Source organism: Drosophila bipectinata, chromosome 3L (genome assembly GCF_030179905.1).
Source record: "Drosophila bipectinata strain 14024-0381.07 chromosome 3L, DbipHiC1v2, whole genome shotgun sequence".
Classification (NCBI taxonomy): domain Eukaryota; kingdom Metazoa; phylum Arthropoda; class Insecta; order Diptera; family Drosophilidae; genus Drosophila; species Drosophila bipectinata.
Window position 1 is genome coordinate 23,192,733 of NC_091738.1, and position 144,179 is coordinate 23,336,911.

The window sequence follows — 144,179 nt, forward strand, 5'->3', positions numbered from 1 at the left end:
TTTTAAAACATTTTTACTAATTCAAAAGTAGACTTAAGTCAATTTTAACATTGAACTGCTAACGCAAATGCAGCAACCCAACAAGCACACTACGAATACGCCATCGTCTCCGTGTTTCAGTTGCCTACCCTTAGGCAGAATTTAAAAAAAAACTCTGTTAACATGATAGCTCAAAAAATAATCCTTTTTTTTACCTTTTAAAATATCTTAAGATATTTAAGACAAGGACTTCAAGAACTCTTCTCTTGCTACAAGGAACTTTCACCAGATCTCATTTTGCAGATCTCATCAGATGCCATATATAAACTGATTTATCGGAAATGCTATAACTCCGGTGATTTTAGAGTTAGAGAGTTCGGATTTTGTACGAGTACTATTTTGACAAAATAATACGACCCCCCAAATTTTATAAGGATCGGCCGACTATATCTTATAGCTGCCATATAACTGAACGATCGGAAAAGTTATTTGGTATTTTATACATTATTTATATTTATACAAACTTTGGTGTTCTTGAAGATAGAAGTTTGGGACTTTTTTTAGATTTTGTATTGTAATAAATGGGTTATATCATGATATTCTTATAAGGATCGACAAAACTTTATCCGATTTCAGCGATATATACGGTTTTAACTGCAAGGGTTTATCAATTTCGGCTCCGTCCAAATTTAGCTTTCCTTTCCTATCGCAAACATCGGATATAGTAGGTCCATCCTTACTTTGGTATTTTTTAAGATAGACGCTTGGGATTTTTTTTTTTTAATTTTGTATTGTAATAAATTGGTTATATTATGATATTCTCATAATGATCAACCCACTATATCCGATATTTGCGATATATATCCGGCTATATATTCGGCTCCGCCCAATGTTAGCTACATACATAACAAAAAATAATTTTCACGGGTGACTTCAAGTTTGAGAGTGTTTTGGCACTATAGTCCCAAAGCATGTTCGTCTGGTAACCCGACACTTAAAATAAATTACTTCAAAGTTCCACGTCGCATGAAGCTTCATTATGAGCCCACCATTGCCACTTGTGCTATAAGGCCCATTGACCTAATTCCCATGAGTGCGTGTGAATGCATACTAACTAGAAATGGTATCATACAGGTTTCCGGTGCTTCCTTGAAATTTCCTTTACCACAAATCTTTAAAAAAAAGGTAATAATAATTCGGTAATATTTTTTTTCGCAACCAACATCTTCTAAAATTGTTGCAGTTGTGCCTATACTGTTGTCCAAATTCGTTATTTATAATCTTTATTTGTAAACAAAAACCTTATTTCAAAAACTGGGTGCCTCTTTTAACGCAGCAGACAGGTGGTACGGATCCAGGAGTCATTGAAATGTAACTAACTCGCTGCCACCTGTCTTAATAAGGGTAGGTAAAGGAAGCAGATGCGCCGCTAACAGACGTTTTTCCCTCCTAAAAAGCGTCAGTATCACAATTTGAAGTTCTATTTCTCTAGGTTGCATCGGGTATTTCTGGACGCTGGTATTTTGGTCAATAAAAGTCATTATACATATACATATGTATACTTTTTCCCGCTAGGTTCGTTTTGTGTTTATTGTATCCTTCGAGAAGCTTCTGCTATACACTGTAATACACAACATATGAAATATGTTTACACATACATTCACGTAAAAAAAAGAAAGTAGTACTTTTGTTCAGATTATTTGATAATAATTTTAATATTATAAATTCGTTATTAAAAATTATCACTTTTGTGTTCAGTTCATTTTTTATCACAAGAATAAAATTTAAAGGCGGGTTGCATTGTTGATAAAAATTATCGTATAGTTAAAGTTTGGAAAAGAGATATTTAATAATTATAAACAAAAATTTTAAAACTTTAATTTTTTAACCTTTTGAATTCACAGTGCACAGTGCTTCATATTAGCCAACAGGGTCATCCTCATCAGAAATGTATGTGTGTAGATACATATGTATGTAATATATTGCAATATTTTTCATTTCAAATACATTGAGCCCAACTATTGTTTCCCTTACCATTGTAATTTAGTATACTGTTTTTAATTGTTTCCTTAAAGTCGAAATAAACAATTTTTTGAATATTTGAAATTTTTGAATATTTATTTCAAATAGGAGACTTTATTTGGATGAATATTTCTCAGATAAGAGAACTTGTGGATGGTGTTTTTTCTTTTTCGAAAATATGACCTAAAAGGGGTTTTATACGCAATTACACGGACTACATAATACAATATATACTTTTTTGACCAATTTGTATATGTATGTATGTATGTAAGTTTGTTTGTTCTCGACATTGTATCAGCGGAACCCAAATGTTAGCTTTTTATCTGAAATAAAATTTTGGCGGGGTTCCGCCTGTGTTATATTTCATTAATAACGTAATTTTAAAGTTTTCCCCTTTTTTTTAACTTTTTCTCAAAATGTACACCCTAGAAAAAATAGTTTAATTGTAACATAGTAACTTATAATACATTTTTTTTATAAAAATATTTAAGAGGAATTTTTTTTTATCTTTATAGTAAAGGATGTGGGTAATAACATGTGTCTACCACTTTATTTACCTCAAAACACTATTCAAAATGTAACTCTTAGCACACGAAAACGACTACGTCACTTTCGGGGCCATTGTTCCCTTGTATTATAGGGGTTGATTTTCATTCTCGTGTCGTTGTCTCTGGCTACTCAGCAGCATTGCCTGCTGACGCTTATATTTGGCTCTGCGTTTTTAGCCTTCTTACCAATTCTCTGCGCTTCAGTTTCATTTTGAACGTTGTACGCCGAGAACCTACAGGTGCTGACGATCTCGCTTCCGTTAGCCTAGGCTTCTTCGACGTGAAGCCACAAGAACGCGTGTGAATCTAAGATTGAATCTTGAAAAATATTATTTAATTGCCAAGTCCGAAAGCTACCAAATGTACGAGAATATAAAATAATAATAACATTCAGTGAACGTGAAAAAAATTTCACTGGCGGAGTTCAGATAAAAAAAGTTTATATCTTAATTCGTCCATACACCATACATATGTAAATTCCTCTGTATTTGTTTAGATATATATTTATTTATTTATATTTTCCACTATGTATATACATGATTATGTGTTTTAATGGTGTTTTTACATGTGATTTTTAAACATAAAATTACGATATTTTTATTAAAGAAGTGTAAAAGTTTGCGATTATGCCATTTTTTAACTAATCACTTTTCATAAAAATAAATAAATTTTTTTCGCTTGGAAAAAATGTGTAAGATGTAAGATATTGATATAAAATGTTCATGATGAACATAAAACTAAAACTAAAAATATATTTTAATATGAACATGTCATAGAAAATAGATACATACAAATGCTTTTGCCTTTTAAATAAAAGATTGCTTAAAAGAAATCGTTCGCCGAATGGGAAAAACTTTTTAGTATTTTCGAAAATACGCCTATACATACATACATATATTTTTGCATACATACGCTTATATTTCTATAGTCGTATGTGTAGGTACAAAAATATATACATATACTTTGTGCTTAAACAGCGATGTACTATATATATGTTCAAATACATATATCGATGCCGGGTAAAGAGACGACGGACCAGTCTAAATTATATCATAGTCGAAATCACTTTTATAAATAACACGCAATACTAATTTTTTTTTGTAAATATGCTTTCCCCAAAGCATATAAATATGTAAACATTAGCCAAATCAGGAGTATAAAAAGCCCATATGTTTTTATTTATACATTTTGACGTAATAATTTCTAAAATTAGCCGTAAACGTTTTACAATAAATGAAACCAATTTTTTTTGAACATATGTCGAGCTCCATAAATATGGAGTTACATTTTACCGATTTCTCGGTATATACCTTTATACCGATAAAGTATACTATATAAAGTATACTTTAATATATGTACATACATATACATATACTTTAAAGAGTCGGGAATGTCTCTTTCACGACGCTGAAATACTCTGCAACGGTATAAAAATGGCATCCACCAGTTACCATTTGGAATTCACACTAAAAGTTTAAGTATTTTATTTGCCTACATGGATTTCTTTTTGAGCTTTAATGATTTGTCTTCAATAATTTGTCTATCCAAGCATTTATTTTTATTGTTGAAATCGGGGAAAATTGTGTTATATTGTACATTTATTATAGTTAAGTAAAAAACTTGTGGTTTTAAATGTGAGATTTTTTATTTGAATAAATATATTTTTGTTTTTGAATATTTTAAAATGTGTAATTTTTCTGTTTTTACGCGAACAAATGTTTTAGTTTTAAAGCTTTCGACTTTTTACTTTGTAAACATTATTCTTTACTTTGTATGCAAACGGAATAAATCGGAACGGAGATCTGTCAAACATATCCTAAAGTTGCCATATATTTGAACGATCAGAAACGTCACAAAGTTTGGGTTTTGAAAGATGGAAAGGTTGAGACTTTTTTATTTAATTGCGTTATAAAAATTGGTTTTATAATGAAGTTCTCAAAAGAATCAGTCATTCAGTTAGTATTGTGTGCCACGTAGTCAAATTATTAAAAATTTTCTGCTTGGGCAAAATAGAAGCAATCTAAAACCGGATATACATACGAGGTGTGCTCAAAAAGTATGGTGACTTTTCAAATTTCGCGAGCCAAATATTTTCGACTATCGAGTTTTTTGTTTTTTTATGTTGGTACACTTTTTCCTAACATCTGTACTAAGTTTCAATTGAATCCCCTTTTTTGTTTGGTTGTGAGAGGCGTAAAGGTTACAAGTTGTTTGGCGTGCTTGCCGATTTTTCGTTATCAAAAAATATGAATCAAAGGATTTGCATCAAATTTTGTGTAAAATATAAAATAAAGTGTTCGAAACACTTGAAATGTTGACAAAGGCATAAGTCAACAAACTGCTCTGAAAAAAACAAAAAAAAAAAAAGCAAGGAAAGCTAACTTCGGGCGGAGACGAAGTTGATATACCCTTGCAGTTAAAACCGGATATATATCGCAAACATCGGATATAGTTGGCCGATTCTTACGGGAATATGAATATATAATCCAATTAATTACAATACAAAATCTAAAACAAGAAAGGAAAGCTAACTTCGGGCGGAGCCGAAGTTTATATACCCTTGCAGTTTAAACCGGATATATGTCGCACACATCGGATATAGTTGGCCGATCCTTATGGGAATATGAATATATAATCCAATTTATTACAATACAAAATCTAAAAAAAGTCTCAAGCTTCTATCTTCAAACATATCAAAGTTGGTATTTCTACCAAAAATCATTTCCGATCGTTCAGTTATATGGCAGCTATAAGATATAGTCGGCCGATCCAAAAATATAATCTGTACCAAGTTCCAGCTTTCTATCTTCAAAAACAGGAAAGTTGGTTCATTTCCGATCGTTCAGTTATATCGCAGCTATAGGATATAGTCGGCCGATTCTTACAAAATTTTGCATGTCGTATTATTTTGAATTTTGTCGTATTAAATTTGAACTCTCTAACTTTAAAAACACCGAAGTTATACCATTTCGGTAGATCGGATTAACTGACCAAAAATAGAATGTGTACCAAGTGCCAGCTTTCTATCTTCAAAAACACGAAAGTTGGGTCATTTCCGATCGTTCAGTTATATGGCAGCTATAGGATATAGTCGGCCGATCCTAATGAAATTTTGTAGGTCGGATTAACTGACCAAAAATAGAATGTGTAACAAGTGCCAGCTTTCTATCTTCAAAAGCACGAAAGTTGGGTCATTTCCGATCGTTCAGTTATATGGCAGCTATAGGATATAGTCGGCCGATCCGGGCCGTTCCGACTTATATACTGCGTGCAAAGGAAAGAAGGGTGTGTGCAAAGTTTCAAGACGATAGCTTTAAAACTGAGAGACTAGTTCGCGTAGAAACAGACAGACAGACGGACAGACGGACATGCTCATATCAACTCAGGAGGTGATCCTGATCAAGAATATATATACTTTATAGGGTCGGAGATGTCTCCTTCACTGCGTTGCACATTTTTGACCAAAATTATAATACCCTCTGCAAGGGTATAATGAATGGAAAAAGTAAAGATCCGATTTAAAATTCAAATTCCTATTACATTTTTAAATAAGTTTTTCTGCACTGGTTATTTTGGTTACGAGTATATTAGTAGTTCTGAAAAGATCAACTGCTGCAGATCTCTGTATTTTATACAAAGAACACTGGTTGAAGAAAACACATGCAGCTAGGCTATCTGTACTATATAATGACTTCTATAGAAGCTGCCGGCACGAAAGTAGTAGATAGTAACTAGTAGGTAAGAAGGGAGGAATCCTTTTCTGATCCGATTGCCCGTGCGGTAACTCAAGGACCCTTGCGGTCCAATTGGGGAAGGTTCTTCACCTTCACCAGTTTCCATATCCGACTTTTGGGCAATCCACTTTAAGTCTATTTAAAACAAGAAAGGAAAGCTAACTTCGGGCGGAGCCGAAGTTGATATACCCTTGCAGGTAAAACCGGATATATACCGCAAACATCGTATATAGTTGGCCGATCCTTATGAGAATATGATAATATAACTCAAGTTATTATTATATAGAATCTAAACAAAATCCCAAATTTCTATTTCCAAAATACCAGAGTTGGTATTTCTACCAAAAACCATTTCCGATCGTTCAATTATATGGCAGCTATAAGATAAGCTGGTCGTTTTAAAATTTGGTAAGTCGGATTAACTGACCAAAAATATAATCTGTACCAAGTTCCAGCTTTCTATATTCAAAAACACAAAAGTTGGGTCAATTCCGATCGGTCAGTTGTATGGCAGCTATAGGATATAGTCGGCCGATCCTTATGAAATTTGGTAGGTCTGATTATCTGACCAAAAGTAGTATTTGTACGAAGTTTAAGATTTCTATTTTCAAAAACAAGAAAGTTGGGTTATTTCCGATCGTTCAGTTATATGGCAGCTATGGGATATAGTCGGCCGATCCTTATGAAATTTGGCATGTCGTATTATTTTGCCAAAAGTAACTCTCATGTCAAATTTGAACTTTCTAACTTTAAAAACACCAAAGTTATACCATTTCCGATCAATCAGTTATATGGCAGCTATAGGATATAGTCGGCCGATCCCGGCCGATCCCGGCCGTTCCGACTTATATACTGCGTGCAAAGGAAAGAAGGGTGTGTGCAAAGTTTCAAGCTTAAAAACTGAGAGACTAGTTTTTGTAGAAACAGACGGACGGACAGACAGACAGACGGACATGCTCATATCAACTCAAGAGGTGATCCTGATCAAGAATATATATACTTTATAGGGTCGGAGATGTCTCCGTCACTGCGTTGCACACTTTTGACCAAAATTGTAATACCCTCTGCAAGGATATAAAAATGTTTACAAGTGGCACAAAATCTTCCAAGATGGGCGGGAAGATGCCAATGACGAGCCTCGCTCTGGACTCCCAAGCACGTAAACAACTGATGCAATCGTTCAAGCAGTGAAGAAAATTGTTTTGGGAAATCGGCGAATCACTATCAGAGAAGTTGTTCAAGATGTCGGTATATCGCTTGGCTCGTGCCATGAAATTTTTCCAAACGTTTTGGGCATTAGACGTGGGTCAGTGAAGTTTGTTTCAAAATTACTGAATTTTGACCAAAAGAACCGCCGCATGAGCATCGCTCAAGAGCTGTTGAATGACGTCAACGACGACCCAGATTTACTCAAAGGGTCAGAATTGAATATATGGTTATGATATCGAAACCAAAGCCAAATCGTCCCAAAGGAAGAGCCCAGGTGAGTTCGATCAAATGTCAAAGTTTTGAACATGCCACTGAACACTGTTTTCTTCGATTACCATGGCGTGGTGCATCAGGAGTTCTTACCATATGGTCGTACGGTCAACAAACAGTGTTTTCTGGTAGTTATGCGCCGAAAGGAACGTCCAGAATTGTGGAAAAAGAATTCATGGCTTCTGCATCTCTAATGCCCCTGCTCACTCATCTTTGCTTATGAGAGATTTTTTGGCCAAAGACAACACCAATATAATTCCTTAGTCACCATATTCACCGGATTTGTGTCACCCATGTGACTTTTTCTTGTTCCCAAAACTAAAGAGACCCAAGAAAGGACGCAGATTTGCAACGACTGACGAGATAAAGACTGCATCGCTGGATGAGCTCAAGGTTATACCGAAAAGTGCTTGGAAGTTATGGGAAGTGCTATGAGGATTGGAAAAACCGTTGGCATAAGTGTATTGTATCTGAGGGGGATCACTTTGAAGGGGACAACATAAATACTGATAAATAAATTAATAGTTTTTCTTGAAAATACACAGTTACCTTACTTTTTAAACACATCTCGTATATCGCAAACATCGAATATAGATCGCTGATACTTATGAGAATATCAGAATAAAACCAATTTATTTCTATACAGAATCTAAAACCAACAAGAAAGGAAAGCTAACATGGGGCGGAGCCGAAGTTTATATTTCCTTGCAGTTAAGACCGGATATATATCGCAAAAATCGGATGTAGTTGGCAGATAATTATGGCAATATCAAAGTCCCTAACTTTTATCTTCAAATAAACCAAAGTTGGTATTTTTACCGAATACCAAACACTTTTGGTATTTGAAATTACCAACTTTTGAAATTTGGTAGGTCGGATCAACTGACCAAAAATAGATACTGTACAAGGTTCCAAGTTTCTGTCTTCAAAAATACGAAAGTTGCGTCATTTCCGATTGTTCAGTTATATGACATCTATGTGATATAGTCGGGCGATCCTTAAGAAATTTGGTACGTCATATTAACACAGGAGGTGATCCAGATCAAGAATACTCATACTCATTCATACTGACAAATAAACGGACGAATAGATCGAAATGGTTATATAGACTTGGCTGTTGATGTTGATTAAGAATTAAGGCCAAAGATGATTCCTTCTCAGAGATGATCCCACATGTAAATTGTACCCTTGCTTTAAAAAAAAACAAGTAACGATTAGTTTCTATATTTCTATATATTCTGCTAATATTTATATATTTATTTCCGCTCATTATTATTACAGTGTTTTTGGTTGTGTCATTGTAAAATAACCATTTTAAGAACTAACTCATAACAATTTTTTTACCTATCTTATATTTTCAGGATATGTTAAATGGCTAAAAGTAAATTAAAATGAAACAGCTGCTGACGAAATTGATAATCTAAAACATAAAAAAATAAAGATAATCAAAACAAATTATATCACTAATACAACAAAACCGAAAATTGAGATACCGCAACCAAACAGTTTATATAGGATATAGTAAACAATAAATTGCTTTATATTGCGGGCAAAAATTGTCAACATCAATCATGTTTCTTACTCCAATATGGAACGGGTTTCTAAATCGAAAGACCTTTTTATTCCAACTATCTCGGCTTTGTGACTTGATACCGTTTTTAGTAATTTTTATTTTGGCTCAACCTTGTGTAACGAACGCGCAAATTGGTAAGTTTTTTATATATTTTATTAAGTATAGTATTTAAGTATTTAAGTAAGTAAGTAAGTATAATTTAAGTAAGTATAAAATAAGTATTTTGACCTTCATTAGGTGCCTTATAATAGTGTTAGCTTAATCCTAATGATAATAGCACCTATAAGTCATGTAAACGTCGCGAAGATGATATACCCTAGCTGTTACATAATGGAAATTGTATGTGTTTTAATTTACATTTATCGGATCAGATACATATATGTATTCCAATATCGAAGCTATATGACAGGTCCTTATAGGAAATTAAATATCAGACCCATTTGGTATAATATGAATTTATAATATGAAAATATATTCAAAAACACTAAAGTTGGGTCATTGTCGAAAGTGCAGTTATATGGCAGCTGTAGGATATAGTCCACCGATCCTTATAAAATTTGGTACGTCTTGGTATTTTGCAAAATATACAAACCATAGAAAATGCCAACTCTATAGCTCTAAAAACACTATGAAATTTCCAGTCAATCATTTAGAGCATTAGAGTCTAATTAGATGGGTTTGATGGGTGTTCTAGCTGGCTGCGTTAATCGACTGTCAGAAGATGGGTAATTGTAAACTTTTACATTTTCATATGTTGGCCATTTGGCATTTGAAATTGACTCAAAAACAATCTCCTTGACATTGGACATAATATTTTCTGTGGGATTGAAGATAGACGACTGCCCAAGTGACTCCAACATGTTCATAGAGTTTCCTCAAACCATTCCTCTGGTCCTTCCTTTTGTATCATTGTCCTGCTAAAGAACCTTTTTAAGTAACATTTTTTTTATTACTTCAATAAGTTCAAGATATTAAAGCATTTATGCGAATCCGTGATGGGTTTTATGCCATGTACAGAGGACTTTTCCTGATTGGAAAAGTATGTCCAGACAACTGTACTGTAAAAATCAAATTCATTTTTTTGTTGTATGAAAGCTGCATATTAAGTTATTTTGACTTCTATATAATTTACCATAAAAAATAACCACTTTGCGCCCACCTGAGCACACAATTTTTCCCCATTTTCGAGTCGTGGCATTTGGCGGTTACTTGTAAAACTATATGCTCTGGGTAATGTGTCTCCCATTTAAAGGTGGAACATTCCCTGAGATTAAGAAGTTTAGATTAACTAACTTTGTATATTAGCCAACTGTTTAAACCATGATTTTGCATTTGATTTTGCTTCTTTAAGCTTTTTAGCAGACTTTAGCTAAACCACCTTGCCCTGACGCAGTACTATGTATATTGACTTACAGAGTAGTCTTAGATCAATATTGCTTACATTTTGAAAGTAGTTTCAATAGTTTATGGCTTTATTAGGTATTTTTTACTAAAAAACGAAATTAATTTCACAAGTTTTCTATCTCTATATATTTTTTTATAATATTGCGTTTATTCACATTGCAGTACCTCCCGCGTAAAATGTTAGCATTATTTTTTAGTTTTTTGTATTACCGAAACATATAAATTAAACTTAAATCTATTAAATAATAGTTCTCTCAAGAAAAAGTGATCAAATTTCAGTGATTTGGTAAGAAATGTGGAAGATGATTTTTTTTTTGTTGCTTTAACGTGTATTTTAATAAAAATATTCAAAAGGAATTTGAGTATAGGTTAGACTGTTTTCGAATGTATAAGATTATATTTATTTGTTTCCCTGCAAGGTTATTCGATAGGGTGAGTCGGTCAGTTTAATTCGGAGTGGCCATTTTAGATTCTGCACGCAGTTAGAATTCTGTTTTTTCTTTATCTTTATTAACTATGTATGTATGTGTGTACGTAAGAGTTGTGGGAGACTTTTTTTATTCTCTTTCTTCATGGGAAATGATTTTGAGGAATTTAGGTGGAGAAGCTGAAAAAATGTAATTGGAAAGGTGAAGAGTACAGTGAGTCCCTTTTAAGAAAGTTCAAAAAACTTACACTGCCGCTCAACTGAATAGGTTTATTATCTCAGAGGTAGAAATTTATTTAATATTCCTAAACCAGTTTTCCTATTTACAGATTTTTTTTCTTTTATCTTAAATTATATTAAAATAAAAATCATTCGGGCGTAGCCGAAGTTGATATACCCTTGCAGTTAAAACCGGATATATATCGCAAAAATCGGATTTAGTGGGCCGATCATTATGAGAATATAATAAAATAACCAATTTATTACAATACAAAATCTTAAAAAAAAGCCTAAAGCTTCTATCCTCAAAAATACAAATGTTAGTATTTTCACCAAATACCATTTCCGATCGTTCAGTTATATGGCAGCTAGAAGATATAGTCGGCGGATCGCTATGAAATTTTGTAGGTCGGATTAACTGACCAAAAATATAATCTGTATATTTCCAACCGTTCAGTTATAGGCATTTCGAAATTAATTTAGCTATAGGATAAAAATAGGGCAGCTATAGGATATACTCGGCCGATCCCGGCCGTTCCGACTTATATACTGCGTGCAAAGAAAATAAGGGTTTGTGCAAAGTTTCAAGACGATACTTTTAAAACTCAGATACTAGTTTGCGTAGAAACAGACAGACGGACATGCTTATATCAACTCAGGAGATGGTCCTGATAAAGAATATATATAATTTATAGGAACGGAGATTATTCATCACTGCGTTGCACATTTTTGAACAAAATTATAATATCCTCTGCAAGAGTATACTTAGAACGACGATATACTACATTTTTATACAAATGTAAGGCTAAAACAGCCAAACTTGAGTGTGCTTGCACATTGTAGTCTTTACCATCCCGGCTACTCAAGTATATCTTGAAAGAGCATTTTCACCATTACAATTTATACTAACCGAACGACGGAGTTCAATAAATACCTAAAACGCGTACCTAAATACCTAAAAGGAAAGCTAACTTTGGGCGGAGCCGAAGTTGATATACTCTTGCAGTTAAAACCGGATATATATTGCAAACATCGGATATAGTTGGCCGAACCTTATGAGAATATGATAATATAACCCAATTTATTATAACATAAAATCTAAAAAACGTCCCAAACTTGTATCTTCAAAAATACCAAAGTTGGTATTTCTACCAAAAACCATTTCCGATCGTTCAGCTATATGGCAGCTATAAGATATAGTCAGCCGGTCATTATAAAATTTGGTAGGTCGAATTAACTGACCAAAAATATAATCTGTACCAAGTTCCAGCTTTTTATCTTCAAAAACACGAAAGTTGGGTCATTTCCGATCGTTCAGTTATATGGCAGCTATAGAATATAGTCGGACGATCCTTATAAAATTTGGCATGTCGTAATGTTTTGCCAAAACTAGCTCTCTTGTCAAATTTGAACTCTCTAACTCTAAAAACACCAAAGTTATACCAATTCCGATCAATCAGTTACATGGCAGCTATAGGATATAGTCGGCCGATCCCGGTCGTTCCGACTTATATACTGCGTGCAAAGGAAAGAAGGGTGTGTGCAAAGTTTCAAGTCGATAGCTTTAAAACTGAGAGACTAGTTCGCGTAGAAACAGACAGACAGACGGACAGACGGACATGCTCATATCAACTCAGGAGGTGATCCTGATCAAGAATATATATACTTTATAGGGTCGGAGATGTCTTTTTCACTGCGTTGCACACTTTTGGACAAAATTATAATACCCTCTGCAAGGGTATAAAAATCATGAAAATACAAGCGAATTTATGTTTATGTTGATCGGCAGTGTATAATTGAAGCATGGCGTAAAAATTTCTAACAATGATGTGGTAATGAAGCTGTAATAATTGTATAAAGTTATAAGTTTATATCTTCAAGATACAAATGTTAAGCCATTTCCGACCGTTCCGGATATAGCCAGCCTTTTAAAATTGGGTTAAAAATAATCACTTGGGGAAAAAAAATCTAGTTAGCCGAATCTAACAGGAGTTCTAACAAGAACTAACTAAAAGAGAGAATCTAACAAGAGTTAGTTACCCGAAACTCATCTCTTCCACCCCACATAATTACCAGTGGCCAGAATGGCAGTGTTATCTGCAAAAGGAACAGGGCGCTACCCTGGGGGACTCTTTCCAGGATTTCTTTTGTATTGGACTCATCCCTATCTAGAACGACTGTGAACGATCTCTGTTTCAAAAAGCTTAGCACCAGAAGCTAATGTTGAGGTTGGCTCTATCGAAGGCTTGCCTTGTATCGAGGTACACAGACACAACATACTCCTTGGTCTAAAATCCTTTTAGGATAAAGTTTACCACCCTGTTCAGTTATTCAGTCGTTCCGTGTGGTTTACGGAAACCAAATGGAAAGATGTCCAGTATTCAAAAAGCAAAGGTGGAACAATTACCCATTGATGATAATAGGATGATTGGGCTCTTACCAGCTTTATGGATCATGCATAGTCTCTAATGCATAATCGTGAACTTGAATGAAGACCATGAAAATGGAATTTGCCTCCCCTATATCTCTTGGCGATTGGATTTCCTTAGATCTTTACGAGTATTTCGTAAATCCAAATCTGCACCAGGGGAACACAATCGGCCTTTTGGGGTTCCTATCTTCGGCGTAGGGTTATGTTTGGCTATTAGATGAAGATGATCTGAGGAGAGTTGGCATTCTGTACTGATACTCAGCTTATTTGAATGTATAACATAGAAGTGAGTGAATTGGAGTAAAGCTGGATACCCAGTCGCTAAAATATGGGGATCAGAAACCTATTGCCTCTGGTCTCAATTTCCCCCAGGATATATGTTTTGCGGTAAAATTTCCTCCCATAAAAAAGGAGTCTCTTAAGTTATTCATATGAGTTATTATATGAACGATAGTTACACAAACTATCGTACAATGCTTGTAAACGGACATAAAAATATGTCCGTGCAACATAAAAATAAATAGGACGCAACAGTAAACAATAGAAGTAATTTCGACATTCCAGTTGCCATTTTTTTTCCAATATATCACAGGGATTTTGTTTGGAAATAAAGGGAGCGAACGAAGATTAAAACGATTAAATATATAAAGACTGAAGAAGATGGCGCCATACAAATTTAATCTTAAAAATATATTTTCTTTAAAAAAAGGTTAAATTTTTTCATTTGAACACACCTTGAATGGTAAAAAAATGTTATGAGTACCTTAAAACTATATTTTCTACGTACTGTAAGTTGTATGAACATTTTGCCAGGAAAAGCTCTAAAACTAAATTTTTTTTGTAGACTCCCTGTAGGTTGCGTCCTTTTCTCTTTTGATGAATCAAATCTTTAGTGGTTCTAACAAGAATTCATTGTTAGGATTTATGTATCTTGGGAAAGGACGTTCCAACTCCAATTCAAAACAAGAAAGGAAAGCTAACTTCGGGCAGAGCCGAAGTTTTTATACTGTTGCAGTTAGGATCGGATATAAATCTCAAATATAGGATATGGTTGGCCGATCATTATGAGAATTTAATTAGAAATCCAATTTAATAGAAAATATATAATGAAAAAGGACCAAAAAGGACTTAATATAGTCCTTTAAATAAAAAGGACAACTTAGGATAAGGATAACTTATCAAATAAGTTATAGTCGACTTATGTATTTACTGGGTGCAAAGAGTCTTTATCTTTGGTGAAAGAGTCTTTTTAAGTCTTTATCTTTAAAACTGAGAGACTAGTTCGCGTAGAAACAGACAGACAAACGGGCATGCTTATATCAACTCAGGAGGTGATCAAGAATGTACATATGTATGTATATACATTGTAGAGTCGGAGATGTCTCCTTCACTGTCGTCCCATCCGATGACCTTATCACAAGATTTATAATTCCTAAGACATGGTGCATTATTCTCAAAACAATATTTATAGAAAAAAAAATCATAATGTTTACTAAGTTTACTAATGTAATAAAATAGTTAAATGAATATTTATAACTTATTTATTTTAATTTTAGATAGAACAGTCAGTGAACTGGAAACTAAGTCAGTGATCCTCACTTGTCCCGTTAATGAAGCAAAATGTGGAAAACTACATTCTTTAAACTGGTTCAAAGGAGAAGACCGTATTGCTGCAATGCTCTTGGGGGAAACAAACGTTATGAACGTAAATGAGAAATACCAAAACAGGTATAAAAATATATAAATTTTTGTGTAATTGTAATGGTTTTAAGTTTAATTGATTATTTTAAGGGTAACTGTTGTGCTAAATCCGTATAGGCTAATTATTAATGACTTACAAATTGGAGATGAAGACATTTATCTTTGTGATACAACATTTTTCATACCAGAAGAAAGCTGCGATAACTTCAATGGGTACCGAATTGAACTACGAGTCTTAGGTAATTGCTCAATTTAATTCTTTTTATTTAAGAAGTATTCCTATTATATAAATAAGATGCTTTTATGATATAAGTAATAAATATAAGCAATACACGTAGTGCATATATCCTTAGTATGGAATATTCTTAATATCCAATATATCCTCCATATACCCTTAATATGGGATGTTAATGAAGGGAGAAATTTCTTATATTTTAAACCCATTTATTTTTACACCCGGTACTCGCCGATACAATGATATATTTTATTCGTGTGAATGTGTGTAACATGTTTTTTCATAACATGTTGTATGCTATTTTTTAGAGTTATAGAACTTTAAGTTGGCATTACTGTTCAAGATGGCGACCGATTTAACAGCTGTCAAGTGATTTACTCTCAGTTTGGTTTGGCAATTCGTTATGAATTGACTCACGCCTGAATTACGCTTGCAAATAGTAAACTTTTATTTTGAAAATAATGGTTCTGTCCGGAATACTTATCGCGCACTTATCGTTCATCAGAAAAGTTAATTCAATTAACCATGGAAAGTTTTCGCACCACGTTTACTCTTATTGATAACTTGCATTTCCAGAGACACCGTACGGTGCGTTCAGAAGAAGCTATTGCTACGATAGAGCGTAGCATTAAGGAAGACCCGAATGAGTCCATCCGCCATCGCGCACAGTAATTGAATCATCAACTTCATCCACTAATTAATGTTCATCCACTTAATGATTTGTGGAAGGATCTTGGTTTGCCTGCTTACAAAATCCAACTCGTGCTAGAAACTCGTTGAAGCCAAACAATCAAAACGAGATGGCCATTTTTCCCGATTTTCTCGATATTTTTATTAATTTTGTTCAGCGATAAAGCGCACTTCTGGCTACGTCAACAAACAAAACTACCGCATCTGGAGTGAAGCTAACCCTCAAGTGTACGCAAAACACCGTTACGTCCAGAAAAACTAACTGTTTGGTGCGTTTTCCAACAAGACGGCGCAACATGTCACACAGCTCGTTCCAAAATCGATTTATTGAAAGACACGTTTGGTGACCGCCGAATTTCACGTTTTGGACCTGTAAGTTGGCCTCCTCAATCTTGTGATTTAACACCGCTAGACTACTTTATGTAAAGCTATATAAAGTCATTGGTCTATTCGGATAACCCACAAACGCTTGACCATTTGGAAGACAACATTCGCCGTTATATTGCCGAATACGGCCACAAATGTTGAAGAAACCCATCGAAAATTGACGTCCAGATTCGACCACATCCGAGCCAGCCGTGGGGGTCATATGCCAATAATCATATTAAATGCCACAAGATTATCTTTCGAATAAAAAAAAATGCATGTCAATCGAATAATCCATCGCTGTTTTATTGATATTTAAAGTTCTATACCTCTAAAAAAAACACCTTTCTATAAAAACAAACAATTCACATACAAATGTGTACAAATTTAAACGCGTGGAGTTCGGAGACTATGGACTTATCCAATTTGGAACTTGAACTCAATTTGTCTCACAATTTTTTCGCACCCACACCCGCTCCAAAAACGTAAATCTTGTTGTATTGCCATTTGAAACAAATTTTTGGAAAATGTTTTGATGGCATTAGTTGTATATAGTTAGTGGTTTAAGTGTTGGTGAAAGTTATGAGTACCTAGTATAATATAGGCGGGAAAATCGACTTAATCTGTCCTTTCTTGTTTTTAATGGATGTCTGATTCTTTTAAAGTAAAGAAACACCACCAAGCTAACTTAAATTATATGCTACATTTCTCTTATGTTTATTTTGTAAACAATTTTCTTATTAAAAACCACTTACTTATTAAAGTAAATAACCTTTCTATTAACCAATCTCTCTCTTTTATATCTTTGCTTACGACATAACATCTGCACGCGACTAAAATCCTTGAAAATATATATTAAAATTATTGTTTTCTTTTAAAAAAACCCCTCAAACATGGATTGGAATATTTTTTTAAAACATTTACTCTTAATGAAAAATTATTTTAATAAATCTGATTAATATTAACTAAAAATGAAAACTAAAACTTTAAACTTCTTAAACTTTTTATAATATCTCTACTAATAAAATAAAATTTTTAACAACCCATCTTTTTCTTCGTTTTAAGAAAATCTGGGTATAGTTAACGTATAAATTGAACTAATATTTATAAGGATGTTATATCCTTGTTATAAAAAATTAATTAAAATAATATTTGTTTAAATTTTGTTATATTTTAATTTCCCTAATTTTCACCGTCATTAGTTTTTGTTCAAAATTTATTAGAATATAAAAAAAAAAATTTCAAGTTCATTTTATTATTCAAGAGTTCAATTATTGAAAAACAAAACTAGACGATACAATTAAATGTTGACTCTCAAAATATATTAATAAAAAAAAATTATATATGGGATTTTAAACACACAATTATGCAGTGCCACCATCGGAAGTTATAATATTGGATGCGAAGGGCGACCGAATTGAGAATGGCAATACAGTGGGTCCAATGCAGGAGCGTCAGTCCCTCAAAGCAACTTGTACTGTAAAAAATACACGTCCTCAGCCAGAAGTGGGTTGGTTTCGTGGATCCAAGCGACTGACAACATGTAAGTAATTCAATTCAAAAAGTCTAATAAAATTAATTATACATTATTAATGTTTATAAGGAGCTCTATTGTCAAGATACTCGACTTTGAAATAACTTGTACTCTACTCTCATACACAGTTGTAGTAGTCGTGTACATATATGTAGCAGGGAGAAGGAATGCATACTGTGTATACATACAGTGTATAACATACACGGTACAAGGGTATATTGTATTTGACGAGGATTCATTATCCGAGTCTTTGACCGGACTTTCGGCGAAACGTTTTCTGGCGCGTGGCATGTTGATTGAATTTCACAACTCGACTGCTTAATTCATGTCGATCCCTTTTCAATTCCTTCTCACCCTCCAATACACACGCACAGTGTGGTGAGTTATGACGAACACTCTCTTTCTCACTCATGCCCACGGCCAGACTACGTTGACAGAATTATGTATCTGCCTCGCACGAAAGAAAGGGGAACCACAAAGAAATAAAACAAATGTGTACCAACAAATAATCGTTATAATTTGAATGTTTAAATTATTCTGCGACACGGCCTTCCTGACCTATCTCACGTCCTCGTGAGTTTACAATATAAAGGTTTTACAAAATATTCTCTTATTATTATTATTATTATTTTCCTTTTAATACATATTCAAATTCAAGCAGGTTTCGCAAAAATACATTTTTCTTCTTAAATAAAAATTGAACAAATTATTTCTTACTCTTATACAACGTTTGCCATGAGATTCAGATTACCACCAACTTAAATTCAAACAATTAAAATTATTCAGCCTTTTCTTTCATAAGGCGATCATATTCTTCATTTCATTTACAAAAATCATGCCAACTACTAGCACACAGTCATTAACAAAATAAACTGGCCAGCCAATAAACAAGTTAATTTAGCCCACAGCTTATATCCAGACAAACCGGCCATCACAAATAGCTCACAGTTTAGTTTATAAGCCGGCCAAATAACTGACGTCCGATCATTACCAAAATTTCAATATTAATGCAGCAAATGGAGAACCACATAACTCGGGCGCTCACCTCTACAGAAAGTCATGAAATATGGAACCGATCCGGAAAGGTCTTTATTCTATTTCAAGATCACAGCCCTCGCCGGCTTGATCTGTGGCATCTTCATCACTGACTTCATCATTCAGTTCTGTGATTTCTTCATCATCACACTCATCATCCAACTCTGTGGTAATCCCCTTCTCAGGCATACGCCTCAAAAATTCGTGAGAATATTTATAGGTTCTATTATTAGTTAGTGCCTTAAGTTTATACCGATCTCCTTCCAATATTTCGGTTACTAAAAACGGTCCTCTAAACTTAGGGTCTAATTTTGTCTGATGTCGCTCTTCGTTCTTAAGCAAAACGTGATCACCAACTTTATGTCTTACAATAGTAGCCTTATCTTTATCAAATCTAGCCTTATCATAATTGGCGTTCTTTTCCATGTTTTGCTTAGCCATTTCTCTAACTTTATCAATATCAACATCGTTCTCATTTTCAACAACAGGTACGAGACCAAACGGCCTTGCTTCTTTGCCAATAAGTAGTTCTAAAGGGCTAACCTTGGTCACTCTATTGGGCGTACAATTAAGAGCCAGTTGAATTTCGCATAAAGCATCTTGCCATGACCCCTGACCTGTCTCAACCGCTGTTAGCATGGACTTTAGAGTACTCATAACTCGCTCTACTTGGCCATTGGCCCGACTAGCACCCGTGGCGATCAGATGCAAATCTATCTTTTGAACCGAACAGAAATCACGGAATGCTGTGCTTGAAAAACTACGTCCCTGGTCTGCGATCAGACGAGAGGGTACGCCGAACAATGATATTTGTGATCTTAATGCCCTAATACAGCTCTCGGTGTCTAGCCTCGATGTATGAGATAAAAAGACAAACTTCGTGAAGGCGTCTATTGACACGATTATGTATTCCTTCTGTTCATTTTTACCACTAAGCTTCCCTGTGATGTCGATGTGGACTGTATGCCACGGGATGTTAACCTTTGGTATGGGATGCAATTCCGCTTGTACCCTACCAGATGGGGGCTTTGACAATCTGCATGTAATACAGTTGTCGACAAATTTGCGAACGTATTTGGACATCTTGTCAAACCAATAGTATTCGTACATTTTCTCAAGGGTTTTTTCCCAACCAAGGTGCATAATTGACTCGTGCACATTGTTTACAGCTGACCACCTAAATGGCTTTGGGATGATAGGGAGACAACGAGTCTTTCCGTTTCTTTGAATTTTCCTATACAGCGTTCCTGCCCTTAACTCGAACGTTTTGGCCAAATCCTCAGAAAGATCATCGTTACGCAATTTAGAAACAATAGACGACGTTTCTACGTCTCGTTGCTGCTCAGCTAACAACCATTTGTCAGTAATCTCTGTTAAATTTATATGTTTTTCCACTGTACCTTTTGACTGGATGCGATCTTTTGATATGGGATTTCGAGACAGAAAATCTACGTGAGCCATTCGTACGCCTGGCCTATACTGAATGTCAAACTCAAAAGATTGCATGTACGACCACCACCTATGGACTCTTGGAGTCAGTTCCGCTTTTGTGCGAGATGCCTTGAGAGAATTGCAATCGGTAAAAACGATAAAATGTCGACCATGCAAGTAATGGCGAAAATGCTTAATAGAATTGAAAACTGCAAGTGTTTCCAACTCATACGAGTGATAACGCGATTCCGCTGACGAAGTCCGTTTACTAAAGTATTCGATAACTCGTGGCTTGTTTTCGATTTTGTGCAACAAAATTGCGCCATAGCCATCGGCACTCGCATCTGTATGAAGCTCAATAGGAAATTGTGGATCGAAAATAGTAAGAACAGGTTCACTAGTCAGGATTGAAATTACCTTCTGTCGTATTTGCTCGTGCTCTAATTCCCATGAAAATGACATGCTTTTTGAAGTTAGAGCATAGAGTGGTTTCAGTAACTGTGAAAACTTGGGTACAAACTGACGAAAATACGAGACCAGTCCAATAAATTGTCTCAGTTGAGTCACAGATTGCGGAGGCGGTAAATCTGTAAGAGCTTGTATTTTTCTAGGATTCGGTCGAATTTCACCTGCTCTAACTTCGAAGCCCAAATATTCTACCCAAGATTTAAGAAAGGAGCATTTTTTAATGTTGAAAGAAAATCCTGCTTCGACGAGTGCTTGTAGAGTTATTTTTAGCCTGTCGAAAGCTTCCTCCTTTGTGCGTGCAACTATCATTACATCGTCCATATAAACGATGGCATATGTATGAGTCAGATCGCCTAGGGCACGATTAATGGCCCTCTGGAATACAGAAGGCGCATTTTTAAGCCCAAAAGGCATAGCCAAGTATTCATACTGCCCTTCTGGGGTTACAAAAGCTGTCCGTTCAATAGAGCTTGGATGTATTGGGATCTGATGGAAGCCACTCGCCATGTCAATGCACGTGAAAAACCTAGCACCACTCAACCTAGCTATCTGGTCAGATATAAGTGGCAATGGGTACTTGTCGGAAACGGTATTGGCATTAAGCTCACGATAGTCAACACACAGACGGTCTGTACCATTTTTCTTGCGGACAAGTAACATCGGACTCGCGAAAGGAGAGGAACTGTGTCTTATTATGTTTGCTTCCAACAGCTCTTGAATGGAATGTCTAACCTTTTCTTTTTCTTCCACACTCAATCGATAAGGGCGTCTCTGAACCGTCCTATTCTGATCAATCAAGCGAATCTCTAACTGTCCCGTAGTCACGCGACTCTGTGGTATACCGTTTATAAAAGAATTTGAATACCCCTGTAATATTGAGAGCAGTTTGTCTTTATCCTGTCCATGTAAATCGGTATCGACATCAGCCAGGTCAGGAGTGCATTCGGAAACTACGACAGGTAATACAGACTTTTCGTTAAACATAGTAAGCGCGCTTGATGTAATTGTCACGCCGATGCCCTGGCTCAAAATTTCCCGGCCAATCAGAGCGTCGTATTTGATATGATTGTCTAAAACTACGTGAAACAAGATTTCGAAAGAACGCTCACAAATTAAAACATTCGCCAATATCTGTAAAGTGCTGCAAACAGAGTTGCCACCTATACCCCTCAATGTCACTACGTTATTTATTCTAGTGCCGGATAATCTCAGTGATGCAGTCTCTTTGATGAGTGAACATTCGGCTCCGGAGTCGAAGTAAAATTGGAACGACTCACCAAACTGCCGCAACGTTCCTAAGGGCTCAAGTACTGTGCATATGTTTACGTCTTTGATGGTATTGCTCTTCATCGGCGGACGCTCCTGACGATCTGGGCACACAGTAGATACATGTCCAGCTTTTCCACATTTATAGCAGATCACGGATGATCGATCTTTTGCTCCAAATTGTTGATTACGGGGCTGCTGACGCTGAGTTGCCTCTTTATTAAAGCGACATTCCGCCTTCTTGTGTCCGGGTTTGCCACAATTAAGACACGTGATGTGAGACATAGTCCTGACTCTTTTTCCTTGGGCTGCTGATAAGTTGTCACTTGAATGCTGGTTCTGTCTAGTGTCGAACGAAAAGGCTTTGAGTTCCTGATGCAGCTCTTTTCTGGTTTTGATATCCGTCGTAAAAACCAAGCGGCGCAATCGTTTGTCTATCCCAGCTGCATGTGCCAACGTAACGGATACTGCAATCTGCTCGACGCTAAGTGACTTCCAGCGGGCCATAAGTGATGTGACCATTCTGCTTCCATACAGCGACAAGCACTCTCCTTCGTTTGGGCGTGCATTTAGCAAATTCATAACGGTTGCGGCCAAAGTCTCCGTTCCAGAAAAATATTGCAAAAATAATTCTCGGAACTGCGTCCACGTAATGCCGGGAAAACATGTCTGCGAGAGCCAGTGAGATGCGGTGCCTTCCAGTGATTTGCTGAGGGACATTACAAGAGCGCTGCCCACTAGCTGGTTTTCGGACAAGATGTAGTCGACCGTTGAACACCAGGAGAGAGCGTCTGATCCTGCACGATCAGGGTTGAACTTTGGCAGAACAATGTTTTTGGCATCTTTTGGTTCATTTTGAGAGCACTGCACTTGTTTTATTAGCTCAGCGAAATTACGATTTTTTACGAGGGACATTACAAGAGCGCTGCCCACTAGCTGGTTTTCGGACAAGATGTAGTCGACCGTTGAACACCAGGAGAGAGCGTCTGATCCTGCACGATCAGGGTTGAACTTTGGCAGAACAATGTTTTTGGCATCTTTTGGTTCATTTTGAGAGCACTGCACTTGTTTTATTAGCTCAGCGAAATTACGATTTTGCATCTCCAAAATTGACAAAAGATTTGCATCATCGGCTGGAGGCGGAGGTAATCCCACTTCTGATGACGAGGATTCATTATCCGAGTCTTTGACCGGACTTTCGGCGAAACGTTTTCTGGCGCGTGGCATGTTGATTGAATTTCACAACTCGACTGCTTAATTCATGTCGATCCCTTTTCAATTCCTTCTCACCCTCCAATACACACGCACAGTGTGGTGAGTTATGACGAACACTCTCTTTCTCACTCATGCCCACGGCCAGACTACGTTGACAGAATTATGTATCTGCCTCGCACGAAAGAAAGGGGAACCACAAAGAAATAAAACAAATGTGTACCAACAAATAATCGTTATAATTTGAATGTTTAAATTATTCTGCGACATATTCATGTATATGTATGTACATATCGGCTATTCCGGCGGATGGTCAACCAGGACCGAAAAAATAAATGTCCATGTTCCTCGATTCTTTTTTTGTATTTTCATAAAAAAATATCCAAATTTTTATAATCTACGGGATTTATAGCATATGTCAATTTTTTTTATTTTTTTTAAAAAGCAAGAAAAGTATGTAAAAATGTAATTTTTACCTTTTTTTACTTTTAAAGACATTTTTATGTTCATTTATTTCTCAAGGAAAACATATGATGTGTTTGCTATTTTTGTACTAAATCTCTTAATAAAAATTTAATAAGACGAGAAAAATTCAAAGAGAGCGAAAAAATGTTCAATTACCTCTTAATTTGTACTTTGATTCTTATCTATGTTCTAATCGTACGTTCGCAACCCAAAACATAATTTTATTGTAATTGCTTCGCATCAAGTGAAAGCAGGTGGATGAAACTTTATGTGTTGAGTCATTTTAGTGTAAACTATTGAAATTTAAAAAACAAATCCCGACTTTTTCAAGAAAATTTTTTTATATTGAATTTTAAAGTGGCGTACGTTTGCGACCGTATGACGTACATACGTATAAAAAATAATATTATTTAAAAAAAAAATTTTCTTTCGTTTAACAAGCTTATAAATTGTTGTAGATGGATAAAAGAAGTGACAATTAAAATTAAAATTAAAAATAAAATTTAAATTTAATTTTTTATTAAAAAAAAAAAAAAGGGTGAAACGTGATTTTTTAAGAAAATATAAATTTATTTATAAAAACAAAGAGATAAACAAAAAAAAAAAAAAAAAAAAAAATTTTATGTGGAAAAATCGTACGTTTGCGACCCCTACTTAATTTAATTTAAAAAAAACTAATGGAGATATTTAATTCAGAATAGACTCGATAAAAAGCTACATGCCTCTATTTAAAAAAAAAAGTTATTGCATTATTCCATTCCAATTCGCAGATTTATTGATTTTGCTAGATCAAGCCGAAACCGACTTCCATTTCGCGTACGTTCGCGACCTCGTGTTTTTTGCCCATATTATGAAAATGAAAAATCCATTAGAACCATAATTTACACTAAGAAAAGAACTCACAAAATGCTATCGGAAACAAAAAAAAAGTATCAGAAACTGTTTTTTTCTTTAATTTTTTGGCACTAATTGCGTACAAACGTACGTTCGCGACCCCAGGAAATGCCCATATGTATGTAATATAGTGATGGTACAATCTCCATAAAGTAAATATATATTCTTGATCAGCATTAAAAGTCGAGTCGATATCGCCACGCCCGGAGATCACGTTTGGGTCCATTTTTTTCGGGCACTTCCGCTCTTTAATTTGACTTAATGAAAGGATTGGAGGCAAAATAAAAGAAAGGAAAGCTTAAATCGGGATTAAAACTAATCAAACGGGGTCAAAAGTTTAAGACAAACTTTGTTTGTCTAGCAAAGGGTATCTCTTTGCAGGGGTAAAAAAATGCTCAATTAAAATATAGCCATTTATATATTTTTACGTATTTTTACAAAATATTTACGTATTTATGCCTCCGTTTTTTCACAGATTCACCTACGCATGACATTAAAGACGGTCTTTTCACATCAACACTAGAATTGGATTGGTCATTATCACGTGAAGATCTGGCCCAAGAAATAGAATGCCGAGTGAAGTCGGCAGCTATGCCAGAAACTATTGTTAAAAAATTTAGTATAAACTTGCAAGGTAATGCAATAAAGAAAATTCATATTAAGCATGTCCACCATATATTACCAATATTAGGGAAGGCATGTACTTATTCATTTCATTCACTGCATGCATTGAACAAAAATTCGTTTTCTCCGGACCTCTTTGAAAATTATTTCGATACGGTTTTTTCCTCGCCATAGACCACTGAGACCAAGAGAACCACATTGTTGCCGAAATCGCCACTTTATCACTTACCTACTGGCCAATGCAATGAAAATTTCCAAAAAAATTGTTGTATTTAAAGTAATTCGATCGATATAGTTTTAAAAATTTCTTTATCTTCATTTATTGAAATCGATTTAAGTAGTCTCAAGAAATTCATCTTTAAGGTACCGATGCACTAGAATCTTGCAACTAGATGGAGCATTCTCTATACACAGTGGCTCAAAATTATAATATTTGACAATATTTTTTATTTTAGTACGCCCAACAAGCATTGAAATGAATGGTGTTGAGCATCATACAGTGCAAGGAAGCAAAGTGATTTTAACTTGTGATGTAAGTAATTATATGACTAATATTATTCTATACTGTTTACTGCAATTTTTCAAGATTTTAACTTTCAGAATATATAATAAGTAACTATTTTGGTTGCTGATTATGGGACAATGGAAAAAATACTCAAATTACCCTAAATTACGTTTTAAAAAAAATCGTTAAAACCCTATTTAATACGTTTTTCCAATATCATTAATATGCGGTTGAAATATTGCTTATTCGGCTTAGTAAGATTATTTTCTATCAAAAAAGTGATGACATTTTCGATCACTCATCTAGATTTGATTTATTGGCCAAAAACAGAATCTGTAGAAAGTCCGAACCTTTTAACCTAAAAAACACCAAGTTATGGCATTAAAAAGTTATGATTTATAGCAATACACCTTTCTACCTTTCCCGACCATTTCTATATACATATGTACATAAAGAAAGGGAAAGGGAAAAAGAAAGGTTTTGAGAAAATTGATAAGCCAATGGCTTTAAAGCTAAAAGACAGACAGTGGATCAGACTGACCGACAGACAATCTTATATCGGAGGTGATCATGATCAATAATATCCTTTCTTAAATATAGGGTAAGAGATCTCCTTCACCGCGTCTTCTTCACTTCTTCAGAGTTGACTAAAATTAAGTGTGTAATAACCCTTTTAGAAATCAGGTAAAAATAACAGGTCGTTATTTTTATTAAAAACAAGGAAGGAAAGCTAACTTCGACCGGAGCCGAAGTTGATATACCCTTGCAGTTAACACCGGATATACATATATCCCTAAAATCGGATATAGTTGGCCGATCCTTATTAGAATATCATAATATAACCAATTTATTACAATACAATATCTTTTTGTTACAATACAAAAAAAGTCTGAAACTTCTATTTTCAAGAACACCAAAGTTGGTATTTTTACCAAATACCATATCCGATCGTGCAGTTATATGGCAGCAATTAGATATAGTCGTCCGATAGTTATGAAAGTTGGTATGTGGGACCTTAACTGACCTAAAATAGAATCAGTACGCATTTCCAATTTTCTATCTTCAAAAACACAAAAGTTGGGTCATTTACGATTGTTCACTTATATGACAGCTATAGGTTATAGTCGGTTGATCGTTATGAAATTTGATCGTATTGTTTTGGGAAAAATAGCATTTGTACGGAACTCTCTAACTTTAAAAACACCAAAGTTATACTACTGTGGGCAAAAAGTAATGTGAATTTGTTTGTAAAATTCAAATTTTTTTGTTTATTCTCCTGAATCAATTTCATCTCCTTCAAAGTAATCCTTTTAAATTAAGTAATCCTATTAATCCTTCCTATTAAATACCCTTATGGTATTACCCAACCGTTTCGAAACGCGTTACCCGGAGTGGTCTCTTGAGTTTTGGGAATAGCCAGAAGTCACATGGAGCCAAATCAGGAGTTACGGCGGTTGCGGAACGATATGCGTCGAATTCTTGGCGAAATGGTCATGAAGAACGAGTGCAGTGTGCGACGTTGCATTACCGTGATGAAAAAACCAAAAGGTGTTGGCCCATAATTCTGGTCTTTTTCGACGAATTGCTTCACGCAAACGAAAGGAATGAAAAGGAATTCATAGTGCACCACACCACGAAAATCGAAAAAAGACTTATTATAACCTTGATTTTCGAACTCCAAGTCATCAACACGTCCCAAGTCATCCCGACCCTCTTTTAAGTCTTTGTACCACTTATAAACATTTTTGTGAGACATGGTAGAATTACCAAAAGCCTTCCGCAACATCCTCAACGTTCCAGCAGCCGAAATTTCATTTCGCAAACAAAATTTGATGCTACTTCTCTGCTCAATTAAATCAGACATTGTAAAAATCGACAAATGCACAAAATATTGTGTACTGATACTGACATTGAAATGAAAGTACCGAAATTACCAGATGTCATAAACAGTCCTGCCAACATAAGACAAAAAAAACTAATCCGCCATCTTAAGCCCGCGAATTTTAAATTGAAAATTCACTTTACATTTTTCCCACAGTAGTAGTAGTAGCATTTCCGATCAATCAGTTATTTGGCAGCTATAGGATGTAGTCGGCCGATCTCGGCCGTTCCGACTTATTGCGAAGGAAAGAAGTGTGTGCAAAGTCGATAGCTTTGAAACTGAGAGACTAGTTCGCGTAGAAACAGACAGACAGACAGACAGACAGATGGACAGCCGGACATGCTCATTTCAACTCAGGAGGTGATCCTGATCAAGAGTATATATACTTTATAGGGTCGGAGATGTCTCTTTTCCTGCGTTGCACAATTTGGACCAAAATTATTATACACTCTGCATTCGCGCAGTAATTTTCTACCAATGACGCCCGGGGGATATAAAATGTAAATTTCTATAATTTCTAAAGCACGCTATATAATACCACTTGATAATATTTAATAACACAATGTTAATGTAACGGTTTTCGTTATTACGTTTTTAACGGTTGTTTTTTTCCTAGAAACATAATTAAATACAAAAAAAAAATGGAATTTCTTATCTACATATGTTTAAACTTTAAAAAAACTTAACAAAAATTAATTACAGATTCATGGAGCTCGGCCACCAGTAAACCTTACTTGGTATAACGTTACAACCCCCATAACAACAGAAGAAAATATTCTTACCGAGATTCGTACTAAAGCAGTGAGTAAAAATATATTATATATGTACCTTCTTTAATAATATCATGATTATTTTAATAGTTTGAAAAAAACGACGGTACATATCATACCCAGTCTGAACTAATTTTCAATGCGACTCGTTTTGAGAATGACCGCGTATTTCGCTGTGAGGCAGAAAATATAGTGATACAAATAAATCGAGAAAAGCCAATATCGTCGGCACTCACATTAGAAGTCTTGTGTAAGTAATTTTAAAATTGATTTTAAATTTGTTTTTCAGATATATAATATATTAACTATAGAAAAAGTTAGGCTTAAAAAATTTTTCAAAATACCTTCAATTACTGGTGCTACAGAAATTGGCGATTTGTGGTGGCGGGAGGGGGCCAAAAATTTGAAACAATCTTAAACTGCGTGGAGTTCCCATGCCAAATCCTACAGATCTATCTCTTATAGTCTCTCTTATAGGCTCAACTGCACCACCTTTTGCTACGAAATCTTGCCATCCTTGTAGGCATTTCTACCCAACTACAGCTACCCTTTCACCCAAGCGATGGTTAATGAAGCTGTCCATGTCCGTGAGCGAACCGCACCGCCAGCAGTACGCCAGCAGTTTTCATGTTGGCCGCAGCGGCGGCATGCCGTTGCCGGACTTGGTTCCGGCATCGTCCTGGGTAAAATGTCCGGTGCAGTCCGTACATGCGGCTGACCCCTCTACCTGCTCGGGGAACTTGAGTGGCCTCCTCGTCCCGTCGAATCAAAAGCTCCACTGCCTCACTTGCTTGGCGACTTGTCCGTCGGCCGTCCCAAGCGTCACCCTTAACTCGCTCGCCCCGTCGCCCCAGAGCCTTTTTGCGCCTTGGCCTTTCTTGATGGCGGCGATGATTTAGCATGGAACGTGGCCTGTTATCAAATTTTCAAGTCATGTAGTGAAACCTTCTCGTGCCCCGCCAGCCCTTCTCCAAGACCGTGGCGTACCTCACCAATTTCCTCTTCTTCAGATTGTACACCCACGATAGTGCCATGCTTGATTCACCACCGATGCTCTTCTTTGCCGTACTCAATCAATGAACCAGGTTGGATGCCAATATGTGGATGCCTACCTATGCTGAGTTAGCTCAGGGTTGTAGGGGTCGCTCCACAAGTATTGTGAGGCTCCTCACAGCGCGAGGCCTTAGATGTAGTTCGAACTTAATAGTCTAAATGTATCATGCTGGGGATATGTTGAACTGCGTGGCAAAAACGTCTAGTTTTTTTTATAAAGAACGTTAAAATGTGAGTGTGTTAGTAAATGCATACATGGATGTATACATTATCAATAATTAGGTTATGTAGAACAAGCAAGGAAAGCAAACTTCGGGCGGAGCCGAAGTTGATACACCCTTGCAGTTAAAACTGGATATATATCGCAAACATCGGATATAGTTGGCCGATTCTTATGGGAATATGAATATATAATCCAATTTATTACAATACAAAATCTAAAAAAAATCCCAGACTTCTATCTTCAAACATGCGAAAGTTGGTTTTTCTACCAAAAATCATTTCCGATCGTTCAGTTATATGGCTGCTATAAGATATAGTCGGTATAAGATATACATAGATATATAAGATATATAAGATAATACCATTTCCGATCGTTCAGTTATATGGCATTTATATGATATAGTCGGCCGATCCAAGAATATAATCTGTACCAAGTTCCAGCTTTCTATCTTCAAAAACACGAAAGTTGGGTAATTTCCGATCGTTCAGTTATATAGCAGCTATAGGATATGGTCGGCCGATTCTTACAAAATTTTGCATGTCGTATTATTATGCCAAAAATAGCTCTATTAATAGCTATATAAGTCGGAACGACCGGGATCAGCTGACTATATCCATATATAACTGAATATATAACGGAAGTGGCCCAACTTTCGTGTTTTTGAAGATAGTTTATCATATTATATTTATTATATTATATTTTATACAACATATTATATTTTTGGGCAGTTAATCCGACCTACCAAATTTAATAACGATCGGCCGACTATATCTTATAAATGCCATATAACTGAACGATCGGAAATGGTATTTGGTAGAAATATTAACTGTGGTATTTTTGAAGATAGAAGCTTGGGACTTTTTTTATATTTTTTATTGTAATTAATTGGTTTTATTGTGATATTCTCTCAAGGATCGGCCAACTATATCCGATGTTTGCGATATATATCCGGTTTAAACTGCAAGTATATAAAGTTCGGCTCCGCCCGAAGTTAGCTTTCCTTTCTTGTTTTTGAAATATCTTTTAAATTTTGACAATTTTGGGATACCTTTATAGTTTTTGGAATTTTTTTTCTTTTGTTCTTGTATTAAGATTTCATTAAAGCAGGTTAGAACAGAGTCGCAGTGCATAGCCTGGTACTTGACGGGTCGGGTTTAACCCTATGAAGAACCAAAATTTTTTCTGATTCGAATTTTTATAATCAAATAAGAAAAGAAAAGCTAACTTCAAGCGGAGCAGAATTGGATATATACATATTTGGCCAATCTATATGGAATGCTCATAATAAAATCAATTTCTTAGAATACACAATTCAATAAAAGTTTCAAGCTTTTATCATGTAAAATAACAATGTTGTTATTCCGATCGTTCAGTTGTAGCTTTAGGACTGAGAGACTAGTTCGCATTGTAAATTTGTCTACTAGATTTTTTCACTTACTGAGACTTACTTACAGTAGCTTACGTCGCTTGTATTATTTGCACGATTTTAGTTTTGGTATTAAATGGAATATTTAAAAAATTGACAACGTTAAATAAAATACTGAAAGAAACAATTTTTTTTTTATATTTAGATCCTCCAGTCGTCAAAGTCAGCCCACCTGAGGTGGTCACCAATACAAGTGAAATAGTGTTACTTAATTGTGAATATGTGGCAAACCCAGCATCGTTAACCAATGTTGTATGGTAAGTAAAAATTGACTGTATTACGGTCAGAGACTTCAAATACCAAGCAAATCTGCATTATTTGGAAATCCAATCAGATGTTATGTTGCTTTAAAGATTTTAACAGGATCAACAAAGGCTCAATAAATGCTTTAAAAAACTTAAAACTTAAAAAAAATTACTTAAAAAAAAAAGAACTGATATGTTCCACACAAATATCTTGTTAAGGTCCCGGTGCAAATATGATATGAAGAACTATTGGTTTAGTAAAATTTGTTCAATTTCATAAGTGCATTTAAGTGTTTTATTGCATTAAAAAATATTTGATAACATGATAACATTTCTTATGTTTTTAGGTATCGGAATAATGAAGTTGTGAACGTTAACAATACAGATCGTTACCAGGGGGGTAATTCCGAGAACGTGGCTCTTGTTATTAAGTCTACCGAAAAAGACGATACGGGAAATTATTCCTGTCAGTTATCAAATTCTATTGGAAAAGGAGTTTCTGAACAAGAAATTAATCTGGATGTGCAGTGTAAAAATTAATAATTTTATATTTTTAAATAAAATCCATACATTAACAATTATTTCAGATGTTCCTATTGTGGAGGTTGTTATGATTCCCGAAGGCCCTGTTAAGGAGAGCGACGAATCAAATGTTACCCTCTTTTGCAATATAATTGGCGCTAACCCATCCCTTCTTACCAAAGTGAGATGGTACGCCAATTCAACTCTACTTAAGGAACTTCCCGACTGCGAAGAAACTAATGTAAGTAATTAGAAAACGTTAAATTCTTTTTATACCCGGTACTTGTAGAGTACAAAGGTATATTGTAGTCGTTTGAATTTATATAACATAGACATAGAGAAGACATAGACATATAACATAGAGAAGATATATATACTCTATGGGGTCGGAAATGTCTCCTTCTCTGTGTTGCACACTTTTTCCCAAAATTATAATACCAAGGATAGAAAAACCGCTAACGAGGTAAAATACCGGTGACGGACCAGCATGCTGGTCCTGTATACAAAATATATGTTTCTTATGTGCTATATAAAAAATATATTGTTATTAGAGATACTATAAGAGATAAGACTATCCGATTTGGAACTTGGAAGATTGTTAAACTAAATTGTTAAAATTTGAACTCTTGAATCTTAGAGACTGTAGGAGATATATGTAGCTATAGGAATTGGCATGGATACTCTTACAGAACACACGCAGTTCAAGTTTTTTTTTCAAAATTTTGCCACGCCTTCACAATGTGTAAATTTCTGCAGCGAAAGTACAGGAAGGCTTCTTTTAAAAAAAAAGAAGCCAAAATATTTCTATAGTAAATATAAATCTGAAAAACAAATTTCACCCAGATTGATTTTTAGAGGAGATATACCCATATATATACAATTTCCTATACAAACCGGCTAAAATTTTAAATTCGTGGATCTCGAAGACTATAAAAGATAGAACTATTGGATTTGTAATTTGGACTCGTATGGTATACGAGTTTGTTTCAAAATCTTTCAACGTCCACTCCCGCCTCCAAAACAAAGGTCTGTTATTAGCGCCAGTTCGATAATATTTGTAAAAAATGTTTTGATGCCAAACTGTTCCAATAGATAATAGCTAATATAATCTAAAGTACAATAGCTAATCAAAAAGGAGCCAAATCGGATAATTTTTGAAAAGGTACAGACTTTTTAGTCTCCTTCCCTTCTGAATCGGTAGAATGGGCATAGGATTGTTGTTGTTTTTTTGCCCACGCGAAAAAGTATGCAACAAAAATTTATTGCTAAGCTTGTATACCGTTAAAGCTTAAATTTTAAGCAGTAATAGACAGGGCCCTCGCCCAGGGACATAGGAAATTTCTCTGCCCGACCTCTGCCACACACAGATTTGGAACTTGCGTTCATATAATATCCGCGCAGAAGAAGATTGTGTCCAAATTTTGCCACGGCCACTCCTACCCTCAAAAAAAAAATCTGGTTGCAGCGCAAGTTCGTTAATGTTTTAAAAAAAAAAATTTGATGCTAAACTGATCCAATAATTAACAAAGTGCGACAGTTATTTGGAACTTTGGACAGTGATTTGAAGAGACCTATTAGGAATGGTTTATTAGGTCGAACACACAGTGCGACAGTGATTTGGAACTTTTGAAGAGACCTAGTGGGAATTGTTCATTAAATTTGAAATTTTTTTTGTTTGAAATTTTTCAAACACCCTCAAAATCTTGATTTATTTGGAAAAAACGGTTTTTCGGAACTTTTTTGCTCTTAAAAATTCATAAACGCGTAATTTTAAGCCGATTTTAAAATTTTTTTCGTTTTTCGATAGTTAAATGTTAGAGAAAAAAAATATATCTTTAATTTATTTCAACAAAAAGTATAAAATTTTTACGCAAGAAACTGACATTTTCGAATTTTTGTCGTGGTTTTCGGACTCTGACGCTATTTTTTCGGTACAACTTACAAGAAATGATATTCATTTTTTCTAATATCAATATTGTCTCATTAATCCTGAATAAAACTAGACCCATTTCATTACGAAATTATGAAAATAGTCGAAATTATAAACCTTGTAGACAATGATGATGGGACTTTATTTATCAAATTTATTCGACGCATTATGAATTAATTCGTAAAACTATTCCATAGCTGCTTCAATAGTGTTACAGAAAATTTCAATCAATTTCAGCCTAATGATTGCGAAGAGCAATAAAATTTGTCTTTCTAAAGCATTTGAAACGAAGTTGAACATTAAAGCCAGCATCATTATAAGGCACATCAATTAACACCGATGCTAATAGTGTAGGATGTTGAAAGTCTTCAGGAAGCGATAGCGGCGGGGACCGAATGACTGTCATAGTGAATGACACAGGATGAAAAATATAAGGTCCTAAAATCTGCCATGAGTGTTATGAATTGGGTTAAGTTGAAATCAGCAAAATCAGTTAGGCCATCGATAAAGTCGTTATGATAACTGGAAAGCAGGGAACGGTCTTCCTCAGACGGAATCCAGGATATGAGGGGAAGGTTGAAATCTCCCATAATTAGGATTAAATCAGAGTCCTTGACCAACGAAAAAACAGACTTAATGGCCTCTAGGTGGTGAAAATATACAATATATTCAACCATGGGAAGAATGTAGGAACAGGTCAGAAAAATATGAGACGAGCCAGTTAAAATTTTCACCGCAATGAAGTCTTAGTAATCCGCACTCATTCGAGAAAGGAATAAGTTCAGCAGAGTACTCATTATTAACAGCAATGAGGACACTACCTGTAAAAGATGGACGATCCAATCGAAACACAGAGACAGAGGAATTAAGCCAAGTTTCAATAAGAAATAGCATCAGATATAAATTAACTATCGACATAGTTTGGCATCAAAAGTTTTTCAAAAAACCTTTCCGTACTGGCGCTACAGAAATTACCCATTTGTGGGGCGGAAGGGGGCGTGCCTAAAATTGGCGTGCCTAACAAACTAGAATTGCGTGAACATTATAGTAAACTCCATGCCAAAGGCTATAGCTTTATCTTATAGTCTGAGATCCACGCGTTCATAGGAACAGACGGACATGGCTATATCCACTCAGCTGTTAATGCTGACCAAGAATATTGTATATTCTATATTCTAATAGAATATTGTATATAATATTCTATTGTATTTTGCAATATTTTATATTGTACTATATATTGTATAGTCGGAGATAATTCCATGTATTCTAATTTTCAGCAGGAGTTGTCTTTCCTTTTTTCCAAAGTCGTTTACGTGTCTAAACATATTATAAATTTTATCCATTCAGGAAGATCTTTGCCATATTGATCCAAGTAAATTATTATTGGAAAGCATAGGACGAGGTTTTTTCTACAATTATTCTTGCGAGGGATTGAACGCTGCTGGCTGGGGACCACGAAGTGAAGATAAGGAGCTTATGGTAAGTTTGACTCTGTAGCCAAGAAATACATTTTTTTTTTATAACCGATTTCTTGTTTAGGTACATTATGAACCGGGACCTGCTTCACTTTCTAATTTTCCCCTAATCGCTGTAAAAAAAAAAAGCGTTGTATTAACTTGTTCCGTGGATGATCCTGGGTATCCAGATTCAAATAGGTTTGTAACTACGCAAGCCGTCCAGAATAACAATAAAAAGGCAATATCATACCCCATACTTATTACTTACCATACAGTAAAAGCGTTAAAGTCTAATGAAGCCGACATTGCTTTAGAATCATTTTTGTTGCAAAAAATGCCGCAAAAATTAAGTACTCCATCGGAAAATTCATCACAAACAATACTATCAAGTGAATCCAGTCCATTCAATGAAATTAAAGAAACACATGCTTTAATTGACTTTAATTACAATAATTCACCATGTACATTACTCACGCTCACTACATACACAAAAAAATTACAACTTGTAGTCCTTTACACAGGATTACAATCAAATCTCGTATCATCCACCTACGCTCTCTATCGTAAAATGGGAAAATTTACATTCAATGCTCAAATGATTTCAAAACCTAACAGATATCGTTGGCTACGTGGAGGACGTGGTCCGTTACAGGACGTTGTTACAAAAGATTGGACAGTGGAACCAGTAGGACTTGACAGTCGTACCAACTATTCTTGCTATGCTTACAACGAAGGTGGTAGGGGAATTATGGCCACAGTTAACCTTAAGGTGCATGCACCACCATTTTTTATAAAAAACTTGCCGCCATACACTGGAATCCTGCACTCTTCGACGAATGCAAATTTAACCTGTCGTATTGAATGTGTTCCAAGATGTGAAATATCATGGTTAAAGGGTGGGATCCCTATTGAGAAGAATAATACTAAATATTTTGTAAAAGAAAAATATATGGAATCATCGCCGGCAACTGGAGATTTTGAAAGCATGCTATCCGTTTTGGTAAGTTCTGTATTTATTTTCGGTACTCTTGCTAGTATATTGTAATCGGGCTTACGACTTTAACTAAAAACAAGAAAGGAAAGCTAACTTCGGGCGGAGCCGAAGTTTATATACCCTTGCAGCTAAAACCGGATATATATCGCAAACATCGGATATAGTTGGCCGATGCTTATGAAATTTGGTAGGATGGATCAAAATTTAATCTGTACCAAGTTCCAGCTTTCTATCTTCAAAAACACGAAAGTTGGGTCATTTCCGATCGTTCAGTTATATGGCAGCTATAGGATATAGTCGGCCGATCCTTATGAAATTTGGTACGTTGGATCAACTGACCAAAAATAGAATCTGTATTAAATTTCAGCTTTCTATCTTCAAAAACACAAAAGTTGGGTCATTTCCGATCGTTCAGTTATATGGCAGCTATAGGATATAGTCGGCCGATCCTTATAAAATTTGGCATGTCGTAATTTTTTGCCAAAAATAGCTCTCATGTCAAATTTGAACTTTCTAACTCTAAAAACACCAAAGTTATACCATTTCCGATCAATCAGTTATATGGCAGCTATAGGATATAGTCGGCCGATCCGGGCCGTTCCGACTTATATACTGCGTGCAAAGGAAAGAAGGGTGTGTGCAAAGTTTCAAGACGATAGCTTCAAAACTGAGAGACTAGTTCGCGTAGAAACGGACAGACAGACAGACGGACAGACGGACAGACGGACATGCTCATATCAACTCAGGAGGTGATCCTGATCAAGAATATATATACTTTATAGGGTCGGAGATGTCTCCTTCACTGCGTTGCACACTTTTGACCAAAATTATAATACCCTCTGCAAGGGTATAACAAGAAAGCAAAGCTAACTTCGGGCGGAGCCGAAGTTGATATACCCTTGCAGTTAAAACCGGATATATATCGCAAACATCGGATATAGTTGTCCGATCCTTATGAGAATATGATAATATAACCCAATTTATTATAATACAAAATTAAAAACAAGTCCCAAACTTCTATCTTCAAAAATAGCAAAGTTGGTATTTCTCTATATAAAAATATAATCTGTATTAAATTCCAGCTTTCTACGCAAACTAGTCTCTCAGTTTTAAAGCTATCGACTTGAAACTTTGCACACACCCTTCTTTCCTTTGCACGCAGTATATAAGTCGGAACGGCCCGGATCGGCCGACTATATCCTATAGCTGCCATATAACTGATTGATCGGCCACATGCCGTTCTTTCTTGTTATTTCTTTCTTGTTAGAACGACATGCCGTTCTTTCTTGTTATTTTCGGTTTTTAAAATAAAAATCCCTGGAACTTCTAGTCCTGTTTATAATATAACACAGAAGAAGATTCTTTATTTACCTATCATATTTTGTATATTGGAAACTGTGTAATTTATTTTGTATGTTTCAGCATTTTAATATGTCCAATTGGCCGCAACAAAAATTTGATATTGAGGCCGACAATGACAACTATACATGCCTATCAACTTCCAATTCGGTGGGGCCGAGTGTTAAGAGCTCCACCTACTTCAGTATCGAATGTAAGTCTAAACTGTCAAGATTACCATCTATTTGAAATAAGATAAACTTAAATATGTCCCAATTAGATTCACCAATTAATACGACCGTTTCGGAGGAAAACGTTTATATAGAAGAGGATACTAAACCGGAACGTATTTTCTGCAATGCCAGAGCTAATCCAGGTTAGTTAATTATCTTACTGTATCGGATAAAGCCTATATTGATACTTGATTTTAATAGTTCCAAAGCTGGTTTCGTTTTCAACTAGCATACATTGGGGGGAACTTCTACATGTCTCGGTTATCCTTTATTCGTATTAGAGTATAGCTGCCTGAAATTATTTTGTCGTTATGATTTCAACTTAACATATTTCTTTCTTTCCTTTTTAGAGCCTTCCTACAAATGGATTTTTAAAAACGAAACAATAGCTAACGGAAATTTCCTTACTTTCGATTTCGGATTACGACGAAACCAAAATGGTATATATAGCTGTATGGCTTATAACAAACATGGAAATGATTTAGCACACACAGTAATAACCGTACAGTGTAAGTAAAATAATTGAAATTATATACATGAAAAACGTTGATTATCTTTTTACTTTTTTAAAGTTAAGCCAGATTGTAACATTAAAAGGGAGAATATAAATGGTCAGGATACTCTAGTTTGTACTGCATTTGGAAAACCTTCTGAAGTAAGTGTATATTAACAGTTTTATACAGAGAAATCAAATTGTTTTACTTTTTTATTTTTTTAAAGGTTAATAACCAATATCCAATATAACCAGGTCAATAAGCGTATAATTGATATGACTATATGAAAAAATTACCATAGATAATGATAAAATGTTCTGTCATTCGCGCTGTTCCTTATTGTCATATCAGACCATATTTCTACACTTGTCGTATATATAATCGTAAATTATGTTATTCCTCATGTTTTTATCTTCATTCCTATATTAGTTTCTAAAAAGGTGGGCTTAGTTTATCTGCCTAAAGAACTTCTGGAAAAGACCCTGGAAAATATAAGGAAAATAGATAAGTTAGTTGGATTTTGTGAAGATGATTTTGTGATTTTATTGTATAAAGGTTGATCCAATGAATATAGATTGCACATTATTTATTTACTTTTTTCTAATTACCAATGGTCTGTTATTATAGATTATTGCAATTAAAAGTAGGGAAAAATTAGGCTAATTGACATTCAAAAATTTTATATATCTTTACTTGTAAGGATAATTCAGGGGACACAAACTGGGAAAATAAGTTCTTATTTTTACAAATAAGACGGTACAAAACGTGTTCGGAAAAATTAGATCTACAAATTGGTAACCAAAAAGGTCGGAAGGACCTAGTTATCCTACTAGGATTTAAAAAAAATTTGTTTTTCCAAAAGTAATTAAGACCAGTATGCCAGTATACATTTTTTAATGCAAATAAAATAAACCCTCTTTTTAAAAGATTCATAATTCTTTTGATGTATTCCAAGATAGGACAAACTAAAGAGACATATAGAGTCTTAGTGGTTAAATGGTTCATCAAATTTTTTTGACCACCGTTTGATAAAAACTAGCACACCCCTGGCTTTTTTGTACGACTAGTTTACGACGTTATTTTTATGCCCTTGCAGAGGGTATTATAATTTTGTCCAAAAGTGTGCAACGCAGTGTAGGAGACATCTCCGACCCCATAAAGTATATATATTCTTGATCAGGATCACCTCCTGAGTTGATATGATCATGTCCGTCTGTCTGTTTCTAAGCAAACTAATCTCTCAGTTTTAAAGCTATCGACTTGAAACTTTGCACACACCTTTCTTTTCTTTGCACGCAGTATATAAGTCGGATCGGCCGGGATCGGGCGATTATATCCTATAGCTGCCATATAACTGATTGATCGGAATTGGTATAACTTTAATGTTTTAAGATTAGAGAGTTCAAATTTTACACGAGCAAAAATAATACGACATGCCAAATTTCATAAGGATCGGCCTACTATATCCTATAGCTGCCATATAAATGAGCGATCGAAAATGACACAACTTTTGGGTTTTTGAAGATAAAAAGCTGGAACTTAGTACAGATTCTATTTTTGGTCAGTTGATCCAAATTCAGGTCAGTATACCAAATTTCATAACGATCGGTCGACTATATCTTATAGCTGCCATATAACTGAACGATCGGAAATGGTGTTTGGTAGAAATACCAACTTGGGTATTTTTGAAGATAGAAGCTTGGGACTTTATTTTCGAATTTTTTTTTTTACAATTTTATTGTAATTAATTGGTTTTATTATGATATTCTCATAAGGATCGGCCAACTATATCCGATGTTTACGATATGTATCCGGTTTTAACTGCAAGGGTATATCAACTTCGGCTCCGCCCGAAGTTAGCTTTCCTTTCTTGTTATAATTATTTTATATCTGAAAAAAAATTTTAAAGGACATTTAGACAATTCTTATACAAATGTGTTAAAATTTTGAACGCGTGGATCTCTGAGACTATAAGACATAGAACTATCCGTTTTAGAATTTGGACTCCTACGGTATCGATATCAAGTTTGTGTCAAAATTTTTCACCACCCACTCCTGCTCCCTAAAACAGAATTCTCGTAGCATCATTTCAAACAAGTTTTCGGAAAATGCTTTAATGACAAACTATTTAATCGTAAAATTTTTAGTATAGTTATAGATTACTTATTGTGTTTCCCTACATAATTTTTTTTAGTTTTTTATTTCCCCAAGCACAAAAGCACAATTTTTTTTCTGATGGTCCATACTTTTTGACGTTTAAATTAAGTGTGGGTGGAAGAGATAAGTACCGGGTATAATATAGTCGGGAAAATCGAATATAGCGGTTCTTTCTTGTTTTTAAATGGCAATAAAAAAAGAACTAATCTCTTCTCATCTTCGCAAAGTATATTGAAAAAACTAACTTTATAGTAAAAACGTTTCTTGACAGAAGAATATAATTGACAGAATATTGACGGAACAGAATTGAATCCTTAATTTTACCGAAACTCTGGAGCTAACTTTTCTGTCATAGATGGATTCCGGGTTTCTTACAACGACGTGTCGTTTACACTGACTTTAGTTAAACATTCTCCTTTTAATAAAATTGCAGTCTTTGAGGTTTTCCTCCTTAACTGGAAGAATCCAAGGTGTTTCTTTTGAATCCAAGACGTTTACTCGCGCCTAATTCGTGACGGCCGCAGTTTGCCTCCTTAGTTTTGATCATTCAAGCTTTCAAAATTATTTTAATTTTTTCCGGCAAATCCGGCATGATGAAGAGGATTGGGAATTTATTTCCTTACACTGCCGTGCACTTGAAGAGGGACAACAATTTTTTTGCTTCATGTTATTTTTCTCTTAATCTACTATAGATATTGGCATGTGTTTTGCTGACTTCTGAAGAAGAGAACATATGCAAACTACGAAAATAAGGGAGAGGTCGCAAGAAATTACCGTTATATTTTTTTCGTGTTTGCTTTTTCCATTCCTAGAAAGCTGTAAATTTTTTTGAATGCACTTGATTAGAAACAGGAACTAAAAATTGGTGTTTAAAGAATTATATATAAAATTTTTTTTAATTTTAAGTGTTATTTATCAAAAAAAGTGTCAAATTAAACTATTTTTATAATGTGTGTGGCTACCATTGTTGGATATAACATCATAAATCACCAAACTCAACCCTAAAATACCTGGGAATGACGTTGGGCAGGCATCTCACATGGAAAACCCACTTACTGCGCTAGCCCACTAGACTATTCATCTTGGTCTTTAGCTGCTTTCCCAACACTTATCTTAGAGAACAGGGGTATTAATACCTTAAGGTCGTATTGGCTTAACGTGAGCAATGTTGGCTTAATCTCATAAGGGTGTATTGTATTCATGTGAATGTATGTAACATTGTGAAGGAATCATCTCCGACCTCATAAAATGTATAAATATATATTCTTGATCAGCATCAACAGCCGACTTACTGAATGTACGAGTGGATTTCTACACTATAACAAAAGAGATTGTTGAAAAAGTTTTGATGCCAAATCTTCCGACGCGAATCGATCGACGCGTCGTCATTTCTTAGTATTAGTTTTTTTCTTCTTTCTTCTTTATACGCATTCCGGCGCTGCGTCGCATTTAGTTTTTTAAGTTAGTTATTCTTCAGCATAGTACATACAGTCCACTTGAATAACATATATTGGGAAATCAACAACGCATTACGTTTCTCATCAATACCACTAACACTTAATTAACAGTTTTAATGTATTTATGCAAGAAATATTTTTTTTTCCTATCTTACAGGCTGATTTTTCTTGGTCAATTAAAGGTGAAAACGAAACCATCGAAAATTTGGGTAGTGGCTACCCAAATGATCTTTCGGATAAAAGCTTTTACGTTTTAAAAGCTGATTATGGTATCACAAGGACGTATAGATGTCTAGCAAACAACACGGTTGGGTCAGGAACGTTTTGTGAAATTGAAGTCGACGGTATGTACATACATAAATAAATACAAAAATTTTAAAGTTATAATTATAAAGTAAAGAAATCACAAATAACTTTAAAAAGTTACTTTTAAGCTTGACGACCATACCTTAGTGTGCGCGACAGGGCTACTATCACTAGAATAATGTGTAGAATCGAATTTCTATGTCGATTCTATATATATTCTTGATCAGAATGTCAAGTAGAAAAATTGGAGTATGTCTGTCTGTCTATTTCTATTCATCTATTTTACTCGAAGACGATAATAGCTACGGTTTATAATCATTATTTTTATACCCTTGCAGAGGGTATTATAATTTTGTCCGACCCACGCGAACTAGTATTTCAGTTTTAAAGCTATCGACTTGAAACTTTGCACACACCCTTCTTTCCTTTGCACGCAGTATATAAGTCGGATCCGCCGACTATATCCTATATCTGCCATATAACTGATTAATCGGAAATGGTATAACTTTGGTGTTTTTAGAGTTAGAGAGTTGACAAATTTGACATGAGAGCTTTTTTTGGCAAAACATTGCGACATGTCAAACTTCATAAGGATCGGCCGACTATATCCTATAGCTGCCATATAACTGAACGATCGGAAATGACCCAACTTTCGTGTTTTTGAAGATAGAAAGCTGGAATTTAGTACAGATTATATTTTTGGTTAGTTAATCCGACCTACCAAATTTTATAACGACCGGCTGACTATATCTTATAGCTGCCATATAACTGAACGATCGGAAATGGTATTTGGTAGAAATATTAACTGTGGTATTTTTGAAGATAGAAGTTTGGGACTTTTTTTTAGATTTTATATTATAATACATTGGGTTATATTATCATATTCTCATAAGGATCTCCCAACTATATCCGATGTTTGCGAGATATATCCGGTTTTAACTGCAAGGGTATATCAACTTCGGCTCCGCCCGATGTTAGCTTTCCTTTCTTGCTTATTATTTTTTTTTAACGTGGAAATTGTCCAAATGTGAAATCCTCAAAGCGAATCCTTTTAAAGGTTTAAAAGTACGGAGGTCTGTTAATGAAATGGTACATGGTACTAAATGGTACATATGTTGTCTAATGAGATATGCAGTTAAATATAAAAAAAAAAAATCGAATACCGCACGCGAAATCATGAATTGAGTGATATTTTTGAGCGAAAAATAATAAAAATCAAAAATAATCATTATTTATGATTTTTATTTTCAATCATAGAATAATGATTATTTTGTGATTTTTATTTTTCGATCATAGAATAAGGATTATTTCTGATTTTAATTTTTTGGCTCAGAAAATAATGTTTATTTTGTGATTTTTAAAATAAAACTCATAATGATTACGGTCCCTGTTTTAAATAGTCGGTTAGTAGTCGGTTGATAGCTTTAAAACTGAGAGACTAGTTCGCGTAGAAACATACAGTCGGACAGACAGACAGAGGGATGTGCTTTTATCGACTCTGGCGGTGATCCTGGTGACTCTGGCGGACATAAGAATATATACACTACATAATACAAGACAATAATTATAATACCCTCTCCAAGGGTATAATTATAGTGAGTTCTGTAGAAATGTATTGTAGCAGAAATATATTTTAGCCTCCTTTTTCTTAAATTACTATCAGTAAAATCAATTGACCATACACATTTTCCATTCTTATATTTTTACTTCATTAACAATCAGTGAGACCCAAAAGTAAGTATATAATATTATTTCATTATTGGAGTTAATTTTTTGAGAGTGCTTTCATTAAATCGGCAGTTGGAAATTGGCAAGGCAATCTGTCTTATATTATTATAGAGTGAATTTAGAGTGTTATTATATAGAAGATAATATACAAAACTACATAGCGTGAATTAAAATTATGGGAAACAATATGTCAAAAATTAATATTTTCAAAAATTTTAACACTGGTTTTTCAATTTTCTTTTACGGTATTTTTTGGATCACGGATCACGAACGGTAAAAAGATTTTTTTTTTTTGTTAAATCTTGAAAATATCGACAGATTTATAGTATTTATTGTTAAATGAATAATGTATTAGTTATATTAAGATATGTTTTATTTTTATTTTGACTTGTATTTTAGATTCTGCTTATAATCGTAGCACTTAATAAATTAATATTTTTCTTTTATTATCAACTAGAGCAACTGGCTTGGTGGCAACGATGGGAAGAAAACACTCTTGTTATACTTTTAACTGGAATTTTGGTTTTATTACTAATAGTGGTAATAATATGTTGCATCATTATTTATGTATGCCGTCGTCGACGTCGTCAAGATAAATGTAAGTACTTATATACATGTTTTAAAAAATATATGTGTGTTAAAATAAAGACTAAAATAGTACGAAAATAAAAATAGTACTGAAAATATTTAGACTACAATAATACAAATAAATATGGGACGAAAATTTCTAAGAAAAATTTTATTTAATTTCAAATTGTGCTTTTACAATCCATTTAACAATGTTTCAAAATTCGCTCCTTTGAAGTTTTCCAAACAGTTTATTTATTTTGTGGGATTTGTCAAAGTTTTCAAAGTCCTCCGTTTTGCTAAGTAAAAGGGGAAAAATTATAAATGTATAAGCATTTAATTGAGTTAATTTGAATTCAAGATTATAAATAAGTTTCCTTAAACTTTCCAAAGTATTCTAATTTTAACTCATTTTTAAACTAATTGACCCAATATCAAACTAATTGGACTTCACATTATTTACTTTTCAAAAGTTATTTCGGGATTGAAAACATGTTACATATAATTTTGATAAGAAATCTCTTATTATTTTAATTTCTAATTTATAAAATAAATATCTAATTATAATATATATATATATATATGTAATATATAAAAGCTTTGATCAAGTTTACATTTAAATACTTTCTATTTATATACCTCAACACCTTATGATTGCCTGTTACAAACGAAAACTGCCACATTACACGTAAACCTCATAATTTACATATGTATGTCAATGCGTTGCTTAACTTTTCAAATCACAATTATTAACGATTATACTTACATACTCAAATAAAAGATCTTTCGGAAGCCCCACTAACTGGTAACCAAAGGTAAGTACAATTTTATTTACATTTAATCGTATGCGGTTCCAATGAAAATTAAATCATGATTTTTTTCTTTTTCAAATACTAAATTTTTTTAATAAACTAAAATTTTTTTTTTATTTTTGTTAGTAATTTTCATAATTTTCATAAAATTTTTAAAATAATTTCTCTCTTACATATAACAATCTGTTGTCACTTGAATAAGAAATCAGAACCTGGAATCATAAATTTTTTACTGGAATTCTACAGTTTCTAAAGATTTTTATTTTTAACTTCACTAAAAATGCAAGCAGAAAAAATGGAATTCTTCAACAATAAAAATTGAAAACATCTGATCAAGCATAAAACGTGAAAAATTAGTTGATGGATCAACACCCAAATTTTTTTTTTTTTAGCACTGTTTAAGTGCTTCTTAGCGTGCACTTAGTATACTATAGTATACTTAGTATACTATACTATGTATACGATATATACTATGGTAAGCTTCTAGCACACGCTAAGAAGCACTTAAACAATGCTAAAAAAAAAAAATCGTTACATTTCCGTGAAAGTATGTCGCTTCTTATCGAAATTGAGATTTGAATGCCAAATAGTTATAAAATGTCAGTTTTATACATAAATGGAAAAATAATAAACCTTAAAGCACTATTGTTTTGGTAAAATTTAAGATTCAATTCATATTTTGAGGAATTGCGCCGAAATTTATGTATACATATATAGCCAAAGAATTCAAAATTTTTCAAAGTCGATAGCTTAAAAACTTAGAGTTCTAGACTAGAAACAGACGGAAATGCCTATATAGACTTGGGAGGTGATCTTGATCCAGAATATATATACTTCATAGAGTCACAGATGTCCCTTCATTGCGTTGCACACTTTTGAAAAAAATTATAATACCGTACAGATACTATAAATTTCCGATAGTTTAATAATATGCAGCTTTATGATATATGTACATATTGTAAAAAGTGATTTCCTGTCATTCCGTCTTAAATATTCCGTGTGGAATATATTTTAAGACGAATTGACTGACAAAGCTTTCTCAACTTAAAAGATGATTATGTCATTATCATTATAAAAGCATCAAAGTTTAATTTAACCTGTCATATTGGGTCTTTAACAAATTTATTGTTTAATTTACAATATTTGTACGTAGTTTCCCTTTTAAACAATTGTAATGCCCTGTATTATGGCTTTAAATATTATAGTGGATAAAAGGACTTTAAAATTCCAATTTTTTTCGTTTTGTGGAAGTAGTAAGAAATTTGGTTCTATAATTATTTCTTTGACTAACCATCCCAGTGTTTACTGGGGAAATGAATTGTCGATCATAAGGTCATACTATGAAATGTACTTTATTTAAAAATATAGATTTCATCACAAAAATGTGCCATTTTTAAGCCCAAATAGCCCTATCCTTCTTTATAACATTTTGCAGAATTCTTATTCAAGTGGCTATTTATAAATATTTAATAGCATGTTTTTTAACTAAATCATTATATAATTTTTTATTTTCATATGCACTAACCAAACCTCATAAATACTTCAACTCTGCGCGTCTATAATATTAAACAGTGTACTGACTTCCCAGCCGGATTTAGCGAAACTCCGTGACAGTCTACCTATAGTAAATACTACTGCAGAAGTAACTAACTCTATGTTAATACAAAAAAAATGGAAAAATTATCAAAACTCAACAGGTGTTAGTAATATTTCTGAATCTCAATCTACTTGCCGGGATACAAATTCACATAAGTCGCCCCCACGTTGGCCACTTCGACCAGGAGTTTTGCTTCACGTAAACAATGAAACCAAAGAAAATCTTGTCGTGAATAGAACGACAATCAAACAGGATTCTTATAAAAACAATCAATTTGAAAATTGTGCTGCTGAATTAAATCCCATGTTAGTCACACCCCCGACTAAAAGTTGTAATAACAAATTTCTCTCAAAAATTTTTTCGTGGTCAAAAAAAAGGGTTCCAAGAGAAACGAATCAAAATTTAACACCAAACTCTGAAAATGCAAATTTAGCATCTACTGATATAGGAGTATCGTCGATCTACGTTGGTAATATAAATTCCAATTCAGCTACTTCATCATCGTCTTCTGATCACATACTTGAACGCATAATTTTCTATATAAAAAGACCCAAAAGGCCTTCCCGAATTTATACTCGCGATAGTCAGCGTAGCCAAGTTTGTCTCTTGCGGACAATTTGGCGGGGGCATTCCTATGATGAGACTAGTTCCAAGTTTAGAGATCATCATCGCTTTAAGGGTATTCGTTGCAGTGGAATTGGTACAGTATAATTTAGTAAATTGTTCCTATTATTATTTATTTATAATTTTTTGTTTGATTTTCTATGTTTCAAATTTGAATACCAATACCGAATTTGAATAGTCACGTTTAAAAAGAAAAAGGAAAATACGGAATTCAGTCACAACTGCACCCAAGAAACAGCTTCAGTTAAATCAAATACAATGCAATCAACCTTCATGTTGCTTCAGGAAAAAACTAGGTACGACACAACTTCAATACCTACAAAAGGAATACAGTCGATGGAAGGTCCTAGCGTACAGTTGTTTACAGATGTCCCGCGATCAATCGCATTGGAGAATTTAAGTTGCACCCCTTTAAAAGGTACATGTGCCGATATCTCCTCGATGGACCATAGCTCTAGCCTGACACCAACGAAAACAAAAAAACTAAGTAAGAAAACATGTTTGAAATTAAAATACTGGGTTACATTTTAAATTTAAACTGGGATGGTAGTAGACAGACCGCCAAAAAAAAATCTTATTTTTACTTCACCTAAAATAGTATCAGAGCCTGCACCAAAATCTGAATCAAGCATAGGTTTAGACAATCGAAAATACGTTTTCAGTGAAATCCAAAAAATACAAAGGGGAAACGGAAGCCAAGGCTCTTTTATCTTTTCAGTTATCTTTTTTACCCTCCAACTAAATATAATAATTGTACCCTTTGATTCAAGTTAGTAACCAATTTAGGACTCAATTAGATATTGCAATAAAAAATATGCAATAATACTTTCTCTAGCATATTGGCATTCAGATCAGGAAACTGCAATTTTGTAGATGTACCCACAATATGCACTACTACTAATAAATTAATTTTTTTTAGATTTTTAAAATCTACTAAAAATTAATCAAAAAATAAACAAGAAAGGAAAGCTAACTTCGGGCGGAGCCGAAGTTGATATACCCTACAGTTAAAACTGTATACATATCGCAAAAATCGGATATAGTTCGTCGATCCTTATGAGAATATCATATCATATCATATAACCATTTTATTACAATACAACAATTAAAAAAAAACTCCAAAACTTTTATCTTAAAAAAACCAAAGTTGGTATTTTTGCTGAACACCAAATACCATTTTATATACACTTCGGAGGGGATCCTGATCAAGAATATGCATACTTTGTAGGGTCGGAGATGTCTCCTGCACTGAGTTGCACGCTTTTGTCCAAAATTATAATACCCTTTGCAAGGGTATTGTTTGGTCATTGAGCGTTTTCAATGCCGTAAATAAAAGACGATTTTGTATTTAAATTGAACGTTATAAATGTTTATTCCTGCATGCAGATCAAGCCGGATGATCCGCAGATAGACCAGCTATGGTGCATGCAGGGACTCAAGTAAAAAACAGAGAGGGCGGCCCGACTGGTCACTGCGAAGCTAAAGCTCTCGAATAATGGAGAGGGCGGCCCGACCTAGACACTGCGAGCTAAAACTCTCTATGGAAAGCTTGTTGAGTCGAGCGGCCGAGAAATAGTCGGCTTGCGATCAACAAAGCCTTTGTACAAACTTAAGCCTAATAAATAAACATTACACTAATAATTACACTAAACATTACATAAACATTATTTAAACATAAACAATCAACGCCGTGCTGCTGCTTGACCCGACAGGTATAATAAGACCCTATTCTGTTTTTGTAGGGCTACTTTGTTGTCGTTATAAGACAAAAATCTGAGAATTTTTCACAAAGAGAGTATGGATCTACTAATAGGAAATTTGTATCGCCCAATTAGATAAGTAGAGATTAAAAAAATTAGTATTTTTATTTTTTATGCTCAGTTAATTAAAAAAGTAACATATTTTCAAAGATTACATTTTAATCAAAGATCTTTAGATATTCGTAAACATTTTTTTTTAAAGCAAACGAAAATTGATGTGCATAATATTATGACTTTTAAAATTTTTTAAATATTTTTTAGTTTTACTTTTTAGCGCCCACTTCTTGAAATGTGTTCCAGAACATCTGGTTTGAGTAATGACAAATATGTTTAAAACACTTAAAGGGGGTAATATAATTTCGATCCAAATTGTGAAAAGTCATGGAAACGCGTCCGACCCTACAAGAATATACTATATTCGACACAATATTTGGGATCAAGATCGGGCATTTTTTATCCCTTACATGCCATAAAACTTAAACACGAAAGTAAAGCTTACTTCGGGCGGACGTGAAATTGATATACTATTCCAGTTAACAACACATTTGGCTCCTTATGAGAAGTTCATTATACCCTTACAGAGGGCATTATAATTTTGTCCAAAAGTATGCAACGCAGTGAAGGAGACATCTCCGACCCTATAATGTATATATATTCTTGATCAGGATCACCTCTTGAGTTGATATAAGCATGTCCGTCTGTCTTTTTCTACGCAAACTAGTCTCTCAGTTTTAAATCTATCGACTTGAAACTTTGCACACACCCTTCTTTCCTTTGCCGATCGGATCGGCCGATTATATCCTATAGCTGCCATATAACAGATTGATCGGAAATGGTACAACTTCGGTGTTTTTAGGGTTAGAGAGTTCACTTTTACATGAGTGCTATTCTTGGCAAAATAATACGACATGCCAAATTTCATAAGTATCGGCCGTCTATATCTTATAGCTGCCATATAACTAAAAGATCGAAAATAACCCAACTTTCGTGTTTTTGAAGATAGAAAGAAGATAGACGTACCAAATTTCATAACGATCGGTCGACTATATCTTATAGCTGCCATATAACTGAACGATCGGAAATGGTATTTGGTAAATATACCAACTTTGGTATTTTTGAAGAAAGAAGCTTTGGACTTTTTTTTATATTTTTCATTGTAATTAATTGGTTTTATTATGATACTCTCATACGGATCGGCCAACTATATCCGATCGTTTCGCCCGAAGTTAGCTTTCCTTTCTTTTTTTAAATAGATACAGATTTAAAACTGGGAGACTATGTTAGTGTGCTGAAAAACAGTCAGACGGACAAGGTCATGCTTCCAAACTACTACTACTACTTATTTTGTTTATCAATAAAAAACAGTTCGGGAGTTTTTGAAACAAAAAGTTTTTCTTGTATTCTATATGAAGATACCTATTATAAAAAATATTATATTACATTTACACGTAAATATTACATACTATACATCCGATTTTAATGGCAAAATATATCAACTTTGGTTCCGTCCGAAGTTACCTTTCTCCCTTTTTTTTTTAAATTGGGTTTCTGTGCCTATTTAATCTGTCAGTAATAAATTAAATGATCTGACCGACGCTTTGATGATGTTGCGTTCTTCCTCCGACAAATGTGTTCGACGGACAATTCCACCGTAAAATCTATTATTCGTTTTTTTTTATCCTAATACTATTCAAATCAATTTTAAAATCAAATGCAAATAAATAATCGCTTACACCTTTCGTAAGCCGTCCATAATGGTATATGGTTTTTTCGTAAAATGTGGTGCTTGCTTTAATTAACCCGCCTTAATTGTGCATGTACTCAACTACTAAACTTTATTTTGAAAGGTAAGAAACAACAATAATTTTATATTTATGTTTATAGTTCATATGTTAAAACTTAACCAATATAATGAATTTATAATCGGGTCTTAACAAAAAACAGAAAAATAAACATCGGATACAGTTGTCCGATCCTTATGAGAATATCATAATAAAAACAATAAATTAAAATAAAATATCTAAAAAACAAGAAAGGAAAGCTAACTTCGGGCGGAGCCGAAGTTAATATGCCCTTGCAGCTAAAACCGGATATGTATCGCAAACATCGGATGGCCGATCCTTATAAGAATATCACAATAAAACCAATTAATTACAATAAAAAATCTAAAAAAAAACCCCAAACTTCTAACTTCAAAAATACCAAAGGTGGCATTTCTACCAAAAACCATTTCCGATCGTTCAGTTATATGGCAGACAAGATATAGTCGACCGATCGTTATGAAATTTGGTAGGTCGGATAAACTGAACAAAAATAGAATCTTTACTAAGTTCCAGCTTTCTATCTTCAAAAACACAAAAGTTGGCAGCTATAGGATATAGTCGGCTGATCCTTATGAAATTTGGTATGTCGTATTATTTTGGCAAAAATAGCTCTCGTGTAAAATGAACTCTCTAACTCTAAAAACACCGATGTTATACCATTTACGATCAATCAGTTATCTGGCTGCTATAGGATACAGTCGGCCGATCCCGGTCGTTCCGAATTATATTTTTATTATTAACAATGATCTGTTATATACTGCGTGCAAAGGAAAAAAGGGTGTGTGCAAAGTTTCAAGTCGATAGCTTTAAAACTAAGAGACTAGTTGGCGTAGAAACAGACAGACGGGTAGACGGACATGCTTATGCAGGAGGTGGTCCTGATCAGAAATATATATACTTTATAGGGTCGGAGATGTCTTCACTGCGTTGCACACTTTTGGACAAAATTATAATACCCTCGGCAGAGGTATAAAAATTAAAGAACTACAAGCCTCATTCAACTTAACCTCATTCAACAACGTTTGTTAAGGGTTTGATAAGTTTTCTCGTTTTCAATAATATAGAAGATGATTAATTACCATTTTTCAATGGTTTCATTCCATAGAACAATATCGTCTAAAATTTTACTGAAGATAGAAATAGAACAGTGGTCGGCACCCCAATACATTGATATGATATTAACGCATTAGTATTAGTAACGAATAGCAGAAAGTAGGCTGTGAGCATGATGTTTCACACATTTATACTGTGTGTGTGGCAGAGCTCGGGCAGTGAAATTTCCTATGCCTTCAGGATAGGGCCGTGCCGACCACTGCAATAGAATGACTACTCGTATATTTTTCCCTTAAGTGTGAGGTCAGCACTGCTGACTTAGGAAAAAAAGTAAACTGACGTTTTCTGGATTCGGAAATGAATAGATAAAACTAATTAGCATAAACCTTTTGAAATATGATAAAAAAATAGTATAAGATAGTATATTTATAAGTTTAAAATCATTTTTAAAAAGCAAAACAAGTCAGTGCAATCGTGCCAGCGTTCCGGAGCAATAGTGTGGCCTTCCGTTGCGCTTATTTCTTGCTTTTACACACTGTTACTCTCAAGCGATAGTAAAATTGTACTAACTTTTTTTGTGAAAAGCTTTATAACTTCGACAATTTTCGGAATTTTATAATGAACTTGGTCTCGTTTTATTGCAACAGTGATTTGGAACTTTTAAAGTGACATACTAGGAATTGTTTATCAGGTCTAATATATCGCAAAACCGTGTTTGATATATTTGTAAAACCCTCATCTTGATTTATTTAGAATACGTTTATTGGGTTTATTCATTGTCTTATTAATTCTCAATAAAACGAGACCAATTTCATTAGGAAAATTATGAAAATTGTTGAAGTTATATCGCTTTTCCCAAAACAAGTCAGTGCAATTTTGCTACCGCTCCGGAGTAACAGTATGTAAAAATAAGAAAGGAAAGCTAACTTTGGGCGAAGCCAAAGTTTATATACCTTTGCACTTGAAACCGGATATATATCGCAAACATCGGATATAGTTGGCCGATCCTTATGGGAGTATGAATATATAATCCAATTTATTACAATACAAAATCTTAAAAAAGTCCCAAAATTCTATCTTCAAAAATATCAAAGTTGGTATTTCTACCAAAAACCATTTCCGATCGTTCAGTTATATGGCAGCTATAAGATATAGTCAGCCGATCACTATGAAATTTGGTAGATCGGATTAAATGACCAAAAATAGAATGTGTACCAAGTGCCAGCTTTCTATCTTCAAAAACACGAAAGTTGGGTCATTTCCGATCGTTCAGTTATATGGCAGCTATAGGATATAGTCGGCCGATCCTAATGAAATTTGGCATGTCGTATTATTTTGCTAAATAGCGCTCATGTAAAATTTGAACTCTCTAACTCGAAAAACACCAAAGTTATACCATTTCCGATCAATCAGTTATATGGCAGCTATAGGATATAGTCGGCCGATTCCGGTCCTTCCGACTTATATACTGCGTGCAAAGGAAAGAAGGGTGTGGTCGTCGATAGCTTTAAAACTGAGCGACTAGTTTGCGTAGAAACAGACAGACGGACAGACGGACATGCTCATATCAACCAAGGAGGTGATCCTGATCAAAAATATATATACTTTATAGAGTCGGAAATGTCTCCGTCACTGCGTTGCACACTTTAGACCAAAATTATAATACCCTCTGCAAGGGTATAAAAAGAGCGTAAAGAGCGCTAGCAAGATTGCACTAACTTGTTGAATAACGTCGAAAATCTTAAAATCGGTTTAAGATTACGCATTTGAATTTTGGTTCTTAACTAAAGTTATCTTAAAAACTGAATGGGTTTCATTCGTGCACAAAATCGAAATCCAGTTTGTGTCAAAATTTTGGCACTGCCACTCCCGCTCCGACACAGAAATCTGGTCCTAGCGCGAGTTCGTTAATGTTTTTGGAAAATGGTTGATCCCAAACTGTTCTAATGGCTAATCTGGACCTATTAATCAAAAAGAAAATCGGATAATTTTTGGTTGAAATTGGTTAAATTCAATATTATAGTATAATATTTGAAGAATGTGTAAAACTAATGGTAAATGCCAAGTAAGCATTTTTTTTTTCAATTTTTGGAAGCACTTTAAAATTAAAAACGCAGTTTTTGTCAAACATTTTTATTGTTTAATAATTAAACTTTAATTATAAAAAAAAGTTGATTCACAAATTATCTTTCGCCTCTCGTTACCTGATATCAGTGTTTCAAATCAGTACATTAGTTTTGGAGCCATGACGGCCACCGATTTTGAAATAATGTGTTGTGGGAAGTATTGAACCGTCTAAAAATAGTTCAAGCTTCGTCAAACAAACTTCGGCAACAAACTTAAGTTCAGACACACAATTTGTTTCCCTTAATGAGATAATTGTTTGGCGTTTGAAGGAATAAAGAAAATGTTTAAAGAACCGTTACTTATTTTAGTTTATACAACATTACACAATTCATTACCATTATAATTAACAATTATAAACATAAATGTGAATACTTTGCTCCTTATTTTTTATTTTGAATAATTTTCTTCTGTATTTATTTTCTATTATTCATCGGATCCGAATTTATTTATCATAAAATTTTTAAATAAACCGTTGAATATTTCCTCTATTTAGTACACGACAAATCATCTTCTATGGGAGAACCACTGACGGAACCTTGCGAGTATGAAAACCTACCGTTTCATGGTCTGCAAACGGCGCCAAACAAGGTAATTTAATAAATATATGTTAAACCGATCTATAAAGTTAGTAGTTGCTTAAAAATGCGCCCCACAAAACTAAAATTACTAAACTCAAATAAGTATCCTCTTTCCCTCTTTTTCTTTAAAAATGTATAAATTATAAATATGTTTAAATAAATTAATAATTTAGATATTAATAATTTGTATTTAATTATTATTTATAGTTATATGTATAATTATGGAATTATATGTATAATTATATGTATATGTTTAATTATGGTATACAATGGAATATATTTTTCATTTCTTGTTTATACTGCGACAGTGCTACTTTTTAATACCAATAATTGGAAAAAAGGAAAATTGAAATTGATATACTCAATTGAAGTTAAGATAGGATATACACCTCAAAATTCGGATATATGTAGTTAGCTTTATGGCAATTTCATTTAAAAGCAATTTATTTTTTCAATTTTATTTGCGATTGTCCGTTGAGAACAAGTCAAATTTGACGTTTCATGTTTTCGTATTCGGCGATCTGCGAGTTCGTAAGCAAAATTTGAGCCCTAAGGAGTTTATTTCTTTTTTCTCGGGAATCCTGTTCATCCTCAGTCAAACTTGGAACATAACTTCTGTTTGCTGTAACACTTCGAGAATCTCGGCCGTTCAGACTCATATCTGCACAGGTATAAAAATAGTACCAAAAATAGCAAAATAGGCATGGGAAAAATAGCTTTTTTCAGCTATGGGAGTGACTACTAAGCTCATATATTAACCATTTCGGTTAAAGTGTATTTCACAATTTCCCTTTCGTTCTTTCCTAAAGCCTTTAAAACTTTGAAATATAAATTCATATTCAAATCAATTTTTTCGTAGGACCATTGTACGTAATTTCCAAAAATTCTTTCACACTGGAAAGAATAAACTTTTTGACTCGTCAAACAAAATTTTTGATCTGAGGATGAACATCTTCCTGTTTTTTTTTTTTTAAATATACTAGGTTTTTAATATATACCTTATAATATATATACATATGTCTATAACATATCTTTAAAGAAGAATCGCCGTCACTTTATACAATTTACTATATGTAAATAAATAAGAATATTAACATCGATTGACTAACAAAATGATTTCTTTAATAACGTATTTTTATATTTAACTCCACTTAATCGCATGCTGCTGACGCTTTTGATACATTATAAAGTTGTACAATACTCCTACGAGTTTAAATAACAACGTAAATGTGATATGTGGCGGGTCACAATCCAAGAAAGTCAATAAAGATTACAACCCAGTTTTAAACAGTGACCCACATTTGCAAAAAAAAACCCCACTAGGACAACCAATATCCCCTTCAACGTTTTCAGTGGAATGTACAGCATCTAAAGGTCCACGTCAAGGAAAAAGTCAAAATGTGTCCAATTTCTCTCTAGAACCTAACTTAAACTTGCAAATCTGTGTTTCCAAGATAAACACCTCAAATGCCACAAAAAATCATCACCATCAAGAATTTGGAAATACCCTAAATGTTAAAACAAAAAAATTAAACAACAAATCATCAAAACTTTACTCATCAATTGACAAAGTACATAATCATCCCACTGATGTGAAAAAGATACCTCTCGAAACTTCAGTTTCGAGTAACAATCCATGTCATGCTGCCAATAGCGTTCATAAATACGATAATGGTATACAAAATATTCGAGAAAAAACCAACAAAAGCAATTTTAACGTGGAAAAAGAGTTTCAGTTGCTGAAATCTTCTGAAGAAATCCAATTTAAAACAAAATATGTTGGTGATTCAAAGACGTGTTTCACGGAATCTCTTTCCGTCGAAGGCGTTGGCATTTTACCCAAATGCCAAAAGCACTACCCTTTCATGAGCAATAGAAATGGCAATATATATTCCAGTAGACAGTCGATTCATCTACACGATTTACATTGCGGAAATTTAGGTGAGAAACGGTTAGAGAATCCTGATGAATGCGTGAGTGGCATAGGGATACAAAAGAATATAAAATACATGGGTAATGCACACTTGCACTCAAATTCAAAAGAAAAAAAATATATATATCCCAAAAAATTAAGTCCCGAAATTAAATGCGGCGCTGTAGAAACTGATGCAAACCTTCAATTCCTTAAACCGGAAAGTTACATGATTTACCGAAGTGACTCTGGAATATCTAACAGTTCACAAGAATCTCAAATGCAACCATCTTTACCTCCATTGCGCCGAAGCAAATACACAAAAATTCAACTTGAGAATTCGCCTACAAGCTATAAAAATCGAAAGATTGTTCATAAGCCCGAATGTGGAAAGAGTCATCATCAAAACTACTTGGATGAAATAGGCTCAAAAGGGTTTGGAAATAAGGATTTTGACTCAATTTCGTCACCTGAAAAAAATAACCCAAAACAATTTGAAAGACCATCTAAGAACTCCAAAGAAGAAAATTACTACCACCAAAAAAAAATTACCCGTCAAAGTGCAACACCTGTTTTTAAATTTTGGAAAGAAACGAATTTCGTCAACCCAAATGGTCAGTTAAATTGTAAAGTATCAGGAACCCTTGTGGAATCACGGCAACACAGGAATACAATTCCACACCAAAACGAGGTATGTATGTATGCTTTTTATACCCTTGCAGAGGGTATTATAATTTTTTCCAAAAGTGTGCAACGCAGTCCGACCCTATAAAGTATATATATTCTTGATCAGGATCACCTCCTGAGTTGATATGAGCATGTCCTTCTGTCCGTCTGTCTGTTTCTACGCGAACTAGTCTCTCAGTTTTAAAGCTATCAACTTGAAACTTTGCACACACCCTTCTTTCCTTTGCACGCAGTATATAAGTCGGAGCGACCGGGATCGGCCGACTATATCCTATAGCTGCCATATAACTGATTGATCAGAAGTGGAATTACTTTAATGTTTTTAAAGTTAGAGAATTCAAATTTTATAACTAAACAATCGGAAGTTACCCAATTTTTGTGTTTTTGAAGATAGAAAGCTGGAACTTGGTAAAGATTTTAGTTTTGGTCAGTTAATCCGACCTACCAAATTTCAAAACGATCGGTCGACTATATCTTATAGCTGTCATAAAACTGAACGTTAGGAAATGGTATTTGGTAGAAATACCATCTTTGGTGTTTTTGAAGATAAAAGTTTGGTACGTTTTTTAGATTTTTTGTTATAATAAATTGGGTTATATTATCATATTCTCATAAGGATCGGCCAACTATATCCGATGTTTGCGATATATATCCGGTTTTAACTACAAGGGTATATAAACTTCAGTTCCGTCCGACGTTAGCTTTTCTTTCTTGTTTTTGTATTAATAATAACACAGTGGGCCAAAACTTCGTAAAACATATTGAAATGTTCGAAACTAAAACGTGTAAAATGTGTTACTTTTGATCCGAAAACGATAATAAAACGAATCTCTGGACGCTCAGTTTGTGGTAGTGATAATTCCGATAGCTAAAAAACTAATCGTTTTAAGACTTTAATTTTGCCCCCTACTGGAATAAAATGAATTACATCAAAAAGATCAATATATACATTTTTCCAATTCCATTTTGAAAGAATCAAATTTTTGGAAAAGGCAAAATGGACCAAAAGAAATAATTGAAAAATGAAAATTTTTTTTGTTATAACAGGGATAATATTTATTTAAAACTGTCCTTGCTGGACAACCATTAAATTGTTACACAATAAACTTGGCGAGTAGATAAATTAATGTTAGAGATTAATGTTAGATACGAGTGATTAGGGATTAATCCATTGTAGGTCCTGTGGGTGGGTTCTGCAAAGCTTTCTCGTCTGCTCGCTGTTAGCTAGAAGAGAAATGGCCAACTGATTCGGGTTGTTTTGTACCCTGGTTTCCACGTAAGCCTCCTGTCAAGCGTGAAACCTAGTTATTTCGGGTTGTCTACCTGTGGGATGGGGGGGGGGAGCTGTTGAGACGGACCAGTGGGCAGTTTCCTGGTCGGAAAAAAAATGTGGTCGCAGTGGACGTTAAAGTTAAAGTTTAATATAAAGTTTAATACAACGATTCTGCGTCATAAATTCGGTAAATACATTGATAACTAAATAAATATAACTAAATTGATAATTAAATAATGTGTTGGTATGAAGGTGTATCTATATATATGTCTGTATCTCTTAAGATGTATATACAGCTATATTTTATATGTGACTTGGGAATTTTTGGAAGTATACTTATTCAGAACGAAGCAGTTTTGGTAAATATCCCTGCCGGGAAATAAAACTTAATTCATGACTAAAATTCGTTGGACAACCAAATTTGACAATCTTATTTGACAACCAAACTGACCAGTATTGATACTATCATTTCAGTTATTTCCGCGTCAGATTGGGAGTTTTATACCCTTGCAAATACCCTTTTGCTCAAAAATGGGCAACGCAGTGGAGAATACATCTGCGACCATGTAAAGTACATATGTACATACATTCTTTATCAGGTTCCCGCCTGAGTTGATATAAACATGATATAAACAGACCATTTCGGAGACTATAAGAGATAGAACTATTCGATTTGAAACTTAAGCTCCTATAGTAACCAAGCAGATCAAAAATTTGTCAAAATATTGCCACGCCCATTCCGGCTTAAAACGGAAATCTGGTTGTAGTGCCAGTTCAAACAAGTTTTTGAAAAATGTTTTGATGCCAAACTATTCCAATGCCTAATCCTTACCTAAAAATCAAAATTCAAAACAAAGTTCTCGCCCAATCGGACAATTTTTAAAGGATCCATAGATTTTTTATTCTTTTTTCTTACTGAAAACAACCGAAGCTGTTTTCCCCAAGCACAAAAGTATGCAACAAACATTTTTTGGGCTGAGAGTCCAGCACTCTCCCTTCCACTGCACTATAGGAAATTTGACCACTTTTTCTGGCAAAGAACCATTTTTTGAAAGTTAAAAGATTAAAATAATTTTAAGTGCATATCATTCACATTAGATTAATTTTTAATGTTGCATACCAGAAATTTTCATAGATGGCGCCACTGCGAAGAAATCAGCTGTTAAAAACAGCTGTTAATGTTAACATTTACATGAGTTTAGAATTTACGATTTTTTTGTGCGATTTTATAAACGCGAATACTGAAAATTTTATGGACAAAATCAAAAGTTTTGAAATGAATACTTTTCAATGTGGTTTGTATTATGTGTTTGTGTATGTAAAGTGTCCAAAAAACTTGTGTTGTCTTTTGAATGAAGTGAAAATGTAAGCAGTCTAGCAAAAGAAATTTTTAGAAATAAATCACATTTTTAAAAAGAAATTTAAACTAAGTCCGACCGAGTCGAACATTGTAATTTAGTCCATGTTGTAGATTGTTTAATTTTATTTTATTTTATTTTAATTTTCTTCAAATGAGTGAAATATGAACATGCCCTTTTATGCACTTTCGAAGAAATTCATAATTTAAGGAGGCAACCTCAACACCTTGAATGTGAATCTGTTAGCTGTGAGACTAGTGCAAAACCGATTTAAATTTAAAAAAAAATAAAAAATTTTTAATTAAAATAAAAAATTTTTAATCAAAATAAAAAAAACCACACCTACTTTTTCAAAAGAAGACTATGGCTTTATAAAGCACTAAAAAAGAACCAAATGGAAATATCTTGCTTAGTTCTACAGTTAGCATGTTATTATTAAATAGGGCGCGGTGCCACACCCACAATTTTTTCAATCTGAGTTCTTTTGACCAAAAAATCAAAATCTAAATATCTTGCATTGTTTTTGAGTTAGAATGTGTTTCTTAAAAAGTGGGCGGTGCCACGCCCACATTTTTTTAAAATCTTAAATCTATTGACCATGTGAACTCAAATTAAAAATCAGAACTTAAATATCTTGTTTCGTTCTTGAGATATTATTTTTGGCCAGAAAAAGTGGTCATATTTCCTATAGTGCACTGTAGGTGGAAGAGATGAGTACCGGGTATAATAAAGTCGGAAAACTCGACAATAGCCGTTCTCTACTTTTTTTTCTCCTTTCTCTGGTGGCTTGCAGCGGGTTATACCAAATACACCCAAAATGAAGATTATGTTTGTTGGTGACATAATCACAAACTTTTAAACAATTTTTTTTTTACCAATTTCCGTTTATAAAATTAGTTTGAAATATTTAATTTACCGTTTTGAGTCGGCAGCAAAAATACCTTTTTTTTTTTTTTATTATAGCTTTGCTTTTATTTATTGAATCTACTCTTAATTTTGAGACTAACAATAAGTTGACGAATCTTAACATTAAAATTTAACTAACAGTATACTAAGACTGCATTCTGGTTGCGCGTCCCTCAGGTCGGTCGCTGGGTGGGTAAGTCATTGCGACGAAGGCGTGATTGGTTGCTCAACCTTGTTAGACCTCTCGCCAGGTGGTTAGGGTGCACCGATAGCTTGGTTAAGTACTTTACCTTCTGTTCTGCGATCGCTTCTTTGACTGGTCGAATGTTTAAGTCGCGGTGTATGTTTTCGTTGCGAACGTACCACGGTGCCCCGGTGATTGTTCTCAAGATCTTCGTCTGAACTCTTTGAATTATGTCAATGTTGCTATTGCTGGCGTTCCCCCATAACTGGGAGCCGTACATCCATATAGGTTTTAGTACCGAGTTGTACAGCAGGACTTTATGTTCAAGGCTAAGAGGTGACCGAGCGTTGATAAGCCAATGAAGACCGCTGGCTTTTAGCTTTAGGTGTGTTCTTTTGGCTTCAATGTGCCGGCGCCATGTGAGTCTTCTGTCGAGATGTACTCCTAGGTATGTTACTTCGTTTGCTTGTGGGAGTAGAGTGTTGTTTAGTGTTATCGGCGGGCAGTTTTGCCTGTTCAGAGTGAACGTAACATGCTTGCATTTTAGTTCCTTCACTTTAATTCGCCAGTCTGACAGCCATTTTTCGACATCGACCATATGATGAGCTAGCTGCGCAGTTGCTTGAATCGGGCATTTTGAGCGGCTAAGAATAGCTGTGTCATCGGCAAACGTGGATGTTGTTAGACGTGTGCTTGTCGGGATATCTGCTGTGTAGAGGACATATAATATTGGCCCTAGCACGCTGCCTTGAGGAACTCCAGCTCCAACAGTGTACTCATCGGATATAGCGGTATTGCACCTCACGACAAATTTTCTGTCGTGAAGGTAAGACTCCAAAATCTTGTGGGTGCTGTAGGGGAGCATTGTCTTGATCTTGTACATTAGACCTTCCAGCCAGACTCTATCGAATGCTTGAGAGACATCTAAAAATATGGCAGTACAGTACTCTCGTTTTTCGAACGCGTTCCGAATTTCGGATGTTATCCGGTTGACCTGCTCAATTGTTCCATGCTTTTCACGAAACCCAAATTGGTGTGACGGGAAGGATCCTGGATTCTCAGGTATGTGTTTATCCGAGTCATTAGGCATTTTTCAAAGAGTTTAGATAGGCAAGAGAGTAGGCTTATAGGTCTATACGACGTGGGGATAGTGTGGTCTTTTCCCGGCTTTGCTATCATTATTATAATTGACTTTTTCCATCTCACTGGAAAGTGGCCAAGTTTTGCGATGGCATTAAATAGCTGGGTGAGAGTGCAAACGGCACAGTATGGGAGCTCAATGATCATTTTGGGAGTTATGAGGTCGCAGCCCGGGGATTTTTTCGGATTCAGTTGTCGTTTGATGATGTTAACGATTTCGTTTGGGCGAAACTCAATCGGCTCATGTTGAGGCTGGGGCTCATCTGATAGAGTCGGCAAAGTACACGCATTGGTGGCAGGATTTGGTTGGAAGACATTTTTAAGGTGTTTGGCAAACGTACTGGCTCTGTCTGCGTCGCTGCGCGCCCACCCGCCTGTGGAATTTCTAATAGGCATCACGGTTTCTTTCGGTGAGCTCAGAGTTGGGTGAGCTCTCCATAGTGAGTGTTTCGTACTGTTAGTTGACAATTGCTCTATGTAGCGGTGGTGGACATACGTTTCTTCTTGCTGTAGAGCTTGATCAAGTTGACGTGAGGCATGTTTGAAGCGTTGCTTAGCAGATGGCGATCTGTGACATTGCCATTCTCGACGTAAGCGTCGCTTTTCGAGGACGAGCTGTTCGATTTGTAGATTTGTCTTCTTTTGATTGCGTTGTGTGTTTATAATTTGAGGTGTTGAAACTCGAGCTGCAGAGACGAGTACAGACTCCAGCGAATTAACAAAACTGTCTACGTTGGCTTCGTCGCTGAGGTGAGGACTCAGCTCAATGTGTGAGCTGATGTACTTCCTGTACTTAACCCAATTGGTTTTATGCGAGGTCAGATTTGATGATTGATCCCATGTTCCTGGGTGTTGGAGTAGAGTAAAAAGGACAGGCGAGTGATCAGATGAAAGATCCGAAAGGCATTCGGCGCATATCAGATTTTTAGGAATGTTTTTGGTAATCGCAAAGTCAATTAAATCGGGAAGTTTCTTTGGGTCTGCCGGCCAGTATGTTGGTGTGCCAGAAGAAGCATAGTCTAGCTTGTTCTTAGCTTTGATAATTGCATTATAGAGCTGCTTTCCTTTTGGGGTCACAAGACGAGATCCCCAGTGTGTGTGCTTGGCATTGTAGTCTCCTGCTGCTATGAAGTGGTCTCCGAGTGAGTTGAAAAACTGCATAAACTCATCTTCGGCTATGGTGAAGCGTGGGGGCAGTATACGGCAGCTAGAGTTAATTGCTTGCCAGTATTTAGGTGTATATTTATTGATGTGGCCTGTAGGTAGTTTTTTGCAAATTTCGTATGATAATGGTGCTTGATACGGCTTCTGAATAAAATTCCAGTCCCGCCGTGTGCTTTACCGTCTGGATGATTTGTTCCATAGAATGAATATCCTCGTAGTTGGAAATTGTATCTGTTCGTAAGATGTGTTTCTGAAAGCAGCATTACGTCGATTTGATTGTCTAGTAGGAATTGCGCTAACTCGAGTTTATGCTGCGAAACGCCGTTAGCGTTCCATGTAGATATTCGTAGGGAAGTCATTATTTGGATTGTTGTGAAACCAGCATTTGTATTAATAGATTTTGGTTTCGCATTAGATCTTGCATAGTTGTACGCATAAACGACATGAACTCCGTAAGGCTTTGTTGTAGACTGCATATCATTGCTTCAAAGTTACTTTTTGACTGCTCCGGAAGTTGATACTGCTGAGCCGTGTTCGGTTCTTGGTGTGCTGATTGCAACAGTGAGCTTTTTGAGGCTGGGGTAGCCAGTCCTGATTTTAAAGCGCTTGCGTGTGTGACATTTTTATCAGAGTTTATAAGTCCTAGTGAGGATCTGGCTGCGGTCGAGAAGAAGACTTCAGGGTTTGTCCTGGAGGCTATGAACTGATTATTTTGGGTGCGGGCAGTAAGTCCCCTCTGGTGGATGCGACTTTTCAGCTCCTTATAAACTGGGCAACCTCTATAGTTAGCAGTGTGATTTCCACCGCAGTTGCCGCACTTTTTCGAGTTTTGGTCATCTTTGCTCGCTGGGCAGTGTGCGGAGTCATGAAGCTCACCACAAACTACACAAACTGGGCGCAGTTTACAGTAAGACCTTGTATGGCCATATTCTTGGCAGTTCGCACATTGTACCGGGCCATTGCGTTTGTGCGGCTCCTCAACTGTAATTCTGCGGTGCAGCAGGAACTGAAGATTGTATATAGGGTGCACTTCGTATTTCTTGAGGGGCTTAGTTTGTGGTTCGAGTTCAACCTTAAAGAGTGGCTGCGGCTTTCTATCCCTGTTAGAGATATTGAACACTGTCTTAACGCTAAATCCCTTCTCTTGTAGCGCCTTTGTTATCTCTGCAGGCGGTACTTCGGGCTCTATGCCCTTAAGTACGACTTGCAAGCCCTTGCTGCTTTTTAGCTGATACGTGTAAAAGTTCTTTTTTTTGTCGGTGAGGTATTTTGATAATACTCTGTAATTATCTTCAGACTTCGTTTGAACTTTTGTTTCCTGGATATTGCCCTTTACGAGTGGTATTATGTGAAAGTTGTCCTTGCCAATGAGCTCTATAATTTTGTTGACAAGAACGTTGGAACTTTTTTCTCGTATGTATATTGGCGGGGGCTTAGGCTTCCTTTTTTCGACTTCTGTAGATTCGGCGTCATCCTCATAGTCTGCCAAGATTTTAAAACGGTTTGAGTTCGTGGGCGTTTCTATTGCGGCTATGTTAGCATTGCCACGGGTTATTTTGCGTTGGGAGTTTAGGGGGCTCAGCTTCCTTTTGATTTGGATGTAACGATCCATACCAGTCTGCACAGCCGGCTTAATATTTTCTTTGTTTTTGTTCTCTTTTTCGGGCAGCACAGCGGCTGAAGTATCAATGTTTGCGTTGCTAGCTGATGACGTCGTTAAACGCGCTGTCGTTACAGTAGCGGTTGTTGTTGTTGTTACGGTTGACGTTGTCAAAGAGGTTGCGGTGCTAGTTACTGCGCTCTTTGGCTGCAGAGACATCGATGGTAGCGAGGGGGAGCAAGAACGCGCTCTCACGCTCTATACGTTTAAGAATTCGGCCAAGTTTGGGGTAATTGACCGTGTTTGGGATGAGCTTGCATTACTTTCGGTTGCTTTGAAAGTGAAGTAAGCGTTGTTTCTTTGTACTGAGAGCCGTCTCTCGTCTTGCTCACGTTGACATTGTGTGCTAACGTCGTTTAGACTCATTGCAATCGAAATTGATATTGTTCGAGTTTTAAATGTTATGCTTTATATTAATTAATTAATTAATCAATATAAACATTAGCGATTTCATCGCTGAAAGCGTCTTTTCGCGTTGTTGTTGATTTACGAAACCAGTCACTGCCCTTTTTGATATTGATGAATGTTTTTTTCCCGGAGCACAATAAATACACGTCTGCATGCGACGACGATTCGCGACGATTCGACGAGCGACGAGCAAAAATACCTTGAAAATTATTTAAATGTATTATTAAAATGTATTTTTTTTGTATTTTGAATAATATTATTTTTAATATTTATATTTTAGAGAATTTAAATATGTGTTTAAATGTTTGACTCTACGTTTTACCGTAGCTCTGGACATTGACACGGTATTATTCTGGCTGTCTGATCACCAATTTCCCCAAAACATCCTAACATTTCTTGCTTACAATGTTTGGCAATAGCTAAGCGGGCTGCATACAACGCTTTTATTGCCGATCTACTTTTACGTCCTGAGTTAAACAAATTTTTTTTGCTGTATAGATATTTCTTTAAAATTACTATCTTCTATATATCAAAGGATTTGTGGCAACCCCTTTCAGTTCTCGTGATCGAAAAAACTCGATAACTCACGCGAGTATCGATATTACGGGAGTACATCTCCAGGAGACACACTCTCCCCTCAATAAGTTTCGTCAGCTTCGTCCGCCGCCACTGCAGAGTCTTTGCCGCTTTCATCTCCCGATCATCTTTTTATTTTTAAATATAAGTATATAGTAAACAATAAACATAAGCAAAGCAAATTGGTGACCCCGACGTGATCACTATATACCAGAGGTCGGCACCCCAATACATTGATATGATTTTACCGCATTAGTGTTAGTAACGTATAGCAGAAAGTAGGCTTTGAGCATGACGTTTCACACATTTATACTGTGTGTGTGTGGCAGAGCTCGGGCAGAGAAATTTCCTATGCCCCCGAGATAGGGCCGTGCCGACCTCTGCTATATATACACGAGTACTGGTGCTTACAATGGCAAACAACGACGCCCCACAAGACGACGCCGAGGTTTTTCACGATACCGTTACTCACGGTTTTGACGCAGTTATCAACCGTGTAGCTGTGAAAATACCGCCGTTTTAGCCCGAACATCCAGAATTAGGGCTATCGCAAATCGAAGCCCAATTCGTGCTGGCGGGAATAACCTCGGACGAAACGAAATTTAACACAATCCTAGCGTCAATCGAAGCACCGGTGTTGGCCCGATTTGCCGACGCCATCGTCAACCAACCACGCACAGGCAAGTACGAAAATTTGAAATCGTGCATCCTGGAACGCTTCTGCGAAAGCGAACAAAAGAAAATCCAGAAGTTAATATCGGAGACCGACCCACCGACGAGTTAAACGCACTCGCCGCAAACAAAGTTCAAGAATCTTTCCTGAAAGCACTGTGGCTGCAGCGCTTACCAACACAAGTGCAAGCGATCTTGCAAGCATCGGACGTTAGCCTAGCAAACTTAGCTAAGTTGGCAGATAAAGTGATGGAAGTCGGTGATTTTCATCAGGTACGCACCATCGACGCCAACCAGCAGCGCCGTTTCCGACGATCGTCTAGACCGCATCGAACAACAAATCAACACGCTCTTCAGAAAACGTTCTCGCAAGAACAGCTTGCGAACGGATCGCAACAGCGTCATAGCTGGAGACATGTGTTGGTACCACAGCAAATTTGGTAACGCCGCCAAGAAATGTCGCCAACCATGCTCTTTTGCATCCGAACCAAAAAACTAAATCAATCTTCGGATTCGGCGGACAAATTCGAAGAAGACCGCAACAAAATTGCCCGCCTCGCCATCAACGACAATTTCTCCAAAACACAATTTCTCATCGCCGACATTTCAGTGATGCCACCGTGCAAAAACGCAAAAACTATGCTCACTCCAAAGTTTCTTTTCGCCGCCAATGGCACGAAAATACAAACCTATGGAGAAAAACGCATAGCATTGTCACTGGGATTGCGACGAAACTTCGTGTGGACTTTCGTGATAGCTGATGTCAACTGCGCTATCATCGGATCCGACTTTCTTCAAAATTTTGACTTACTCGTCGATATGAAACGACGCAAACTCATCGATCGGGCTACGCTGCTGGAATCAAAATGTCACGCGCCCCAGCGTAAAATCAACGCGGTTTTATCCTACGACACGAGTAACCAATACGCTACATTGCTTCACGAATATCGCGATCTCGCAACGATCAACTCGAACCGGCTGCCAGCAACGTCCGAAGTAACGCACTTCATCTCGACCAACGGGCCGCCTACTCACGCCCGCGCTTGACGACTAGCGCCCGGCAAACTCAAAGCTGCACAATCCGAGTTCTCCTACCTCATCGAGAAAGGAATATGCCGTCCCTTAAATAGCAACTGGTCCAGCCCTTTGCACCTGGTAAAGAAAGCAAATGGAAAGTGGCGTCCGTGCGGCGACTACCGAGCACTGAACAACGTAACCGTGCCGGATCGATATCCTATTCCGTACATACTGGATGTAACGAGCATCTTATACGGTAAGAAGATATTTTCGAAAATCGACCTGCAAAAAGCATATCACCAGATTCCTGTCGAACCACAAGATATTCCCAAAACAGCAATTATCACGCCTTTTGGGCTATTCGAATTCTTGTTCATGACGTTCGGTCTGCGCAACGCAGCGCAAACTTTTCAACGTCACATAAACAACGTCACAAGACGCACCTCCGCACAATCCTCGACCGCCTTCGGAAGGCACATCTCACCGTGAACTTTGAGAAGTGCCAATTCGGTAAGACACAACTTACATTCCTGGGACACGACATCAGTCAGCACGGCTTAAAACCATCCGAAGCCAAAGTGGAAGCCATACGGCATTTTAAAAAACCGCTTATCGCTAAAGACCTAAAAAAGTTTCTGGGTATGATTAATTTCTATAGGCCGTTTATCCCACGAGCAGCCGAGAACCAGCACATACTCCAGACGCTGGTCCAAGTCAATAAAAAGAACGACAAAACCCCGATACTTTGGTCTACAGAAGCCGACTACGCATTCACCGCCTGCAAGAACGAGCTTGCAAACGCTACGTTGTTGAATTACATGGCACCAAACTCACAATTAACTCTAACCACCGACGCATCCGACGACGCTATGGGTGCCGTAGTACATCAGATCATCAACGGGCAGACACAATCACTGGGATTTTTCTCCAGGAAATTCACATTGACGCAAAAGAAGTACAGCACCTATGATAGAGAACTGACTGCCATCTATCAGGCCATTTTGCACTTCAAGTACGCACTGGAGGGCAGGAATTTTGTAATTTTCACCGACCACAAGACGCTTATGTACGTCTTCAGTCAAAACAGCGAGAAAGCATCACCTCGACAACTGGATTTTATCAGCCAATTCAGCACCGATAGCCGGGACATCTCTGGAGGAGAAAACAACGTGGCTGATCTTCTCTCACGCATCGATGCCATCAAACACATAAACTTCGACGAGATGGCACTGGAACAGGAAAACGATGCGGAACTACAATCGCTACTGAAGTCTGTCGCCGAAAAACCTATCTCACTAACAAAATTGTCTCTTGCAGGCTCAAACAAGCAATTGTTTTGTGCCCAAATGCCTACGCCAAACCGTGGTTGAGGCCCTACATTCACTGAGCCATCCGGGAGTTAAGGCAACAAACAAGTTGGTCGGAAAACACTACGTTTGGCCCCGCATGGCGAAGGATGTCGCTAAAATCGTACGCTCTTGTATCCCGTGCCAGAAGGCCAAAATCCAACGTCACACCAAATCGCCACTAGGAGAGTACACCGCCAGCGACACCCGTTTCGAACACATAAATATCGACATAGTCGGCCCGCTGCCTTCATCGAACGGATACCGATACTGCCTCACGTGTATCGATCGATTCTCAAGATGGCCCGCAGCAATTCCTTTAGTAGACATCACAGCACAATCTGTAGCCAACGCACTGATATCGGGCTGGTTCGCTCAGTACGGTATTCCTCTTCACATCACAACCGATCTGGGTCGACAATTCAAGTCTACATTATTCCAAGAGCTTTCCAAAATTTGTGGTTTTAAGCACCTGCGGACGACGGCGTACCACCCACAAGCCAATGGTATGATCGAACGCTGGCACAGAACGTTAAAAGCTGCTTTAAAATGCGTCGATCCAATCAACTGGAGCAGTTCCCTGCATCTAATCCTACTCGGCCTACGCACAACAATCAATAGCGACATCGGGCTGAGCCCTGCGGAAATGGTTTATGGCACGACACTACGGGTGCAAGGCGGATTTTTTGCACCGAGCACGAAAAAACACACTGAGTCCGAGTTCACCGTAGCTCTTCAAAAAAACAATTCTCAACTGCCAACCACTAAGCCAGTGCACCATCATACACCGCAAGAATTTGTCCACCCGGACCTAAACCATTGTACCCACGTCTTCGTTCGAGTGGATCGAGTGAAAACCCCGTAGGAAGCAAACTACGAGGGTCCTTTCGAAGTGGTAACAAAACACGACAAATATTTTACACTCAAGGGCCACACAAAGGACAACAAGGTTTCCATAGATCGACTTAAACCATCTTACATCTTCAAAGACGTACCGCCTCCAACACAGGAGCAGACGACAGCGCCAACTGCTCAGACACTCGAGAAAGTGTCAAGATCAGGACGACAAATCAGATTCCCAGCAAAGTATCTTTCCCAACTGGAACTCTAGGAGGGGGGTACTGTGGCAACCCCTTTCAGTTCTCGTGATCGACAAAACTCGATAACTCAGGCGAGTATTGATATTACGGGAGTACATCTCCAGGAGACACACTCTCCCCTCAATAAGTTTCGTTAGCTTCGTCCGCCGCCACTGCAGAGACTTTGCCGCTTTCATCTCCCGATCATCTTTTTAGTTTTAAATATAAGTATATAGTAAACAGGGGGGCCCATAGCCTAGTGGGTAGTGTAGCTGCACGCTAAGCGTTGGGTCGTGGGTTCGAACCCCACTCATGGCAATCATGACCTCCAAAGTTTTTCGGCTTCATTATGCTTAGTGGTCTCTTTTCCGATGCTACTAAACATGTGAGGTCGAAAAACGGTATTCCCAGATATCGACAGGGGTGGCAGCCCCACCTCTGGGATAGGTTGCACCTGGCTAATCACCGGATCAGCCGAATAACAACTGATTAACGAAACTAATACAAGAAGAGAAGAAACCAACCACCCCCCCAACCCGTTGACGACCATTCGCATATCGAAACGGACACGAATTGGACAATGGAACGTGAGGACTTTAATGGAACCAACCAGACTGGCGCAGTTTGAAGGAGAAATGGAGAAAAAGCAGATCGCAATCGCAGGCATGAGTGAGATGAGATGGAGAGGCAACGGGACAACAACAACATCAAGCGGCAATCTAGTGATGCACAGCGGGACCAATGATGGAGTCAGGAGCGGAGTCCGGATATATGTGTCCAAACAGTACAAACAGGCACTAATTTCCTGGAGCCCAGTATCCGACAGAATCATCATTGCCAGATTCCGATGCAATGCTAGACACATCACCATCACCTATACCCCAACAGAAGACGCCAGCGATGACATCAAAGACGACTTCTACAACGCCCTCACATCCTCACTCACTAGGATCGAAAGAGGTGACATAAAAATTCTCATGGGAGACTTCAATGCGAAAATCGGCCCCAACAACAACGGATTGGAAACAATCATGGGCCGACATGGTGTTGGCACACGCAGCAATAATGGTGACAGGCTAATCGACTTATGTCAGACCTTCCAACTGGTTATTGGTGGCACTGTATGTATTCCTTCACAAGGAGATCCATAAATACACATGGACCTCTCCGAATGGACATACTCGCAACCAAATCGACCACATCTGCATAAGTAGGAAATGGAGACGCTCGATGATGGATGTTAGGAATAGGAGAAGTGCGTCTATCGACAGTGACCACGAGCTGATAATCGGAAAGCTTTTAATCAAGCTCAGACGAAATAGCAACACTGTCAACAGGACCACAAGAAGACCGCCTCCCATTAACGTACAACGGCTGAGTGACTCAAACATGCAGTATACTGAGGAGCACCGCGGAGGAGATGCTTGGCACCCGACAACGCAGGCGCACGGATTGGATATCAGCGCACACTTGGAAACTTATCAGCAAACGGAACAGCCTAAAGTCGAAAGCAGACCATGACGAACACAAAGAGCTGTGCAAGATGGTGAAGAAATCAGCAAGCAACGACAAAAGAAAATTTCTGGACAGGCTCGCTGAAAATGCAGAAAGCGCAGCCAACACGAACAACATGCGCTCACTGTACCAGATAATTAGTCAACTGACCGGAAGCTGCCATAGGCGAACCCAACCAGTGCGGCACCCAGATGGAAGACTCTTTACTGATGATGAGGCACAACTCCATCAGCTGCACAGAACAACCGAGCAGCACGCAAGATAACTTCAGGAGTATTGTACCGAGCAATAACCTCAGAATATCACCCACGGCACCATCAATTAGAGAAATAAAAGATGCAATCAGGAAATTAAAACGCAACAAAGCGGCTGGAGATGACGGCATACCGGCCGAACTTCTCCAGATTAACACGCAACTAATGGCCGAAACACTGCATCCACATTTCAATAATATATGGGAAAGTGAGCGGATCCCAACATCCTGGAAAAAAGGAATCATCATTAAGCTACCGAAGAAAGGAGACCTCAGTGACTGCAACAACTGGCGAGGCATTACCCTCTTGAACACAAGTTACAAGGTACTAGCCACTCTACTAAACGAACGTCTTCAGGAAAAAATAGAGCCAACAATACGAGATGAACAAGGAGGTTTCAGACCACACAGGAGCTGCGTAGACCAGGCAAACACACTACGCGCAATATACGAACAAACTGTGGAATGGCGCTCGCCGCTGTACCTCCTGTTCATAGATTTCCAGAAGGCATTCGATTCGGTAGACAGAGCAGCGATATGGAGGGCACTTGCAAGAAAGGGATTGCCAGTGAAAATCATAAACATAGTGAATGCTATGTATGATGATGCTGAGCTGGCGGTACTGCACAACGGGAAAATTAGTGCACCCTTCCAGACGAACACAGGCGTCAAGCAAGGATGTCCTCTATCACCACTTCTGTTCAACTTGGTAGTCGACGAAATCATGAGAGAAGTATGCATGAACAGACGCGGAATCACCTGGAACTTCACCCGACATCTAGAAGACTTGGATTACGCGAATGACAAATTCGAAGACATTCAAGCCAAAGCTAGGGACCTCGAGATCCGAGCCAGCGCAGTAGGCTTAAAGATCAACGCATCAAAAACAAAAGCTATGCGGATCAACAACTCCAACACAAACAACATCACAATCGGAGATAATACCATCGACTTCGTGAACAGCTTCACCTACCTCGGTACTATCATAACATCAAATGGTGGAGTGGAAAGTGATGTGGAGAACCGACTGCGCAAAGCGAGGTCTGCATTTGGAAGACTACACCGAGTATGGAGAAACCAGCAGATAAACAGAAAAACAAAGCTGCGCATATTCGACGCGTGTGTAAAATCCATACTGCTATACGGATCGGAGACGTGGCTGACCACTCAAAGGATATTGATGAAGTTGCAGGCTTACATCAATAAGTGCCTAAGAATAATACTTGGGGTATTCTGGCCAGATAGAATATCCAATGAGGACTTATGGCACTGCACAGGAGCGGTTGCAATCCAGGAACAAATAAAGAAACGGAAATGGAAATGGATTGGCCACGCTTTGAGGAAGGAACCAGGAAGCATCGTAAGGATGGCTCTGGAATGGAACCCACAAGGAAGCAGAAGAGTGGGTTGCCCAAAGATGACCTGGCGCCGTACAGCACTCCTAGAAATATCCCGAAAGAACATCAGCTGGGACACAATAAAGCAAACAGCGGAAAATAAAGTTAGGTGGAGAGCCCTTGTAGAGGCCCTAAGCTCCCAAGAGGAGTAATAAGGAAAAAAAAAATATAGTAAACAATAAACATAAGCAAAGCAAAGATTTCTTCATCATCATCGATGTAAAATTTTTGAAGAAAGGCTTTGTGGTCTGGAATCAGTCTATTCACGACACCCGCCCTATGGCATAACCGGAAATGTCGCTCAAGATTATATTTTCTGTCAATCAAACCCTTTTTGGAAATTATGCACTGCAATTCGCATTTAAAGTTTCGTGCAAAGAAAAGGGTCTCGAAATGCTCAGGCATTTTTCCGCTAAAAATAAGCATCAACCGCGCGCCACGCTTGCTCACTGAGAAGTGCAGTCGAGCTCAATCTTAGTGTAGGCAAGAGACCTGCCTTAGAAGGCAATATTGCATCTCCATCTCTATTGCACACGCATAAGAGTTGTCTTTGTCTTTGGCCACTTGAAAACAATAACAAATTGCATTTGTATTGCCCTTGACGACAAGGTGCTGTAAAATGTTGTAAAATGTTTGTTTTTGCTGGTGCCTAAGAGCTGAGAGAGCAGAGAGAGAGAGATTCTAAGAATTTTGTTTGCCTTATGGAGTTAGCAACGAAGCTTATGGCTTGAGCAACGAACCTTATGGCGTGAGCAGTTTCACGCAACTCTGTATGCATGAGCAATAGCAATGTCAGTGTGCCGGTAGCGCTGCGGCTGAATTTCTAACCCTACTCGTGCTATGGAAAATGAAAGTTTGTCCACCACTGCTTTAAAGTTTAAAGGTTAGTTAAAGTAGGAGTGGCAGAGATTAGTACCGGGTATGACATATTTTGGAAACTCGACTATAGCCGTCCTTTCTTGTTTTATTTGAAACAACGAAACCCAACCAATTAGATCGAAACCGTTGATAGTAAAGATCATTGTAAAAGAATATTACGCTGTGAAAGACTTCATACAAATCTTATAATTTCTTTTTTATCTATAGACAATTTTCAGTCAATTTCGAAGGAGTTAAAACAAAGGGTGTGTGCAAAATTTCAAGTTGATCAAGCTGTAATTTTTTTGGATAAATACATATTCCCATTTTTGGAAAACGCATTTTGGGAGACAACTTCAAATGCTATTTTTTTGTGAAGAATTGAAAGCTTTTCTTTGGTGTTAACCTGGTAATTTTTTTTTCAAAACATTTTGACATTTATATTTCTTAGCTTTCTAAAATCATTATGTACGTTAAATATTTAAATATCAAATACTTTTTCTTATTTTATTTGCATGCAATTTTTCTACATTGCTAGAGAACGAAATTTCGAAAATTTTTTGAATACAACGACATCTGTATCCGCAAAAAATTAAGAAGGAAATACAGAAGACTTACCATTTGTGATCCATACACACTAACACAGTTACAAAAATTAAAAAAATCATCGGAGAAAATTAGAAGCACTGGAAACTCTTTAATAACTAACAGCAGTAAGATCGAAACCATTGATAATAAAGATCATTGTAAAATAATGTTACCCCGTGAAAGACTTCAAACAAATCTGATAATTCCTTTCTTATCTATAGACAATTTGCAGTCAATTCCGAAAGAGTCTATAACAAAAAATGTATCTGAGCTTAATCTTGATGGGGCTTATGATTGCATGGTGGTGCGACGGCCAATAAGATTACCATTGCGTAAGCATCATACTTTTCACTTTCAAAACGTTCAGACTGCTAATGGAAAATTACAAGAGTTGAGAAAAAAATTGTATCAAAACCGACAAAAAATGATTGTGGAACGTAGAGACGACCCGCTGACCAATCGATCGATGAATCTGAATGAAAATAATGGATTTATGCCAATTTCCCCAACTCCAACTGAACCCATTACTACTCATCTCTCATAACATAAAAACCTATAGCTTTATGATATAGACATAGAATTGAAAGCCAGTTACTTAAAAATGGAACAAAAAAACTAATTGTATTCACAATCTTACCATTTCCTTTCGAAAGGAATTTCTTCTTAGCCAAATAAGTAATATTAGGACTTCCGCAAAAGAATTGAAGATTACTGAATTATTTTAAGCTAATACAGACACATCAAGATGCAAGTTAAAATTTTTATTGAAGTTTATTAGACTTCCTTATACAGAATCCTTCTTTTAAAATTTGCTGCATTTCGCTCATTTGTTTCATGCATGTAAAACTAATTATCTTTAATAAAAAACATATATTAATAAAACATTATTTTTATTTTTAAAGCACGAAACTCAAATTTACCTTCTTATGTATATAAGTATATAAGTACGTGTGGTATAGACATATGTAAGTAGATATAAGTTAGCAATACGGAAATAATTTAAACAATTATATGTATAGAAATGCAAATAGAAAGTTTTGTACTACATGGTTCATTTACACAGGAAGCTTCTTAAGTTCTATGCGCGTATTTCGTGTTATCCTTATACTCTTGCAGACTCTTATTATTTTTTCCAAAAGTGTGCAACGCAGTGAAGGAGAGATCTCAGACCCTATAAAGTATATATATTCTTGATCAGGATCATCTATTGGGTTGATAAGAGCATGTTCGTCTGTCTGTCTGTCTGCCTGTTTCTACGCAAACTAGCCTCTCAGTTTTAAAGCTATCGACTTAAAACTTTACACACACTCTTCTTTCCATTGCACGCAGTATATAAGTCGGAACGGCTATATCTCATAGCTGCCATATAACTAATTGATCGGAAATGGTATAACATTGGCATTTTTAGAGTTGGAGAGTTTTGCATGAGTTTTGCATTTTGCATTTTGCATGAGTGCTATTTTAAACAAAATAATAAAACATATCAAATTTCATAAGGATCGACCGACTATATCTTATTTAACTGATCGGAAATTGTATTTGGTGTTTAGGAAAAATTACAACTTTGGTTTCTTTGAAAATAGAAGTTTGGGAATTTTTTTTAATTTTTGTACTGTAATAAATTGGTTATTTTATGATATTCTCATAATGGTCGGCCAACTATATCCGATTTTTACGATATATATCAGGTTTTAACTGCAAGGGTATATAAACTTCGGCTCCTTCCGAAGTTAGCTTTCCTTTCTTGTTCTTTATATTATAAAAATACGTTAAATTAATATTTAATAAACAAAAATAAATATTTTATAAACAATTAAATTATATTTCATTTAATAATATTTTAAAAACAAACATTTTATTTTTCAAAAAAAGTTGTTTCTCTTCCTGTACTCACAGTTATCCTATCACGTTAGTTCTTCCTGCAATTAATAATTGTTCAATTATGTGTACAACACAGGCCGACAGCAAAAGATCTTCACGCATAATTTCACCTACTTTACCTTTGGTTTGAAATCCAATTTTTACCAACAGAGACGTGTGCTTTGAGTCATTTTCTTGTTAAAAAATGCTTTATTCCATCGATTAACACCAAGTGTCCAACCTCATTTCTATAAATCAGTAGTCAACTTCATATTTTTGGAAAAAAAACAATAAATCTTTTGCCATGAATATTATTCAGTGGGGTTTTTACTATGTGTTGTGTGTAATGAAATCATCAAATCTGTTGTGGTGTCTTCATAGTTATACATAGAAAATCGTCTACAAAATTTGCCTAGAAATTGCTAAGCGGCAAAATGGAAGAACCAACTGTAAAGGTATTACAAATCATACCTTTTGATGGAAAAGACATTCAATAGGACGTCCTGCATTAGATCTTGTGTTGTCTGAAGGAGGAAATACAAGTTTATTAATTCAGACAGTTTGCATGGCCGCACGCAAACAGGGTATACATAATATTTGTGTATTCAAGCAATATTATAGATAGCGATTGTTTCTTCCTGTGGGGTATCCTAAAGAGGAGGGAACTGAAGCCGGCCCGAACACGCTCTATAAATCAGATCGCATTCAAATCGAATTAGACCAAAAGTATAATCTTTGTGATGTTTTTCGTCGAGCAACGGATACATCAGATCTGACTATTTCCTCTGTCAACCTTGAAAGACACCTTCGAAGGCAAGATAAAATTAAACTTCCTTATGAAGTTTTGGAAATGCTTTTAAGTGAAGGAGGGCTTTAGGAACACAATGAACAGGATTTCGATGATAGTTTTTAATTATAATTGAATTTCGAACCGGAGAACTAAGATGAATATTTTTGATAACAGTTAAGTCTGTTAATAACCAAAACCCAAAAATAATAAGCAAAATACAAACTTAAACCTAATATATTTCAGATTCTTTCAATTCTTTTATGCAAAACCCTTTATAAAATTAATTTTTTTTATAAATTTACTATTGAAAAAAAAAGTTTATGTCTCGAGCCTGATTTGAGCTTGTTTCATTCCGCACATCAGCCAAGCACTCTAGCACTCGGATATCCCTCATTCTTTGTCTCGCGAAAAATTTCTTGAACCTAACTTGTCGCGCTGTGGAATCCACTCGTTCCAGCCTTCCTACCTCTTGGAACACACCGTTCGTGGCGCCTCTACTACACCTAGGAAGGAATCCGGATTGGGAATTTCTTGACTGGTCCGCCAAACTTGTCCCTTACTCGCTTCGTGGCAAGGCTACCTGCCGTGGTTGGGAATGGCCGAGCTCGACTCTGATACGTTGGGCTTTAGAGGAACAATCCTGCAACGGATACTTTCTTAGCTCGTTCTTCAGCTCCCCTTTCCCCTTGGGCTGTTGGACGCTCCAGAGGCGGTCCTTCAGATCAAACTACCGGGTCCTTTTTAGAAACGCACTTTTTTTTTATTTATTTATTTATTTTTTTTTTCTCTTTGAGGCATCTCAAAGGTCTAGCTGGAAGTAGGTTTCTAGCAAGTAGGCTGCGGTGTCTTAAGAGTCTTTCACTATATTGGCTTGTGTGCCTACCAATCTGGTCTTCTACAGTATGTAGCTTCAGATTTTTATGAACAGTTGTCCCGCGCACATACCAGGGACAGTTTGATATATTCCTTAGTATCCGGTTCTGCAACACCTGGATTCGTTTGTAATTGGATTTGGCTGAGATTCCCCAAATCTGTATTCCATAAAGCCAAATTGGCAGAATACAATGCGGATATACCGCTCTTTTGCTTCTAAGCGGTAATTTGCTCTTTTTGTGTATAAGCCAACGCAGTTGCTGGGTTCTCAGTTTACATTTTCTAGCCGTGGCTTTAAAATTTGGCCCAAGGTAAGGCGCTTATCTAAGGTAATGCCAAGATATTACCTTAGATTGGCTTGTTCCAATTCATTTTTTGCAAATTCGCCACCCGGACATCGGATGGGAACCTGTTGTCGTTTCAGCAATTTTGTGCATTTCCATAAAGAGTATTTCTTGTCAATGGTGTAGTCCATGGAGGACAATTTATGCTCGAAGAAGTCGTTGCGAAGTTCGCTTAAAAGGGTTTGTAATTCCATAAAATTCGATCCACTGGATCTTGAGAACGAATTGCTCCTCTCCGAAGTCGTCTTTTTCTTTGGATCAACTCTCTGGCTTCCCTTGTGGGTACAATGCCATAACTTATAGTACGATGATCAGGATCAGGTGGCGTTAAAGCAGTAGCAGCATTTATTTGAAAATCCAGTATCCCATGGTATAATGCAAAATCAATGCAAGTAGCTGTGTGACTGGATACATATTGGTATCTAGATGGTGAACCAGTGGCAAGAATTTTAGCCACTTTAGCTGAGATAGATTCGACTAGCTCACGTCCTCTGGGTAAATTGTAAGTGTCGCCCCACATCCAATGTCGAGCATTCTAATCGCCACCAATCAGATACCTCTGACCACAATAAGCGAGTATGTCCGTGAAATGCCTTTCTTCGATTCTGTGCCTTGGAGGACAGTATATTGCTCGTACATCCATAAATCCCATGCCTGTGGCAACTTTAATGGAATACATTTGTATGTTTTGTGTTTCAATAACACTTTGTGGGAAATGACTAAGAGAGCTTCTCACCAATACCGCCGATTCTCCAATGCCGTGATGGTTTATACGCTGGATAGAAGGAATATCCATATAATTTGACTACTTCTCCTCGATTAAGCCTTATCTCACTTAAGAGTATAATATCAATACGGTTGTTGTGTGCAAAGAGTTAAACTTCTTTGGCTTTACCGGAAATGCCATTGACATTCTAGATAAGGATCCTAAGATGGTTCATTGTGAGGCTGAAACGTTGTTGTGGCGCTGGGGAACTGATTTATCCCCCATCCATGGTTTGATTGAGTTGGCCATTTCAAAAACCATATTTTCGAGCCGTTCAAGTCGTTGGCTGTTCTTCTTGTTTTGTTGCTGTTGTTCCTGCTGCTGCTCCTGTAGCCACAAAAGAAATTGCTGCTGCTGCTGTTGCTGGAGCTGTTGTTGCCATTTTAAAAATTGCTGCTGCTGTTGCTCTAATATTGACTGGACGTCGAGAACATGTTGTTGTTGTACAGCATTTTTATTCAAGCTCTGTAATTGTTGCTGCGCTTGGAGGTCATGTAGACGGCGCTGGGCAGGTCCATTTCCGTTTGTGACTATTAAGGCATAAGATAAACCTCCGGTATCGGTTGCAAAAGTGTTAGGCATGTGCTTAGTGAGTTGCTGTTGACTGACTGTTGATTGATGTTGCTCACGTTTTTCTTGTGGTTGACGTGTTGTTTGCTTCTTTGGGGGACCCAAAGATCGTCTAAGGAAATCTTGAAAACCACTGGCAACCTTTGTAGCTTGCCGTATGATTCTCACCACAGTGCATACAAGTAGGCGGTTGATCTAGGGGCCGAGGGCATTGCTTTGTATGATGATCTTCGCCACATCGAGCACAAAAGGGATGTCGACGACAGTACTTAGCTGTGTGGCCATATGTGTTCCTGGCATCTTATACATTGAGCAATTTCTGATGTTTTGCGCATCCTTTCAATTTTAACCCGTTGACGACAAAGTGTTTCTATATCGTATATATAATTTATTTTTGCGCATGGATTTATATTAATAAAAAATATGTTGAGTTTTTCATCTCGGTTAGTCCTTGACTTTGGGCTATGCACCTGAAGAACTTCAAAGCCAAATGTTTTAAAATTGGCAACAATTTCGCTGATTAATGTGCTATGATGAAGCCCCTTAACCACTATTCTATGAGGCTTATCTTCCTTCATTTGGTAAGTATGAAATTCTATTTCCAATTTCTCAAAATGATCAACAATTACTCATTATGTTGTAGAGTCTTTGGGAAAGATTCTAGCTGTGACTCCTTGATTAACTTTAACTTCTACGTTATCTAAACTAGGGACCTCCGAAATGACATTAAATAGTTCATTAAAGTTGGTAATACTTAAAACTATTTGCGGTGGTTTTGAAGAATCATTAAGATTATTATTACTATTAGAATCTCTCTGTTGAGATCTGTCTTCAAAATCATTTGTATCCATATAATCATTAGATATATTTATTTGGGCAGCTACTGAAGAGCTAGTAGGGCTTTCCTTTTTATCACTTTGTGTCATCTCGACCTGTCTGTCACTGTTTAGGTCCACTTCCATGTCTAGTAAGGCAAACCTGTTGCTGTAGCTTGACTTGCTGGTTGATGCTGATGGTAAGATCTCTGTGGATCTTTTTTTGGGTTTCTGCCTCTTACTTATCAAATGTTTTTGGCTGCTTTTCAAGATGATAGCAGCATCAGTCAGTGGTGTAGGCGAAATTATATCAATTTCATCAAGATTTGGAGAGGCAATTGCAGCTGCTCCACTGGGCAATGGAGAAGCAATGTTAGACGAGCATTGCGTGAAAACATTATTATTGCTCTGTGTTGAGTACAAGTTAACTTTGTTGTTTGTCGGTGAATATAACTTTTTGTTTTAAATTATAAAACTTGGTGTCAAAGCTTTATTTATTAAACTTAATTATTACAAGACACTTTTTATTCTAAATTATTTTCTGTCAACCGTTCGCGGTCTCGGTCAAAATAGGACTGGCTTCTTAATTCTTAATCTTATCCTCGGAACCTGAGTTGTGTTTAGATTAAAGGCTTAAGATGAAAACGTCGCATCTTATGGTGAAATTCGATTAAGTTGATCGATGCAATTTGGTGGGTACTTGAAATGCAAAAGGCGTAATTGATTGGGCTTCGGAGGGAAGCTGATGTTTACTTGTGATTTTGATTTGTTTGTGGGGAACCAAGATCAGACCTCAGAGCCAAAGACAAAGCCGAAGGCAAATGCAGAGTTTAAAAATATTGTTTATAAAATTCATAAGTGGAAAGCCATAAGTGGCCTGGATTTATGGGTTGGATAATTGAGCCAAAGACAAAGCCAAAGGCAAATGAAGAGTTTGAAAATATTGTTTATCAAAGCCATAAGTGGCCTGTATTGACGGGTTGGATAGCTTACACACTGCTAATTGTGACAGTTGTCGCAGTTGCCGTAGAGAATATGGTATTACTAGTAGCACTAGTAAATGATAGAGTTGTCGTTGTTGTACTGATGTTCCTAGTTTCGGACTACAGTGTGCATTGTTCACTGATGATCTCTGACTTGATCTCAGATGATGATTTTCCAACTATTTGGTACATTTTTTCATAATCAATCTGCTTATTGTTAGGCTGAGAGTGCGAAAAATTTTCATCCCTATTTAAATTTAAGTTTGGCTTACCCCTCTTATGCGGCTGCGTGCAGAGTGGGGGGTGAGGTGCAGCCCAATCGGGCAGAGACTGAAGTCTTATTGCACTACAGCAATGTTTTTTTTATAGTTCAACTGCCGACGCTGTACAAGACAGCGTCCGAAATTTAACGATTTGTTTACGAAGAGTGCCCAAAATGGAAAAGGGATTATGCTTGCTTTTTGCTTTGCTTATCCGCGACACAACCGATCTCATCAAGAGCAGAATTGCCACTTAGAAACGCACTAACACTCGAATGTCGGACTCTCCAAAGGTGGTCCTGCTGCTCAACGCTACAAGCTTTATAAAAAGCCTCATCCCGATTCGCTCCAATGCACAGTGGCCGATTTGGGTAATTTAGCGTCAGATGTGGATTGCCATTAAAAATAATGATAATTTTTTATAAAATTTTTTATATCTTTGTTTTGGGCTTCTAAGGCTTCTTCTGACATCATTCCTATCGGAAGTGGTACTTTTTCTATAATATCCACCCCGTGAATCTATAATATAATATCTATAATATGCCAATATGCTCATCCAAAAGAACCAAATGTTCGGTTAACCAACCCGAGTTCTTCCTCTCGAAACGCTCCTTACATCTATTCGATTTTTTCCATCTTTTAGAAAGAGTTTTGCAAAAATTTTTAATGGTACATTCTTTAGATGTACAGTCCATCTCGGAACATTTTTATGCATCAACTATATCGCTAAAAATGTGATCAAACAATGCAGAACTTTTCTTTGTACCGTCTGCTTCCCCATGCCATACTGCAAAAAGTGCTTGTTTACAGGCGGACATGATTGCTGAAAATATCGCTAAATTTAACAGGGGAACGTTGGGGCAGCTGAACATGGATAATTTATACACAAAACGAAGTTGAAATTTGTTATAAAAAAGGGTACTACAAACCTTGCTGGTTTAAAACATAAATTATGAATTCAACATCTACTCACATGTCACAAAACCTTTATTTTTGTTTACTACATAGCTTGAACTTTGAGAAAATGCTAAAGTTTATTTCAAACAGACAAAATCAAAAAAAAGTGTCACAAATATAAAAAGACATCGATCAAGCCAAATTCAACACCTGAAAATTGAATAGTACCATATGTTAGCTTTGAGAGCTTACAGCTGATCTAGTTGATCAGGTTTATAGGTTTTGTGTATTTTTTTTAACGATATTCAATTATTTGACTATCGGTAGGAAACAAAATTTTAATGAATTTTAATAGTTAAAAATTTGCTTAATCTGACGCTAGAATAGCCAAATCGGCCACTGTGCAATGGGCCTCTTTATATACTGCTCGGGGCGCCCGCCCTCCTGGATTCTGCTACTGCCGTTAATCTTGCTTCCAAAATCACGTCACCTTTCCGTTGGCGGGTCGCCGTCCGTGCCTCCTCGCTTTTGCGTCTCCCTCTCCACTTCTTGCTCCTCCGTTGATGCTAACCCCGCCAAATTTTCTAAACACGGCTGCGCGGCCGCCACGAGAACCGTTACATTACACGTCGTCTATACTTTCTCATGGCGCGCTGGCCCCCTCACTACTCCTTCTGTCTTGCGGCTAGGCTTCTCGTCTTTACTTTCCCCCATCCCCCCTACTGAATGTTCGAAATACTCCCAGCTCTTGACCGCTTTCGCACCCCCTCAACCTCCCTTCCTTGACTTTGCCACCTGTCTTGGCGTGTGGGGGGCTAAATCTTGCCACAAGTGTCTGTGAGACTTGTTTGAAGAGCCCTGAAACAAAGTTTGCACAGAGCCCTGCCTGGCACTATATTTTAGCACACAGCCTGGAACTCCATCGGGTCCTGGCGGGTTTGATCCATAAAAGATCTGATAATAAGCTATTCTTATTATAAGCTATTCTCGGAGAAAGAGGGACAGAAAATAAGATTTACCGATTGAATGTTATACATACACTGCGTTTCACTTGAATAGCACACTTTACATAAGGAATTTCAAATCTCGAAATCTTTTAAACAAAAAGAAAACTCGTTGATGTTTTTGTTTCTATTTATAGAGTAATCAATTTTAATTATAAGAAAAGTAACAAAACTTAAATTAACAATTAATAAAGGTTAACAAAAAAACTTAAAAACTTCAAAAATTCCACAACAATTTTGTTTCACTTGAATAGCACATTTTAGATTTATTGTCATTTCAGCAGCCAAGATTGATTCAAAAAAGTTTTTTGATTAATTTGTGAATTTCAAACATAGTTTAATCATTTTGTGCAGTTATGGGTCGTGGAACGTCACTAATTCACAAGGAACAGATCCAAATACAAAGCTATATTGATTGTGATCTTTCTGTGGTTAAAATAGCGAAAGAAATTGGAAGAAGCAGAAAAGTCGTACAAAATTTTAAAAACAACAAGCAAAATTATGGAAAAATATGAAAAAAAGCAAAAGGTATGAAATATGAAGTAGTGGCCTCAGCGACACAGATAAGCGTGCAATTCTGCGGGAAGCCTCAAATTCTCATGACTCTGTGAGCAAGATAAGGGCAAAAGCAGGTGTTGACGCGAGCAAAACTACTGTTTGGCGAGTTATTTCCAAAGCTAAACATCTTGAAACTTAACAAAAAACCCCCACTTAACCCCAAACGAAAGGAAGCACGGTTGACCTTTTACCGCGTCAATATGTCATGGTGTAACGAGTGGAGGCGCGTAGTTTTATCTGATGAAAAAAAGTTCAATTTGGAGTGGCCAGATAGCTATAATTATTATTTTCATGATCTGAGGAAAGAGACGCATCAATTGGAGCGTTTACTAAACTTTACACAGTCAAGTAGGCGGAGTTATGGTTTGGGGAGCCATATCTTACTATGGGACTTGTGAACTCCAATTCTTATCCTCAAACATGAACGCAAAAGCGTATCTAAACTTCCTCGAAAAAGCTTTTCCACCATTGGAAAATTTTGTCAATCATTTGTCTGGGACATTCCAGCACGACAATGCCCCAATACATACTGCACGTGTTGTAAAATCTTTTTTAAAAGATAAAAATGTTGAAACTCTGAATTGGCCACCATACTCGCCGGATCTGAATATAATTGAAAATATTTGGGGATGGCTGGTCAGAAAGGTTTATTAGTCTGGAAAACAATTTTCAACAAAAGACGAACTAATTGACGCCATTCAGTGGGCCTGGGCCCACTATATATCCCTAGACTACATTAAAAGTCTATATGATTCGCTGCCCAACAAGATCTACGAGCTTATATTGAATAAGGGGGGCTCGACCCATTATTAAATTAACATATATATTTACATTAATACTTACTATTAAATAAAAACACATTTCCTAATACTTAAGTTCTATAAATATACTTTTAAAAAAAGATGTGCTATTCATGTGAATCAAAATTGTTGTGGAATTTTTGAAGTTTTTAAGTTTTTTTATTAACCTTTATTAATTGTTAATTTAATTTAAGTTTTGTTACTTTTCTTATAATTAAATTTGATTACTCTATAAATAGAAAAACAAAACTTCAACGAGTTTTCTTTTTGTTTAAAAGATTTCGACATTTGAAATTCCCTATGTAAAGTGTGCTATTCAAGTGAAACGCAGTGTATGTATGCGTAAGGCTGATCTGCCACTCTGAACATTCAGTGTTATGCACGGTAAAATTTTACCGAGCTAGTATTATATATATCTTGAAAAATCTATACTACTGCAGGTTTTTTTATATTTAAGTAAGAGCCTATTTTTAGTATTTTTTAAGTTTGTGGGGCACCTTGTAATGCAGGGAGGATTTGTTAAAGCGTCATGAGTCAAAAAATGTATTTAAAGTATGGTACAATTTTCCTAAGGTTATATTTATTTCGGTGCACTCGGTTTCGGTTAGAAATGATTTCAATTTAAACCTCAGATGTGATATTGATCCTCTGGGGTTGAAAGGGGCAAAACTTTGGAAAGACCAGTTTCTAATAGACGATCTTACGATCCTAACATGGTTAATTTGACCTAGGGACATAGGATTCTGATATGTAAGTGTTAGTGAAGGGATTAGTTTTTTGAACTTGTGGACCACTGGTTTTAGAACTTTTTTCTTTACGGTACTAGGCTGATGGTCTTGGACTAAAATGTTCTCTGGCCAAAAACTGGGTTAACAAATCGCCTTGAACATAAGCGCGGGCACATGTATCTTGAAAGAAGACGTGCGCCTTATATTTTTATATTTGTATTTAGTTATGTCTCCGCCTTTATCTACATGTTCTGTTTAAAACTTTTTACAACACAACTTTTAACAACTTTTTATTTCCGAACATACTATGTGTATGCGATGGTATGCGATTTCGTTTAAATCGCGAAATAGAAATTACCCCTATTTATGCGGGATATATGATGAGATTTTAGTAGAGATGCCAGCCGTTTAAAATTAGAATTTTATTTTAGAACTATCACAAAAAGTAAATAAACCAAGCAACGCGATGGATGAACTTAAATTCTTTATTTACAATCGGCAAATAAGAACCGGAAAATTAATTATTATGCACAAAAATATTATTTAATACTTCTTAGAACGGCGTTGCCACCTGATTTGTATAGCGTTAAGATGGTCCAATTGATGGTACATCACCAATTCATGCTTTGAGAGTGAAATGACGTTTATGCACACAGCAATCGGCTGAAATCGTGAAATGAAAGCGTGAATTCGGCATCGCATAAACACATTAAAAATTACAACTAAATACCTCATAAGTTGAAAGAAATAAATTAATATAATAGAAATCGTAAGGTAAGACATAAATTTAAAAAAATCTCCTATTTTATAAGAAATTCTATACGTATTTTATTAATAGAACTAAAATATTAATAACAAAGAACTTATTTAAATTTAGAAAAGTTATTACCTGAATTAAACCAATTGTCATTTTTAGCATCTTTCCGACTTTGAGGACCCTTTCAAAAGCAGCAATACCTATATATTCTAAATTTGAAAATCTTTAGTTATTGAATAAATAAAAGATATGTTAACTTTGCTATTTAAAAGGTAATTTAACTTTTAACTTTTATTTTACTAAAAATTGTTCTTGTTATTTTTTTGTTTCAAATTACTCTTAGTACCATTAATTATTAACCATCTCATTTGTGTATTTGATCCATGTTTTCATGGAGTTTTTAGTAACCACAATCATGACATAAGCTTGATATAATTCCTATCAAATACAAATAATTTAACAATGTGTTTTTTTTCTTGTTATTGAACAGCCATTAAATGCCACGAGTTTTGAGGATGAATTCATATATGCTGATCTCGAAAGTCAACACTACGGACCTATCAATTACAAGGCTGCATCGTTATACGCAAAAGTAAAGAAAAATAAAATTACTGGAGTTCTTGATGAAAATAAATAATTTATGGAATAATTGAAACTACTGCATTTCAAATTTACAGAATGGCTTTAACTTTATAATATTGTGATTTTATGGAAAAAGAAAATGAAAAAACCAAATAAAACTCATTAAATAAAAGTTTTCATTTGAACAAATATATTTTAAATTAAAAGGAAGACTGGAATATACTACACTGATTATAAATGTCTACCAATATAGATCTCGCAAAAGCTGGGCGCTGTGCCCATGATACAATTATACAAGGTAGTCCATTCCACTGACATATCGTTCGGGTTTGGTGCCTTAATTTCAAACTGTCAAACTGAAAGGTGATTTTTTTTTCAAAACTTTAACCTTTAAGTGGCCAAGCGTAGACGCTGATGCTCGAGTATGGACTTTTGAATTGGTTCACGTGCATCTTAACAAAGCCCAGCATAGCATACGCTTTAGGAAGAATATAGTCTAAGTGACCAGAAAATTCAAATTCGCTGTCGAATGAGACACCAAGGTCTAACACCTCCTCCTTAGCTGCCAAATTATAATTACTGATGGAATAACGGGTAAACATACACTTAGACATGTTTAATGGAAGAAGTTTACGGGAGCACCATGAGTAAACTCTGGATATATCCTCCTGTAATAAGTAACTGTCACTAATGCAACTAATGGCTTTGTAGATTTTAAGGTCATCCGCATAAATTAAGAAGTAGGAATGACGAAATCATGAAGAGATGTCGGTAATGAAAATAATAAATAAAAGAGAACCAAGAGAGCTGCCTTGTGGAAGACCAGAGGAGGTGACAAATGGACTTGAGAAAGCGTCTCCAATAGAAACGTGGCAAGGACGGTCAGCCAGATAAGACTCGAACCAACTTAACAGGCAGGAATGAATACCTAACTTATATAATTTGGCCAGTAGGGCAGCATGACACACTTTGTCGAAGGCTTTGAAGAAGTCAGTGTAAATAGCATCAACCTGAAATCGGTTTTCAAAAGCTTCAAAGCAGTGCTTAGAGAAGACCGCTTAATTAGTTAGCAAAAAACCATGCTGGTTGGGGGATATAATATTACAAGCCAGAAAAGTCAATTTTTTAATTACTATCCGCTCCAGTATCTTAGCGACGTTGCAAGTTTTGGCTATAGGTCGATAGTTCGTAACTTCAGACCTACTGCCACCTCTGTGAATAGGCGTTAAAGAAGTAATCTTTCACCGATAGGGGAATCTATTAGAAGAGAACGACAAAGAGAACAGCAGTTGAAGGGGAGTAGAAAGGGAAGCGATACTCCTCTTAAGAAAGACCGGGGAGATACCATCCAAGTCAGGTGTGAGTGACTCGGCAAAATGTCCTTTGGCTTCAACTAGGTTACGTTACTGTTACTCACATTAAGAAAAGGCTCAATGCTAAGAAGAGTTTCATTAACACTCCAAGGAACCTTCTGCTCCAAGTTAGAGGCCAATTATTTCGCAAAAAGATCAGAAACGCCCTGATCCGAGTCGGCTGCTAAATTACCATAACATATGGATGAAGGTATGTCCGATTTTGTTTTTTTTCTGTTAACAAACCGCCAAAAAGCTGTCGTTATAAATCGTTTGTAATGCTTATCCCTTCTATTCTTTAAGTTTTTTAAAACCTTTTGTATACCAAGGAAGCCTATAGGATCTTCGTACCTTCACAGGGGCATAAGTATCAATAATATTAAAAAGGGCAACCAAGAACTTAGTATAACAATCATTGATTGAGCCGTCCGAAAAGAGGGAAACCCAATCAAAGGCTGAAATAGAGGCATTAATAAGTGACAAGTTAGAATCATTCAGATGATTATATGGAATGGGTGAAGCAGAAGGCAAAAAACTATAAAACTCAATATGAGTTACTAACGGCTTGTGGTGCATATCACAAGGACTTAATGGTACATTGCATAATTCTACTTTACTATTAACCAAATTTTTTAAAAATATATGATCAAGAATTTTGGATAAATCATTAAAAATATTATTTACTTGGGAGAGACTAAAAATATCATCTAAAACTACAATTTCATGACTCAGGTGAACGTTGCTAGTTAGCATGCAGGGAGATTCCGGGTCCCAAGACCAGACAATGGAGCTTAGGTTAAAATCGGCAGCTACCATCAAAGCGGTAGGGTCCGACGTTCTAGCACAGACACTAGTGATGTTTTCCATATGCGCATGATATATACTAAACGCGCTGTTCGGAGGGATGTATGATGCAATGATGACGAACGGGCCATGGACGCCCTGGATTAAAACCGCAAGCTGATCCAGTATAGGGTCGGCCACCGGAAGGCGCAGTGGTGTAGCCTGAAGAGATCGACGGATAGCGATGATCACACCTCCACCTCGCTCACACTGGGTACTGAATGCATCTCGGTCTTTTCGAAATACATGGTACAAGTTAGGCTCGAAGAACTCAGAGAAGCTGAATTTGTCATTGCCACGTTTCCACAAGGATGATTACATCAAAATCGCAGGCAGAAGAATTGAGGAATACCATCCGGGTCTTGGTTCTCATTCCCGATATATTTTGGAATAGAACTTTTAGGCTTTTATTAGGGTCCGAGGACGACGAGTAGCTACAGTCCAAACTGGGAATTGGACGGCAAGGCGGTAATGATGAAAGTGCACTCCTGGTACTGGTGCATGTGGAGGCATATCCAATACGCATAGCTCGCAAAATAGCCGACAAGGACACATAGAAATTTCCATTAGACTCATCAGTAGACTTGCGAGAGTCCACTTGCAAGGCAAATCCAGTGCCAGGTGAAAACATTGAGCGTTCATAGTCAGGCATATCCAAACGCAGCAAAGATCCGACAAACACGTCCAAAACGTAAATAAACATATTCCACCGGCGAAAAGAAAGCACCAGCAAGTGGCCCAGCGAAAAGAGATAAGATGAGCGATGCGCTGCCAACGTCTCGATTACCATCGTCTTGTTGTTGCTGGGCATCCACAAGTGAAGATAAGAAATAAACACCTCGCCTTAAAAAAAGTTGTTGTTGTTGAAGAATATCGATCAGCAAACGAAGCCAATTATTGAAGGAATTTACTATGAACGCCCACGCCGATTGTTGTTGGTAGCGCAGCAGAGAGCAATCGGGGTGACGAATTGCAGCTTGAGAAGAATCAGAGCTAACGGCGCCAGCGGCTCCGCTTACTGGCAGGGGCGGATACAAGTATCTGCCTGGGGGGGGGGGGGGGGGCGATCATAATTTTTTTTTAAATAGTTATAATTATAAATAATTATAATTAATAATATTTAAATAATTAAATTAATAATAATTATAAATAGGTAGCAGGTGGCAAATAATCAAAAATTATACGCAGTTTCCAACAATAAACAATATAAACAATAAACCTTTTTTCAGAAACAATATAAACAATAAACCTTTTTTCAGAAGCTGGGGGGGGGGGCGATCGCCCCTATCGCCCCCCCCTTGTATCCGCCAATGCTTACTGGGGGTTTTTTGAAGATTGCGAATGCGGTAAAGGTAGAATCGCCGGGAGGTCAATAACCTTAGCAGGCTCTCTATGAACAAACCGGCTGACTTTTACCGACATAGGCCAAAAATCATCATTGAAGACAGTAGGGAAATTTTGCTCCGGAACTCCCAATTTAAATTTGACGAACTTGATGGCATTGATGTCAGCATCCTTTTTGATCAGCCTAGCATAGTCTAAATCACTGGGCTCCACGTTCAGCTTATCTGCGACAAACTTGCACAGTGTATCTGGTTGGGTAGACGTCGCGAGTTTACCAACATGAAGGTATTTCAAGGTGGGAAGCACTTGAAGTTGAGCGCAACTGGGTGCTTGTCCCACAATGCGCCTATTAGGGTTGATCCGCTTCTTCCTCGGGACAGCCCCTTAAATGCCGTTGGGGCCAGGCCCAGTGTAGCCTTTTTGCTCCCAGTGCTGGTGGGCAAAGCAGGGGGAGCTACAACATGCACCCCAGCCGAAGAGGCGCGTCCAGCGGGCACAGCCGCTCCATTTACCAGGGCAAGGTCAACTTTGGCATTAAGGCTTTCGAAGCGGGACTCCAGATCTAGAACTTAATGATTTAGCTCATCTATTTTGGAATGCGAATCGTTTCCAACGACGCAGCTATCACATTGCCACATTAAGTTCGGAATGTTAATAAGTAGTTTTATAGCCTCCGAGGGCAAATCAACAAAAGCGGTAGAATAGGCACGCCGGCAGATCGACGCGCACCGAACGGCCTCACAACCACGAAGTTGGACTGCACTCGGTGCAAACGAGAGACGAAATGAGCGAAAAAGTAAACGTCCGAACTCAAAGAAAGCTAGATCCAGACTAAGAATGGTTTGAAACCATTTAAGAATGGTTTGAGCTGTTTAGTTTTAATTCACTTAAAAGTAGTGAGAAAGATTTATTTAATTTATTATTAGCAATGATCTGTTATTCTAGAATCTAGATTATTATAACTAAAAGTAAGGATAAATAAAGTTAAATGATATTCCATAATTTTGGATTTAATTACATCTAGGGATAGTTCAAAGGATAATAAATGGGACAATGAGTTATAATTTTTACAAATAACGCGAATTGGATCGTTTTCAGCAAAATTAGACCTAGAAATTGGTAACCAAAGGGGTCGGAGGGATCTAGTTACTCTATTAGGAACAGAGAACCTTAATTTTTCAAGAAGTCCTTGTGAGTCAACTTGTCCAAGAATAAGCACATGAAGTAGCATAACCCCAGCACAAGTACGGCGCTCTTTTAAAGGAGGTAGGTTTAATAGTTTTAACCGGCAATGATACGACGGTAGGCAAGTGGCAGTATCCCAGTTTAAGCTTTTTAACGCAAATAGCAGAAACTGCTTTTGGACAGATTCAATCCTTCTTTGGTGAACAAAGTATTGCGGACTCCAAACGCTGGAATAGTATTCCAAGATAGGACGAACCAAAGATACATATAGAGTTTTAGTTGTGAAAGGATCATCAAATTCTTTAGACCAACGTTTGATAAAAGCTAGCACACCTCTGGCTTTATTAACTGTTAGTGATATGTGTTCGTTGAAGGACAACTTATTGTCAAAAATGACTCCAAGATCGTTAATTAGGGAAACACGATCTAAGACGTTATTCCTGCGAAAGTACGAAACGATGTGAGGCACACTGCGATTGAACGTCATAACCTTACACTTATAACAGTTAAGTAAAAGGAGATTGTTTGAGCACCACAATAAGACTTCGTTAAGGTCTAATTGCAGGTGTCTATGAAGGAAATGGTCTGAGAAAGAAAGACATAATTTGACATCATCAGCATACATAAATGTAGTAGCATAGTTTACAACACTAGGTAAATCGTTGACAAAAAGAACAAACAGAACAAGTCCTAAGTGACTACCTTATGGGACACCAGATAAAACGTTTATAATCTGTGATGAAATGTTTTTAAACAAAACACGCTGCGTGCGGTTCGATAGATAAGAGGTCAACCACTGTACTATACCATGTGGAGAAAACCCCATAAGACACAGCTCATGAAGGAGAAGATGGTGGTGCACAGAGTCAAACGCTTTACTAAAGTCAGTGTATACTACATCAGTTTGCATGCGGCTCAGAAAACCTCTGTGGATAAACGAAGTGAATTCAATAAGGTTAGTTGTGGTAGAGCGATGCTTGACAAAACCATGCTTTTACATAATGCTTTTAATAATGCTTTTAATCATAATAATGCTTTTACAAAAATTTTGCAGTTGGAAAGTAACCAGTTCCTCAAGCAGTTTGGGAATCGCAGATAACTTAGCTTTTAGCTTTGTGCTGTGTAAGTAAGACTCATTTTTGACGGATTGCAGACCACTGTAGTAGCGTGTAAAGAATTTAGGCTCTCTGAAGCACTTTGTAGCCGAGAGTGGACGATAAGATCGGATGTAAGAGACGACGTTACAAAAGAGATGTGCAACGCAGGTTTGGCGTCGTGAAGAACAACAAACTCCACAGTAACTATGATCAAAGATTATAAAGTACATAGATGGGACATCAGGGCCCAAAACGGTCAACTTTTTTCGTCGAGCTTGTTGGTGAGGGGGGAACGCACATGCATACGATTCTATTTTTAGAACTCCTTACATGTATCCGTGAACAAAAATGTGAACCTTTGTATGTATGTGTGACTAGATTCAATCCGTCGTACGACGGCGTAAAAATGTTTTGGCTTCCAAATTTCAATTTCAATTTCTCGTTTCTGTTTTCGATGCGCCGATGTGGTAGTTGGTAGAACAAATAGTATTTTTGATCGCCGCAGATCGAGACAGGATGGTAGCGTAATGCATAGAGTAGTTACTCTATGTGTAATGTTTCTGTGTTCAAATCCTCGTAAGGACTTTGAACTTTTTCTTTCTTTTATAATTATTATTATTATACCCTTGCAGAGGGTATTATAATTTTGTCCAAAAGTGTGCAACGCAGTGAAGGAGACATCTCCGACCCTATAAAGTATATATATTCTTGATCAGGATCACCTCCTGAGTTGATATGAGCATGTCCGTCTGTCCGTCTGTCCGTCTGTCTGTCCGTTTCTACGCGAACTAGTCTCTCAGTTTTGAAGCTATCGTCTTGAAACTTTGCACACACCCTTCTTTCCTTTGCACGCAGTATATAAGTCGGAACGGCCGGGATCGGCCGACTATATCCTATAGCTGCCATATAACTGAACGATCGGAAATGATCCAACTTTCGTGTTTTTGAAGATAGAAAGAAGATAGATAGAAAGAAGATAGAAACTTAATACAGATTCTATTTTTGGCCAGTTAATCCGACCTAGGAAATTTCATTAGGATCGGCCAACTATATCCTATAGCTGCCATATAACTGAACGGTCGGAAATGGTATTTGGTATATACTATAACTATATCCGATGTTTGAGATATATATCTGGTTTTAACTGCAAGGGTATATAAACTTCGGCTCCGCCCGAAGTTAGCTTTCCTTTCTTGTTTTTCTTTAATTCTAATATTTTTCTTTAATTTTACAATTGTAAAATTGTTTTATTCTTTATTATGTCCCGCTAATAAAATTCTAATAAATAAAATAAATAAAATTTCAAGGGAGTCCTTCCGGCATTTTGTCATCCGACACATCCGTCACTTATTTTTGCAACAATTGTAATAGAATGTAATTAAAAATAATAAAAATAACGTAAAAATTAAAAGTAACAAAAAAACAAGAAAGGAAAGCTAACTTCGGGCGGAGCCGAAGTTTATATACCCTTGCAGCTAAAACCGGATATATATCGCAAACATCGGATATAGTTGGCCGATCCTTATGAAATTTGGTAGGATGGATCAAAATTTAATCTGTACCAAGTTCCAGCTTTCTATCTTCAAAAACACGAAAGTTGGGTCATTTCCGATCGTTCAGTTATATGGCAGCTATAGGATATAGTCGGCCGATCCTTATGAAATTTGGTACGTTGGATCAACTGACCAAAAATAGAATCTGTATTAAATTTCAGCTTTCTATCTTCAAAAAAACGAAAGTTGGGTCATTTCCGATCGTTCAGTTATATGGCAGCTATAGGATATAGTCGGCCGATCCTTATGAAATTTGGCATGTCGTAATGTTTTGCCAAAAATAGCACTCATGTCAAATTTGAACTCTCTAACTCTAAAAACACCAAAGTTATACCATTTCCAATCAATCAGTTATATGGCAGCTATAGGATATAGTCGGCCGATCCCGGTCGTTCCGACTTATATACTGCGTGCAAAGGAAAGAAGGGTGTGTGCAAAGTTTCAAGACGATAGCTTCAAAACTGAGAGACTAGTTCGCGTAGAAACAGACAGACAGACAGACGGACAGACGGACATGCTCATATCAACTCAGGAGGTGATCCTGATCAAGAATATATATACTTTATAGGGTCGGAGATGTCTCCTTCACTGCGTTGCACACTTTTGGACAAAATTATAATACCCTCTGCAAGGGTATAAAAAGAATCATAAAACTAAAACTTTATCAAAATCGAAACAACCGCCCGCTAATGAAGTCGAACCTAGGACCCCATGAATAAGGACCACGCACTATCCATCTAGGCTACCCTCGAAGTTGATTTTATGATACTTAAAATTGGTGCTAAAGGAGGCGCTAGAATCTATACCAAAAACAGAGTTGACGAGTAAGGATAGTAAAAGATATTTTTGATCTCTTTACTCTTACATTGGTTCGATTACAACGTTTCAAACTTTCATCGTTCCAAAGATGTTACGATCTAAAAATAGAATTCTCTCTGGAACCCGCTCTCAAATTTGTTCATTATTACAGCGGGTTCCACGACGGAAAAAATGAAAACATTTGAGAGCGGGTTCCACGACGCGGCCTGCCAAAATCCCGTAGAACCCGCACTTATAGACATTTTTACAGCGGGTTCCACTACGAACTGAGACGATGTTAAGGTTATTTTACAATTTTGTATTTTTATTTTTTTTTATTGGATTATAAATTTAAGAAAACACATTAAAATAATAAAACAATAATATAAATAGATTTAAAATTAAAAAAAAATGGATGTCCCGAGCCTGGTTTGAACTCATTTTACTTTGCACATCAGCCAAGCACTCTACCACTCGGCTATTCCTCATTCGTTGTCTCGCGAAAAATTTCTCAAACTTAACTTGTCGAGCAATGGAACCCGCTCGTTCCAGCGGGTTCCACTGCTGGAACCCGCCATAGAAAATTTTTCTTTGTATGAGATGTCCCATCTATGTACTTTATAATCTTTGCTATGATGTAACGGGTTACGTCCAGAGAGTACAGTTCGGAGACACTTATGTTGGAGAATATAGTATATATATATAGAATAAAGCGCAACAGAGATAACTTTAAACGATTAAATGTATAAATTGGAAATAAATAGTTCAATGAACTTATTTAGTCGAATTTATTTTTAGAGATTAATCGTTATATTTCCAATTGTCGCGGAAGGAGAAAGCTTGAGTTCAAGACCGAAAATAATTGCAAACTGGCAAGAGCGATCGAAGAAACCCGTCCGGGTACGGCAAGTGAATATGAGCGATTTTGAGTCGGGATTTCTGTTTACCCAAATATTGTTTTGGTTTTCAATCTTAAGTGACACTTAGGAATTGAATATCGCAAATGAGGCTGTTTTCCGCCGAATTGGAATAATTAAATGTTTATGTTTTTACAAAAATTGAAATGAGGTTAATTGGAATGAGGCAGCTGGGATACGAATTTCAATACAAAAGGCTTCAGCTTCGGTTGAAAAATTGACTGAAATACACTTAAAGAAATTTTGTTGATATGTTACTTCCCCATCCTTAAGAATGTCCTCAGGCGGTTAGTTTGGGGTACAACTGTGGGTCATGTTATTTATTTTCTGAACTTTTAGTTTCTTCTTCGGGACTAATAACCTTTTGTTTCTTACAATTATTTATTATCCTTTTTGGGATGTTCTTAAATTTATAAATCAAATATATGATTATAATAATAATTATTATTGCTAGTAGTATTAATAAAATTGTTTGGGTTGTAAAATATTGTTTTGAATGGTTTTGGAATATTTCTTTGGCTACGATATGGGATAAAGGTTCGAGTTTAGTTATGTTGTTGTTTACATAAATAGTTCGGGTGTAATTAAGCGTAGTATTTGTTACTATTACAACTTCTATTTGTATAGAAAAGTTGAATGCTTTTATTATATTGTTTCCTTCTGCTATTAGATCTTTATTTATACAATTTTGATTTAACAAAGTTTTTTGCAAATTCCATGTTATTATAATGTTGGGTTCAATATAATTTAATTCGAAGTTCTTGTACATTTTTGTATATCTACATTCTGTATTTTTGTCTTAAGAGACCTATTATACATTTATTATTTACTATTTCTTTTGTTTTTACTGTAAAGACTTGCTGATTTTTTTATGTAATATTTATCATGCAATGTTTCGGTTATTATATTCTGATTCTGAGCCGGATACGGTAAGATTTTATGAATGGCATATGAGAAATGATCAATATTACGTTAGTATTAACTTTTAACCAAGTAGATGTTTTGATATTTAACAATTTTTCTGAATTAATATGCTTAAGCGGGTCATGTTTTAGGAGCTTTGGGTTGAATATGCCTAATCTTGTAAATTGCATTCCTAATTCAATGTCTTCTACGTATTCTGTAAGTTCTTGTAAATTGAAAATAAGGATTGCTAACCTTTGGTGTTCGTTTTGGTTTTCATTTAAACGATTGACTGGTTCTATTCCTTTATTAATTGCATTATTAACTGTTAGTGATATGTCTATATGTCAATGTCTTCTACGTATTCTGTAAATTCATGTCAATTGAAAATAAGGATTGCTATCCTTTGGTGTTCGTTTTGGTTTTCATTTAAACGATTGACTGGTTCTATTCCTTTATTAATTGCATCAATTACTTTATTTAATTCGTTGATCTGTATAATATTTTGGGACAAATTATCAATTTTTGATTCTAATTCTTCCCTATCTTGTTGATCCAATGTGCCAAATAAACATTTATAAAAGGTACCTACGAAATTTGCAAGTCCTCTTTTGTTTCGTTTAGCAATTTTGATTCCGTTCATTTCTCTATTTAATATTTCTTTTAGATATTGAATTTGATCCAAATGTTCAAATTCTCGTGTTTGTTCCATTAGATTTTTATAACTTTTTTCAGTTTTAGTTAAATTGACTGTGAGACAATGATATTCATAATTAGTGGGCAGATCTATGTTACCTGTTTGGAAAATTAAGTTTCCATTTTTTGGAATTCTGGAATTATTATATTTGATGGTATTCATTTTCTTCTTCTTTTTGAATTTCGATTTGTAATGTGTAATTTGTTTGTAGGCCAAAGTTTGTGTAATTTGGCCTGTCTTCCTAAAAGGATTTGTTGTTTTAGATTTTACAAGTGGGGCTTGTCTATACCTAGTATCAATATCGAATGTATGAGGATTTTTACCAAGCTTGTTTATTTTCTGTGTTTCATTCACTTGAATGTTATAACTTGGAGTTCCGGCGAAAATAAAAATGTCAGCTGGTGTTCTGCCTGTAGAGCTATGTTTTGTTTTATGCTTGTAAATATAAACAATTGTTCCAAATTTAGTAATTATATTTTCAGGATTCCGTTCAATATTTATAATTCTTAATTTTTTGTTAATAGTTTTATGAAATCTCTTTATGTCAGAAACGCCATTGTTACTTGTGGTTATAGTTATTCTTACATCTTCTGATTGCAGCCAAAGTTGCAATGCAGAGTCTTTGTCGGCTTTAATTTCTTTTGGTGTACCCATTTCATTAAATATCCTGTGTAATGCCCTTTTTGCTTCTAACCAATCCCTACTGTTGACATTTATTAAAGCAGCATATTTGGAATAAATATCAATGCAAGATAAGAATTGTTTATTATCGATCATGTAAAAATCTTAAAGGTTTCTGGGGTTAATTCAAATGTAAGTTTTGTATCTCTGTGTTCTGTTTTAGCAAGGTTACAAATTTCACACTCATTTATAATATTTTAAATTAATCTCTGATAATCGGGAAAATAATATGGTTTTTTTTAAAACGCTTGCTTGTTATTCTATTCCTGGATGTAATACGTGAGCTTTAAGGTCAATTTCTTTGAATTCGGCGAAGGTTTTGACATCTGTTAATATTGTACTGGTTTTCATAACTTTGGTTAAGTTATTTAAGCTGATAAGCATTGTAAGCATGTAAGCATGCATCTCCATGTAAGCATTTAGAAATATTATGAAGTCCATTTCACAAGGAAAATAGATAACACTTTTTTTGGAGCATAAATATTCTTTAATTAATTCTTTTGCATATTCATGGGTCATTTCTTTATACATTATTTTAAGGTTGGTTTTATGAAAGTATTGAGTCAATTTAACTTCATTTGAATTTCCTCTATTGTGGGTAATGACTGGGTACTATCCGGAGATTCACCTAAAAAATTCTAGCTTTACTCTTGACAGAGCATCAGCTACCTGGTTTTCCTTTCCCGGCAAATATTTAATAGTAAAGTCAAACTCGTTTAATTTTATTCTCCATCTTTGTAGTTTCAAATTTGGTTCCTTTATATTATGAAGCCAAACTAATGGTCTAAGATTGAATTTCGAATTTTCTACCAAGGAGATAAGACCTAAAATATTTAGTGGCCCAGACTATAGGGAGAAGCTCTTTTTCTATTGCTAAATAATTAATTTCATGTTCATTAAAATTTTTTTTTTTTAAATTAACAAATAGGTTTATGATTTTGTGATAATTCTGCTTTAGCATCTGTTGTTAAAGAAAATAATTTTTCAAAGTTAGGGTAAATTAAAATGGGGTCTGATGTAATGAGAACTTTTAACTTCTCAAATGCTTCTAAATATTCTTTATCTGTTGAATTTATAGTTGAACCTATCATTAAGTTTACAGTCATGGGTTTTGCAATTTTAGCAAAATCAGGTATGAATTTTCTATTAAATCCACAGAGACCTAAAAATTTTTGGGTTTTGGTCTTTTTGGGTTTTTGGTATTGGAAATTTATGTATTGCCCCAATTTTTTTTGCGGTTTGGCTTTATTCCTTCTGTTGTTATTATATGTCCAAGGAATTCGGTTTCCTTTTTCATAAACTCACATTTGTCAAGTTGAAGTTTAAGATTAGCTTCTCGAAGTTTTGAAAACACCATTTTTATAGACAATATGTGGTCCTCTAATAAAGTAGAAAATATAATTATGTCATCCATATAAACAAGGCAATGCTGGTATATTATTATTATTATATGGCCATGACAACTTTTATCGGGTCTCGGCCTGAAGCGCAATGTGCCTCCACGCGTCTCTGTCCTGAGCGCGCCTTCGCCAGTTGGTAACCCCAAGTGTGGACAGGGTTTCCATCACCTGGTCTTGCCAACGCGTTCGGGGTCGTCCTCTCCTTCGTGTCCCAACAATCACCGCATCAAACACCTTACGAGCCGGAGCGTCTTCATCCATACGGGCAACGTGGCCCAGCCAGCGAAGTCTTTGAGATTTCACTCGACTGGCTACGTCAACATCACCGTACAGCTCATACAGCTCATGGTTGTATCGGATGCGATAAACATCAGTCTTCATCTAGCTTTCTTTGAGTTCGGACGTCTACTTTTTCGCTCATGTCGCCTCTCGTTTGCACCGAGTGCAGTGCAGAAGTTACTGCTACCCAACTTCGTGGGTGTGAGGCCGTTTGGTGCGCGTCGATCTGCCGGCGTGCCTATCACACCGCTTGTGTTGATTTGCCCTCGGAGGCTATAAAACTACTTATTAACATTCCGAACTTAATGTGGCAATGTGATAAGTTTCACCCGCTTCAAAAGCCTTAATGCCAAAGTTGACCTAGCCCTGGTAAAGGAGCGGCTGTGCCCGCTGGACGCGCCTCCTCGGCTGGGGTGCAAGTTGTTGCTCCCCCTTCTATGCCCACCAGCACTGGGAGCATAAAGGCTACTCTGCGCTCAACTTCAAGTACTTCCCACCTTGAAATACCTTCATGTGGGTAAATTCGCGACGTCTACCCGGATGCACTGTGCAAATTTGTCGCAGATAAGCTGAACGTGGAGCCCAATGATTTAGTCTGTGCTAGGCTGATCAAAAAGGATGCTGACATCAACGCCATCAAGTTCGTCAATTTTAAATTGGGAGTTCCGGAGCAAAATTTCCCAACAGTCTTTAATGACGATTTTTGGCCTATGTCGGTAAAAGTCAGCCGGTTTGTTCATAGAGAACCGGCTAAGGTTATTGACCACCCGGCGATTCTACCTTTACCGCATTCGCAATCTTCAAAAAACCCCCAGTAAGCGGCGCCGCTGTCGCCGTTATATCTTATTCTTCTCAAGCTGCAGTTCGTCATCCCGATTGCTCTCTCCTGCGCTACCAATAACAATCGGCGTGGGCGTTCATGGTAACAGTTGACGCTGTCTTCAATTCCTCCAATAATTGGCTTCGTTTGCTGATCGATATTCTTCAACAACAACAACTTTTTTCAAGGCGAGTTGTTTATTTCTTATCTTCACTTGTGGATGCCCAGCAACAACAAGACGATGGTAATCGAGACGTTGGCAGCGCATCGCTTAACTTATCTCTTTTCGCTGGGTCACTCGCTGGTACTTTCTTTACGCCGATGGAAGATGTTTATTTACGTTTTGGACCCGTGGGTGGAGCTTTGCTGCGTTTGGATGTGCCTGACTATGAACGCTCAATGTTTTCACCTGGCACGGAATCTGCCTTGCTACTGGACTCTCGCAGGTCTACTGATGAGTCTAATGGAAATTTCTATGTGTCCTTGTCGGCTATTTTGCAAGCTATGCGTATTGGATATGCCTCCACATGCACCAGTACCAGGAGTGCACTTTCACCATCACCGCCTTGCCGTCCAATTCCCAGTTTGGACTGTAGCTACTCGTCGTCCTTGGACCCTAATAAAAGCCTAAAAGTTCTATTCCAAAATATATCGGGAATGAGAACCAAGACCCGGATAGTATTCCTCAATTCTTCTGCCTGCGATTTTGATGTAATCATCCTTGTGGAAACCTGGCTCAATGACAAATTCAGCTCCTCTGAGTTCTTCGAGCCTAATTTGTACCATGTATTTCGAAAGGACCGAGATGCATGCAGTACCCAGTGTGAGCGAGGTGGAGGTGTGATCATCGCTATCCGTCGATCTCTTCAGGCTACACCACTGCGCCTTCCGGTGGCCGACCCTATACTGGATCAGCTTGCTGTTTCCATCCAGGGCGTCCATGGCCCGTTTGCATCATTGCATCATACATCCCTCCGAACAGCGCATTTAGTATATATCATGCGCATATGGAAAACATCACTAGTGTCTGTGCTAGAACGTCGGACCCTACCGCTTTGACGGTAGCTGGCGATTTCAACCTGAGCTCCATTGTCTGGTCTTGGGACCCGGAATCTCCCTGCATGTTACCTAGCAATGTTCACCAGAGTCATGAAATTGTAGTTTTAGATGATATTTTTAGTCTGGGTCTCTCCTAAGTAAATAATATTTTTAATGATTTATCCAAAATTCTTGATCTTATATTTTTAAATAATTTGATTAATAGTAAAGTAGAATTATGCAATGTACCATTAAGTCCTTGTGATATGCACCACAAGCCGTTGGTAATTAATATTGAGTTTTATAGATTTTTGCCTTCTGCTTCCCCCATTCCATATTATCATCTGAATAATACTAACTTGTCACTTATTAACGCCTCTATTTAAGCCTTTGATTGGGTTTCCCTTTTTTCGGATGGCTCAATCGATGATTGTTATACTAAGTTCTTGGTTGCCCTTTTTAATATTATTGATACTTATGCCCCTGTGAGGGTACGAAGATCCTATAGGCTTCCCTGGTATACAAAAGGTTTAAAAAACTTAAAGAATAGAAGGGATAAGCACTACAAACGATTTATATTGACAGGTGAGACTCAAGCAGGAGAGCTGTACCGGCAATTTAAGCGGGAATTTGATTTCCTTAATAAGTTCCTTTACAATCAGTATATATCCGCTGTCGAAGCTAGCCTTCGATCCAATCCTAAAGCTTTTTGGCGGTTTGTTAACAGCAAAAAGTCAAAATCGGACATACCCTCATCCATATGTTATGGTAATTTAGCAGCCGACTCGGATCAGGGCGTTTCTGATCTTTTTGCAAAATACTTTGCCTCTAACTTGGAGCCGAAGGTTCCTTGGAGTGATCATGAAACTCTTCTTAGCATTGAGCCTTTTCTTAATGTGAGTAACATGGACGTTTTGGACGGTGACCTAGTTGAAGCCACTGGACATCTGACCGAGTCGCTCACACCTGACGTGGACGGTATCTCCCCATTCTTTCTTAAGAGGAGTATCGCTTCTCTTTCTACTCCCCTTCAACTGCTGTTCTCCTTTTCGCTCTCTTCTGGTAGATTCCCCCACCGGTGGAAGATTACTTCTATAACGCCTATTCACAAAGGTGGCAGTAGGTGTGATGTTACCAACTATCGACCTATAGCCAAAACTTGCAACGTCGCTAAGATACTGGAGCGGATAGTAACTAAAAAATTGACTTTTCTGGCTCGCAATTTTATATCCCCCAACCAGCATGGTTTTTTGCCTGGGAGGTCCACTACCACTAACTTAGCGGTCTTCTCTAAGCACTGCTTTGAAGCTTTTGAAAACCGATTTCAGGTTGATGCCATTTACACCGACTTCTCCAAAGCCTTCGACAAAGTCTGTCATGCTGCCCTTCTGGCCAAATTATATAAGTTAGGTATTCATTCCTGCCTATTAAGTTGGTTCGAGTCTTATCTGGCTGACCGACCTTGCCACGTTACTATTGGAGACGCTATCTCAAGTCCCTTTGTCACCTCCTCTGGTCTTCCACAAGGCAGCTCTCTTGGACCTCTGCTATTTATCATTTTCATTAATGACATCTCGTCATGCTTTCGTCATTCGTACTTTTTAATGTATGCGGATGACCTTAAAATCGATTAGCGATTAGCTGCATTAGTGATAGTTACTTGTTACAGGAGGATACATCCAGAGTTTACTCATGGTGCTCCCGCAATCTTCTTCCATTAAACTTATCTAAGTGTATGTTTACCCGTTACAGTAGGCGGTCTCTTGAAATCTGTACGGGTTATTCCATCAATAATTATAATTTGGCAGCTAAAGAAGAGGTGTTAGACCTTGGTGTCTTATTCGACAGCGAATTTGAATTTTCTGGTCACTTAGACTATATTCTTCCTAAAGCGTATGCTATGCTGGGCTTTGTTAAGAGGCACGTGAACCAGTTCAAAAGTCCATACTCGAGCCTCAGCGTCTATGCTGCATTCATTCGGTCGAGGCTGGAATATGCCTCAATCATTTGGAACCCGGAGTGTAAAGTTCGTTCCAGCAGAATTGAGCGACTCCAGAAAAAATTTTTAAAATTTGCACTTCTGCCTCTAAGGTTTCAGGATCCTCTACCTTCATACCAGAGCCGTTGCCTTCTTCTGAACGTTTGCACGTTGGAGGATCGGCGTAAACTGGCAGCGTTAACTTTTTTAAATAATTTAATCGTCGATAACATTGATTGTCCTTTTTTGTTGGGACTCGTTAATTTTAATGTTCCTCAAAGGGATCTTCGTACCTTTGCCCCCTTCCGATAGAGCGGGCTCTTTCTTATTTTAATTCTTTGCCGCCTAGCCTCCGAATTGAGTGGGGCTCTGATAAGGGTGTGTTAAAACGCAAGTTATTAAGGCATTTATTAAGTTTTCGTTAATTTTGTAGTTTTATTTATTAGGTGTAAGTTGTTATGTTATGTAGCCATGTAAGGATTTGTCCGTTGGCGAAATAAATAAATAAATAAATAAATAAATAAATAAATAAATAAATAAATAAACATCGTCTACGCAGATTGGACCAAAGATTTTTCGAAGAATTTTCCTCTCGAACACTCCAAGAGCAGCTGCATCTGTCTGCGTCACTGTCCAGCACTCCGCACCATATAGGAGTACTGAAAGAATGAGCGTCTTGTAGAGTGTGGTTTTTGCGCGTCGAGAGAGAGCTCTACTATTGAACTGCCTACTGAGCCCAAAGTAACACCTGTTGGCAAGTGTTATTCTCCGCTTAATCTCCAGACTGACATCATTTGTGCTTGTTATAGCAGTGCCTAGGTAGATAAACTCCTTGACGGACCCAAAGCTATAGTTTTCTGCAGTCAGCTGAGAATCAAGACGCCGCGATTCTCTGCTAGAACACACCATAAACTTTGTTTTCTCCATATTCACTGCTAGTCCGACTTTTGCAGATTCCTTTTCAATCACGCTTTGTGCGGCCAATGATATCAATATCAATATATCAATGATATCAGCGTAACCAAGGAGCTGGTTGGTTAATATCGTGCCCGTCCGATGTACACCAACCTTTCTTATAATACTTTTTTTTTTTTTTTTTTTTTTTTTTTTTTTTTTCGCGGTCTTTCAGAATTTGGAAATGGCTTGTGCATCAATAAGAGCATCAGGTAGCATTCCTGTATTCATCATAAAGCTTAGAGGCCCAGACGACCGAGGGGCGCTCAAGAAACGATTTGTTAGAGTATATTAAGTTATTTGTTAATTATTAAGCTAAGAGGAGTTAGTAAGGAAATTTAAAATTCTATATTTTAAATTAGAGGGACAGGAAAGAGATGTAATAGAGTAGAGACCATTGTAGTTCGAACATAATACCCTAAAAGGGTCATGCAGTGCATATGTCGAACTACAACGGCTAAGGAACAGAGGACTAAAGTTTCGAGTCCTTCTATTAGGAATGTTGAAATTTAAGCGTGTTAGTAAATGCTGGCTATCTACATCCCCGTTGATAAGGTTATGCAGAAAAACTACACCGAGCATTGTCCTACGATTTGTTAAGCTAGGTAAGTTAATAAGTAAAAGTCTGCTACTGTAGGATGGAAGCTGAAGATTTGCATCCCAGTATAGACCTCTAAGTGCAAATATTAAAAAGTTCTTTTGTACGGATTCTATGCGGTCCTTATGTACTCCATATTGGGGACTCCAGACACATGAACCGTACTCTAGTATCGGACGGACCAAAGAAATGAATAAAGTTTTGGTTATATAGGGGTCATTAAATTCTTTTGACCACCTTTTAATAAAACCAAGGACTCCTTTAGCCTTATTAACCATTAAGGAAATATGGTCGGCAAATTTAAGTTTTATGTCTAATAGGATGCCGAGATCATTAACCTGGGTTAATTTTTCTAAGGCAATCCCATTAATGGAATACGTAGCTTGCAGAGGGCAAGAACGATAAAAAGACATATGCTTGCATTTTGATCCATTAAGTATTAGATCATTAGCCAAACACCATTTTTGAAAGTTATCAAGGTCAGACTGAAGACTGCATTGGGCAGAGATGGATTTATACTGAAGACAAAGCTTTACATCATCTGCATACATAAGAACTAGAGAGTTCGTTAAAGCAGGGGGCAAGTCGTTTATAAAAAGCGTAAATAATAACGGGCCAAGATGACTTCCTTGAGGGACGCCGGATGTAGCACGGACCAGACGGGACTGTATGTTTTTAAATAAGACTCTTTGTGTCCTTCCATCTAGGTAGCTGGAGATCCACGTTAAGAGGTCTTTAGGAAAACCCAGCATATTCAGTTTACTCAACAAATGTGAGTGATTAACTGAATCAAATGCTTTGCTGAAGTCTGTGTAAATTACATCGGTTTGATATCCCTTACAAAAGCCGTCTATGACAAAGGATGTCAACTCCAATAAGTTTGTGGTGGTGGAGCGACGCTTAATAAAGCCATGCTGACAAGGAGTGATGATCGAAGAGCAAAGGTGTTGCAAATGAGGGGTAATTAATTTTTCAAATAACTTTGGAATTGCCGACAACTTAGAGATGCCTCTGTAGTTGGCAGCCTCGGACTTTTTCCCCTTTTTATGTAGGGGAATTATAAATGATTCCTTCCACTTAAGGGGAAAAATCGAGGTTTCCAAAGATAAGTTGAAAAGTCTTAGAAGAGGTTTGCACAGAGCCCTGGCGCAGTATTTTAGCACACAGCCTGGTACTCCGTCGGGGCCTGGCGAATAAATGGGTTTTACCCTTAAAAGACCAGATAATAAGTTGTTCTCAGAAAAAGACGGACAGAAAATAAGATTTGCTGCTTGAATGTTATATGCATAAGGCTGATCAGTCAATTTAGGAGGAGAATAAGTTGTTTGAAAAAATTCTGCGAATAGATCGGCAATGGCCTGATCCGAAGTCGCAGAGGAATTTTCAAACATAAGCAGAGGTGAAAAAGATACGTGTTTACGCTTAGTGTTTACAAAATTATAAAACTGCTTTGGATCCTGAGTAAATTGAATCCGGCAGCGGTCAATATAATTCCTATAACACTCAGCGTTATGCACGGTAAAATTCGACCGAGCTAGTAGGTATCTTGAGAAGTCAACACTACTGCAGGTTTTTTTATATTTAAGTAAAAGCTTATTTTTTTTATTTTTTAGGTTAGTGAGGGACCTTGTATACCAAGGAGGATTTGTTGAAGCGGACGGATGTTTCCAAGGCACACATGAGTCAAAAAATGTATTTAAAGTAAAATAAAATTTTTCTAAAGTGACATTAAGATCAGTGCACGCCAGAATATCAGACCAGTCAAATGTATCGATAAGGCTATTAAGTTTTTGAAAATCAGCTTTACGGAAACAGCGAATCTTATTTACCACGCTCGGAGACATCTGATCGATACCAGGAGTGGTTTCGATTGAGACCTCCAGCGTGGGGTGATATGGATCCTCTGGGGCTGAAAGGGGAAAAGCTCTGGAGAGAGCGGTACCATCCGGATCAGATACAAAACATAAGTCTAAGAGCCGACCTAGCGAATTTCTAACATGATTGATCTGACCTAGGGACATGTCAAACATGCCCGCGGTGAAGTCATGGTAAGTTATAAGTGACAAAGATGGTGAGTTATCGACGTTGGACCACTTTAATTCTGGGATATTAAAGTCGCCCACCGCTACGAGTTGGTCACGATCCGTCATAAGATTAGAGACGTATCGAATAGCGGACAAATGCTGCCAATATGTGGGCGGTTCAGACATAGGAGGTATATATGAACATGTAATGTATAAAGCTTTCACGGACATAGTGATTTTAACGCAAATAAATTCTATGTCACCAAACTCTTGGGATTTCACCTCTTCAGAAGCAAAAGTAGAGTCTACCGAAATGAGGACTCCACCTCCTCTTCGCTGAGATCGATCCCGTCTAAAAGTGGTGTACTTACTTGGAAAAACTTCGGAGCTAAAGATCTCCGGATTTAACCAAGTTTCTGTAAATGCTATTATATGGGATGCAAAGAAAGAACTATCAGAATATAGCTTGGGGAGTTTGCTACGTAGCCCCCTAGTATTCTGATAGGTAAGAGTTAGTGAGGAAATTAGTTTTTTGGGTTAGAGGCCAAAGAAGAGGTGGAGGGTTGGTCAGTGGTTCCGATATTGGGAAGTCTCACTCCCACTGGTTTATTAACTTTTTTTTTTACGGAACTAGGCTGATGTTCTTGGACGAAAAGATTCTCTGGCCAAAAACTGGGAGAACAAATCGTCTTGAACATCAGCGCGGGCACACGAATCTTGAAAGAAGACGTGCGCCTTGTATAATTGTATTTAAATTTTTGTATGTCCTCCACCTTTATATCGGCTTTAGTTTTGGCTTTGATATAAGCCGAGATATCAATCTCTGAAGTATCAGGGGCAAGCCGAGAAACAAATATATGTTTCGATGGAGGAATCACCTGTAAGGGTTTTGGTGTCGCAGGCACAAGAACTGCAGCATCAGTCGGTGCCGGTGGTCCGGACTGTGGAATACCCTTTTGGGTGACCCTAATGGGGGTTTCGTTCCCTAGGACCTGTGGCATCACTTGAAGGGATGCCATGGCGGACATATCGGACAATTGCTCATTATCCCTGAGAAATTCTGACGAATTTTTCTCAGTTAAGGCCCTTGGGGTGGCCAGAGTTATAAGCGGCTGCATTAATGTCGGCTGAGCAGGCTGAGGCGGATCAGAAACAGCGGATTTCTTACGCTTAGGGGACTCATTTAGCAGCTGAAGGCCACTAAATTGAGTGTCAAGCGCACAGAGCTGGTCATTGATTTTACGAAAACCAGTGATCAGCTATTTAAATCCATTTTTGGTCTGTCTCATGAACGACCTCATTTCGCCTTGCACAGCACGACAATTTTCGCAACAATAATGTATCCCAGACCTACGGGAAATGGCATCCGAAACTGATGCAGTGAAACCGGCACACTTGGCGTGCACGACGTTTTCACATAACCAGCAATGGATACTAGGCTGGGATGTGGAAATCGTCTTGTTGCAAGACTTAATGGCACAGACCAGTTTAAATTCCATTTTGTTTATTATTATTATTTTTTTTTTTTTTAATTTAATAAGACAAAAATTAATATTTAAAAAGTTAAAAAACACAATACCTTGAACCACTGTGCCAAACAAGAAGCCGAAGCGGGAGCTTTGAAAGAGTGCACAAGAGAAATGCAGAGAATATAGATAAGCCGGGGAAGAAGCAGAGCTGAGCTATGCTTGGAATAGAATTTAGACAAATTATTAATTCGATTCCAAATATACCAAAGCACTCGCGAAGCGATACGGTTTAGGCTTTAAGATTGTTATGATTCACAAGATTTAATTCACAAAGTATGTAAACACCGGTTTACCAATATTTATCAAAAACGCAGTGCGCACAAAAAAACACGACCGTTCGCTTGAAAGAAAGAGAGGGAAGTGACTCTCCATTAAAATATTGAAGAGTATACAAGACAGCGAGTCACCTTGTTTGAGGCCACACTTGGTAGTAAAGGATTCGGTCCTGATAAGGTCCAATCAGTGCTTCAGCATGGGGTTTCAGTCTTTCACACAATACGCTCGTTAGGACCTTGTATGCAACTGGAAGAAGACTAATTCCGCGGTAGTTGGTGCGCACCGTGGCATCACCCTTCTTCAGGATGGGACAGATCATGCTGAGGTTCCAATCTTCGGGCATGCTCTCCGTGAGCCATACCTTACTGATATGACTGATTAGTTGGTGCATGCTCCCTACCAACATATCACCAGCTGCCTTACACGATTCTGCCGGCAGGCCGTCAGCACCTGCAGACTTGTGGTTTTTAAGCCGTTGGATTGCATCCTTGACTTCGATATGACTTGGGATTGGCACTTCAATATCAGTGCCATAGAGTCTTCAGAGTCTGTGCTTGAGCCAGATAACAGACTCGAGAAGTGATCCCTCCATAACCTCAGCACGACCTCTGCTTCTGTAACAAGATTTCCATCATCGTCCCTGCACGCCATTGCACCAGTCTTAAATCCTTGGGTTAGACGCTTGACCCTCTGGTAGAAGTTACGTGCTTCATTTCTGCGTCTGCTGCTCTCTGTGCTCTCACACTCTCGCCTTTCCTGCTCTTTCTTCTTGCGTCTGAAAAGGCGTTTTTCGTCTCCTCTTCTCGACCTGTATACATCCACAATAGCTCGTGTCGCCCCAACCTGCAGAGTTCTTCTGTTTGCAGCTGTTGCGTCATGACACTCCTGATCGTACCATGGATTCCTTGTTAGAGGACGCTGGAATCCAAGCACTTCTTCTGCCGAAGCTCACAGGGAGTGAGATATGAACGCCCACATATCGCTTATGTCTTCAGGTATTGAAGGTGTTCGGCTTAATAGCCCCGAGACGTGAGTGGGGAATGCATTCTTTGTCTGTTGTGATTGCAGCTTTCCGATGTCCAGTCTTCTTAACGCACTTCGACGTGCAATCTTCGCCACACATAGCCGTGTGCGAATCTTAGCTGCAACAAGATAAAGGTCGGAGTCGATGTTGGGACCCCGACAGGATCGCACGTCGAGTATATTAGATGCGTGCCTTGAATCGATCACAACATGAGTCGATCGGGAGAGAGCCAAGATGCTTTATGGATGTCCAAATGACGGAATCCAGTACTACAAACCACCATATTATGCGCAGCTGCAAAGCCTATTAATCTGAGACCATTGCTCGAGGTGGTCTCATGTAGACTAAATCGCCCGACGGTGGCACCAAAGATGTCTTCTCGCCCTACCTTGGCATTAAAATCCCCGAGGAGAATTTTAATGTCATGGGAAGGACAGCGGCCATAAGCTCGGTCGAGCTCCGCATAGAAGGCGTCCGTGGTGGCATCATCCTTTTCCTCCGTTGGGGCATGTGCGCATATCAGGCTGATGTTAAAGAATTTGGCAGTAATTCGGATCGTTGCAATTCTCTCGTTTGTTGGCCGGAAGTGCTGACTCGGCGCCGCATCCTGGCAACTACAACGAAACCACAACCAAATTCATGCCGTTCTGGATGACAGCTGTAGTAAATGTCACAGTTCTTCTTCTTTATGCAGCCTTGTCCTATCCATCGCATTTCCTGGATAGCAGTGATGTCAGCCCTACATTTGTTGAGGGTATCTGCTAGTTGTTGAGCAGCACCAGGTCTGTACAATGTTCGTACGTTCCAGGTGCATACTCTCAAATCATTGTCCTTTTTACGCTTGTTATGGTCGTCAACGTTAGATCGGTTCCTTTCCGAGGCTTCTCTTGCTTCCTTCACTGAAATTGTGTTTTACATGGGTGGATTTCAAGTCCTACGCCAAAACCTAGTTTGTAGAGTTAGGACTCTCGTCGCGCGCGACAATCCAAGGAGAACCACGTGGAGGTAGTGCGTCGGCTTGAAGAAAGCAGTGACAGGAATCATGCTGGCATTCACCAAGTTGAATGCAATCAGACACTTTGACCTGTATGCTTTCCCCCATTCTCCCCACTGGTATATTAAATCTTCTAATAAATTGTTCATGCAACGTTGGAAAGTTGCAGGCGCATTTTTCAGATCAAATGGCATTCGTCTGTATTCGTAATGTCCATTTTTAGTTGAAAAAGCTGTTTTTAAAATAGAATTTTCATCCATTTGAATTTGATGAAAACCCTTGGCAAGGTTAATTGTTGTAAAATATTGACACTTTCTAAGTTTGTCAAGTATTTCATCCATAACTGGTATCGGATACTTAACATCAATAATTATTTAATTTAGACTTCGATAGTCTATTACTATTCGAAATTTCTTTTTCCCTGATGCGTCCTCTTTCTTTGGGACTATCCATATTGGAGAACAATTAGGGGATTTCGATTTACGTATTATTCCCTGATTTATCAGTTCTTTAATTTGGACTTCGACTCCTTCATCATGAGCTTGAAGGTATTTATAAGGTTTTTTTTGTAAATAGGATCTTCATGTTTGTTTGGATTGAATGTTTTATAGCACTGGAAGATCAAATTTTCACCTTCCCTGTACTGGATATCACTAAATTCAAATAAAATGTTATTTAATTTAGTTCTTTCTTCTTTATTAAGATGATTTATTCGAAATTTATTATTTTCTTCCAAGTCATTATTAATTGCAAAATTAAAAGATATATCCTCAGATGAAGGTGGACTGAGATAATCTTTCAATATTTCCATTTCGGAATTCTTGAAATTTTCGTGGTTATATATTATGGAAAAAACAAATCCGCTCAAACTGACTGTTTCCTGTTTATAATTAATTATTGCTTCACATACTTCTAAATACTCTCTTCCTATCAATATATCATATTTTTGGGAAAAATTGTGAGCCCAAAATGGTTGGTCGATCGGACAAAGTTTACTTTAATTGAAATTTACAGACTTATTTAATTTAATTACACCATTAATTGTGTGCAATTCTGACGTTTTTTATGTTTGTGGGAAATTAAAATAATTTTCTTTTATTAGGTTGATTGAACTTCCTGTATCTATTACACATTTAAATAGGCGATTGTTAATAGTTATTCTGATGTAAGGATTTCTATTTCTTCTATTGGATCCGAGGCTATTTGATAAAATTTTCGATTTCCATTTTAGATGGATCGCTTGAATATTCGCGCTGTCCTTTCACTGGCTTGTTAGAATTAGTACCTTGTAAAGAAGATGTTGGCTGTTGATAATTCAAAGGATTCTAAGCTCTACCTAAAAAATATTGCGATTGTTTCCATTTTTAAATATGTTTTTAAAGGCATAATAAACTTGTGTAGTTTAATACACTTTATAGCATGCTAAAGTAAGCATATAAAAAAAAAGGTATGTAGGTCCCTGGCGCAGGTGATTTCGACTGCTAGAGTCATCCGAAACAAAAAATTAGATTAGATTATTGTTTTGTAAGCTTATGGCTCTGTCCCGTACTAGAATAAAATATTTTCATCAATAAACAACAAAATGGCGAACTCAAAAAACAAAACAAACAAAAAAATTAAAAAAAATTTTAAAAAATTTATTTTAAATTAATGATAAAAAAAAACTAATCATTAAAATTAAATGGTTCTAGTACGGGACAGAGGTGTTACTTTTTAGAACAACATATCCAAATTTCAGCTAGATCGGTACCATAGAATTTTGTGAATCACCTGCGCCGCACACCAAAATGTCATTCCGAGAAAAACGCGTTTAAAGTTTAGACGCTACCGAGTAACTCGTACTATTCGGTGTAGGCACGCTCTCAATTATGGGCTGTATCTCTGTCATTATTTGATATTTTTATTTGAAACTTTAACAGTACATTCTTAATAAACAGTACTTTCAAAATATGTGAAAAAAATCGATTTTTTCAACCTCACACATGAGACTACATCCTTAAGTTTTGCTGCAATTCCTGTCGAAATTGTTGTTGACTGACATTATTTGGTTGTCTATAGTTACTTTGCAAGTAACTATAGTTACTATAGTTACTATCTATAACTTTGTTGATTATTATTATTATAAAAGGAATTATTTCTTTGGAAATTATTATTTTTTTGATAATTTCTCGTATTTTATCTGTTTTGATTTGAATTATGTTGTGATTTAACTTTATCAGAACCAGAATCATAACAACCTTCTTGTTGTGCTACTTGTTTAAGTTTACTGACTGTAGTTATATCGTGCCTTGCTAATGTCATGAATAACCTGTCAGGAAGTTGTAACGTCGGCGTTAGATCAGTGTAGGTGGCAACCCCGGGAAGGGGAGATGGCAACCGATCTGGGTACCTTTGGCTTTAGTAGGACCATAGCAAGGAGTTAGGCGTTTCCAATGTCCGGAGGTCTGGCAACCGGTGTAAAACCGTTATTGGAAGCTGGAAGCTAGAAGCAGAAATCCAAGCGGGTACAGCACTTTCTTTTCCATTTCTGGCGTGACCCAAAGAAGTTCATCCAAGAAGTTTTCTGGCGTGACCCAAAGAAGTTCAACGCACAAGCAAGGCGGAGAACAAGCACCTTCGGAAGTCACCAGCAGATCACAGCAGCAAAATAGAAGCGCAGCTTGTGGGCAGACGCGCCAAAAGGTCGGTGCTAAAGTGAGGCAGGTCACGGATCGTAGTGTCGGTGAGTGGTGAGGTTAGGTCAGGGTCGATCAGGTCCGATGTATAATTTTGGCTTTTTAGAACGGAGGGCCTGGTACAAGGAGTACGAGGCGGTCGTGAGGAGAGACGGTGGAGTCGTGCGAGGTTCCCAGTGGAGCAGTCGACGGCGCATATTGAGACGGAGCGCGGCGCGAAACCGCCCACGAGGCGCGGCCGTGAAAGGACTGGGTTCCTACCGGAGAGCACGGTCGGAGCAGTCGCCGGAGGAGCTAGAGCTGATTGTGGTCCGGGGCGAGCGAGCCCGGGAGCCAGGCTCGGAGCGTTTGCGGCGATTTTAAGGAACGCTCCGCCGCAAGAAAAAGGGGAGCGTAATCGATCCAACTGGTGGCCTCGTGGAGCCACAAAGAACTGTGCGGAGTTGGTGAGCGGAGGGTTCCGCTCCGAATAAAGATTTCGATTGGCTAGCTAAGTGAAGATCTTTTTTGTGTGAACGGGTTAGCGAAAGCTTTCCCGAGATATTTCCTTTCCAGCTTCGAGCACGTGGAAGCGCTTCAACCAGCTCGTCGCGGACAAAGGGGTGAGTGAGTACGAGTAGTTTTACATAAAGCCAATAAAAGCGACGCGGAACATTCCGGTCGTCAAACTACCGCATCGTCCGATTCCCGGCCGAAGGGGGTCCACCAAGTGGACGGTTGCCTTCGCCATAGACACCGCGAGTGATCCGATAAAGAGCCCGATCCTAAAATGTAACCAGGGCATCGCCGAACCGTTCTTATGTAAGGCTAGCTCGCGGAAAAAAAGACGGCTGAGTCCATTATAGAAAAACGCGCAGATACGCAGCGAATCCACATACGCCAGGCGCAGTAAGCCTTTCACCACGAAGCGGTGCAGAAGAGCTTGAGGGTGTAATTTTTATTTTATTATTTGGAGAACAGAGAAAGAGATACATGAAGTGAAATATTATTCGTTAATTCCCTAATTTAAGCTAACTCTAAGATATATTACATTGGAATTTATTGCCCCCGCGCTACTAGTTTAAGTTTTTCATTTTCAATCATTTAACCTAGCATCTAGTTGGTAGATACGTAAGCCAAGAAGGAAAACTGAATTTTTAGCGAAGTAAGGGGAAACAGGGATGGGAAAAAAGTAAATGTATAAAATTACCTTAGCCTAATAAACATGAATTTTATAATGAGATAAAGGAAAAATAATTCGCCTCGCTTAATTCGCCACCGCCTTGCCGCTGAACCACCCCCAACTTTTGCGTTCTCGAGGATCTTGAGGATCCAAATGAAATCTGTTTTGAGAGGACTATGTTTGGCCTTTGCAGTTCGAGAGGCCGTGCACGCAATCGATTAACGATAGAATTTATGATCTTCGAGGTAAGCATCAGGGAGAGAGAAAGGGCCCTATATGACGAGGCCTAGCTGGCAACCGCGTGCAACCCCTTCTCTCAGCCGTTGATCCAAAGATGCCACCTCACCAGGTCGACTGTTCGTTACAGTAATAATTATCATAAATTTTTCTGGCGCCCAACTTAGTGGCCATGTTTTCAGTATGGCTAAACGCAGCCATGCTTTGCGGTCAAATCATTTCGGCTGGTTATAGTAGCATGGGAGTAACCAGACCAAAAGCCTCAGCAGCGCTGCGGTTACCGCAGGGAATTCTACACTTAGAGAAAGGGTAGACCACGGTGCCACAGCAGTCGCAGCAATAGTTTGGAGTAGAGCTTAGCAGTTCAGTATCTCGCGTAGGATTTCAGGAGGGAAAGGACCAACCTGATCACGAGTTATGACTGGTGAGTTGTTCACAAGAGCAAAGGGACGGGAAAACTGGCGCTACAGCCGCTTGGAGAGCAGGATCAGTCAGCAAACTCATGTCTGACCACGCCTGGAGATTGGCAGTTAGGACCCGTCATCCCCTAGTAGAGAAGATGGACGCTTGGAATTCAGTCGTAGGAGCTACGAATGACCACGTCTTAAGAGATAGCGTAGTTGACTCGCGGTGCCTGGGAATAGCAGGGACGGGAGACGAAGAGGCGTAGAGGGGAGTTGCTCGAGCCACCTCCCGGACAGATCAGAATGAGGAGCAAAGCAGAAAGAAGAAGAACAAAAGGCAGCGTGTATTGGCGGTAGGCAAGTTAAGGATGAAAGGATGAATCCGGCAGAGGCAGAGAAGGTTCAGCGACACCCATGAACATGCCCATCTGCATGATATGCAACAAAGAAATGGCAACTGGCAGAGCCAGGACCAAGTGCGGGCACGAATTTCACAAGACATATATAACAACACATGCCAGGTCGATGTCGTCATGCCCGACGTGCAAGGTAGTGTGCTTTGAGAAAGTCCAAGCGGCAAGTGACACGACCGCTGCGAGTACGAGCCAGCAGACTCGCCGGCCAGACTCACCCTGCGGGACTAGCCAAGCAGGATCTCAGGCAGAATCTCTAGGAAGCACAGCGGAGCTGCAAGCATTGGTGTCCCAATCAGTGAGCGCCATGCAGGCGACGTTGCTGGAACAGCTATCGGCACAGGTGGACAGACTATTCCACCAAAGGGAGCGTCCAGAAAGGGATGAAGAAGTTAGAGCTGGAGTCCACGAACAACCCAGTGGGATTTACGATAATGAAGGGGCGATTCAAGATCAAAGTTACAGTTTTAGGAACGGTATAAGGCAACAAGCAGAACAAAGCCTAGCGTACAGACCAGATAAGGTGGGCCACATTATAAACAATTGGAAGATTCGGTTTAGCGGACATCCAGAAGGGATGACTGTCGATAATTTCATCTATCGGATAGAAGCATTGACCCACCAAACACTGGATAGTAATTTCTCAGCTCTGTGCGGCAATGCGAGCTTGTTGTTCGACGGTAAAGCGGGAGAATTTTATTGGCGTTTCCATAAGTTAAGTAGAGGGATGAGATGGGGCGAGTTGTGCGACGCGCTTAGAAATCATTTCAGGGACAATAGAACGGATGAGGACATACGCGAAGCAATAAGAGACCGAAAACAACGCGAAAGAGAGGATTTTGATTCATTTTACGAGGCGGTAGAGCAGCTAATGGATGGGTTGAGTGTTCCCTTGAGCGAAGCCACCCTAGTAGAAATGGTTAGAAGAAATCTCAGGTCCGAGATCCGCCACGAGTTGCTGAATGTATCAATACGTTCGATAGGCCACTTACGAGAAGTTTGCAGGCGTCATGAGCGATTTTTAGAGGAAGTGCGTCGAGATAGCAGCTCGTCAAAGCCGGGTTGGACAAAGAAGGCTTATGGAGAAACCCAGAGACGAGAAGACAAAGGCTCGCATAGGGGCTATGCCTCCGGCAAAGCGGTAGTGGAGTTAGGCAGTGATCTGGAATGGGAAGAGGCCCAAGAGTACGGACGAAGAAGCAGACGAAGTGGAGGCTGTGGCTCTCATCTGCTGGAATTGCAGGAAGGAGGGTCACAGGTATCACGACTGCGCGGGAAAGCGGAAAGTCTTCTGTTTTGGATGTGGGTCACCTAACGTGTATAAGCCATCTTGTCCGAAATGTAAAAAAAACGGGAAAGCGAATGCACCGGACCGTCCACCCCAGCGCATTCCGTTAGGCTCAAACAAGGACAAGTAGGAGAGAAGGAAGAGAGCGACAACGAGCTTCGCGAAGGAGAGCATAGTAAGGCCAAGGTAGACGATAAGATTAGGTCTAGAAACACTAACAGGTTAAGGCAATATTGGAATTCGTTAAGGAAAATAGAAACAATAAGGTATAAAACTTCGGACAAGCGTCCATTTGCAGAAGTTAGATTGTTAGGAGAAAAAGTCCTGGGTCTGCTTGACACCGGGGCAGCGGTCAGTTGTATCGGAGGGAGTTTCGCAGAAAGGTTCATAAAAAGCAAGGCAGACTTCAAGCGGAAAGGAACAACAGTGAGCACGGCTGATGGTCAACGACAACAGGTTGTGGGACAGCTGACGACGGATGTGGAGTTCAAAGGCCTAAGCAAAACTCATACCTTTTACCTTATTCCCACATTAAGCCAAGATCTGTATCTAGGTATTGATTTTTGGAAGAGTTTCGAACTTTTGCCCTTGGAGTTCCAGATCGGCGAGATTTCGGTTAGGCAGGAGTTGTCCGAAGCCCAGCAAACGAGTTTACAGGCGGTGATAGAGCTGTTTCCATCCTTCGCCAAGCTAGGTTTGGGCAAAACCCATTTGATTAGCCATAGTATCGACGTTGGAGAGACGAAAGCGGTAAAGCAGAGGCATTATCCGGTGCCTCCGGCAGTAGAGAAGCTGCTCTACGGAGAGGTCGAGAGAATGATGAAGCTAGGGGTGATCGAAGAATCGCAGAGTGCTTGGTCGTCGCCGGTGGTGCTAGTGCAGAAGCCGGGCAAAGTCCGGTTATGTTTGGACTGTAGAAAGGTGAATAGCTTTACCCAAGGCGATGCCTATCCACTACCACAGATAGACGCAATCCTAAGCAGACTTCCTAAAGGGATGTTCATCTCGAGTTTGGATTTGAAGGACGCTTACTGGCAGATCCCGCTGGAACCAGCTTCACGCGATAAGACCGCGTTTACCATTCCTAGGAAGCCTTTTTACTAGTTTAGGGTCATGCCTTTCGGGCTCATGAATGCTTCTCAAACCATGACGCGACTCATGGATAAAGTTATTCCGGCCGCGCTACGGAACGAGGTATTCGGTTATTTGGACGACCTGCTCGTCGTATCCGATACTTTCGAATCGCATCTAGCGGTCCTGACGACGGTGGCGAAGCACATAAAGCAAGCGGGGCTAACGCTGAATATCGAAAAGAGCCATTTCTGCATGAGAACTGTTAAGTATCTAGGTCATGTGATCGGGGAAGGCGTCATAAGAACAGATCCCGAGAAGATATCTGCCATGGTAGATTACCCTGTTCCGCGGACATTGAAGGCGTTACGCAGTTTTATAGGCATGACCGGATGGTATAGCAAATTTATAAGTAACTATGCGGATATAGCAGCACCTCTAACCGATTTGATGAGACCCAAATGTTGTTTTACGATGACGCAGGCGGGTTTGGAGGCATTCTCAAAACTTAAAAACGCAATGTGTCAGGCTCCGGTTTTGCATAGTCCGGATTTTAGGAAACCGTTCTATATCCACTGCGACGCAAGCAGTTATGGGATCGGCGGAGTATTGGTTCAGAAGACGGAAGGAGAGAAAGGGGACGAGTACCCAATTGCCTTCGTTTCGAAGAAGTTGAGCAAGGCCCAACGGAACTATTCCGTCACGGAACAGGAATGCCTGGCCGCGATTATTTGTATTAAGCGGTTCAGACCTTACGTAGAGGGACACAGATTTACGGTGATTACAGATCACGCATCGTTAGAGTGGCTCATGGCACAACCAGACTTAAAGTCTCGGCTGGGACGATGGGCGTCGAAACTGCAGGCGTATAAATTCCAAATAGAGCATCGGAAGGGCAAACTTCAAGTCGTTCCTGACGCGTTGTCTAGGGCGTATGAAGGAGAAGAAGAGGAGGAGGTAGTCGCCGGCTTAGGGATGGACTATGAATCTCCATTTTTCGAGACGGAGGAGTATAAGACTCTAAGGAACACGGTCGAAGCTAATAGGAAAACGGTGCCAGACTTGAAAGTCATGGAAGGGAAGGTTTTCCGGCGGGCGAAACAAGATCAGGAAGTAGGGCTAGGCGAGAGTTTCGCGTGGAAGTTATGGGTGCCAAACGAGATGATCCCGGAGGTAATGAAAGAAGCCCACGACAGTCCCACAGCAGCCCATGGAGGGATCCATAAAACGCTGGAGAGGATTCGACAGATGTACTACTGGCCAGGATTAGTTAGGGACGTGAAGGACTACGTAGGCAACTGTGAGGTTTGCAAAGCGTGTAAGGTACCCAACCAAATAACGAGACCCGCGATGGGAAGGCCAGCAGAGACGCAGAGATTCTTCCAGAGAATTTATGTGGACTTTTTAGGGCCGTATCCGAGATCCAAAAGTGGGAATATCGGAATATTTATCGCACTAGACCACTACACTAAGTTCGTTTTCCTCAAGGCGGTAAAAAGGCTGTCGGCCGATGTAGTAGTGAAGTACATGAGGCAGGAATTGTTCCACACGTTTCGAGTTCCGGAAACGGTGTTCTCGGACAATGGGACACAATTCAAGGGCGAAGCGTTTAGAACGCTAATGCGGGAGAATCGGGTGACACAGATTTTTACAGCCGTCCATTCGCGGCAGGCTAATGCATCCGAAAGGGTGAATAGGTCCATCATCGCGGCCATAAGATCCTACGTGAGAGAAGACCAAAGGAATTGGGATGAACACCTCAGTGAGATCTGCTGCGCGTTGAGGACTTCAGTCCATTCCGGTACGGGTGCAACCCCATATTATTTAGTGTTCGGGCAACAGTTTGTGGGATCAGGAGGATCGTACAAGCTCATGAGGGAGCTAGGGCTCTTGGAGGATAGAGAGATTCGGTTATCCCGGGAGGATTCGTTGGATTTAGTACGGGCCCAGGCTCAGAAGGTTTTAGCGAAGCAATCGGAGAAGAATGAAAGGCGGTACAACGCACGGTCCAGAGAGGTGACGTATCGAGAAGGACAAGAGATTTATCGTAGGAACTTCAAACAAAGCAACTTTGCGGCGGGTTAGAACGCCAAGCTTGGCCCCAGATACGTTAAGGCGAGAGTTCGTAAGAGAACGGGTAATTCAACCTACGAGCTGGAGGACATGCAAGGGAGAGCTATAGGCACTTACCACGCCAAAGATTTAAAACAATAGTCTACGCCTCCGTGGTTTAGCTAAACAGGATCGTGTGAGACCCTGTTCTAGCTCTTGCGAAGGGGGCACTTTGTAACGTCGGCGTTAGATCAGTGTAGGTGGCAACCCCGGGGAGGGGAGATGGCAACCGATCTGGGTACCTTTGGCTTTAGTAGGACCATAGCAAGGAGCTAGGCGTTTCCAATGTCCGGAGGTCTGGCAACCGGTGTAAAACCGTTATTGGAAGCTGGAAGCTAGAAGCAGAAATCCAAGCGGGTACAGCACTTTCTTTTCCATTTCTGGCGTGACCCAAAGAAGTTCATCCAAGAAGTTTTCTGGCGTGACCCAAAGAAGTTCAACGCACAAGCAAGGCGGAGAACAAGCACCTTCGGAAGTCACCAGCAGATCACAGCAGCAAAATAGAAGCGCAGCTTGTGGGCAGACGCGCCAAAAGGTCGGTGCTAAAGTGAGGCAGGTCACGGATCGTAGTGTCGGTGAGTGGTGAGGTTAGGTCAGGGTCGATCAGGTCCGATGTATAATTTTGGCTTTTTAGAACGGAGGGCCTGGTACAAGGAGTACGAGGCGGTCGTGAGGAGAGACGGTGGAGTCGTGCGAGGTTCCCAGTGGAGCAGTCGACGGCGCATATTGAGACGGAGCGCGGCGCGAAACCGCCCACGAGGCGCGGCCGTGAAAGGACTGGGTTCCTACCGGAGAGCACGGTCGGAGCAGTCGCCGGAGGAGCTAGAGCTGATTGTGGTCCGGGGCGAGCGAGCCCGGGAGCCAGGCTCGGAGCGTTTGCGGCGATTTTAAGGAACGCTCCGCCGCAAGAAAAAGGGGAGCGTAATCGATCCAACTGGTGGCCTCGTGGAGCCACAAAGAACTGTGCGGAGTTGGTGAGCGGAGGGTTCCGCTCCGAATAAAGATTTCGATTGGCTAGCTAAGTGAAGATCTTTTTTGTGTGAACGGGTTAGCGAAAGCTTTCCCGAGATATTTCCTTTCCAGCTTCGAGCACGTGGAAGCGCTTCAACCAGCTCGTCGCGGACAAAGGGGTGAGTGAGTACGAGTAGTTTTACATAAAGCCAATAAAAGCGACGCGGAACATTCCGGTCGTCAAACTACCGCATCGTCCGATTCCCGGCCGAAGGGGGTCCACCAAGTGGACGGTTGCCTTCGCCATAGACACCGCGAGTGATCCGATAAAGAGCCCGATCCTAAAATGTAACCAGGGCATCGCCGAACCGTTCTTATGTAAGGCTAGCTCGCGGAAAAAAAAGACGGCTGAGTCCATTATAGAAAAACGCGCAGATACGCAGCGAATCCACATACGCCAGGCGCAGTAAGCCTTTCACCACGAAGCGGTGCAGAAGAGCTTGAGGGTGTAATTTTTATTTTATTATTTGGAGAACAGAGAAAGAGATACATGAAGTGAAATATTATTCGTTAATTCCCTAATTTAAGCTAACTCTAAGATATATTACATTGGAATTTATTGCCCCCGCGCTACTAGTTTAAGTTTTTCATTTTCAATCATTTAACCTAGCATCTAGTTGGTAGATACGTAAGCCAAGAAGGAAAACTGAATTTTTAGCGAAGTAAGGGGAAACAGGGATGGGAAAAAAGTAAATGTATAAAATTACCTTAGCCTAATAAACATGAATTTTATAATGAGATAAAGGAAAAATAATTCGCCTCGCTTAATTCGCCACCGCCTTGCCGCTGAACCACCCCCAACTTTTGCGTTCTCGAGGATCTTGAGGATCCAAATGAAATCTGTTTTGAGAGGACTATGTTTGGCCTTTGCAGTTCGAGAGGCCGTGCACGCAATCGATTAACGATAGAATTTATGATCTTCGAGGTAAGCATCAGGGAGAGAGAAAGGGCCCTATATGACGAGGCCTAGCTGGCAACCGCGTGCAACCCCTTCTCTCAGCCGTTGATCCAAAGATGCCACCTCACCAGGTCGACTGTTCGTTACAAAGTTTTCGCATTATTACATCTTTTACATGGCATTCATGGCATTATTATAAATCATTGTGTTTAAATTATTGTTTTCTAACGACAATTTGTTTGTTATGACAAATATTTTATATTCTAGAATCTAGATCCTCGAAGAACTTACGAATGCTTCCATTGAAGGGGGTATTGTAAAGTCATCTTAGTAATTCCTCGCATGGGGTTTGGGTTTTGTACTCAACGATGAGAGTAATCCTTAGATCAGGCCAATTGGTTGCTGCTGATAGCTGGGACACTCGCTGTGCATCTCCAGATGGTTGCATATCAATTGAACTGAAGAATACAGCTGTTTGACGCGGATCAGTTGATGGATATAAATTTAAAATTTATTCGATCCGTCTGATGAATGCACTTAATTCCATTAAAATTGGGAACTTTCCTAATCTGGCTTAAAGCCTGTTTTGGTTTTCAATCCGAAGTGACTCTTAGAAATTGGAAATCTGAAATGAGGCTGTTTTCAGCCGAATTGGAATAATTAAATGTTTATGTTTTTACAAATATTGGAATGAGGCTATTTGCAGCTACAAAAGGCTTTAGCTTCGGTTTACAAAATTTACTGATATACACTTAAAGAAATTTTGTTGATATGTTACTACATATGTATGAATGTTAAAATATTTGCAATATTTATTAATAGGAATTTTTTCAATATTTTATTTATATTTGTATATGTCGGGTCAAGCAGCAAGCAACTAATTTAAACATAATAATTAATCAGTAACTGATGTTTTGTTGGTCGCAAGCCGACTCTCTTTCGGCCGCTCGGCTTTGCTAATTCGGCGTTTAAAGTTAGCGAGCATCCGCTCAGCCTATTCTGGAAGGTTGGCGCCACTCTCGTTCGTCTTCTTACTGCGCTCGCATCCTAAATTGGATTTCAAATATTGTTCATAAATCCTAATTTCATATGCGGCCTGAATAAAGTTTATAACGTTAAAATTAAGTAAATTCTCATTTTTTATTTACGGCATCGAAAACGCTCGATGACCAAACATTGGTGAACCCCGACGTGATAGTTAATATATTTATATACACATAAACAAATTACAAATTACAAACAAAAACAAAACAATTTTGTAAACAGTGTTATGTGAAAAATTATCATACGTGGCTAATAAGTTTGCTTACAATAATAAACAAATTATAATATATTATTATATTATACATACATACAGGCATAAACATAAACGTTAGGTAACAAGCACACATACATATTTACGATCCACAACGCGAGTGCATTCGCCCGCGCATAGACTTCATACAAACATACGATCCACAACGCAAGTGCATTCGCTCGCACATAGCTTCATATATATATACAAGTACATTCCACAATTCCGCTACGGTTCTGCGAGCAAATAAAATTTATTTCGGGTTGTTCGGAACTCAATATAATAAATCATGAACTCCAGCGGCGCCGTCACAGGAGCACCCACTCCAACCCGGAGTGCTATTTTAAAGTGCAAGGCCTTGGGTATTCTCCAGGACTTACAGAGGATCCAAGGAGCTCTTCAGCCTATTTCCAAGGTGGATGATGCCATGCTTCATGTGCGACATGGTCAGATAGCCACCATGTGGCTTCAAGACCATCCACGGGGAGCTTGAGGATTTGGACATTTTGCAGATAAGCAGTGACCTTCGATGGACTGTTTCGGAGCTCGTAGCGACGATGCAGGCGGAAATTGAGCACGAGACGACCCTTCGCTCATCTCGAATTGCTGCCCACTCCACCCTTGCCAACGGAATGTCCACCATGCAGGCTGACCCAGGGTTAGGTCAAAGTTTTCAAGTGCTGCCTCCTTTGCCGCTCCCTACGTTCAGCGGTGGATACTCGGAATAGGCTGAATTTTACTCGATCTTCTCTACAATCGTCGGCAGCAATCCTCGTATTAGTAAGGTGGAAAAGTTGCAAAGGTTGCGATCTTGTTTTCGGGAGTCCGCTTTCGAAGCAGTTCGTTCCTTGGAAGTCTCCGACGAGAACTATGATGTTGCGCTGAATTTATTGGAGAAACGATTTAATAACCGTCGCTTAATATTTCAGGCACACGTGAACGAGATTCTGGGCCTCAATGGAATTCTGGGCAAATTCAATGCCCATATGCGAGCCTTACAGAATTCAGATCGCCAGCTGCATCATCGTCCAAGTTCTGCTTCAAAGGTGGGACCCAGCTACCCAGGCCAAGTGGGAGGAGAGTCAAAACTCCTCAGGTTCAGACGCCATCCCTACTTGGGAGTCGATGGCCGAATTTTTAGAGCAGCGGTGTAGGACGCTGGAGGCTATGGACGTGGCCATGGCTGCATACGGGCGCTCATGTGGGTAGGCGTCGAGGTGCAAATAATAGTAGATCATCCTTTATTGTTACTAATTCGCTTCCCTCTACCTGTGCTCTATGCGGTGGATGGTCCCATATAATGTCTGCATGCCCCCGATTTCTATCAATGCCCCCTCAGATTCGCCTTGGTGTGGCCAGGCGACTCGGTCTTTGTCGGAAGTGTCTGCAAACGGGCCATCACATGCGTGAGTGCCTCGCTGCTAATTGTCGCAGTTGTGGAAGGAGGCATCACAGCCTGCTGCATTTCCTGGAGCCGCCGGCATCTAGCGGCCAGCCGTTGGTTGGTCCTCCCACGTCAGCCATAGCCGAGGTCACCGAGCCTATAGCCTCTTCGCCGTCCACTGCTAATGCACTAGTTGCTCAAGGTCACAGCGGCGATATATCGTTGCTTGCTACAGCGAACATTTTTGTTCGTAGTCGCGCTGGATCCCTTGTTGCATGCCGAGCTCTGTTGGATTCTGGATCTCAGGTGCACGTGATCACTTCCCGGCTGGCAAGTCAGCTGCAGCTCCGGAGGTACAAATCATTCATGGCGGTGTCTGGTATTGGAAATACCGGTTTTGCGACAGATGGATTCTCTGTTGATGCTCTCCTACGTTCCCACTGTTCCGAGAACTCGGCCCTAGTTAACGCCGTCATCGCCGCCAATATCACGGACCTGCAGCCTAGCTTCAGTTTGGATGTTTCCAGTTGGAATATTCCTGGCAATCTTTCTTTGGCTGATCCTGAATTTTTCCGCCCACAGCGCATCGACCTTCTTATCGGAGCCACTCTGTTTTATGAGCTGTTGTGTGTTGGGCAAATTAAGCTCTCAGCCGGCCTGCCGTTGCTGCAGAAAACCCGACTTGAATGGGTCGTGTGTGGAGGCGGTTCACATGTCCAGAGAAGATCACTCGTTTCCACTGCCCACAAGGATGTTCCGGAGAGCGCAACAATGCTGGATGATCAGCTGGATTCTCTGCTCCGCCGGTTTTGGGAAATCGAAGACTGCCCCGAGCCTATTGTGAAGCGGACGAAGGAAGAGTTAGATTGCGATGCGCATTTCGTGCAACATGTTGCTCGGCTGGATCCCAGCGCTTACGCTGTGAAGCTTCCGTTAAAATGCGGTTCTGAGTTGCTGGGAGAGTCGTATCCCCAAGCCGTTCGACGATTTCTTTCCCTCGAAAGGAAGCTCTGTCGCCGTCCTCAATTAAAGGAGCAATATGCTGCATTCATAAAAGAAGATTTGGAATTGGGTCATATGTCTCCAGTCCCTGCTGATGCGAGCGTCACTGGTCAATACTTTCTTCCACACCATTGTGTTTTAAAGGAGGACAGTTCAACAACCAAGCTCAGGGTTGTCTTTGATGGATCTGCTGTCACAACTTCTGGATATTCATTGAATGACGTGTTGATGTGTGGCCCAGTTATTCAGCCAAAGTTACTGCATATTCTGTTAAGGTTCCGATGCCATCGGGTGGCCATTACTGGAGATATTTGTAAAATGTATCGTTGCGTCAGGGTTTTTCCTGAGGACAGCTATCTGCAGTTTATTCTTTGGCGGGATTCCACCCAGGATGAGTTACAGGTTTTTAAGCTTGAAACGGTCACTTATGGAACGAAGCCTGCCTCATTTTTAGCAGTTCGGACAATGCATCAATTGGCAGATGATGAGCAAATAATGTTTCCAAAGGGGGCCGAAATTCTGCGTCGCGACTTTTATGTGGATGATCTGCTTTCCGGAGGCGACTCTATAGATGAAGCTATTAGCATAATGCAGCAAACATCCGCGATCCTTGCCAAAGGCCATTTTCGGTTAAGGAAGTGGTGCTCCAATGTTGCTGACGTGCTGGATAAGGTGCCTTAAGAAGATCGGGAGTCTTTCCTAAAGTTTGATGATGGCAGTAACTTCACAAAGACACTGGGTCTTGCTTGGGATCCTGCAACTGACCGCTTGCTATTTTCTTTTGAAGGGACTCAGTCAATCTCAAAGCCCACTAGGCGCATTGTGCTTTCTTCAGTCGCTCGGCTTTATGACCCCTTAGGCCTTGTTGGTCCTGTAATTTTAAAGGCAAAGATCTTTCTCCAGAAACTGTGCCGTGAGAAGTTGTCCTGGGATGAAAGTCTTCCTCAAGCCCTTCACTGCGACTGGAATATGATTTGTAGCAGCTTTGTTAGTACGCAGCGCGCCGAATTCCCTAGATGGGTGCTAGCATCGAAATCCGAGGTGGATGTCTATGGATTCTGTGACGCCAGCATTGAGGCGTATGGGGCATGCGTTTATGTCGTGTCCAAGGGCGCAGGATCTGCAAGCTATTTACTCTGTTCGAAGTCCCGAGTTGCGCCGTTAAAGACTGTTACGGTGCCGAAGCTGGAGTTATCGGGAGCCGAGTTGTTGGCTCGACTTATGTCGGAAGTAGAGCAGTTGAAGGTCTACGTTGGAAAGTATTTTTGCTGGTGCGATTCTGCTGTGGCTCTGCTTGGATTCGAGAAGAACCCTCTCGGTTTAATGTTTTCGTCGCCAATCGAGTTTCGACCATTCAGAAGCTAACTAGAGAAATGGAGTGGCGGTATGTTCCCACTTCTTTGAACCCAGCAGATATCCTGTCGCGTGGTGCTCTTCCCAATGAATTGGTTGAGAATAAGCTGTGGGCTCATGGTCCTCCGTTTCTCGTTGGATCCCAAGAGACGTGGCCAACCGCGGTCCCATCTGAGAGATCAACCCTGGAGTTGCGTGCAAGGGTCCTGCTCATTCAGTCTCCGTACGTGGATATAACAGCGGTTTCTAAGTACGCTAATTCGTTTCCAGCACTGCAGAGGGTATTTGCTTACGTATACAAGTTTTCTCAACGAATTCACCACAACGGTGTTACGGCTACCGATATAAAATCTGGAACACAGCTGTTATTGCGGCTAGTGCAGCGTGTGCATTTTTGGGAGGACATAAAGGCTCTTTAAAAAAGAAAAGAGATAGCGGTATCCAGTACCCTTGCCTCATCCTCTCCCTTCTTGGACAAATTTGGACTTTTGCGCGTAGACGGTTGGCTAAAAAATTCGTCGTTGGATTTTGATAGTCAACATCCAATTATACTTCCAAGAAGCCATCCAGTTACGCAGGCTATAATTGTTGACTTCCATGAGCGAAATTTACATACGGGACCTCGCGCACTGTTGGCAATTATTCGGTCGCAATATTGGCCAATTGGGGGGAGAAAAACCGTGACGAAGGCAATACACAAATGCATCCGATGCTTCCGGACTAAGCCTCGGTTGTTGGAGCACATTATGGCTGATCTCCCGGAGCAAAGAGTTAGCGGCTCCCAGGTCTTTGGAGTCACTGGTGTGGATTTTTGTGGACCGTTCTATTATAAGCCGGAAGTGCGTAATAAGGCTCTAGTAAAATGTTACATTAGCATTTTCATTTGTTTTGCTACCAAAGCCGTCCACCTGGAGCTTGTAAGAATCTGTCCACAATGTCTTTTTTGCAGGCTTTGAAGCGTTTTATATGCACCCGCCGAAGGCCTAAACATATTTGGTCTGACAACGCAACCAACTTTGTTGGAGCCAAAAACGAGCTAAAGGAGCTGCGCCGATTATTTCTAAGCGAAGAGCATCAACGGGCACTGCTGGAGTTTTGCTCTATGGAGTCCATCGAATGGCATTTTATTCCTCCTCGATCTCCGCATTTCGGTGGTCTGTGGGAAGCGGCTGTTAAAACCGCCAAGCACCATTTTTACCGAGCTGTCGGATCTGCAGTTCTGGGATTCGAGGAGCTGCGAACGCTGCTGTGCCATATTGGGGCTGTTATAAATTCACGACCCTTATTGTCTCTTTCAGAAAATCCTGCAGACCTTGATGTTGTGACCCCGGCTCATTTTTAACTGGTGGTCCGTCAGTCAGCTTTATCGAGCCTGATGTCACAAAGCTGAACTTCAACCGGTTGGACAGTTGGCAGCGAGTGTCTTACCTGCAGTCTTTCTGGTCCCGATGGAAGGAGGAGTAACCTAAGCCTTCTCCAGCAGCGCTCCAAATGGCGCGCCTCCGGTCCTGCCTTGGCTTCGAACGATGTGGTGCTAGTAAAGGACAAGAATCTACCTCCGATAAAATAACCGCTTGCGAGAATAATGGAGTTAATCCCCGGTCGGGATGGTATCTTTCGAGTGGCGGTGATAAAAACATCATCTGGAATTACCAAGCGAGCTGTGACTAAGCTGTGCCTTTTGCCCCTTACGGATGAAGTTGGAGTAGAAACCCCAACTGGGGGGAGAATGTCGGGTCAAGCAGCAAGCAACTAATTTAAACATAATAATTAATCAGTAACTGATGTTTTGTTGGTCGCAAGCCGACTCTCTTTCGGCCGCTCGGCTTTGCTAATTCGGCGTTTAAAGTTAGCGAGCATCCGCTCGCTAATAAATAATAATAAGGGTTTACAAGAAAGGAAAGTTATCTTCGGGCGGAACCAAAGTTGATATACCTTTGCAGTTACAACTGGAAACATCGGATATAGTTGGTCGATCCTCATGAGAATATCATAATATACCCCATTTATTGAAATAAAGCTAAAACAAAGTCCCATGCTTCTATCTTTAAAAATACCAAAGTTGGACCGATCCTTATAAAATTTTGTATGTCGGATCAACTAACCAAAAATAGAATCTGTATAAAGTTCCAACTTTCCATCTTCAAAAACACGAAAGTTGGGTCATTTCCGATTGTTCAGTTGTATGGCAGCTATAGGATATAGTCGGCCGATCTCGGCCGTTCCGACTTATATACTGCGTGCAAAGAAAAGAAGAGGGGGTGCAAAGTTTCAAGTCGATAGCGTTAAATCTGAGAGACTTGCGTAGAAACAGACAGACGAACATGCTTATATCAACTCAGGAGGTGATCCTGATCACCTATAGAATAGAATATATAGAATATATATATATACTAGAATAGAATATATGTACTTTATAGGGTCGGACATGTCTCCTTCACTGCGTTGCACACTAAACATATGTACTAAATATAATATATATGTACTATGTACATTTGTTTATATAATGTGTATTTTATGAAAAATATGTAAGATTTTGTTGGCATATTTATTTAAACTCTAAAATAGGCGATTTAACAAATATAAATCGGATATACAACTGATATTTAGTTTGCTCATCCTTATGAAAATTTTATTGTAAACGGAGTTTCTTTGAATACAAAATGTAAAAAAAAGCTCTATGTAATGGCGTTGGGTCTTCTTCCTGCTTTAGCACATGTGTGAGGATAAGAGGGTCGCCCGGGGGGCGATCGGGTGAAAGAGCGAGGCAGTAATAGTGTGAGTCGAAAGTGCAGAATTTCATTGTGTCGTCATAAAATGACGCTGCTCTTGAATGAGCCAAGGTTGGTTAAGTCGCCCTTAGGTGTAACACTATTAGCCTTAGAATTAATCTAATGGGTGAGCTTAGGTATTTTGGTATTTAAGCCATTTGGATTTTTTTGTGAAAGCAGCATAGACTGAGTATAGACTGGTTAGTCTGAGTATTATTTTTTTTTCGCGTTCTTTCAGAACTGAGGGAATGACTCGTGCACCAATTAGTGCACCAATAAGCAATCTTGCATTCATGAAAAAATTTAGAGGGCCAGACGATATCGATATCGCACGAGATACGATTTAATAAACTAAATAGAAAAGACATAAAGATAACTAAGAAGAATCAGTTAGGAAATTTAAAAGACTTGTTTTAAAATTTCAAGGACAAGAAAGAGAGATGATAGGGTTGAGACCATTGCCGTTTGAACATAAGACCATAAAGGGTTCATATGTCATATGTGCATTTGTCGAACAACAATAGCAAAGGATTAAAGGACTATAATTTCTAATCCATCTATTAGGAATATTGAATTGTAATCGTGTTAGTAAATGTGGCTATCTACATCGCCATTGATGAGGATATTTAGAAAAACTACATCCAGCATTAGCCTGCGATTTGTTAAGGTTGCTAAGTTTATTAGAAAGAGTGTGTTACGATAAAAGGGGAGGATGAAGATTTGACTCCCAGGTAAGACCTCTAAGTGCAAATGTTAAAAAGTTCTTTTGTACGGATTCTATGCTGTTCGAGGACTCGATTCTAGGCAAATCGAGGACTCCAGACATATGAACCCGACATATTCCGGTATCGGATGGACCAAAGAAATAAAAAAACTTTAATAGTACTTTAATAGGGGTCGTTAAAATCTTTTGACCACCTTTTAATAAAACCAAGGAAACCTAATTAACCATTTTGAAAATGTTAATAGATTTAATAGGAAATAATTTACCTGAGTTAATTTTTCTAAGGCAATCCCATAGAGAAGAAACATAAAAGTTTGGTGGCCCCTCAGGAAGAAAAATAATTTTAAAAAGTTAGGGAAAATCGTAAAAGACCAGCACAACTCTAAACGAAGCTCTAATAGACATACTCAGCCAACCATTAATCATTAATATGCACTAAGACCGTTTTAAAATTTGTGATTCCAAAAGTTACTTATGTGGAACTTTTACACATATCATCGGATATTCTGATACCACAATCTTTCACGAGTTAGAGCATCTGGACCGAAAACATGTCACATGTGGCATGACACATGTGTTTATACATAAATTTTTAATGATTTAAATGTCATTTAAATTTAAATTAATTGATTTAAATGTCTATAAAATGTTTGAATGTTTTGAATTTGGGCTTAAAGCATAAAAAAATTTATATGTTGTGATACACTGATAAGGTGTTTTTATTCAGTTATGAAAGAGAAAGATTCTAGAATTTACAAGATATTAAAAACTTTTTCGCAAAGCCCAATAAATCCGCCAATTTCAAGACGTCATTTAAGCTTTTGACAAAAAACATTTTTTTTAATACCAATAAATGATCAAAAGCAGAAACTTGTATGCTTTCTTTTACTTTTCCACGAAACATTTTCAAATATTGGCCGATTTTCGAACAAAATAAGGATAAAGTCCCCATAATGTGGTACGTTTTGTACGTAAAGAGGTTATTGAAGAGATCAAAGTTACCAATTTATTTGCGGTCAGTGTAATTTATTAATAAATTAACTTTATAAATATACAAAAATACGTAATCATATCTGCAAAAAAAAATCCATCTCCTTTCGAAAAATACTTTAAAAAAATTGTTGCTTAATTTTTACCCGTTCCCAAAATGTATATTTATTTAGAAATACTCGTATTATTATATTTATTTATATTTATTTATTATTTTATTTTATGATTGTTGAAAATATTTGTATATGCACCACTGTATATCTTATTCCTCTTATGTTATACACTAAAGTAACGAGTAACGAATTATCATTCCTCTTTAAGTTCTGGTTCTGCCTGCGTGCAGCATTTTTTAGTCTCTAATAAATCGTCAAACCGAATAGGTTATGGGCCCAGGCCAGCAAGAAAACTACTGCGTAATAGTCGAAAAGATTATAAAATAATTAGAGATTCGGTGGTGCTTAATGAACAAGATAAACAAGATGAGTTCGCAACACTCAATAGAAAAACTTGATAGTGACAATTATAGTTCGTGGGCAGTGCAAATGAAAAGTCTGCTGGTACACTCAGAACTTTGGTCAATTGTGTGTGGTCGTGAAATTAAAAGTGCATCACAGTGCATTTGAGTAATTTCAATGACGTCATCGAGAAATTACAAGAGATCGATCAACCAGTCCCAGAAGAAATGCTCGTAATAATTTTGTTGTCCAGCCTATCGGATTCGTACGAAAATTTCGTAATTGCTATGGAGACGCGTGATTCTTTGCCTTCCTTAATTTCTCTAAAAATTAAGTTGCTGGAAGAGGGAGAACGACGAAAAGTGGGAGACAAAATGGACAATAAAGCGGAACAGAAAATCTACTCGTCACGTGCCGAAAAGGAAAAGCCCAAGCATAAGAAAGACATGAAACATGTGGAATGTTGGAACTGCGGTCGTTACGGACATGTTTCGGCAAAGTGCTACTCAAAACAGAAAAACGCAAGATCAGAAAAGGATGACAATAGTGTGAGCAAAGTGGACTAACGAAGAATATTTGGTGCATTGACAGTGGGGCAACAGCCCATTTATGTGCAAACAAATCGTTATTTGTTTCAATTCGTGAGCATAAGGAAAAAATAATGCTGGTTGGAGAAAATTACATTGAGGCTGAAGGCATTGGAACAGTAAAACTGTTTTGGCAAGAAAACATTATTGAATTGGTTGATGTATTGTTCGTACAAAACCTTCAGTGTAATTTTATTTCGGTGTCGAGAGCAACTAATAACGGGTTCGAAATAAGATTTTCGAAAAATAGTGCTAGTGTCAATAATAAGAACGGCGAAACGGTATTAAAAGCAAACAAACAGAATGACTTGTTTATTTTCGAAAATAAAAACAAAACGGCTTTTGCTGCAAAAGGAAAAACAAATCAAGTAATAACGTGGCACAATAGATTCGGACATTTAAATTTCGAAAGTTTAAAATCCATGATTCGAAAATAACTAGTGTATGGTCTACGCGGAGTAACCGGTAGCACGAATGACTTTGTTTGCGAGGCTTGTGCGAAAAGCAAGATATGCGTGAAACAATTTCCAAAAGTGGCGGAAAATCGTTAGACCGTTAACATAACCAAAAAGGGGGGGGGGGGGGGGGGGGGGGGGGGTGCCGGGGGTTGTGGTTGGTCGTGGGTAATGGACAGTAAGGGCTTGAGGACGGACGGGACGACCGTTAGGCATTGCTTCGCCCGCAGCAGGCCCCAACTCTCCACCCTACCGCCTCTCCTGCTCGATGCGAGGGGCTCGCGAACGTCAGGTCAATGATGGCTCTGCTGAAGGTGTGCTGGTTTCCTTCGTTCAGCAATACGAGATCGAGTGAGGCGAAGGTTTCTCTTACCACTCTCCCTCTCGCATTCGTCCTCGGGCAGCCCCAGTCCTGAGCCCACGCGTTGAAGTCCCCTGCTACCAGGACGTCGGAGCGGCCTCTGATATCTTTTCCCAGGCAGTCCATCATGCGCTCAAACTCACTGGTGGTTAGGCTAGGTGCCATGTAGCAGCTGTAAAGCCATGCCCCACCTATCCGAGCCCTTACGAATCCCTCCGCACTGTGCACTGAATGCATTGTCGCGCCGGTTGCGCCGCAGCTCCAGATGGCAGCCTTCCCCGATAGGTCCACTGCCCAGCGGTTGTCTGAGCCAGTCCTATGGGGCTCGCTTAGGAGCGCTATGTCCGTCTTCGTCTCCCTCGCAGTCTGCGACAGCACATCTTGAGCCGCCCTGCAGTGGTTCAGGTTCAGCTGAAGCACTAGCATCCTGTCGTCCTAGGTCCACCTCCTTTCGCTGACATGGGGCAACTTCTGCTTCCCGTCTGATGCCTCACATCCTTCCGGCCCTTGTCTTCGCATGAAGTGGCGCATGAGGAAAGTGCATAGAGCATGGCTAATGCATGCTGCGGTTGGGGGGTTTCAGCACTGCCTTCCATCGGTGCGCCTGGAATTTCCTCCTGGCGGGAGCGATGGGAGTTATACCGCTCCTGCTCGGTCGCCAGAGCCCCTTTTAAGGGTGAACCGCCGTAGGGGTTGGCAGTTGGTCAGCTCCATGACCTTCGTCACCTCATGGCAGGCCAGAGATTTCTAGCCCCTTTCGCTCTAGGTTGGTCAAAGGACCTGAGGCAGCAGCCCTGAAAGGTATGCTACCCTTTGCTTTGCCTTGAGTCGCTGGCGCCCTCTACCGGGCTCCTGTAGTCGCGTCATTGCGACGTCCGGGAGCCCTGGTGCCCTTGGTCCGCGCCCTCTACCGGCAGGCAATGTTAGGGCGTTTCCCAACACTGCCCACCAGCTGGTTACGATCAGCTGCCATGACCTGCGCAATTCTGGTGGGGGCAGCCACGTTTGCTTAGCTCGGTCAACTCAGGAGAAAGGTGTCGCGAAGAGAGTTCCTAGAAGAGAAAGCTCTCTTCGCGTCTCTTACCTCGGCGGTTGGCGGCACATCCTGATCTTCGCGGAGGCCATCTATTGACCTATCCAGGGAGTGTTGTGGTTCGCGTAGGTGAGTCCGTCCCCAGCTGTCCGGTTACCCACTACCCGATCCTTTTTTAGATTCTGCAGTATTTGGCCGCGTCACTCGGGAGCGCCCGCGCGGCACGTCCGCTTTCTTCGACCCGCACTTTCCTCCTGACGCGTGACAAGACGCGTTATGTATCGGTGTATATGCTTAAAACAAAAGACCAAGTTTTTGAGAAGTTCAAAGAATTTATGTTGTTGGCTGAGAAGCAAACTGGGCAGCAGATTAAAGCTATACGGAGCGATAATGGTAGAGAGTACATAAATGGAGCATTCGAAAACTTCCTGGTAAGCAATGGGATTAAGAAGCAGCTCACCGTTCCCCATACTCCACAGCAAAACGGCGTGGCTGAGCGTGCCAATCGGACGCTAGTGGAAATGGCAAGGAGCATGATGGTTTACGCTAATGCGAACGAGTACCTGTGGGGGGAAGCGATAATGACTGCGATGTATTTGAGGAACCGATCAGAAACGTCTACATTGACAGACATGACTCCATACGAAGCATGGTTTGGGAAAAAGCCCAGCGTATCCCATCTTAAGGTGTTTGGTACAAAGGCAATTGTGCTAGACAAGACAATGAAAAGAAAGTTTTCTCAGAAAGGAATAGAGCATATCCTGGTTGGGTATTCAGAAACTGCCAAAGCGTATAGACTCTTCAATCCTGATACGCAAACTATCAAGGAAGCCTGAGATGTGGTGTTCCTTGAGCACGATATAACAAAAACTGAGGATATATCGACAGTAGAATTGGCAGAAAACGGAAGCGTTTTTGGTGAGGAGATAAATGGGGGTCACGATGAAAATGACGGAGATCATGCAAGGGACGGACAGTCGGGAGCCGAAGATGGTGAAGACGAGTTGGTTGATAGCGTCGAACGAGTTCAGCGAGGCCCAGGTAGGCCTAAGATAATTCGTACTGGAAGGCCAGGACGACCACGTATGGAGTACAATAACGCTAACGCTAATATGCTCCTAATAATGCTTAACGCTATTGGAGTTGCCGACGTCCAAGTACCGAGTGGAGTCAAGGAGGCTTTGAGCTCGATACAGGCTGAAGAATGGAAGGTTGCGATGCAGAAGGAGTATTCTCAACTACAGTCCACCAATACATGGAGTCTTGTAAATCTTCCTCCTGGCGAGAGAACTATTGGATGCAAATGGGTGTTTGCGGTTAAAGGTGACCAGTACGGCAACGTGGAACGGTTCAAGGCTCGCTTAGTTGCAAAAGTTTGTGGACAGGAGTACGGCATAAACTACAAAGAAACATTTTCCCCAGTGGCTCGGTATTCTTCTATCCGATTGGTGATCGCACTGGCTGTCGAGAACAAAATGTTTATGCATCAAATGGACGTCTCAGCTGCGTGTCTAAATAGCGACCTACAAGATGTAGTCTACATGCGGCAACCGGAAGGGTTCGTGGACACAGCGTATCCAAAAAGGGTGTTGAAGTTACACAAGTCTTTATACGGTCTGAAGCAGAGTGGGCGTGAATGGAACCAGAAATTGGACAGTACTCTTCAGCGTATTGGTTTTGTACAATTGAATGTCCCAGTGAGCCATGCATTTACACCAAGAACAACGGCGAAAAATTTAACATAATTGTTGTATATGTCGATGATCTAATTATTGGCTGTTCCATAAAAGAAGACCTTGTCGACATAAAACTTCAAATCGCACGGGAATTCGAAGTAGTAGATGGCGGAGAGCTGAAACATTTTTTAGGCATGGAGATCGAGCGGGATGGAGAGACGGGCAGTGTGGCAATTGGCCACAAGCAGTATATCGACGGGCTGTTACGAGATTATGGCATGGAAGACTGTAAGCCGAATGCAACGCCTTTGGAGGTTGGTTATCAGAACCTATGTGTTTTGGAAGACTGTCCACGAGCCAACCAGAAGCAGTATCAATCGCTTATTGGATCACTGCTGTACCTAGCAATGACTACGAGGCCGGACATTGTTCATTGTGTGGCAAAGTTGGCTCAGAAGTGCAGTGACCCCCATAAGGAACATGAGGTGGCCGCTAAACGCGTCCTTCGTTACCTAAGAGGAACTTCGAGCTTGAAGCTGCACTTTGATCGAACTGGTGTGCCTGTTCACTGCTTTGTGGATGCAGACTGGGCAGGTGACTGTTCTGACCGCAAATCGTTCAGTGGTTGGGCGTTCTTTTTGGCTGGAGCAACGTTTTCGTGGGAGTCGAAGAAGCAGAGCATCATAGCACTCAGTAGCACGGAGGCTGAGTATGTGGCGCTTTCAACAGCAGCTAAGGAGGCAGCTTATGTGCTGAAGCTGATATCTGCCAACATTGATGATCTACAGTGACAACCAGAGCGCCCAATGTTTAGCGAAGAATGCGAGTTTTCATGCTAGAAGTAAACATATAGATATCAAGTATCATTTCACAAGAGATTTATATAAGAAAAAAGTTATTGATATTGAATATGTTCCAACCGAAAAAATGATTTCAGATGTTCTAACTAAAGCTCTATGTAAAGCAGAGGTCGGCACGGCCCTATCTCGGGGGCATAGGAAATTTCTCTGCCCGAGCTCTGCCACACACACACAGTATAAATGTGTGAAACGTCATGCTCAAAGCCTACTTTCTACTATACGTTACTAACACTAATGCGGTAAAATTATATCAATGTATTGGGGTGCCGACCTCTGATGTAAAGTTAAGCACACAAAATGTATTACTTCACTAGGGTTAAACTAAAAAAGAATCTTTTGAATTAGACATACCGCGGTGAGAAGGAGTGTTGAAAATATTTATATATGCACCACAGTATATCTTATTCCTCTTATGTTATACACTAAAGTAACGAGTAACGAATTATCATTCCTCTTTAAGTTCTGGTTCTGCCTGCGTGCAGCATTTTTTAGTCTCTAATAAATCGTCAAACCGAATAATGATTTTCTGCATTTGTATTGCAGTTTACAGAGCTTTGACACCCCTACATAATGGATTCAATCTGTTCTATTTTGCGTTAATATGATGGGCTTTTTATTGAGCTAAATTTTTGTGCAGCGTTACTTTTAATTGTATTATTATCAGTTCTTTCTGTAAGATCGCAGTACCTTAGTAGCAGAACTTAACATTTACATTTGCGGAACTATTTGAAGAATTCAATTTTCTTATGTTTCATATTCCACTGTACCTTTCAGACAATAAATGAAATATCTTGTCCGCAAATCTTATCGTACACAAAAATTTTAAAATCGATATTATTTGTTTTTATATTTATTGCTATCTTAGCATTTGATTGTTTAAAAATAAAATTTCTTGATATGTTTTAAGTGATTAATTAAAATGACGGACGAATTGCAAAACTACAAATTACAATTGCAACAGGTAACTATTACGAGTGACAGAGCAAAACCAATTAAAATCTAAACCTAGTATTATAACAACAAAAAAAAGCATAATTAAAACTTAATAAAAACGTCATTAAAAACAGGAAATTTCAACATCGTATTTTCAGACCTAATTTAAAAAGAAAATTATAGTTTTGTTTTAGTTGTTAAAATATACGTATGTATGTGTAAAAAGAAAAAAGGTCAACCAGGACTGAAAATAAACTTTTCAACAATTTTAATTGTGTGTTCATACTATGTATATTAGTTTCAAAAAATATCTTCGCACTTTTCATAGATAGATTAGCTTTTGAAAAATTAAATTTTTTCATTTTTAGCGACTTTTCAGGGCAGTTTAATGTTAAATTATTTAATTTCCTCATCCCCCAGTATGTTTGCAGACTTAATAGCAAATATCTTGGTTTTGGTCTCTCAAAAGGAAAAAATCGACAATAAAAAAAGAAAACATCATTTAAGAAGTTATTTAAATTTTACTTATCTACATTTTGCTATTTTTTCGTTTTTAAATTTTACATTTAGTACAGTTATATCAAATAAAGGTAAATATTGGTGACAAACGAATAGTAAATGTCATTGTTTTTTATATCCCTAAATGTCCAATCCAATGCCTCAAGCGAATGTTTACGTACCATAGTGCATTCATCCAAAATAATTATTTTACATTGTTTACATTGTATGTTGTACACTGCATCTGGATTATTTTGAATGTTCAATGTTTAAGTGCTGAATGAGCCGTTCTGCCCCTATCTAATAAAGTTTCTGCATTGCCTGAAGATGCAATGGACAATGCGATGCCATTTTTTGATCGTATCTCGGCAATAAGTAGCGAAATAAGAAATGTTTAGCAAATTCCACCTGGTGCATGAAAAAAATCCTCCTTGTCCTGCACGTAGTGGAATATTGTACATTAAGTAGTGGAATATTGTATATTAGGTAGTGGAATATTGTAACTAACAATGCCTGTCATTTGTACAGCATCGTACTGCAGTTCACGATTGTCATATGGAAGCATGAATTTAATGTACGAATTGACTGCAAGGAACAGGGTAGTATTTGGATCTGTACCGAGAAGTAAACCGCGTAATGGTTCAGGTAGTGTTTCATTTTCGGGTAATTGTACTTTTCCTGATGAGCAACACATCCCAACTGACTCATTTTTAAATTTGAGTGTATGACAGTACAGGCATTTTTTTCCAAAATACCAATAATCTGGAATGCTAGTCAAAGAAATAGCTCTGATGTAAATTCTCGATGAACTTGTTGGCGTTGTTGGTTAATTATTTTTCTAACTATGAATCTGTGCGCTTTTCTTCGTTTCAGTTGTCTTTGTTTATTACCTTCATCTCGTGCCTCTTTCGATTGTGATTCCCTGATCTTGTGCTCTTCTACATATCTCGCGCGGCTCTAGAATTGACCGTTCGACGACTCACATAGGCCCAATCGCGTTTTTTTTTGCCATTGCTGTCTGTAGATAAGTGATCGGCAGGGCCCTATTTCAGTGGCATATGACACGCACATAAATTCACGATACGTTACGCTCACGCTTACGTTCATGATTTATAAGTGGTGTAACACACCCACATAAATTTTTTCCCAACGTTCCAACATCGCGATCTACACATTCAGGAGTCTCTGCAAATCCCTTTTTTAACCCTGGATGAACAACGGCGTCACTTGGGGGAGTTAAGCCAAACACTCGCAGCAGCTGACCTCTATCTCTAAGACATAACAAACTTTATGATATACATATCGTTTAAGCTTTTCGTATGCGTTTTCTGTATGATATGCAATTATTATTATCTCATCCCTTACTCGCTTTCAGTAAAAACTAAAATAATGCCGCGCGCAAAATCAAATTTTGGTTATCGTTTTCGAAGCGAACTCTAATGAATTGCTTGGTCGTAATTATACAAGATGACCATATTTCTGTCGAACATCTGCTGGAATGCTACTCTCATCTAATCACACTTTGTCTTGTAAGAACGAATCAAGTTTTCGTATTTGGTCTAAAATTATATGCAACTTAAGCGATTTTTTTTTTGTCTAGCCCTTCAATTACCCTTCGAAAGGAATATATTATAGTAAAACGTGGTACAGCAAGTAACTCATCAAAATCATTAGTTAACTCTTTTAAGATAAGGACGGCAAGATTTGAAATTTTGAATCCCAGGCTTTTCTCCGACAAGCAAAGACTAATGCACTTTTTTTATTAACTCATTTGGAAAAACTTTTAAAGCTAAACATCTACGGATTTAGATAAGTTTTGGTGAGGACAGTAACATGGGATTCAAATGAAAAACAATTAGAATAGAATCTGGGAAGCAAACTGCGTAAAAAATTTTGATGAAAGGGAGTTTTAGTGTTTTATATACTTTGCAGGGGGCATTCCAATTTTGGTCAAGAGTGTGTAACGCAGTTATAAAGACATCTCCGACCATATAAAGTATATATATTTTTGAGTAGAATCCCCTCTTGAGTAGATATAACCAAGTCCGTAAGTCTGTCTGTCAGAGACTACGCAACTAGTCTCTCAGTTTGGACTTCAAACAGATTATTTTTTCGACAAATTGTTGCCATCAATCGGAAATAAATCATTGATTTAATAATGAAATGGATTTGAAATAAAAAGAATTGGTCAATATTTTCCATATAGATCTTTTCTGAAAGTGTATAGTAACTTCAGCTTCGCTTGAAGTTTGCTTTCTTTGTGTATAAATATATATTAAAACAAAAATATTTTTGTTTTCACACTCTTAGGTTGAAGCTGCACTGCAAACTGACCCAAAAAATGAAGAGTTGTTAAAACTTAAAAGTGACCTTGGTGAGGTTATAACACTTACAAGAGATTTAATACAAACCCAACTAGAAGAACAGCAAAAGTCGTCATATGTGGAACCTTCCTCAACTAAAGCAGCATCTTCAAACTATTTCGACGAAATTGAAGCTGCACTTTTAGAGGCCGAAAAAATAGTATCAGCAGCTAAGGTTTGGAAAATTGGCGATAAATGTCAAGCTAAATGGAAGGAGGATCGTCAATACTATGATGCAACTATTGAAGATATATCAAGTGGAGGTGAAGTTTATGTTATATTTGATGCCTATCAAAATCGTTCTACAACAACTTTGAAAGATCTGCGAGAAAGAACTTCCCGTTCTGAAGTTTTTCCATCAAACAAGTATAAAAATGTATTTATTTTTTGATAGATAATATAATTACATGATTTTTTTTAGACGGCATAGACCGAACCAAAAGGAATATTTAAAAAAACGTAAACAAAAGAAACAACAACGTTTTAAAGACTTGGAGGAGGAACGTGAATCTGATAAAAATAAATGGCTTCATTTTACAAGTAAAAATCAAAAAAAAGGAATGAAAGTCAAAAGTATATTTGCCTCCCCGGATAATGTCAGTGGGAGAGTGGGAATCGGTACTTGTGGAACGGCAGGAAAAGGCATGACTGATTTTACGGTAGGCGAAAAATACCGAAAAGGACTTTAAAATGTAAAATAAAAATACTACAACAAATTTTAAATTTGTGTTAAATAAAAGCAAACGTGGGATTTTTGTTGTTTGTTTCTTTATCTGTATGGTTTGAATATAGATAGTGCTGTTAATATAAAATGGATTAATGTTACTTATGCAAGACTTTTTAACACTGCTAAAAGTCTTAAGCTCCTATCTTCAAGAACACCAAAGTTGGTACTTTTACCAAATGCTATATCCGGCCGTTTAGTATATAGCAATTTGGTAGGTCGGATCAACAGACCAAAAATAGAATCTGTAACTAAACATATAACTAAACAATCGGAAATGACCCAACTTTCGTGTTTTTGAAGATAGAAAATTAAAAGTACAGATTCTATTTTCGAAGCCAATGCAAACAATTTTCGATTTTACTAACTTTTCAGGCTTGCTACCCTAACAGAATTCGGGTATTCGTTCTTGGATAAAATGACGAAAGAAATAATATAAAAATTTGTAATATTTCAGCATACATTTTAAAATGGATATGAAATTTTTTTTCATTTAATAAATGAAAATAATTAATGTGTGCGCTGACTTCGAAACTAAACCGCACGCACACATGCACCCGTGTATGTGAATCTGTGACACGCATACATACAAAGATCAAACCAAGCGCAGACCAACCTTCTTCATCGCGCTTCTTTCAGAGAATGAGAAACAGAAACAATTCAATGAGAATGTAAGCGTAAGATGAACGAACGATGAGCGTAAGAAAGAGAGTAAGATCTCCCTCTGGGTCCTGTCGCAAGAAATTTTTGCATCCATTTTCTTGTACGAAATGGGTTATCTATATGCTGTTGGTTAATGGTATTAGTAACGAATAGCGGAAAGTAGCGTGCGGCAGAGCTCGGTCAGAGGGCCTTGCGACCAAATACCGGAGCCGTAAATAATAGGTCAATACTTGAGAATCAAATTTTGGAAACTTCCGTTTTATCTTAAACCGTATCGCTTCGCGTGTGCTGTGGTATATTTGGTATAAAATAAGGTTTAATAGGTTAAATTTAATAAAATAGGTTTTCATAAAGTGAATGACCAGCTCTGTGCGCTTGACACTTAGTTTAGCGGCCTTTAGCTGCTAAATGAGTCCCCTAAGCTCAAGAAATCCGCTTTTTGTGATTTGCCTCAGCCTGTCATCCGACATTAACACAGCCGTTCATATCTCTGGCTAACCCAAGAGCTAGTCACCTCCGT

General features: G+C 38.2%; 4 protein-coding genes across 30 annotated transcripts; 2 read left to right on the forward strand and 2 right to left on the reverse strand.

Annotated features, from left to right (window-relative positions):
• The first annotated feature begins 2,748 nt into the window (after positions 1–2,748).
• On the forward strand, positions 2,749–88,150 carry nrm (neuromusculin). Of its 26 annotated transcripts, none has more exons than XR_011443000.1 (27): positions 2,749–3,021; positions 9,124–9,469; positions 15,373–15,544; positions 15,608–15,756; positions 18,181–18,351; positions 25,589–25,747; positions 26,193–26,269; positions 28,827–28,925; positions 28,985–29,144; positions 31,742–31,853; positions 32,189–32,370; positions 32,429–32,604; positions 35,641–35,772; positions 35,833–36,750; positions 38,167–38,296; positions 38,363–38,458; positions 38,666–38,824; positions 38,888–38,970; positions 42,581–42,767; positions 44,915–45,055; positions 45,806–45,839; positions 47,409–48,133; positions 48,236–48,544; positions 55,314–55,408; positions 56,589–58,001; positions 87,556–87,668; positions 87,887–88,051. XR_011443000.1 is itself a non-coding variant. In XM_070280603.1 (27 exons), the coding sequence occupies exons 2-27, from the start codon at positions 9,334–9,336 to the stop codon at positions 75,933–75,935; spliced, it is 6,546 nt and encodes a 2,181-aa protein (XP_070136704.1). In that variant the 5' UTR covers positions 2,749–3,021; positions 9,124–9,333; the 3' UTR covers positions 75,936–76,308. The 26 variants fall into 26 exon arrangements, 23 of the variants coding, with proteins under 23 accessions (XP_070136704.1, XP_070136705.1, XP_070136706.1 ...); XM_070280603.1 differs by lacking the exons at positions 87,556–87,668; positions 87,887–88,051 and adding exons at positions 75,342–75,549; positions 75,613–76,308; XM_070280604.1 differs by lacking the exons at positions 87,556–87,668; positions 87,887–88,051 and adding exons at positions 75,342–75,516; positions 75,613–76,307.
• A 12,664-nt stretch (positions 88,151–100,814) lies between these two features.
• Positions 100,815–101,129, reverse strand: LOC138926305 (uncharacterized). Its single transcript, XM_070279991.1, has one exon. The coding sequence runs from the start codon at positions 101,127–101,129 to the stop codon at positions 100,815–100,817; it is 315 nt and encodes a 104-aa protein (XP_070136092.1).
• Positions 101,130–123,914: 22,785 nt separating this feature from the next.
• On the reverse strand, positions 123,915–135,335 carry LOC138926306 (uncharacterized). The gene is made up of 2 exons (XM_070279992.1): positions 134,802–135,335; positions 123,915–124,004 (listed from the first exon to the last, which is right to left on the reverse strand). Exons 1-2 carry the CDS (start codon positions 135,333–135,335, stop codon positions 123,915–123,917), a joined length of 624 nt encoding a protein of 207 aa, XP_070136093.1.
• A 3,947-nt stretch (positions 135,336–139,282) lies between these two features.
• Spf30 (Splicing factor 30) lies at positions 139,283–143,023 on the forward strand. Of its 2 annotated transcripts, none has more exons than XM_043214174.2 (3): positions 139,283–139,439; positions 142,220–142,638; positions 142,694–143,023. In XM_043214174.2, the coding sequence occupies exons 1-3, from the start codon at positions 139,398–139,400 to the stop codon at positions 142,959–142,961; spliced, it is 729 nt and encodes a 242-aa protein (XP_043070109.1). In that variant the 5' UTR covers positions 139,283–139,397; the 3' UTR covers positions 142,962–143,023. The 2 variants fall into 2 exon arrangements, with proteins under 2 accessions (XP_043070109.1, XP_017097412.2); XM_017241923.3 differs by lacking the exon at positions 139,283–139,439 and adding an exon at positions 141,334–141,438.
• The last annotated feature ends 1,156 nt before the right edge of the window (positions 143,024–144,179 follow it).

What these genes read in the sequence shown, in the direction of transcription:
- nrm (XM_070280600.1), top strand. Translation starts at nt 9,334, where the DNA reads ATGTTTCTTACTCCAATATGGAACGGGTTTCTAAATCGAAAGACCTTT. An exon ending in GTGAAGATAAGGAGCTTATG is followed by an intron (nt 35,773 to 35,832) that starts GTAAGTTTGACT and finishes TTTCTTGTTTAG; the next exon opens with GTACATTATGAACCGGGACC. An exon ending in CATTTGGAAAACCTTCTGAA is followed by an intron (nt 38,971 to 42,580) that starts GTAAGTGTATAT and finishes CCTATCTTACAG; the next exon opens with GCTGATTTTTCTTGGTCAAT.
- LOC138926305 (XM_070279991.1), bottom strand. Translation starts at nt 101,129, where the DNA reads ATGAAGACTGATGTTTATCGCATCCGATACAACCATGAGCTGTATGAG.
- LOC138926306 (XM_070279992.1), bottom strand. Translation starts at nt 135,335, where the DNA reads ATGCTAGTGCTTCAGCTGAACCTGAACCACTGCAGGGCGGCTCAAGAT. An exon ending in CGCATCGAGCAGGAGAGGCG is followed by an intron (nt 124,005 to 134,801) that starts GTAGGGTGGAGA and finishes CGCGTCAAACAG; the next exon opens with CTGTATTCTTCAGTTCAATT.
- Spf30 (XM_017241923.3), top strand. Translation starts at nt 141,349, where the DNA reads ATGAATTGCTTGGTCGTAATTATACAAGATGACCATATTTCTGTCGAA. An exon ending in ATCTAATCACACTTTGTCTT is followed by an intron (nt 141,439 to 142,219) that starts GTAAGAACGAAT and finishes TCACACTCTTAG; the next exon opens with GTTGAAGCTGCACTGCAAAC. An exon ending in GAAGTTTTTCCATCAAACAA is followed by an intron (nt 142,639 to 142,693) that starts GTATAAAAATGT and finishes GATTTTTTTTAG; the next exon opens with ACGGCATAGACCGAACCAAA.